General features: G+C 39.8%; 2 protein-coding genes across 2 annotated transcripts; one reads left to right on the top strand and one right to left on the bottom strand.

The window, feature by feature from the left end:
- Nucleotides 1-86: 86 nt before the first annotated feature.
- On the bottom strand, nt 87-3,079 carry ODF1 (outer dense fiber of sperm tails 1). Its single transcript, XM_061447529.1, has 2 exons — nt 2,698-3,079; nt 87-527 (listed from the first exon to the last, which is right to left on the bottom strand). The coding sequence occupies exons 1-2, from the start codon at nt 2,928-2,930 to the stop codon at nt 143-145; spliced, it is 618 nt and encodes a 205-aa protein (XP_061303513.1). The 5' UTR covers nt 2,931-3,079; the 3' UTR covers nt 87-142.
- A 21,636-nt stretch (nt 3,080-24,715) lies between these two features.
- Nucleotides 24,716-111,343, top strand: UBR5 (ubiquitin protein ligase E3 component n-recognin 5). Its single transcript, XM_061447993.1, has 59 exons — nt 24,716-25,077; nt 42,103-42,147; nt 42,636-42,717; nt 42,898-42,974; nt 43,767-43,886; nt 46,587-46,776; nt 48,890-49,049; nt 56,653-56,802; nt 58,768-58,979; nt 62,942-63,058; nt 63,137-63,247; nt 64,048-64,202; nt 66,168-66,285; nt 67,108-67,292; nt 68,065-68,174; nt 69,911-70,023; nt 74,016-74,159; nt 74,258-74,369; nt 74,575-74,729; nt 75,648-75,845; nt 76,879-77,089; nt 80,247-80,373; nt 81,650-81,801; nt 82,196-82,291; nt 82,726-82,849; nt 83,179-83,276; nt 84,157-84,305; nt 84,734-84,825; nt 85,738-85,884; nt 85,980-86,098; nt 86,179-86,305; nt 86,406-86,535; nt 86,760-86,920; nt 87,474-87,713; nt 87,896-88,019; nt 88,756-88,867; nt 91,113-91,244; nt 92,137-92,398; nt 92,740-93,004; nt 94,362-94,573; nt 94,928-95,158; nt 96,998-97,071; nt 97,625-97,797; nt 97,897-98,010; nt 98,546-98,766; nt 99,392-99,512; nt 99,599-99,697; nt 99,933-100,176; nt 100,751-100,862; nt 101,398-101,542; nt 101,831-101,961; nt 102,195-102,255; nt 102,503-102,678; nt 103,083-103,167; nt 104,522-104,677; nt 105,052-105,165; nt 106,524-106,668; nt 107,293-107,378; nt 108,436-111,343. The coding sequence occupies exons 1-59, from the start codon at nt 25,016-25,018 to the stop codon at nt 108,646-108,648; spliced, it is 8,397 nt and encodes a 2,798-aa protein (XP_061303977.1). The 5' UTR covers nt 24,716-25,015; the 3' UTR covers nt 108,649-111,343.
- Nucleotides 111,344-115,739: the final 4,396 nt, after the last annotated feature.

Genomic DNA, 115,739 nt, shown 5'->3' on the forward strand with positions numbered 1-115,739 from the left:
TATGCCCAAAGCCATCTTTGCATCTTCTTGCTGGAACTCATTTTTTGCCCACCAAAGCCCTTCAAGATGAGGCTTACACACACATCTGCTCAGAGTTCTGCCTTTTATTTAGGAAGAGGCCCAGGGAGCTGCTGGTGCATGATTAAGGGAACAGGCCTAAAGCTGATGGAGAGATGTGGCAGAGGAATGACTGTGCCTGGGTGTTGCTCCCTGCTGTGGTGGTGCTCGGAAGACAAGGACAACACCTTACTGCTTCGATCTTCAGAACGTTGTTGGGGCACAATGAGTAGGTCACCTCATCCTCACTCACACCCGATGGCAGGGTGATTTCCTGAGAGATGTTTCTGTAGTTATACTCCTTCCCTCTTGAGGTGCTGAACTCCTCCTCGTGCTCTGCTACCACCTTCACCTTCCTGTCTTTCACTGTTACAGAGACTTCCTTGGGGTCAAAACCCTTCATGTCTACCAAAGCCAAAAGTCTGTGATCATGGGCAGAATGTACCATCTTGTTAAGTCTTCTTTGTATGCTGGAATAAAAACAAGAGGACAGCCTTTCAGTCCAACTCACAGAGGAATGTGTGGACCAACTTCAGGACAAGAGAAATAAACAGCAAACTACTGGATCCCTATTCATGCTGATGCACAGCACATGGGGTGGTGTCTGCACCATCAGAAGTCGCTCTCACCTGCATGCCACAGCAGTCAGGAGTACTGTAGTGTCCTCTCTTGGGATGGGGCAATTGAGAAGCTGAAAAGCTCTTTCACCTAATACAGAGAAGCCAGCTCTCCTCTTTCACACGTACATACCACCACAAAGCTGTGTGTGTCCATCCTACACCTTGTCCTACATTTTGAACAGTTACAATAGATCACATTTTCTAATGAGGAGTTTTGTTTAAAGTGATCAGTGGATAGGAGACACATTGGCAAAAAAAAAACCAAACCCAAATGATCCTGCAGAGCTGGGCTGGAGGCTCACTGAGCCATTAAAATGGTTTCCAGTATCGTCAAACAGTGATTCTGCTCAACCAGAGGGCTGGCTGTTATTGAAACCATTTGTAAAGTAGGCAATGGAAGGGTTGCCTCAGATACAATAGCTAAACTGAACCCAAGGCAACAAATTAAAAAGATAATGGATGTAATGGAAGAGGAAATGGGGCAAGCAATGAGGGAACCATGACCACTAAGGTGAGAAATCCCTGACGAGTAGTTCATTAGCCAGGTACACCCATTTCAGCAATCCTGCTTAAAGCCTGCAGTGATTCAACGTGGTGTGGTGATTTTGGGATGTGTTTTCTGTGCTCTCTGAGAGCTGGCTCCTTCACCTGTTCCTTTTGTCTTTTTTTACATTGCTGGTCAGAGGAGAATAAATGTGCTGAGGAGAACTGGAGCTTCCCAGCAGTTTTTGGGAGCAGGGATAGCTGAATTCCCCAGCGTGATGGGCTGAAATCCTGCTGTAGTGTGGTTTCAGATGGCAGTGGTGTGGATTTACGTTCAAACCAGCAAGTTGTCCCAAGTGTGGCAGGGCTGGGGGGAGCCTGGCACTCAGGGAGAGCACGCCCCAGCATCCCATGGCCCATTCTGAGACACCCCCAGGTTCCATTCAGACTGACTTTCTACTTCTTTATTGGGATTTTGGTGTGCAATGATTCTGCAGGGGGATGCTTCACCTGCCCAGTTCTGGTACCCAATGCCCAGGTGAAAACCTGGACACAGTGCTGTAACACCTGGGATTTGGAATCTGCTACTTGACAGAGTAGCAAGTGGGCTGCAGCTACTGAGTAAGTTTAAGCTGACCCCACAGCAACTTTCAGTTTTGCTGAAGTCAGAGTAAAATTAACCCAGAAGTCAGGCTTTTTCCATTTTCCCTCTAGCTTCCCTCTAACACACATGGCAGACTGTGAGATGGTACCTGCTGCACCATGAGTAACAAAAATGTCACACTTTCAATTGCCAAGATGAAGGTCTCATCATCTCCAGGTGCAATGTAAGTGAACTCAGAGGCTTGAGTCTGGGGAGAAAATGCCAATGCATCAAGAGACTCCCACTGCTGAATGATGGATGACCAAGGGACTTCTTAATCCTCGAGGTCTCTCAATGCTTGGTAGTGCCTTCACCCAAATATTTCATCCTTCAACAACTCCTGTAGGGCTACCTTTGGATTTTATCTCTACTAGAGTCAATCTTGAACTCCATTAACAGAACAAAATCATCACACCAGTGGTCAAAAGGGAGATGCAGAAGTCCTGACACTTATTCTTCCTACTGTATGAGATGGGAAAATATGGACATGTCTGTGGTGTGCTGCACCCCACATGCAGCCACATTTTGGCTAATTATGAAGATTATGTTTTACCAGATTTAAACTGATTTTATGTTGAAGACAGACTTTGTTCCACAGCTGAACAGCTTTGGATCTTGCTGTGTACCTTACTTCAGGTGCAGTTTGTGAGATGGCTGATACCACAGCACCATGGTCCAAATAATTTTTGACATAGGTGCTGCCTGCGTGGCTCCTCTCAGGCTGCCTGACCATGCATTCCCATTCCCCTTTCAACTAACTTCTCCAAAGGTGGCTATTTCTCTCCTGTCCTGCTTATCTGTTTACACCTCTGCTCCTGGTTCTGACTCCAAGCCTCCCTTCATCCTATCTTAAAGGGTGCAGGTGCCTGCTGAAAGCAGGGCAATCCTGGTTACCTCTTGAGCTCCCGCTCCACATCCATCCTCGCGGTGATGACCCTTCTCTCCCAGGGGCAGGCATCAGGCTGGTGCGAGCAGCAGGGCCGCACATGGTGCGGGCAGCACGTAGGCAGATCCTCGCGAAGCTGCCGCAGGTGCAGGTCCATCAGCCTCATCTTGCTCTGCATCTCTCTCTCCACCTGCCTCAGATCTTGCCTGGCTTCTTCCAAAAGGCGATCGTGCCACGACATCGTGCTGCAAAGTGCATTGGGGCTGTGGCCGTGGCAGCCTGCACTTGCCAAGGGGAAAAATTGCCTCGAACTGTGTCGGAGGTGAGTGTATGAGCAGCGCTGGCAGTGCTCCTGCAGCCTTCCACCAGGCTCCTTGTGACATCGTGGGAGCGCCGACGTACCACAGCTCCACAGTTGCCATGGGAAGCGCAGCCCAGCTCCATGCACAACTGCACCTTCCTCCTGCTGCAGGTCCCACCATGGACCAGGGGAGCTTGAGGCATGGCAGGGATGTGTGTGCAACGGCCAGGCAGTGGAGCCATGGGCCATAGGGAGTGTGACTTGGGTGAGGTTTCACGCACAATGCTGCTTCAGCATGGCTGTCCACGCTGTTCCCCTCTCCTGCCCTGGCACAGCAGTGCAGAGGGAATGCAAGCTGCCCATTTCCACTCCAGACAGAAACCACCATGAATACAGCCCAGGTCTCCACTCAGGCTTTTAACCTCAGTCTCCTCTTTAAACTTGTGGGGATTCCCATTCCCAGGTCCTGACCACCAATGCCCTGGGAGAAGGGAAATAAATGCACGCCCAGCAGCAGGCTGCTGCCAACCTGCTGAAAAAGCACATCCCCCTGCAGCCTTCCCCTCCCCTCTGCTTTTGCTGCTGTTTACCACAGCCTCAAATAAAAGTTATAAATTAAAGAAAGCGGCAATTGCTCTTTATGGCTTTCCCCTATGTGCAAGTGCTTTGCACAAGGTGTTGGACACATGAAGCCTACGTGTGTTTTGCTGGCACGCAGCATGGCCTGCCATGGTGTTAGGCAAAGGCAATCAGAAGCACTGGGATGGTCTGTGGGGTGCTGGCACCCCCGGGAGCACCAGCAGCTCCCCCAGTGAGTGCCAGGGAAAGGTGAGTTGCTCACAGTGTGGTCCAAGAAGTGTCTTCTTGCCCGGTGTGCAGTAAACCATCCACACGCTGTTTATTCAGACCTGGGTGCTTGGTTGGACTTCTCCACACATCATGCACACCCAGTACTGGCTTTCCCATTACTTTTGTACACAAAATTACACGTTGGTACACTGCCCGTTACAATGATTGGTTGTAATCTACATAGAATTATATTTGCTGTGGTATTCCTTCTAATCACTATGCTTAGAGGAGGGGACTTCACCCCGGGGGTCTTTTTGACCTGCGGGTGTGAGTTTTAGTATTATAATGAAGGCACTTTTACTTCACGACACCTTAGAAAGTTAGTTTCTTTGCCTAGTTGGTTAATTGAATGGTCACTTTGCCTGGAGCAGACCACTTGAACCAAGCATTGGGCTAGGTCATCCTGTCAGAGTCCTGGGGTACAGACCAACAGCAGGCTTCTGCAGGAAAAGCAGCAGCTTGAAAACAATTTCAAGTTAAACCTCCCTGGTGCAGGAAATAAGGGGCGTTGAGGATTCACCATGCACCCGGCAGGAGAGCAGGGAGGCTGCAGGCAGAGGTGCCCACGGGTGTGTTTTTATCTAATGATAAAGTTTGTCACCAACAACCCTTTTGAGCGGAAATGTGCGATTTGATGGTGATACCACAACAGTAACAGATTGCATGGAGCGTGTTTTCCCTTACAGATGCCAAGCCAATGGTGTGGGATTCTGTGATGAAAGGAGATGCTAGCAAGTCCTTCTGAGGCCAGGCTTGATATCTCAATAGGCTGGGGAGAGGTACCCCTAAACTGACTTTAGCCAAACTTTTTGGCTAAACACTCTAAACCATCCAGAATATAGGCCTTGCCTCCCTCTACCTCCTCTCTGCCTTATCTCCCAGCCTTCCCTCACGGCCTTGCTTCTTTCTGAAAAGATTGTGGCGCAGTTGGCATCTTCTGCAGCCTCAGCGGCAGTAGGTGACTGGTGAGGCAGCTGAGGACATCTTAAACAACTCAGTGCTCAGTCAAATTCCCACAGCCCCCAAAAGCCTGTTGGGCCCATGCACCAGGCTTGCTGTTAGTGGGCATCAGCTCACAGGGTTTTCCATGAGCCTCCAAGATGACAATGGGCTGTGGGCCACTCCAGTCACTGAGGTGTTTGCTGTGCTAAATACCCAAACAAAAAGAGCCTGTATGGTGCCTTGTGAGAGAGATGGTGGCCACAGACTCCATCGGGCAAGGGCGTTTCACCTCTTCCCACAAAGCAGGGCTAGAGGCAGGTGAAGGATGAAGGTCCTACTCCCCAGTTTCTTCCAGTCCACCGTTGTGCTGGGGTGAGCAGCTGCGTGCCACCACGACATACCACCAGCCATGGACAACACACAAGCTCTCTGTCTGCCAAGGCTGTGAGGTCAACCTCCTGAAGACAGGCACTGTGTCTTAAGGCATCACTATAAACAGGTAAAGAGACTTTCTGAGGCTACTGGGTCTCCGCCAGAAACCTGCATCTGCTCCTGCAGGGCAACGAGGAAGACTCAAGGCATCCCCAGGTTAGGAAAAAAAGAGCAGTGCAGGTGGAGCCGTTAAGAAGACATCACTTGAGCAAAGCTGGAATGAGAGATCACCAGCCTTCCCCTTTCACTCCCTTTCTCCAGCTGGTGAGCTGCAGAGGTGGCACAGGAGCCAGCCAAGTAAATGGGAAGTGGGGCCACAGTGTGAAACAGCTTCTCCAAAATGCCTGCTCCTTCTCCAGCCACTTCTGAAGACACACAGCTCTGGAACAAAAGGGCTGGGCTCCTGACTCATGAAGAGCCATCCAATTTACAGAAGCTGCTCACTTCGGAGGCAAGCTAATGTGCCATTTCTTAATGGGCTGCTTCCCTTAGCCAGAGCCATGTCCACTCTTCCCCTTCCTCCTCAGCTCCCCAGCACTGATGTATTGTCCTGGGCTTGACCAGCCCCAGATGGGAGCAGGCTGATGGCTGAGCCAGGCATGACAATCATGCTGGAAAGCATCACACACCACGAGTAATGCTGCTGGTGCCTCTGGGACGTATCAGGAAGAGCTTTGTGCTGCAGGAAGGTGAGCTGCTCTATAATTATTTCCTGTGAGCTGTGGGAGAGCTTGCCTGCCCTTCTGGGCATGGATGAGTAATGGCAAAGTAACCAACCATGTGCAGGTGACTTGGCCAACATCACTGCTGAGCTAGTGACTTCTCAGGCATGGGGAAGTGGTACCCATGTTTACATGGGTCAGCCTAGCTGGCCCCACTTGAAAGGGGCAACAAACATGGCTGAGAAGGTACGTGGAAGAATGGGAATTGCTTGGAGCACAGGTCAGCTCCACCTTGAAGGTGTGCTGTCATTTCAAGAATTAATTCAGCTCCATTTCCATAGGGAAAGGAGGGACTTCTGCCAAGCAGTGTGTTACTCCAGCTGCTGGTGGGGTAGTCCCAATAATCCCTCTAGCAAAGAAGGTCTTTTAGCAGTTCTCCTTCACCGCAAGTCACCCATGGCTGTAAATACAGTGTGCACATTGCCACAACTTGCTGATACGTGGATGCAGCTGCAACATGAGGAATTACAAGGGTAAAAGCGCTCTGGTATGATGCAGGCTTCAGCTTATTCAGGCTCCTGCCCAGTAAAGTCAAAGTGACTTCTGCTAAGATCTGGCAATGAAACATTTGGGGCTGTCAAGGAAATGAGTTCCCTATCAAGCCTAACTTGTAAATACTGTTTTGAAATTGTCTTTTCTTATCAGTGGAATAGGACATTCTCCAGCTTTGAGTCTGCTGCACTCCCAGGGAGCCTTCACGGTTAGATCTAACCCAGTGTGAGGAGGAGGATGATGAAGGACTGAAGAGACCACAGCACCCATCTCTGATCTGGCCATTGTCAGTCTCACAGATTGTCTTCAGCTCACTCCCACGATGATCTTAAAGGCAAAAATATCCCAACACAGCTAAGTCAAACACCGCGGAGGTTCTTTGGCGCATTGTTTCTGAGCCCTTTAGCACCCCTGGCTGTCAAGATCTTCCTGACACCCGTGAAGCCAAGAACCTTTCTTTCAAAATGTGAAAGCAGAGTACAGGGATGGAAACTGGAAGATGTCCTTCAGACCACTGCCAGGTGTGACTGCCTTCCCCTGTCCTCACTGTGGAGCCAGGAACCTCCCCACTCAGAGTCAGGGGAGTCTATGGAGATGGAGTTTAGGATTCTCCAAATGACATGAAACTTGCAAAAAAAAAACCCAACCCTAAACCAGTCAAACCCAAAATATAACCCCTAAGGACTGGAAGCACTGCTGCCTTCATTGCCCTTCCAAATATGATGCCTGAATAAACCAGTTATTTCAAAGCCTCTCTTGGCCTCTTTTGAGCAAGAACAGATCAAGTACAGCAAGTACTTATCAATTCAAACAGAGTTTGCTCAATGTGTTTTCAGACCTAGCAGGTTTCCACAGTGTCTGACATCCTGATTTACAGATATCAGCCAGGATCTCTTAACACCCCAACCACATTCTTAAGCACGCTGTAAGGATATCGCTTTAAGCCCAGACTGGACTAACCCTCGTACAGAAAGCCAGAGATTGCTTAACTGTGAATGCATACAGCATACAGAACCCTGCAGCTGAAATCAGGTAACCATGTGCTCAAATGGCTAGTAATGGTCATTTTCCCCTCTCCTAATTTCCATATGGAACAGAAGTAACTAGCCATGTAACTGTTCACCCATGTGTCCAGCCAAGCATTTCTGAAAGGCTTGGAAAAGACCCAGGGTGTCAGGCTCCAGCTCAGCCTCCTGCTCTTCAGAGTGACATTGGCTTCTCATACAAACCTGTAGAATGAGCTCCTGGGGATGGGATTTCTGGATTCCCAACACACTATTTATGTAAATGATATCCTTTATTTATGTAAAGGATAACCTTTATTTATGTAAAGGATATCCTTTGATATCCTCTCGGTTTTACCAACAGATTTAATACTCTTTAACCTTCATGGGAAAAAAAGATCATGTTATATCAGTAACTGCTTATTACATCTTTCCTCAAGGAATTCTTTCTCCACTTGAAACTCATAATGGAGCGATTGAATTCCTTCAATTCAAATTTAAATGATTTGTTGAATATTTTACACTGATACACTTCTCACTCTGCTGCTCCGACACTGATGCTTAGTCAGCTTTAAAGGAGTTTTCCTTTTTTCCTAGTGCTGTCCTAAGGTGTCTTACTTTCAAATAATGCTTCCCACATCATCCCAGGCTCTTTTCCACTTCTGTTCTCCCACTGGCACACAGCAGCAAAGATCTGAGAGCTAGGCCATGCTTTTTTACACCTAAATGAATAAATGTCACAACCAGAGTAATTTCCAGATGCCCACACCACATTTCTGTAGCATGAACAGGAGGACTGCAGTAGTCTTCAGGCCCTAAAGCTGCTCTGAAAATCCCCTCACCTCAGTTTCTGTTTTCAGTCAACATTACTGTATTCCTACTGCTCCCATTTAGTTCAAATAGCTCAGCAAACGGCCAGTCTGGTGCCCAAAAGAGATGTAAATTGTGGGGCAGCTGAAGGCAGTGTGCTATCTGTGCTTTCCAGCTCCCTGGTGAATGGGCAGGTGGGCATCAACTGGCAGTGCACAGCTCGCCCCGGGGGTGCAAACTCCCACTGAAAACAAGTGCCAAGAGCCATTGGTGCCTGTGCAGTTTAGTATGTAGAGCATTTGCTGGGTCTTGCTCTTCCCTTTTAGGTCTTGTCTACCTGAATGTAAATAAAGAACAAAATGTTGTTTGCTTTGAAAAACTGCACCTTATGTTGTTAGTCAATAGTCTGACATCTGCTTCTGTTCAGGACAGCCCTCTACAAACGAAACTCAGTGTTGCTGCAGGAGTAGGAATCAATGTGCTAGTGCAATGTAAGAGAGAACTCTTCATGAGAATTCCCCTCATTTCTCCAACATCCGTGTTCACTTCCACAGAAAATAGCCTGTATGTGCCAAGGCCACCTTTTGTTTTCTCCTCTGCAGGGTGAAGGTAATGTCTAGCCCCTTGTCAGAGTTGTGCCCAGGTTACTCAAATGCCAGTGCACCTCTGCATATCCAGTATGCTTAAGAAAGTACTTCCCCAAAAGATGGTGTTGCTGCCCTGAAAGACAACCCTGAGCATCTGACAAGATGTGAATGAGAATTCCCTGTATGGCAGGCAGCACCTCTGAGCACAGGAGGAGACCTGCCTGTCAGAAGGGATCACTGGGGTCCCTGAGGATTACACAAGGATGAATAGAGCTATGTGAGTCTCAGAAGTCACGTTTTCTTGGGAAAGCTGATTATTTCAAATCTCTTTTTATTCCAAATTGTAACATGGTAAGAATATCAAAACCAAGCTTATTTAGGTCCTTTGTTTAGAAACTGGCGTTCTGATATTTTATGGGATTCATATCAAGAATAAAATTATTTAAAGTGCTTGATAATTCTGTGTATTTCCACTTGCATCTGTTCTGCTAGGAAAGAAAAAAATCTGTCAGTTTTAACAAGAAATGAGTTACCAACTAAATCTGTACCAGTCACCAACACGGGCTGGACACTCCAGACTAGTAACGATGTCTACGACTCTATGTCTTTCTCTGGCAGTCAGTTCTCACCACCAACCTCCCATCACTTCTGTGACAGCTTCACTCTGCATGGATGGAAAAAGGCATGGGCTCTGGTGATGACAAGAAAACCTCAACCCTAACTTTGCCTTGCTTTTCTCAAGCTTTTCTTCCTTGTTTAAAGAAGGATGAGCAGTTCTTGTTTGCAATGAGGATCTCCTTGGCAGTGTATAGCAACTGCAATGACCCAGAAAGATGAGCTGTGCAGCTGTACAGGTCCAGCCTCCTGACACTAAGCATGGGCCACCTTTTGCAGTGGTGAAACAGCAGCTGGGTCAGCCTTACTTTCTCCAGGGAGTCTATCTCAGGGCCTTAGAGGTTTTATCTACAGTATCCTCAAAGCTGATTTGGATAATCAGATGGTTAAAACTGAAAAGCTTCTGGTACTTTGTTTCTGCAGTGCTACCGACAGTGGTAAGCATAAAGAAAAGCTGGTTTAGGGATGGTCACAGGGATCTGAACCTCTACCTGGAAATACCTGTAGGCATCAGGTACGTCCTGACATGCCACTCTACGAGAGACGCTTTCACCATTTAAGTATTATGAAATACAAAGTTCGTCAGTTAATGGATTTTCATTTCATTCTATTTTTTTTAACCTTTCCCAGGGCTGGCTTCCAATCTGGGGAACTCCTGGATACAAGAACTGAATCAACCCCAACAGAAGCCAGTTGTAGTCTCCTCCAGGCTACATGAAGTCACAGCGTCTCTTTCCAAAAAGGGCTGGAGCTTCAGAGCAGCACTGGTAGCACAGGTAAACATGTCACTGACCTGCAGCTGCACATGGAGTGCAGGATGTCTCTGTGAAGTGCTGTTACCCAAGAGCTGTTTGAATTGGTTTCCGTCCTCTGTGGGTAATTATCAAGTTAAATGGTTTAAGAATGAAAACTCAAAAACATCCTCTTTGAGAGGAAAAAGAAGTTGGCATTGGCGCTTTATGTCCTCTCCCAGGAAACTTGTAAAGTATCTCTGATGATGTGGGAACAGTAATTTGATTTCATTATAAAACAGACTGGGAAAATGCACAAATCGAACTGACTTCCAGTCAGTGGCAACTACAAAAACCCCAGCTCACTGCAGGAGACCCATCTAACCACATCCAGGGGTTGTATTTGTGAAAGGGATCAAAGACCAGACAAAACCATTGTTCTCATCATCTTCATTTTAGATGAATTCTAAATCCCTCCATATGCCATCGTGCAACATTTCAGTTCTTTCCCTCCTTCTATTCTATGATTCTATGATTCCAGGATTCTTAGGCTGCACTGTTAGCGTGTGAGACAGGGTCAGACAGCAGCTTCTTGTGTTACTGGGGAGTTTAAAAATAAACCTGTACTTTAATGAAGCATAATGATCACACCCGATTTTAGAAACATTGATCCCTGAATGGCCCACATGCATCAGGCAGAGCATGAGATGCTGAGATGCTCTGCAACTCCTAGGCTCTGTGAGGGCTGCTGTTTTGGAAGAGGTAGTTCCCTATGCACATGGATGTTGTGGTGATGAGCAGGGGTCAGGTTTGCTCTGGCACCTTGCCTCTTAACAGTCCTGCTCATGTTGGGTGCTCTGGAGGAGATGGAGATCCTTTCTCACTTTCAAGTGGAGACACAGTGCTGCTGCAGCACGTCATGATGTGAGGGGTCCACTGGACACCAGCAGGTTGCATGGAACTGTGCCTGCCACGTGCAGCAGCTGCTGGTGTCATCACCGTCACCTTTTCCTTTGTGTCACGCCTGCCTTTGAACTTGCCTTTCCTGTTTCTCCTCACTACTCAGCAGCTCTGCATCCGAGCGGGACCTGCCTGGGTCCTGCTCTGCTCTGCATTGGCATGAGGCACGTGGCCCTGGTGAACGCGGGACCCAACAGACAAGTAGAGACACATTAATGTCTGTGGTTAAGGAGATCCATGGGAGGAGCACATCCTCACCTCAGGGCAACTGTGCCTACCAAAGGGGCAGGATGAATGGCTGCCAGAGGTGACAGCTACAGCTGTGTGACACTAAGCAGGACAGTGGCCCAGTGCCCTCGCCTTCATAGGAGAGACAGGCAGACAGCTCCCTGGCTGCAGTCACCAGGCATCTTGATAGGGTTCACTCACTTCCAACCCCTACAACAAACACTTCCATTCCCCTCTGAATTTCTTCTGCAGACAGTGGAGAAGAAAGGTCTTCCTAGGGCATGGTTAATCCCACCAGCAGCTCTGCAACTGAGTCTGTCAGGTCCCCATTTCTCCTCACTGGCCATAAAGACGGTGCAGGGAACTAGTTCAGGTGAGGTTATCACTACTGTTAGAGCATGTGAAGTGGGTACTGCTTTCTGAGTCCCAAAGTGTGGTAACTGACAGTCTTTGGATGCAGTCTTGCTCCAGTAACACCACTGGAAAGTATGCACCACTATGCATGTATGTCATCCTTTCTCAAATGCAGACAACCTGCTCTGAACCAGAAAAGTCACAGATGTTGCCATAGCTCTCGCACAGTTTTCTTGCTCCAAAATGCTTTGGGGCCCTTCCTCCCACAGAATCACACAGGGACACAGCTAACAAACACTGCTAGACCACTGAGTACAGAGCTAGTCTAAACCTGTCAGGAATAGCCAGTGCTGATTCCATATGTTAATTATATGTTGTGTAAAAAAGGATTTCCTAAGAGCTTTTTTCTTAAGTTAAAATGAAGATCTGCATCTTTCCTTTTTTATGTGTCAATGACTAGATAAGCCAGAATGGAAAATTCTGTCACAGCCACACTTCATGTAAGAGCATAGCATATCAGCATCATGTCTTCTCCAGAGTGCCTCCTTTGCCATGTAATTAATACCTGTGCTTTAAAACTAATCTTTCTTCAGAGAAGCATCCTCAGGCTGTCTTAACATGTATTCCTGGTTTCCTTAATTTATTGCTGTTTCTGAGGGAGTGGAGATCCCAAGGTCCACTTGCTGAGTGCCAGTGGCTTTTAGCCAGGATGGGTCACCTTGAGAGGTGGGAGGAGTGCAGAATGTGATGGACAGGCTTTTTCCACACAGCGAGGATGGGTGGTGGCAGGCAGGAATTTGCCGGTGCTGCACCACTGAGGGTTCTCACACATAGGGAATTCCATGGAGACTCTTTAAGCGCGGCCACATTGCCCTGTTCATTGTGGTCACAGCAGCCATTTCTGGGAAAAGCTACTGAGAAATCTACAGACAAGCAATCCTAGCAACACCTGATGTCTTCACCTTTCTTATCCCAGCCACAAGCTACACTGACAGATGACTTCATGATGAATAAAAAGTGTGTCCTTGATGATTCTCCAATCTTTCAGCTACCAGTTTCCTCATAGAAACAGGTTTAAATGAACATGTTCAGCTATGGAGTAGCCATGGGAAAGAAATTAAGCATTATGAGGATTAAGATATCTTAAGTACAACTAGTTGGTACAAAACAGGGGGCTTTAACGTGTGCACCCTGACACTGTGGACCTGCACCTCTAACATTCTCAATTGATTCACATCAACTTTCTGGAGTAAACCCATGCATAAAAACCACCTGAGACAGCAGCATGCCTGCCTGAACTCTGCTGCCAAAACCCACCCTGAGACTAAGTGCAAAAGAGGCTTGGTGGCTCTTCCTCCAGAGGGTTAGTCTGCCTTAAAGTTACCGTACTGAAATCTCAGCTTAGACAAGGGTAGAGCCCACAGAAGCAAATATCTTTGCTAAGAACCTAGTTAAGATGACTGCAGGCATGCGATAGCAAAGCAACCTGGACAAACCTTGCCTGAACACAGAAGTCAGGGCTTCAGCCCTGGTATGGACAGGACCTTAGTGTCAAGTCTTCAGGGGAGGCTCTGGGAATGGCTTAGAGTCCCCTGAAGCTGCACTGATTTAAAATGAGCTGTGAGGCATTTCCTGATGCTTCATTTATGGAAATGAGTGTGGACTACAATCCTGCACTGCAGTTTTTGGGAGATAGCAGGCTGGCAGGTAGTACCGCCTCTCATATAGGTGCCTGCGCGCACAACTTCTTCAGCACACTGCAGAGGTTTCCTAGCGACTTCCTTCCACGGGCTTTGTGCTCACATTTGTTTTGAGATGTGGGCTGACATAAAACAGTATTTCTGCCTATTTAAACTAGTTTAGTTCTTTTAAGCTGGCAAGGGAAATGCAGTACAGCAGCAGCGTCTGATTTATATCCTTTCCAGCTGTTCCCTCCAGAACTAACAAAACCCAGAACCAATGTAGGTGGGCTTGTTGCTTGTTTTCTTTCACTAACCAGATCACCAGCCCATCACTCACATTGCTGAGTAACAGGAAAAATCCAAGCCCATCTTGGAAATAAAAATACACAGAGCAATGTTTTCTCTGATCTCTGCATCTATTACATTCTTGTGAGCTCCTCTGGCATATCTGAAACCAAAAGATGTTGGTCATGTGCTTTGGACAACTCTTTCCAAATACGTGAGAGACGTCACTTTTTTGAGCCAAAAATGCTCTTAAACCCAAGCAAAACCAAAGTAGTTAAACTGTGCTAATCTTCATGCGCATGCATATGTATCCAGTTTAAAACTGGACATATGTTTTAAGTCTGTAAATTCCCTGACAGCATCCAGGTTTGAATATGTTGAGGCACTTATTCAATATTTGGTACTGGCTCAGACAGTCAGCTTGAAGTGACACCCTAAGCTAGAAAGGAAGGGAGGGAGCAATTTGGTGAACAGAGCAAACTTGTGAGAGTTTGGGTGTAGGGGATCCAGGAGATAAACCCAAATTACTTCCATCTCCTAGAGCAGCACCGAGACAGTATTTGTTAACTGAAGTAATTCATCACACAAATGTGCATTTCTTAAAAGATAGTAGAGGGGAAAGTCTTATTCCCACCTTCCTATTTAGCAACTGGAAAGCGAATGCCAAGCGCCTCGGTGTTTTCCTTGGCACCTCTGCTGCTCTGTGAGCTCTCACAAGCAACTGAAGTGCAAGAGGAAATGTGAAGTCAAGTCTTCCAGTGCTGCAGCCAGACTCCTTTCTGCCCTCAGCAAGACCTGTCCCTGCCTGACACAGAACAAGCCCCATATTCACGGGGCTTGGCATCCCACTGGGCATGGCTGAGGCACAAACCCAGTCCTTCCAAAACTACCCTACATGAACTCTCCCTTTCTCTTCAGGCTTGGCTGCCACCATGACTATTTTAATCCAACATCAGGCACCTCCATGAGAGATTAGCTGCACTTACATCTTTCTGTGTTTTGAGGATTTGTCAGCTGCTGCCATTTGCCATACTTCACTGCTGTAAACCTTTGGATTTCTTGCTCAGCAGTAGTATTTGCACTGATGCAGCTAAGTCAGCTGTTGGTCATGAGATCAGGGCAAACTTCCAGAGCAGGTCAGGCCTTGGATTTCTATCAGAACCCATCTCTTCCTGGCTGAGAGTCATCCCTACCACCTTTATAGCTGGGTGGGATAATGACCTATCAAACCCACAGATTAGCACTACATGGAGCTTTTTTAACATCCTTCCTCTCCAGAAAGTCAAGGCTGCGACTACATCTTGTGTACACCAGCCAGCCCAGCGGGTGATGAGGATTGCTAGCTGACAGTGTCAATTGTTTTTAAAATGTTACTGCACTGCTGACATTTGAAAAACAATTTAATATTTCTCCCACAACAGTCACTTCAAATACTCTGGAAACAACCTGTATGAAGGAGCAGATGGCAGATGCAGTGCTTGTCTGCTCTGAGATGCCCAGGCTGGATTTGGGTACAGCTTGTGTCAGGCAGGACAGCGAGGTGAACATTGCAGCAAACACACCTCCTCCATCAAGCCAAACCCATCTGGTGGTGCGTTTGTGTACAGGAGGGTTAGCCTCACGCTTCAGGCCCTGCCACAAGAGCACGGTTATTAAAGAGTGTGAGGGCTGAAGGGAATTGTCACAGAGCTGCTGTGGCTGCGCTCCCTCCACAGTGAGGAGGGTTAACCAAGGGTTAACGCTGCTCCTGCCTTCACAAATCTGCATAATACCTGCGTTTGGAAGCTCATTTGCATAATTCTAAATTACTCTTTTGTCTCGAAAATAAAATCTAAACCACAGCTTCAGAACTACGTGGTAGATCCGAACGCTGCAGGTACTCAGCAGGCTCGGCTGAGTCTTTGTCTGAACTTGTCTATTGAGGTTGTAAAAATAATTTTAACAGAGTGCTGTCATTTCTTTACTGCAGAGCCTTGGGTGCTCTTTCCTGGTGCCATTCTGACTACCCTAAATAAGGTTTAATGCGCTCACGCACCCCACACAAAGGTCAGACCATCACTGGGGCTCAGCCGCTCCAGCCCACCCCTCATTAAATTGAAGAAACAATGCCAGCAGCTGGAGCCTGAATTCTGTCATCAGCACTTCATCCTTATGGGGGATGGGCTTACCTTCAGGCTGTGGATGTGTACCCAGAGGTGTGACACACCGTATGAGCTATGTCCCAACTCCCACTGCCACGAGAGACTCAGTTCACCAGAGGATGGTCAGCTGAATCACACTCTCAGCTCCGTTGACTGCTGTAGCTAACACCTAAATTCAGGGACCTGTCTGGATCTGATTCCTACTCGATGTTCAATTGGCAGCCCATGCGTCAGCCTTTGCTGGCTGAGTCCCGTACCTCAGCTCTTCTCTTCCTCATTTTGGTAGACAGATAGGAAGCACAATGTCTAATAAAGCAGGGATGTGTTTCAGTGTAGAAGGGGCTATTAGACTGAACTGACACTTCAGTGCATTTTAAATCATAGTTTATCAGAGCAGCAGAACAAATCCTAGGAAATAGGAAGCCAAATAGGATAAGATATACATTTAATCATAAATTCATCTGTTGTTATGATTGAAGCCTATCTGAACTCCTACCCCACTGTCTTATATACTATAATCTGTACATTCCTCAGGCAAACTGCTGCAATTTCTGCATTAAAAATTTACAGCATTTCTAAACGGGACACCCCAAACAACGCACTGTGCTCTGGACTTTGCAGTCCCAAAAGCTAGGCAACACCAGAAGACACTTCCCACTCGATGCTGGTTCGCCACGGCAGTGTGCCCGCGGGCGCTCTGCCCAGAGGAGCAGCCAAGGGGCAGGAGGGCTCAATGCCTCCTCCCCTGCCAGCTGGAAGGCACCGCGTTTGGGAAAGCTTTAGGCAAACCTAGCTGAGTCTAGGCAGTTAGTACAGGCTGCATGGGGAAAAGGAGAAGAAGGTACGTAACCCTGCGTGAACAGATCTGCCAAATGCCAACAAGTTCCTACCTGGCATGTTTAGTTCAGTTTTTTTCGCCCAGTGCTCATCACACAAATACAGGTGAACTCTGAAGTTTCCTGCCAGTGACACTATTGCAGGAAACTGCCCTCCTTCAGACTCCAGTGGCATTACAGTTTTCAACAAAATGTTTCAAAGATGATTCAAGGCCTCTTTTTCTACCTTTGCCTTTTGGAATATCTAAACCTTTTATTTGACACTCCTGCTAGAAATTAGACAAAGGCAGATATGCAGTATTTAATATTTTAGCCCAAATAATTAAAGCCTGATGAATTTACAAACATCCCAGTTCACCTTGGCTTATAGCAGCAGGCAACAATCATTGCAAGTGAAACTACCTGTATGTTCAGTCAGCAGCAGGTAATTCTGTATTTGCAAATCTGCCTGCAGTTCCATGTTAACTACTACCTATCTCTATAAATACATACATCAGCACATGTTCAGGGATATACAACAGACAAGTGTTGCAGTTGCTGTTACTCACAATAAAATGTTTATCCATCAGTTACCTGCATCCCTTCCCTCCTACACTGCAATGAGAAAAAAACTTTCAAACTATTTGCATTTTCTTGCCTCTCTTAGTTTCACTGAAGCTAAATTTTAACTACTGAAGCAGTTCTCAACACAGGTCTCCATCTACTGCATCTCCCACTGAACACTGCCCCCACTGCACCTTTCTTTTCTCCTTCATAGCACTTAAGCTCCATCATCATAAAACTCCTAAAACTTTGTATCATGGGAGTCCCATATGTTAGTGCTGCCTCTCCTTACATGAAGCCAACATCTATTTTTTTTTTGACATTTAATCACTTCTGAGACTGGCTGTGATGACCCACTGCAATTATGTTCTCAGCTTGGGGATATGCTACAGGGACGTGCAGGAACAGTTAAAACAGCCATCCTGTTTCATGTGAATGTCCTTAGTGACTTAAGGGTGGAAAAGCAAAGCAGAAGAAAGCTCACAAGACTTCTTTTAGCAGAATGCTGAGATCTTTCCTGAATGCAAAGCCCATCATTTGAAGGGAACAGTGTGGTCCAAGAGATGAGAATGTTTTCACCCCTGGAAAGCTGCAGATACCATGTCTGCACACCTGTGATGGGAGCCTCTTGCTGCTGAAATGTGGAAGAGCTATTTCAGAAGGGATGGTGAACTTGCAGCCCCTGTGTACACTAACTCTGAACTGGCCACATTTCTCCTGAATGCTTTATTACTTTGCAAATGATACAGCCTCTGGTTTGATTAAAATGCCAGCTGTAAACAAAGGCTGCTTCGAAGCTGTTTCAAAAGCAGCTCAGTCTTCTCTCTGTGTGCCTGTGGTACTGTTCAAAACAGTTTGGGATAGAAACACGTCTCCTGAGTGCTTGGGCATTCAGCACCCGCTGACTTCTGGTACATTTGACTCCTCTTGAATTTTTTTTTAATTCTAATAATTTTTCAAGTGGAATTAAAACCAAATGCAGAACTACCTACTATTTATTTCTATATTATAAACAGCTGTTTATGACAGGTGGCTATTTGATGGCAGAGGAACAGTGGCTAAAAAGTAGGCTACTCCATAGAAACGCAAATCCTGGTCGCATTGGTGTCCATGGAATAATTCACTTGCTTTTGCCTTGGAAGGTCTCTACTCTTTTCCCTGTCAGAAACAAATTTATTCTGCAATGATGTCAGAAGGTAGTACATGAATCAAGGCCATACAGAACTATTGCTGTGAATGCAGTTCACCCATACAGAACTATTGCTGTGAATGCAGTTCACCCTCACAATTTATACTGGCAGCTTTTTTTTCCAAACTGCTACTTTGGAAGGTAAATATGGTTAAGACAAGAGTAACTAACCCATCACATGGAACTAACAGAGAAATAAAACCCTTTTTCTTGTCCCAGTTAATAATCCAGACTCCCTTGGCAGTCTGCAGACAGATGAGCCAGAGAAGGCAATTGCACAGGAAGCCCAGACAACCTGCTAGGGCTACACATGCGCCTTCTAGGATGCTAAAGTTCAGACAATTATTTCGTTCTTTACCAGAAGTTTACAGGAAGCTGTTCTCGTGCAAATGGGAACAACTCTGCTTTTCAGCTGCCTGCACAGGAACACCTGCACAGGTGATAGAGCAGACTCAAAGCTTCAGAGATACACCCACCACTTACACTCTGCATGCAACCTCTGCCCAAACTGCCTTCAGGGACAGTTGCACAAGGTGGCTGCCCACAGCCTCAGTTTCTAGGACATTCAGTTCCTGCACAGTGCCTAGGAACATCTCCTCGTGCTCAGCTGCATTTGTCAGCAGACAGGTCTGGTCCACACATACGTGAGGCATAACATAAACTTTGTGGTTGGGCCTCGGCGAGATGTCCAGGACGCCTAGTCAGGGAAAGAGGTGTTTAGAAGTGTCAGTGGGAGCTGGAAGAGATGGATGCTAGCAAGGAGCTAAACAAGGGTGAGGAGCAATGTTCAGTGAAGCATCTGCCAAAACAAAATCTCAGTCTGCCAGATACTGGTGGATCTACAAACTCCACTGAGTACTTGGCAGAGATCTCACCTCGATCACAAGTATACTGTGCCGACTCCCCTAAACAGAATCAAGTATGTATCCTGTATATTGAAGAAAGGAGAAACAGATGCAAGATCCTAATTTCTAGCCTAGGAGTCCTTCACTGCAAAGCAGGGGAGAGGAAATTTGAGCAGCTCAGACAAGAAAGGGGAAAGGAGATCAGGTACTCGCAGTATTGCCTGAGTTTAAACAGGTATATTTCAGTTCATGTGCAGCAGCAAGCATTGTATCAGCAGGCTCTGTGTCAAAGTGCCTAGCTCACCATATTAACTTCCAAACATTCGAGTCTATTTTTGGACAAATTTTGACATGAGGTTCTGGTCTCGGGGGTATCTGTTAACTGACCCAAGTATCAGAGAGGGGGCAGGAGAAATGAGTAGTGCTGCAGCTAAGGGGAAGACTGCAGCAGAGTTCAACCTCTTCTAGCCACTGGAGAACCACAGGGTATGTACCTGTGTGTGCACCATCAGACACCAAAGAACCCACTGTAAGAAAAAAATCCATGGGAAGCAAGTTTTCATCAGCTCTGAACTTCACTAAGCTACCTGCTTTTTCATGGCCTTAGACAATACATCTTGCAGATCAGCACCATTTTGTACACAAGACAAATGATTTTTCTACTACAGCAACCTATTCACTTGACAGCCAGGTACAAGTTCGAAAATAAGAGATAATAAACACTTCATACCTGGCATCAAGATGAAGTTTCAGCTATCATTAACAGGCAACATATAAAACAAAACTGGGCTATAATAACGTGGGACCTGAGCATGGTAAAACATAGCTCAGGACAGCAGAAAGCAAATGGAAGGCAGAGCAGTCCTCCTCAGATGGAATTGTCCAATTTCTAGTGTTAACTTGCAAACTGTGCAGGTACTAGTGTTGCAAAACACAGGACATGGTTTTAAAGCCCCAAACAATTGAGTCTTATGCTCTACCTAAATAGAGGGAGAGCAAGAAGCAGTGAGGACCCTGCTTTGACTCAATTTGCTGCACAAGGTGCTGGAAACAAAATTTCTCTCTTTGCAGTGCAGTTTGTTGCTTGTTATAGGGAAGTTCCATGGGAATCACAGAGAAGCTGCAGTTTTCTGCACAGCATTCTTGTTGACACTTCCAGGAATGCTGGACTCATTTATTCCACAACAAACACAATCTTATGGTGCCAGCCTGATATCATCTGTTGACATCTGGAGTTAACAGCCAGGAAAGCTCTCTTCAGCTGCCAGAAGCCTTTGCCTCTACTCAGGGCCTCGTCCCTGACTTCAACATACCCCACCAGCCTCAGGCACCGCTGCCTGTGATGCACTCACCAGCATCTGCTTGTGCTGTGTACAGAGCCAGGTCCCTTGCAGTCCTCCTATCCTAATCCTCACACCTCCAGCACGTCTCCTCCCTGCTGGACTAACAGACTTCTGTGCAAAGCACCAGGCCTGCAGCTGTCTGGTGGGTTTAGTGAGCGGTCAGGAGTAGATCTGCACAGGTGCACATTATTCACAAGCCATTTCTGATGGGAACATTCCTGATCTGCTGGAACCGGGCATGTGTGGAACACGAAGGTGGGTATGACGACCTCCAGAAGTCCCTTCCAACCCATCCACTTCTACCAGCCTGAGAACTTCAGGAAATGCTGACTCTTATCAAAATTCAATCTATCTCAAACATGACAGCAATGATCCCACAGGAGTTATTTTCTATGGTGTTTTCAAGCTGGCAAAAAATCTCGCACAGACAAGTATACCAGCAAGGAACTTGTTCTGCTGGTTGGGTGTTGGTGTATTTATAGCTGCACCTTCATAAGGAAGCTGCTGCTTTATCAGTAGGCCTGAAAATAGCACCATCTGTACACTGAGGAGTTGTGCAACACAGGGAACTAAAGTTCTTAAGCCAGGACAGAAGTCCTCTCTTAAAGACCCATCTTGTAAAGAAAAAAAATCGAGTTCTGTTCTTGTTTTTTTTTCATGACTTGGCAAATATGAATTTTAAATACTATTTCAGTGCTGGATGTCACCACCTGTCGTGGTTTAAACCCAGTCAGGCAACTCGTTCACTCACCCCCCCCTTCTTTCCCTCCCCCGACTCACGGAGGGATGGAGAGGAGAATCAAAAAGAATGCAGCTTCCACGGGTTGAGATAAGAACAGTTTAGTAACTAAGGTATAACACAAATCACTACTGCTACCACCAATAATAACAATGATAAAGGAAATAACAAGGGAAGAGAATACATCACCTCACCACCAGCAGACCGATAACTCGCCCCCCCAGCCCGACCAAGCACCGACCAATACCTCATCCAGCTCCGCAGTGCCTAGCCCTTCCAGGTAACTCTCCGTTACATCCTGGGCATGACGTGCTGTGGTACGGAATACCTCTTTGGTCAGTTTGGGTCAGGTGTCCTGTCTCTGCTTCCTCCCGGCTTCCCCTCCTCCCTGGCAGAGCATGAGGCTCACGAAGTCCTTGGCCAGACCAAACATTTGAACAGTAACTAAAAACATCGGTGCTATCAGCACCGTTCCCAGGCCGAAAGTCAAAAACACAGTGCTGCACCAGCTACTAAGGAGAAAAAATGACTGCTACTGCTAAACCCAGGACACCACCCAACAGACCACAACAATCCAGAGCACTTGGGAAAAGTCTTTTATTCTTAAGTTCTTAAAACCCAGAAGTTGCAAGAATGAGCAGTTATCAGAAAACAATTCTATATGGAATAATTTCAGATAATTAAAGGACCATCACACAGTGTTACCTACATGATTATCTTCTAAGAAATGCATCAGTGGACAACAGAGGCATTCAGTGCGTTACCATTTACTGTGCTCCAAAAGTGAGACACAGACTTGCAGCCTGCTAGAGCAGTGTGGGTCTCTTGACAGCAGCTGGAACTTCCACCCTGATACAACCTCCTGTTGGAATAACGACAATGCCAGCTGAACACTTGGGTTGGTGTTCTCTCATCTACGTTTATGATAAGTTGCCATCTTAAAGAGCAGTGTAAACTCTCAGTGTGAACAAAAGCTGACATTTGCACTACTCAAGTTTATTCTGGCTCCAAGTTCCAGTGGAGTCAATTTTAATTTTTCTTTCAGTTTTGCTTATGACAACTGTTTGTATTGGCACAGCCATACGCAGTGGCTAAAACTGGGGTTCAGTCACAATGTAACTAAGGCTACAGAAAAGGGTTACTTGGAAATACCAGCAGCTGACTGCTGAGCCCTTAACAGAGGTGTGCCCCCTTTGGGCTTTCCTAGCTCTTTTCCTGTCTTTTACCTACTGTGTTTCCATAACCCTTGTGCAAGGGGGAATGAAGAGAGTAATGGAAATCTCTTCCTTGCGCCCAGCCTCTAAGAGAACACCACTGAACAAGTCATGTTATTTGGAAATGCAAGTGCTTTGGGCAAGTACATCTTGATACCAAGAGCAAACATAAATACCCGAAGCTCCTGAACCATATCCAACATTTCCCAAAGCATTCCCAAGGATGCAACCAGACCTACGTCAGGAGTTCATGTGGCACATCTTCCTAAATTCAGTGGAAAAGAGGAATGGCTGTCAAACACAAACAATCTTTTTTTTTTTTTTTTTTTAACCAAATTAAGATGCAAGGTCTTTCAGCTGAGTATCGAAACATGCAAGTGTTCCTGATAAAATGACTGAAGTCAAGCCAGCTTAGAAGAATCAATCACTGCAATAAACAACAAAAATGTATTCAAGAAAAGCATAAAGACTGATGCTAAAAAGAAAAAGCAGGACAAAACTAACAAACTTTGCTATAATCAAATGCAGAACTCTGGCCTAAGAGGAAAAAAAAGGCAAATCATGGATGTACTTATTTTTCAAAGCACAGCTGCTGCACTGCTTTGTGACTGAAACAGAATGAGTCCCATTCCGTGCCTTGTGCATTTCCAGAAACCTGTTAGGATCTTCCTTCTAGGAAAAACTAAATTACTTATTTGCATTTTGAATCCATTTGAACATCTCTGTCACTTGAGAACAGAACATAGGGTGAACAGTGTCTGAGAACAAGAAACTTGGAACACATCAGCTGAATATTTTTTCTCTTTCCCGTGTTCCCTCATGTTGTGGAGAGCTGTACTGAGAAAAACTTCACAACTCCCCAGATCTTTGGAGGGTAAGCAGCTACATCAGCCAACTCCTGGATTAGCACCTTTGGGCTGTATTGGAAAAGGAGCTAGGGAAGAAAGGGGAATGGAAGATGGGAAGTCACAGAATTCCTTAGATTTGATAGCGGAGGAACAGACAGGTTTCCAGGGTTTGTTACACAGGCTTAGAAATTAATTACAACTTACTGAACTAGGTTCTAGATTTTTTTTTTGTACCATTATCATGTGATTACCAGCATTCCTCACGTTATAAAATTCCAGGCTGCTTTTCTACATTTCCGATTTCCTGAAAATTAGTGAAAGCAGTGTGCAAAAGCTGCAAATTCCAGTAAAAAGTATTTTTAAAACCCAAATCTTGGTACAATCCTAGACGAAGTGTTAGTTTCTATAGAAACAAATGTCTTTTTATTGACTTTGTTACTCAACTTTCAGCAAATTGAGATGTTAATTTGTTAAGAACAGCACCATTTGCAAAGTACGCTCTTTAAGAGTACCAATTAAACCCCGTTCGAAGGGAGTATGCACAGCAAGAGCAGCACTGAGTACTTCATCGACTTAGGAGGTAACTTTTCAACCTTATATACCACCAGCGTCCCTGGAGAAGGGTGGTTGTTGAGGTAGGACTGTGTGCGTTCTTCGCCAACTGAGTTACAAATCGACGAGCTGACTTTGGAACGCAGTCGACCAAGGACAATGGGTCTGAACCACATCTGCGGCTGCCCGTACACCCGGAGGGGGAAGCCCAGCTGCAACCCCGCACCGGAGATTTCCGGGACGGCCTCGTACACCCGCCTCACTTCCACCCCGAAACCATTCTGACAGGCCGAGGGGCCGCTCACAACAGGGGCTAGCGAGCCGGAGCACAAGCCACTCAGGGGAACGGCCTGACCGAGCACACCGGCGCGGCAACGAACTACAAGAACAGCCCGGACCCCGCAGCCGGGTCGCGCTGCCGGCGGCGCGGAGGGTCAGTGCCTCAGACCCGCCCCAGCCTGTCCCCACCCCCCGGCCGAGGGGAAGCGGCACCACCCGCCCCCACCCCCGCCCCGCCCCGGGTGCGCGTCCGGGAGGAGGGGGAAACCCCGTCCGGCGCCTCAGGGATCCGCTCGCGCGCCGCCCCACCCGCTGGGGAGCTGTTCTTGAGGGCACGTGGTCATTTTACGCCGCTCGCGTATGACGTCACCGCGCTCCGCCGGGCCTCCCCAGCCAATCTGCGGCGCGCTTAGTGAGGGGGCGCAGCGTGGTGGCGTGCTCGCCAGTCAGCGAGCGGCTTGCACGGCGGCCGCGCGCTGCCGCCCCGCCCTCCCCGTCGCGGCGCACGGAGGGAGGGAGGGGAGGAAGGGAGAAGCGCCCGCTGGAGTCAAGATGGCGGCGCGTGCGTGAGCGCGGTGAGGGCTGAGCCTCCTCCCGGCGCCGTTGCGGCGGGCTCCTTCCTCCTTGCGCTCCGCACCGCGGCGGGTGAGCCCCAGGACTCCGCCAGCGGCCACAAGCGGCCCCAGGGGAGGGACAGAGGCAGAGCGCCCCATCCCCCGCCACCCCCCCGCCCCCATTGTGTGCCCGGCCCCCGCCCCCCCGCCTCCCTCCGCCGGGGGGGGTGGGCAGCGGCGGCGCGGAACATGACCTCGATCCACTTCGTGGTGCACCCGCTGCCGGGCACCGAGGACCAGCTCAATGACCGGTGAGGGGCAGGCCGTGCGGCGGGGAAAGGAGGGGAGGGGCCGGCCAGGCGGGGCTCGGCCCCCTGTGGGTGAGGGGAGGGGCCGGTGGCGGCCGGCCGGATCGCGGCGTGGCGGGGGCACCTCGGGGGAGCGGGCACCGCCGACCGCGGAGGAGGCACCGGCACCTCCCCTCCCCAGCGCCGTGCGGCCGTCCTACAGCCACGCCGCAGGGCCCCGGTTCCTTCCTCTCGTAGGAGCGGAGCGGGCCGCGCCGTACACACCCGGTCTCTCCGGGCGGCCGCCGCTGTAAACTTTGCCCCGGCAAGGCGTGGGGGTGGGCGGCCGTGACCTTCGCCGCGGGCCTGTCGCCCCCTTGGCGGCCTCGGCGGTAATCCGGCCTGCTGGGGGATCCCGGAGTCTGCCTGGGGAAATGCGCTTCAGAGGATGCTTGGCCCAGCACGATGAGGAGGGAGCTAGTGTGGCTGTGTCCATATTAATCAGAGATGGAGCAAGGCAGACAATGCAGATGGGGGGATCGTGGTGTGTGTGAGCGAATGATGGCAGCAAGGATAAAGGAAGCGTACGCTGGGGATGTTACAGGCGCACGTCCCCCCAGTGTTCTGTGCGTTTCTCTCACATGTACCTCTTTTAAAATAAGAAAAGGAGCCCAGTCTCCAGATTACTGGTTGTGTGTCCCTTGGCTGGGGTGGGAATGACAGCTAGAACAGAAGCACAGCCTGCTTGGAAACTGTGCAGCTAACTTCTGTGTTGGATTGAGGGACAGAAATTGCAGGCTGGGGAGAAACCTGAATGGTTGGGAGAAAATAAATCCATGCACCGAATTTTCTTCGCTGCTTGATGTGTATTTGACAGCATTCTGTGTGGCTGTCAAATATTTCTTGTATAGCAGTTACTACTGGTATGCGTTACAGCTTGTACATTTTCTTTGTATTCTTTTATACAGAAATTCTTAAGATGTGTGACTGCTAATCTTTAATTTTTTATAAATTTGTGTGTGAATAAATTGAGATCTTTATTCATCACTGGGTAGAAGCATACTCTTTTTGCACTGTAGAAAAATGTTATTTAATTTTTATAAATAGTTTTTTAATATTTATGAACCTTAAAGTATGGGCTCTTGGTTATATTCTTTTGGTTTTGATCTTGCCAGGTTTCATAGTAGGTCAGGGTCCACCTCATTTCACTCTTGTTTCTAGTTAGGTCACTTTTCCTAGACCAGTCTTTGCTGAGATGCCCCTGTTAAAACACATCTGAGGTTTGAGAGCTTGTGATGAGGAAAATAGGTTATTGTAAAGATAAAATCTCTGCCGAGCTACATCCATCATCCATGTCCTTAAACAGGGAAGAGAAATTTCTAGTGATAAAATAGGTTCAAGTCCTGAAGTGTGTTAATGTGGAGTGTATTTTTTTTTTCCTTAACCCGATAATACATTTTACAGGATCCTGCTTCTAGTAGACCTGCCCATTCCTAGGGGGTTGATTGGCTTTCTCCACAGTAATACATTCATATTTGACGCGCATCATCTTCCTTTAGCGTGACAAACTGAGAGGTGATGCTGTACTAAGAGTTTTTCTGCCTCTTTGGACTGTTTTGATTTAGGGTAAGAGCTGGACTTTGAACTTGAAAGGACCCCAATGTGTTTTCTTTTTTTTTTTTTCTTTCTTTCCAGTTTTTAAAATCTTGTTTGAATGTTGGTAGGCCTTTAGAGAACATTTAATGTGTAATTATCACACTTTACACAGAGTGAGAGAGCTCATCTGTTTTTTCTTTAATGTCACCTGTTTTGTTGAGTTATTGATGTTAAATATGATGCCACTTCAGTCTTCATAACACTTCTTTTTTAATTTTTTTCCTTCTTACCACAGCAGCAGCTCTCACAACTTCTATTTGATACAGGAAGCTTCATAATATGTGGTAATTAATATATGGAGAAAGCTGCAGAAGTGCTATTAAGCAGTGACTGATTTTGAAAAATCAGGTGGCTCCTTGATCTGAGCTGCAAGTCATGAATTTCCACTTCATAAATATAATTTTAGTAGAAGTGCAGTAGCTGTGTATCAGAAATTGCAATGCAGTGAAATCAGAATGATTCATTAGTAGGGTTCAGGCACACACGTGTTGGAAATGCCAGTTCAATTTTATCAGTAGCATTGCTGTCAATATAGATCAGGATCTAGATAGCTTAATACATTCTCATATATGTGCTCATAGAACTAAGGATCTTGGAACATCTCATGTCTCCATGATTTTTCTTCTTCTCTCTCATGTTTTATAGACTTTTTTGAGTCTGTGCTGCAGATACTGGTCAGTAGCCCAAGTGAGGATTTTTCTGTCTGCATCCTGGATGATAATTGTTTCTCAGAATGTGATTTTGGGACCATAATTCTGCATTGTATGCTTTCACTTGTGGTGTATATTGAACATGATTAATTGTGTTGTTTTCAGTAATGGATTTGTGTTCTGCATCTAAGGAATAATCACATTTTAAACCACAAGGGGTTTAATGCTGCAGTGCCTGTGTGTTCAGGATACATGGCAGTTTTGAATTTTTATAGTAAAATACTTGAAGCGTTATGCTTGATCATCAGCAGAGATGTGTGAAGGGGTGAAGTGTGTTTGGAAAGCATCCTTCTCCTGAAGTATTGCTCTGCTTTTAGCCTCCAGAATGTGAGGAAGTAGGGTTGATTTTATTTTTTTTTTTTTCCAGTTTGGTCTAGTTTGTGTCTCTGTGTTTTACAGTTTTTATTAGATTTTTCTGTGTAATTTGTTGTCCCTCTTATTCATGCAGCAACGTGGAGAATGGTAAAACACCTGGAAAAAGAAGGGAAAAGTAACTGTAGTTCCACAAATAATTAGGAAAACTCCTGAGCATGCCTACTCATCATCTGAAAGTACTTTGGAAACACTAGCTAGTATTGTACCTTGATTGTAGTTATTAGACCTCTCTCAAGTAAGTTGAAACAGTGTAGGCTTGTTCGTGGTATTCACTCAAATGTCTGGAAGGTAGTTGTGCTGAAGAAATCTCATAGAGAATAGGGTTATATTTAGTTTTGCAGTTGTATTAAGATTCACCTTTTTAAATGGATAGTAGGCTAAACTTCTGTTTAGGATGAACTGAGGTAGTTAAACTTGTTCTGGTAAGTTTATTTAGGAAGATAGGTAACTTGGAATTTCCCCCAAGCAATTGGTTCTCTGCAAACTGCGTATGAGAAATTTAACTTGAGAAAAATTGCATAGGGCTTGCAGTTTGAGAAACAGCTCCATAAAGTATTGGGTTGTAAATAATTAATGGCTTTAATCTTTGAAAAAGTGATGCATAGTTTCAGTTGCAGTGGGTATTAGATATATTTTGTGGTTATCCACCTGTTCCATGTATGTTTCAGGGTTGGAGACTTTGTGCTTTGGGAAAGAAGTTTGTCAGAGTTTCATAGATAAGTCAATCTTAGTAAATTCTTCTTAGTGTATTTCTTAATTTTATGTTGGGTTAGGATGTGGGTGTAACCGAGACAGGTACCTTTTCTTGGCTATTATGAGACCTCACAGGAGCAGTTTAACTTGCTACTTTGTGGAATGAGGAGTCTTTCACTGTGCATGAACTAACCTTCAGGGACAGGATTTGTCTCAAGGCTTTGCCTTTGCTTTTGTTTTACACTAAGAAAATTCTAGTCAGCTAAGTCATTTAAGCCCTAGCATAGGGTAAGGTGTTGTTTTTTGAAGTGGTCATTGATGCAATGTTAATATGGTTTTTTTTTTTCTCTTCTCCTGAAGATGAGATGTAATGAAGTTGGTTAAATAGAGGGTATTCTGAATTTGAGTGTTAAGAAGTGGCAAGTAATAAGTTTTCCTGCGGTAAGTTCTTTGAAACAAATAATGTGACTGAGAAAAGATCGTTTGAAGCTACAGTGAGTATTTGTGGACAGTCAGCTTTGCGGGAAGAAGGCATTATCTCGCTCTTGTACAAGTTTGTTTTTTCTTGATCATATATTCAGTGCCTTTCTCTATTATTCAAATATTACTTACTTTAGGCCATGCCTGAACTGAAAGTGTGCTTTACCTTGCCCGCATTGTTTACACCCTCTGATAATCAATTTCCATGGAAAAAATACCTAGCAAATGCATACCCTTGAGCCTGCGCCTGTGTATCATGTAGTTTATGTACATGAAAACATCATTTCAAGGTAATAGGGAAGTGATCAGTGGATATGTGTGCTGCTGCTCTGTCAGATTTTCTTAACACCTCCTGCCCTGCTTTGCATTTGCTGATGAGCAAATGTATTAAAAATCCCAAGCAGATGTTGCTGGAAGGAGCTGGTGTAGGGTGTGGTGTGATTCTGTTCAGGGAGCCACATGTCTGTGGGAGTCATGCATGGAGAGGGAAAGAGAGCTCCTGATAAGCTAGTGTTTGTTTAGCCCTCAACTCCCCCTTCTGTGGTCACAGGCGTGCTGGGAGAGTACCTGTCCTCTTTGTGGACAGGAAGTTGGGGGAAAGAAGGAATTGACTGAATTGTTCTTAAATAGAAACCTCGCAAGTTGTGAGCAGATAATACAGTACTTTTTTTAGCTCCAGTGATTTTATTTTGGTACACTTTAAACCGTTTCCTAATCTACTTTAGCAAAAGTGAAGTTAGCCTGCCTCGAACAGGAATAGATGGTTTAATTACAGGAGAACCATTGCTGATGGAGTACTTTAATTCTCTGGCTTACATTTGCTTGATGAGACTTCAGTAATGTAGAAGTGTTGACTTTGTTTTTATGATTTATTTCTTGAAAGCATAGCAAAATTTAAATTTACTTCTTTTAGAAGAAAGTGAGGGAATGGCATGACTGTCATAGAATCATAGAATAGTTAGGGTTGGAAAGGACCTTAAGATCATCTAGTTCCAACCCCTGCTATCATGGCATTATTATTATCATCACACTCTTAGTTAGAAACACTTTTTTGAAAAGAAAATATTTTAGCTGCATCAAAAGGTTTGTGCCACCAGTGTGGTTATACAGTGTTACAGGATTCATACACTGAGCATCAGTGCATTAAGATTTGATCTTATTTCACTATTGTCATTTAAGGATGATGATTTGGGAAGTTAAGCATCAGAACTTACACATAAGCACCATTTCATATCTGGTTGAATGTGAAAGGTTACACAGGCCAGAAGTCTGGGCCTTTTTGGACTTTGCTCTGCCAGGGTTGTCTTTTGGTTACAGTTGTTTGCTAAGCTCTAGATACTGCTTTTAGAGAATGTGTATGTAATTGTCTGTGAATATTCTTGCTGAAACTTTCCTGAGATGTTGCAGTTAAAAGTAATTGCTCTCTTCTGAAGGGGGAAGGTTTCTTTTCCCCACTTCCTACCTTGCACTAACTTTTAAGTGTCTGATCCCACAGTAAACTGACTTAATTTGCTAAAATGATACTTCACTTTATCAGGGCTAGTTTTATAAATAAATACACTGGGAAGTTGAACTGGTGGGTGACCATCAGAATAGCTGGATAAAAAAGGGAGGGTTTTGAAAAGTGCTGCAGGAGAAAGAGTTGGGAGTGAAGAATAGAGAAGAGGAAGCAGGTTTGAGTTCCTTCCATTTTGAAAGCAGCAAGTTTATTTTGGCTACTGTAATGTGAAACTGTTCCTGTGAATGTGATCTGGACAGAGAGTAGTTGTGACTTGTCACAAGGAATTTAGTAAAACAGTAATTGGGGCACAAATGTTGCCTCTTTTTTCCTCCTCAAATTATCTATGAGGCTTGAGCATATTTCTTGTTAGACTAATGATAAAGCAAGATTAATGGAGTATCATATTAATAACTGTGCTTTAAGCGTGGCAGTGCAAGTCAGAGCTGTCAGAAAACAGTGCTTTTAATTCTAAGAGCAGTAAGGTTCAGTGACATTTATGTGCTAATTCTTGGTAAAAGTTAAAATCTATAATCAATAGCATTCTTCTGAGTTAATTTTGATGTAGCATATATTTATTAAATGTTCTAGTTGCCATATAGGATACTTCTGTAAAATGATGTGTGTCAAAAATTTGTAATTAAGCCGTAAAATAAGTAAAAAGGACATGGCACTTTTTCCCCCTTAAACTATCTGAAGTTAATAACTGTTCAGTACACAGTTATATTTAAGTGAAAAATTACTTAACACTTGCAGGAAAACAACCAAGGATGTACCATGGCAAGCTCTGCAGTGTGTTGTAGCTGCCCTTTTACAGTTATGGCAGAGTTAATTGTTACTGGCTTAACTGAAATAGATGGTGGTATGTATTTGAAAATCAGATAAAGGAGCAGGGGTTTCGAGGTAGGTTTTACTGCAGTGATTACACTAGATTTCAAGGTAGCTTTTATTGTAGTGGTTATGCTAACAGCAATTAAGTAGTTAAATTTGCAAGATTCTCTCTTTCAAAGCTGCTGTTTTCTCTTTCCCTGCATCAGCTCAACAGCCACTTACCAGAAGAAAGCCATATGCAAAAACTACTTCTTTTCAGTTGCATAAACATTTTTTTTAAGCTTGAATTCAATGAAGTCCAGGACAGATTTGGCTCTTAGTAACAACTTCACATAGAAGACTGCAATAGTTGGCATTTGTATATGCTCCAGAGAAAGCATGGGGACAAAGCTTAGTTGTAGTGGCTAGAGGATTTTAAACTGGGAGGAACAAGTGGGAGGAAAAAAAATACTGAAATAAGTGTGCAAATGTAGTTTTCAAGGTGTACGTGTTATTTTGTCCAAGCTATAAACCTGTCAGCTTAAGTGAGGATGGTCACAGTTCAAGTTAGTCCACTACAGCAACGATTATTCAGGTTTCAGATCTTAATTTTTAACTCTTTCTTGCATAGAGCTGTTTTGACAATAAACTCTGTGCTCTACTTTTTGGAGTCTTTCTGTGCTTAAAAACCCTTCAGTCAACCAGCACTGCTGCTTTTTTTTTTTACCCTTCCCCTCCAAGCAAAATGAACTATTTTGTTTCAGTTTAAAGAGCTTTTTGTTACATTTCTGAGAGAAAATGCACCATCACACTGGTACAAAGGTATGAAATTTGCCTATTCTAAACACTGCAAATATACTGTAAAACTGAGTAGAAAGGCATAAGCTGGGTGCGCTGGTCATCTGTGTTTATGTAAAGCTGCCGGTTTGGTTTCAGTTGAGTGATGTATCTCTTGAATTTGCTATCTTTGAAAAATGTTGTTTTTGTCTCACAAGGCTCTTGCCAGCACTTGTCAGGCGGAATTTCTCACGGTAAATATGCTTCACCCTGTCTTTCAGCAAATCAGCGTGTTTTACAGGCCGGTCCACATTGGTATAGAAAGGTTCTGAATATTGCCACCTTTTTGTAACACCCCAGCATGATTATTTGTGGCTGTTCTAAAAATGATTTTTAATATAGCATCTTCTGGTTTGCCTCATTGGCTGGTTTTTGCAATCCCAAGCCTGTTGGTGGTGTGCCATAAGATGTCTCTTAGCAATTCCTCAAATTGTTTACATCCACCATGGAGATGAAATGTGTGCTTTCTGCAGTTCTGTTTTGGACAGCTTTTTTTCGTTAAACTGGTTACTACCTTTTAGCCAAAAGATGCCCCAAAATAGCTTTGCTCCCTTATGTTTCTGATTTAGTGTTATATGATGATGTTTTATTAAGGAATGCAGGATGAAAAAAGTTTTAAAACATTCACATGACTAGTACTATTTTGGACATGGACTGTGTTGGAACTTCTCACTGTCGTTGTCATTTTATTGCCAGCCGTGAGATAAGCTAATGTAATTTGTGACAACGGTAGTGTAACTTAACAGATGAAAGCAATGAAGGCTACTGCAGATTGCAGTGATCTTATGAAATTTGGTCTTCAGAAAAAAAAACCCCAAACAAAACAATACAAACCCCAAAACATTCTAGGGGGTGTGTTTTTTGTTTGTTTGTGATTCTTGCTTTTTTAGTCAAAGTAATCACTGTTGTGAACTGTTGGAATATCTTGAGTAATGGAGGATGGTTGTACACGTGCAGCTGTAGTTTTCCTGTTCATTAGAAAATAGTCCAGACAGAAACTGTGTTCTGTACACAGGGCTTGGCAGTGTTATTTTCTGCCCTCATCTCTAGTTTGGCAGGATGCTAATTTTTGTCCTTTTTTTTTTTTTTTTTTTTAAGGCTATGTAGACATAGTAGTTGGCTAGCTTAAGCTAAGCCTGTGCTAAAGCAGCGTTTAACAAATTTGCTTAATCTTTCATAATGCTTCATTTGCTGGTCTGCGTTAGGTTTCCTCTAACTCTTAGGTTTTTCACCTTTGGGATATAAAAAGGTAAGTCGAATGCAAGGAGATGGATCTTGATTAAGGTCTCTCAATTCTCAAAAAAATTATGCTGTCACTATATAGTTTCCAGTGTGGAGTCTGGCATTGACTTAATATGGAAAAATGTTTGTGCTACAGCATTTTTACGAAAAACCTAACTGGAAAATAAATACCCATGTGAATGCTGTTGGCCGAGAGCTATGGGCCTTACTCTGTTGTCACTTGAAGTCATTGGGTTTGTCTTTTCCTTGAGTAAGTGTGCTATCCTTTTATTTTTTTCATTTCACTAATTAATTTTCTTAAATGTGTCTGTCGGTATTTATTCTTTCATTTATGGTATGAAGTTTTGCTGTTCTCTGTCCAGCCTGACAATGATCAGGGCTGCTTTTTTTTTTCTTTTTCTAGTAAATATCAAGAAGTGCTCTTCTAAAGAGGATTTATGGCTTTTAATCCATTCTGTATTGTTTCTCCTTTTAGTATAACTGAGTTACTGTTGTCTGACCTTTACTAAGGATTTCTCTTAGGTTGTTGAAACTCCTTTCTTCGGCTCTAGCCATACTTTGTACTTTAGTGACAGAAGTTTTCCTTCTCCTTTTTCTTTTCTCTTTCCTTTATTTTTCTTTTTTTTTTCTTTGGCATTATTTACATTAATTTGCTGAGTTTGGCAGAATGTACCTATCTCTAGAGCAAGCATTTAAAGGTACTTAATGAAACATTCCAGTGATACAAATCATGTTGTAGGGCAGATCGATGGGGTAGGCAGGATGTAAGCTGGCCAGGCTTGCCATGCTCTTGATGGGAGGGCATGGGGGGTAACAGGCTGTTTGCTGCAACAGCCACAGCTTGCTTTCTCTTGTGGTGCAGAATCTGTATTTGGCAAGATTGTTACCTAAAATAGTATGGCCATAGGCAAAAAGTGGAGCAGGAGGTACACAGTGTGCTGCTTCATGAGTTCTTGTAGAGGAACCAAAACACTAGTTATGCTGAGGGGAAGCACCTGGAGTTTTGTGGCTGTGGTACATACAGATAGGAAAGAGAATCTGTTTTCAGCAGTGCAGAGAAGTATTGTGATGAGCTGCACACCTCAAAAGCTGGGGTTTCTTTTGGGTTATTTTGCCTGCAGTGTGCATCTGATAAAGTGATTTGGCTGCTTGTTTTTCTGGCATGGTGCTTGCTTTCTGCTCTACTCCCTGTGCCAGGCCTTGTTCTGTTCCTATCTGAATCAAAGATGCAGTGTCTGAAAGGAAGGTTTTTGAAGATGTATGTTTAGTAGAAGACAGTGCGGAGTGTGGAAAGGAGCACCTGATACTTAAAAAGCATTTTTTAACAAGTTTGAAAAAGTGACATGCAGATAATACTGTGATGTTAGAGGTTTTGTTAAAGGCTTTGAGCCTTGGAAATGGAAGAATTGGCAAGTAAAGGACTGGACATGCTAAACGATCTTTCCCTATTGCTAAAACTAATTCAGCATGTGAATAAGCATGCTGGACTTTCTTGCAGAGCAGTTAGAATTCAGTGTCTTGTTTGTGCTTTGTTTTTAATAAAATCACTTGTATAAAATATACTGTTGCTTTTCTCCAGCCAAGACACAAAGAATTTAATGACGTGACAGTTCCTTCTTCTTAAAATATTTTGATAACCTTTGAATGCTCTAATCAAAGGCCATTTTCCAACTTTACACATAGTGGTAAGAGCTTCCAAAAACTTAGAGCAAGAATGAAGGGGAAAATGATGCCGAGATTATGATTTGGGTTTCCACAGTAGCCTCAGCTGTGACCAGAACCTGGCAATCGGCTTCAGGTTGGTGTGCTGGTACGTACAGAGCCTCCCTGGTGGCTTGTAATTAACTTTTGAAGAAGCTTCCACAATGTGTCAAAATGGAACACAAAAGGGTTTTAAGGTTTTACAATGACTGGATTTTTATTTTCATAGTTTTTTTGTTTTGTTTTTTTTTTTCTTCCCTGGTGGAATTGCTACAGTAATGCTCTGTCAGTAAAATAGGATTCCTCCTCACCCCCTTTTGTCTAAATGTGGTCTTTTAAGTTTCATGTGTTCTAGTCAAACCACTGTACAGCTTCCTAGCTGCATTTTAGTAGTTAGCATTCATGCTGCTCAACATAATAATACTAGCTCATGCTGTTTTGTGTATTTTTAAAGTATCCTTGAAGACAACCATGGTGTTGCAAATTCCTGTTATCTACATCTTACTCTCATGGAAGGATATACTTACTGAAATGATGGATAGCTAAATAGCTTACAGTTTCCATTGTTTTAAAATTCAGAACTTCCACCCAGCTGAGTTGGTTGATCCAATCGTTTAGCTTTCAGTGGTTTTCTGGCTGAAGGAATATGTTTAATTCTGTTAAACGCTAAACAGAAACTTTTTGCAGCTACAAGAACTTTGTGCAGCTGAACAGAATCTGGGAACACAGAATGATGATTTGATGCATTTTATACCAGGGAACAGATTTCTGTCTTGTATTGCCTGAATCTGGGACTCATGTTTTTGGAAGTCTGCTGTCATAGAATAACATCAGATTGAGGCTGACTTATTCTCCTGTGGGGTATTTTTCTTTTTTCCACAGAAATACCACTAGGCATTTAGATGATCTGTAGCTGTAGGATTTACTACCAGATCCTCTGGATATTGTGTTAAATAACATATGTAGGTGTGCTGTAATAGCTATGAGCTATGTCAGGATAGTGCCATTTGTTCCATCTGTGATTTCTTTGTTTATATTCAGACTTTTCATTGCAACTCTTTTTTTTCTCAGACACTTGCCTGGCCCCTTGGTGTAACAGTCTCAGCTCCCAGCCTTTCCTCATTTGAGAGGTGCTCCAGTCCCTTAATCATCTTTGTGGCCTTTTGCTGGACTCTCCAGAACTCTTGAACTGGGGAGCTCAGAACTGGATGCACAACTCCAGGTGTAGCCTCACCAGTGCTGAATAAAGGCAAGCATCACCTCCCTCAGCCTGCTGTCAATGCTTTGCCTTAAGGCAGCCCAGGATACCGTTCCCTGTCTTTGCTGCAGGCAGCTCATGCTAGTTCAACCTGGTGTCCAGCAGGATTCCCAGGTCCTGTTCTTGCAGAGCTGCTTTCTAGCTGAGCAGCCCCCAGCATGTTTTGTTGCATGGGGTTATTCCTCCCCATACTCAACTTTTTGCTTCTCCTTGCTGGAAGTCAGGAGATTGCTGTGCTGTGGATGGCAGCATGATCCTCTGGCATGCCAGCCATTCCTCCCAGTTTGGTGGGTGTCTCAGCAGGCTTGCTGAGGGTACGCTCTGCCCCATCATCCAGATGGTTAATGAAAATACTGAACCACAGGACTGGACCTCGTATTGACCCCTGGGGTACACTGCTAGTCATTGGCCTTCAACTAGACTTCATGCTGCTGATCACCACCATCTGGGCCCACATGTTCAGCCAGTTTTCAGCTTATCTCATTGTCTGCTCATGCATTCATACTTCAGGAGCTTCTCTGTGAAGATCTTGCAGGAGACGGTTTCAAAAGCCTTACTGAAGTCCAGGAAGACAATATATACTGCTTTCCGCTCATTCTCCTGCACATTGATATAAAATCTGCCTTGCTTTCTTAAAACTAAAACTGATGATTATCTTCTCTGTATGGTGAAGAAGATGACTAAGTCATTTTACCTGTGTCTGCAGTATGTCTTTAATTCTCAGTATTAGATATTGGTGGGTATCTTATCTTTAACTTTCTGATGTTGTTGCCACTGTCCTATCTTTGCCATTTTTTCTTGCCCTGGTTTAACCTTGTTGTGGGCTGTCTTATACCTAACTTTAGATATAGGTCATTATCTATACGAGTGTTGTTATATCATGAAATAATAATGGTCTGCTGTAAGGGAATTTACTTCCTGCAGTTATTGTATTACCTGAAGATTTTTCAGTGGTATTGCAGAAAATTGTTTTCAGGAGATTACTTTGTTTGATGTTTGCCATATTAGCTTTCTGCTATAGCTTACTGATTCAGCACAGTGTGTTAATATTGTTCAAGAGAGAGCTATTAAATGGTCAGAACCACATTTATCAACCAAACTGACAGTCTTATGAAATAGAAAATAAAGTTTGGGAGCCATATTCTGTAATCCCATGTGGGTTAATACCATGCAACATAAGAGTAGCTGTTACAGTCAGACAAGGGTCTGTCTTGTTTTCCTTCCATTTGTGGTAGTGGCCATTGCTAGATGACAGGAGAAGAGTGTTAAAATAGGGCAAACATACAGTGATGCTTTTCCAGCTTCTAAGAATTTTCAGCTCAGGGATTTCCTGGGCAGTAGGTGTTGGTTTAGTGTGTAATAACCCAATAGTCCTATTTTATATTTCTTGGAATGAGGAGAGGATGTGGTGAAGCCATGGTACATTTGATTACTGACTGAGTGGAGCAGTGACTTTCTTTGTCCTCTTGTTACAGTGACCTGTGTATTACAGTCTTAAGCACATCATCCCAACATCAGAGGCTGTCAGTTTGTACCTGTGCGTGGGATTCTAAATATTCTGTCAGGGACTCTATAGTGTTCGTGGCTGAGTACAGAAAAACTTCCGTCCTTCTGGAGACTTGCAGCATGCAAACACTCAGTTTTACATCTCTGCAGTTAAATCCTTTGTTTGGATTGCTTAACTTCTGTGATTTTTTTACCATGTGCTCTTCAAAGACCTAGCTGACATTTAGAAATATAGTCTGAAGTTGCAGAGAAAGATGAAAAATAGCTTCCTTTATATTGTGACAGAAATTAATCTCTGAGATGGCAGAAATTGTTTTAATTCCTGTGAATAAATGTGCAAGATGTACTGTCATTTGACCAAAGCTGCAAAATGTCAGATTAGCTATTAGCACCTGTAAATACTGCTTCTGTTCAACAGCAAATAAGTTGTTGATAGGAAAATTATGTAAATCTTGCTGCATGAGATTTCTATTTACAGTTCACTCTGCTTTTCATGTTACTTGCCTGCTTGCAAAGGTCTTGCAGATGTTCACTGCCTATAGATGATGTAGGTATGGGTTTTTTTTTCTTTTTTTTTTTAATTTGGTTTCCTAATACAGGAGAAGGATGCACATACATTTATTGAACTATTCTAAAACCTTATAACAGTAAGAGTTCTGCTTATGTCTTATGTCTTGATTGTGTGTGAGTGGTTTCTGGCATGATGGAAGTACTTGGGCAGGATGGATATTCCTGCAGGATGACTGGCAAGGTAGGACTGCTGCTGCTGGACCGCCACAGGGGACTGAGCATAGGGAAGGTGCTATTGAAGTCTATAATGTCTTAAAAATAAATCTCACGACAGCCTGACAACTTCAAAACAGATTTTTATTCTCACAAATTGGGTAAAAACACAGAATGTAAACTAGAATTTTGCTTTTGTGGGTTTAGGCACCTGTTAAAATAGAGTAAATTTACTTGAAAATGTACCAAAGCCCAGTTTTTTTAATAAAATACTTGGTATTTTGAAATAAAGTTTCTCTGTAGCTCTCTTGCACTTCTGAGTTTAACTTGCTTTTATAAAGCAAGATGTGGTAGAGTGATGGGTCCTCAGATAAACTTCTCTGGAAATAGAAATGTTCTTTGAGACAAAGAATATCTTGCAATGAATAAAAGTGTCACTTGTAAAGTTGAGCTCCTGCAGTCCTGAACTGGAGCCCCTTCAGCTGCTTAGTGTGAGCAATTCCCTTCTAGCCTAATCAGTTTGGAGAGGCTAGAAACTGTAGCTGCAAAACTTTAAATCGAAGCAGTCCCGCTTGGCTTGGACAGACAGACTTTTGTTTTCCTCACAACTGTTTCTGGATGAATTTTGGGAAGGATATTTAAAGAATGTGTGTCTCAACACAGGAGCCCTCATCACTAAGCTTTGTGTGTACAAGTGTGGCAAGTTAGTGCATTTCTTCAGAAATCTGTGAGCAAAATACATGTTGCCTCTTTGTCTTTTGAAATGGTTTAATGGCTTTAATGGACATTTTTCAAAGCTTAGCCTGCCCAGGCATTCATATTGGAGATTTGCTTTATCCAGAAAGGTCTCAGTAGATGTGTTGACCTTCCTTATTGCAAGAATTGATTGAATTGTCTCTGGCTGTATCTCTTCAGTTGAAATTACTGAGTTGTGCTGTTAAAATTAAAATGATCTTAAATATGTATTTCATGTTTTCCCTTCAGAGGGTTGGTAGTCCAATACCATGCGACTGTGCAAATAGAAAGGCTCAGACTGCTGAAGGAAATGTTTCCAGAGTTTTTATTAGCGCACACATACTGTCCATGCAGAATACACAAATACATCTTTCTGCTTTACTCTGTTTTTCTGCTGGTTTAGTTTTGTGCCTGGTGTTCACATGGACAATGGTGGCAGCAGCAGGCAGGGGGAGGAGTGGGGCTGAAACCAGCAGCTGGGGTGCTGGGGAGCTACACTTTTCACCCAGGGGTGTTCTGCATCAAATTCAAGTTCTGTTGGATCTCCAAGGTTATTAGGCAGTACCTGCTAATTCTGCTATTATAGCAGTTGCATATGAGGTGGTTAACTTGTTTTTCTTTCCTTCCTGTAGGAGAGGTTAGTATCTTCAGCATCATTGCTTGTATCCTTCTCTGCTCCCTCTCCTTAAGTGCTGACAGTAGCCTCTTCTCAGTACTGTTAGAGCTCTTGACCCAAGCCTGTTGCAGGTAGACCTACTCTCTTGAGGTTGGTGTTAGTAATAGATGCGCTGAGTATGCAAGTCTTAGCAGCTGGGTCCTTAAAAAAGGATTATGATGAATTTTTAAAATTGAAAAATGTCCATTTTCTGTATGCTGAGGTTTTGTGACAGAAAGCTTGGATAAGGAAGCTTTAAATGTTGCTCATAGACTAGTCTACTAACCATCTTCAAGAAAGGGCTACTTTATTTGCTGTTAGCTTTTCACATAGGCAGTGCAATGAACTTAAATGTAGGTTTTCCTATTCTGTTATTACTTATGCTTGCCAAGAGGAGAAATGTTAATGGGAAACTGCTCAGGATTCCTATAGGAAACTGTTAGGTGATATAGTTAAGACATGAAACTTAGGGATGTTTAACTCATGTATTATGCAGCAGATCCCTGCTTGCTTTATAAAACCAAACCAGTAAGCTGTGGAAGGTATGCCATTTGTCTTCCAGGTTCATTCCACATTCTCCCACATTAGTTCACTCTTCTGGAATACTTTGTGAGGTTTATGTTCTCTCTTTCCCTTTTGTGGGCTGTCTTCACAAACCTTATCTATGTATGTACTCTTGGCCTGTGTGAAGCACTTGTGGCTGGAAACTGGGAGTGTGAAATTGCCGACTGGCAAACCAGCAGCTTGGCTTGGATAGCAAAAGGCGATCCTAAGCATGTTCACTTCCTTCCTGCTCTCCTTTCACTGTAGTCCTTTCCTTTTGTGCTTGAAAGTTATTTCTATCTGTATGACTTACCTTGTTTCTCAAACAGACATGTATCTTTCCCCTTTTTCCCTCAGGACAAGCACTTTAGAGTTAGACAGTTGAGAATGTTAAAGCTTGGTTGTTTGGACTTCAAATCTATATTCTTTCTCATGCTCAGGGCTTGCAAGTACCTGAAGTCTGTTGTCCATAGCAGTCTGTGTGTAGAAACTGAAGTGTTGAAGCAAGTGAAAAGAATGGGTTTAAACACACGGGTTCAGACAGAAGAAAACAGTGCTGCTGTGCATGTCTCTTAGGTTTGGATAGGTATTGCTGGTTAAGGAGGTGTGTGGAATGCCAAGATGAATATGGTGCCAAAGGTGGGGGTGTTTTTTTTTTTTCTTAATTAGGAAGACCTTGCATTATTTTTACGGGATTCATCTCAGTTTTATAACTTAATATACTGAATATAGTCTAAAATTGGAAGCTGCTTAGGGGCTTTTCAGGTTTGCTTGTTATCTTTGGGAAGAAAGGAGCTCGAGTTTTACCTGAAACACTTACCTGATATTGCAAGAGTATCCTTGCTGCCTGGATCTTTTCTGAGTGTATTAGAAATTACTGTGTTGGTTTCCACTTTTGGATACCATACTTCTGAGCAGGAATGATCTGTTTGTTGGCCCTTTTTTTTTGGTTCTGATCATCCATTTGGTGAAGTGCCATGAAAGTAAGATGGAAGAATGTTTGGAAACACTCTTTCCCTTTTAGTAAAGGTAATGTTTTACATAACCCTATATATAGTTAATTTGCTCTTGATTATTCCTTCTACTCATCAAAGTTTTTTGTTTGACCCTTTTGGTGCTGGCTTTTGTGCATCTGTTCCCCTGTCCAGTTTTGGGGAACTGACTGGCATATTTTTGGCTCTGATGTGCCACGTACTTGGATTTCCTAGAAAATGATAATGCTGTCTGCTCTGGGATACCGTATTCAAGCTTATACAAGGAACCACAAGTATATCTACAGTTAATGCTCATTGCTTCATCTGCTTATTTTGTGTGTAAAGATGTAAATGGTGGTAACAAGGCAATAGTGCTTTTTGATAGTGACCTGCAAACCACATAGAAATGCAAGAAAGAATGGGGTTTTGTGGCAAGATAGTAGGTGGAAGGGTAAAACTCTAAAGCAAAACCTGATTTGAAGCTGAACACCATCCAGTTCTTATACAGGCTTCCACCATGTCACATTTATATCAAGCTTCAGTAAATGTGGTGGTAAGTTGTTCCTATAATGTTGTAAATATGCTGCTTAAGTGGATTTTGTGTACTGTGGATGATGTCTTTCAAACAACAACTTCATTTCTTTTTGTTTCAGATTAAGGGAAGTTTCAGAGAAGCTGAACAAATATAATTTAAACAGGTAAGACATACCACATGCTGCTGTAAACCACTTAGGAAAGTACAATATTTCAGCAACAGCAACAAGAAGTAAATGATTGTGCTGTAGATACACTCTTAGCCTCAATTCTGCTAATACTGAGGTTCAAAAATGCTTCGGATTCCTATATTAGTAAAAAAAGGTTAGATTTTCATTTATGATAAACAATATTATTAAATAGCCTCCCTGTGATGCCTTAATTTGAAGAATAATCCCTGTTGTCACTTGCTGATCACATTACATGAGAACTCTATCTCTTTAAGGTTTTGTTCTGTATTTTCTGTATTTAATGACCAAAAATACATCATTATTGCCTCAACTAATGTACATATTTAGTCATTCTTGAATGGTTTTGTATCGTTAACTGTCACTGCGTATTGTGCCTTCCATGTACCACTTGGTTTTTATTTTTTTTCAGAATTTAAAAGTTTAGAAATGTTATTATACATATATACACTTCTTGTTTTCAGCCACCCCCCTTTGAATGTATTGGAACAGGCCACTATTAAACAGTGTGTGGTGGGACCAAATCATGCTGCATTTCTTCTTGAGGTAAATTACTTAAATCTGCTCACATAACAAACTTGAAATTGTACAGTTAAAATTAATTCCTCTAACATCAAATTTATCAACATTCTGCAGTAACTGAAGCCTTGTTTTTGTTTGTATTTTTTTCTGTCACTTGTCTTACATTTCTGTTTTGGACACTTGGTTTTCTTGTTTTAAATGCAGGATGGTAGAGTCTGCAGGATTGGTTTTTCAGTTCAACCAGACAGATTGGAATTGGGTAAACCTGATAATAATGATGGGTAAGAAACTCTTTTCTTCATCTTAAATCATTCTTCTGAACTGGATAAGCAGCATAGCTCCTTTTTTGGTTTGGTTTTTGTTTACTTTTAAACTAGAGTTCCTTTGGAATGGGTACTTTGAGTGGGTACGTAATGGTTATGGTGATGCAGCCAAACAGCCTAGCTTGACAGATTTTTATAGGAATAAACAGTGGATATGACTCGAAAATAAGTGAGACAGGATCTCTTTAACTTCAAGAGAAAAGCCCCTCAGAAAAAAAATAAAAGAAACTTTGTTAAATTGTTAAGGTTCATGTAGAATCCACTCTGAAAGTGGTCTCCCATCTGGAGAGGCTCACTTTCTAGACCTGTTGTCTTCGGTCCAGGTAAGTCTTCCTTAATAGGACTGTTAAATGGTTCATATTTGAATGCAAGTCACTTCTTAATATCTAAGTAGCATACTCAGGCTCAGGTTTACGGAAAGAACACCTGGTGATTACAGTTTGTACATATGTGCTAACTGAAAATTTAGCGCAGTCGCTAACTCAAATCATAATTAGTTTAATATGTATTTGCGACTGTGCTATTATGGATTACTGATGTACAGAAGATCTGTTAGGCATGCTTTCCACTTTCTCTTTCAGTGTACCTCTTAATATACAGTTAGATTAGTTTGGAATATTCCCCAAGGGTGTTGCTTAAGCTGGTATGTTACCAGACTAAGTCCCTGAGAATTTAGACCTGGGATTCCAGGTTTTGTTCTTAACCCATTTGGGATTGTTTTGTGACTGATTTACCATCTTTTACTTTCAGTTCAAAGTTGAGCAGTGGCTCAGGGGCAGGAAGGACATCCAGGCCAGGCAGGACTAGTGACTCCCCATGGTTTCTGTCTGGTTCTGAAACTCTGGGCAGACTGGCAGGCAACACCCTTGGGTAAGTTTTGATAGGATTGAGGCTGCAATCTGTTTGTTCCATATTTGAGTATATGTGTATACACATATATAAATTGTATGCAGTATGTATAAGGGAACGTATAATTATGGCAGTCGCGTAGGTAGGGTGTAACAAGAAAAACTTTATTGACTTGGTCAAAATAACAGATACGCAAGTGACCCTTCAGTACCTAGGACTTGGAGCATTCTTCATATATGTATGAAGAATAGCTTGGTTTTGCCTGTGCCGTCTTTTTTTTGGAACATTTTTTAGTTCCTCGATTTTGACAAGCAGTTTTTTAGAGGGACACTATCAATTTAAACCCCATTAGGCAAGCAGCATAAAGTAAAATGAGTGCATTTATGCAGGAAGAATCTTCATTATCTATGTTTGCAGACGTTTGTGTGCTCAGTTCTGTTGTGCCTTCTCTCCCCTGCCCCAGGTAATGAGCAGTACTTTGTTAGTTGGGCCCTATACATAGTAATAGGAAGGGAACAGTTGGAAAAGGTTGTCATTCAGAATCTTTAAAATTGTACTATGTACTAAATGTACTATACAGATTCAGGTTTTTTATTATTACTTTAAAATTGATGGTGTCCCTTTATATGAGTAATCTCTGTTACCTAATCACAGTGAACTCTCTGTTAATATATTTTTGTAAGATGTGTTGAACATTGCTGCTTCCTAAGGTTACTGACCATAGTGAGGAGAATTGCGTTTACAAACTGGTTTCTGCATGTGAATGATTTATTAAGAGGGAGGAACTACAGCTTTTCCACAAAAGTGAATGTTCTTTATGTTGCCAAATAAGCTAATTTCATCTGGGGCTTTGTTGCATGAAAGATAACTCAGTCTGTTACCCTTCCCTCTCCTCCCCCAAGCTTTTTGTGAAATCTTTGTGAATCTGAACCTGAAAGCCATGTGTTAAACTGTAAAGGCAAATTGGTGTTGTCACGTTGAAAAACTTCCTGTGGAAAGTAAAAAATTATTTTCCTTGTTATTTTTACCTGAGCATAACCAGTTAAAACCCTAAAGGGTGCGTCATCTCTCGTCTTGCATGTTTCAGAATTGGGTATTTGAAAGTCTCCAAACTAGTAGAGTAGTGGTATAGTAGACACTGTAACTGCTCTGTTCAATGAAGGGGCTACTTAATTTAATAACCTGAGTCTTAAAAACTTTTAAATTGTCAAATCCTGTTCCAATCACTGGATTTGGAAAATTGTTAGCATGCTAGTGGGCAGTAAAGAGATGTGGAAAACCAGTAGGTAAGCAAAAATGAGCAGAAAGATTTCGATATTAATATTTATTCTAGGTTTAGATAGCTTTAATAGGAATAGCTGCGTCCCTATGATTATTTTTTCCCCCATAACAGGACCAAGTTAGGACGCACTTGGAATATTTGACTTATGCTAATGTAAATGCTTTTAACTGTTAGATTTCTTAATTCCATCATTGATAGTTTATAAATGTAGAAAATACATCTGTAATAAGTATTAAAATCAATACACAACCTTTAAACCCACATCTTCCCTGCTGAGAGTTGTATTAAGAATTGTGTAGGAAGATTTTGACTTCCTCTTATTTTCCCTTCAGCCCCCTTCCCACTTTCAGAAACCGATTATCTGGCAAAGGGTATTAATAATCAACTTCAGCCATAACATGTAAGAAAGACAAGTATTCTTAATTAATTAGCTTTCCTAGCTACATGTGATATACTTTCAATGTCAATTTTGTGCTGTTTCAGAGAACATACCTTTTTTCTTACTTTTTTTTTCTTGGAAGGAGATTGAGGATCAGGGTGGTTGAGAGCAGGAAAGTTCTGCTGATACCGGTTATTAAATAGTAATAATACCATATCCAGTATCTTTTGAGCTAGATTTGTGCAACAAAGTTTAGATAACCTTGAAGAACAAACCAGAGTGTTTTTCATGACATCAGTGTGTTTAGTCTTGCATCCAGAACAGTTCTGTGGTGTTAAGATTAGTGAAAAGCTGTAAAGATGGCAAATTGTCTTATTTCTACACATCACTGCCTTTTTACTCCCTTGTTTTGATCCTGACTCATAGTGATGAAAAACTCTTCATTTCAAGCATGTTTTTGCAATGTATATGGTTGATGTTGATTTATCTAACAAAAACAGGTTGAAAAACATTCATAAGAATCAGCGAACTATTGAGTATAAGATTTCTTCTGCAGTAAATAAGATTACTTTATTTTCCAGTGCACTCTTAAGCAATTTCTTAAATAAACTCAGAAATTTTAGGAGTGTAAGTGACCTTCTGTCAAAAAGTCCACTGACCATGAAGCCGCTGCATATGTGCTTTTATAGTAGGAAGTTAACAGCTGAGTGTTGGATGTTACGCTGCTGATACCATTGCTTTTAGAAACTCTGGGAATTGGTGTGTGCATGTATTTCTGTATGTACACATCCACACAACTGTATCAGTAGGAAAGAGCACAACTTCCAGTTGGAATCCTGTTCTGTGTTTCTTCTGCATATTTCAGAACTTATCAATTGCCTGGTGCTCTTGTTCTTAGTAGTTTTGAGAGATACTTTCATAATGTTTGTCTATGAAGTCAATCTTCAGTGTTTTTTAGAGACTGTCTAAAAGTTGTTAACATATACTCACTTTCTGAAGTAGTCCCTGAAGTATGCTGCTGTATTAAAAAAAAATATTAAAATGTCACCTAATCTTCTAGAAGTCGCTGGAGTTCAGGGGTTGGTGGAAGTGGAGGAGGATCTTCTGGTAGATCATCTGCTGGAGCTCGAGATTCTCGAAGGCAGACCAGAGTTATACGCACAGGACGTGATAGAGGATCTGGACTGCTGGGGAGTCAACCACAACCAGTGATTCCAGCATCAGTCATTCCAGAGGAGCTCATTTCACAGGTATGTGAACTAGAGACTGCTTGTTGCTGAAAACTAGAGAGCTTCTCATAGCATGTGAACAGCAAGGTGGTGTAATAGTAGTGCAATTTCTCTGAGGAGTAATGGCATATAATTGAAAAGATTGTCTTTCTCTAGCTAAATTGCTTTTATTCTTAAATGCATAGCATGAGTGATAGACTTTATTTTGGATTCTAGCATTTTTATTTCCTAAACATCCACTTAGACAAAGTATGGGTTTAATCTAGATGAGGAATGTCATGTATTGTTCATTTCAGATGGAAGATGTAAGAAAAAATATTTGAAAATCGTTTCAAGCATATGACCAGTGAAGGAGAATAAGGAACAGGGGCAGGTTGACTTTCTTTTCTTGTTTGATAAAAGAAGTGATCCATTTTAGATTTGAAAGGAAGACATTAAACGTCTGATTTCCTTAAAATACTAATATTTTTTCTTCATGGACATGTCTATTTAATATTTTTATATATGTAACTGATTAACGTATAAATTGCTCTAATTATGCCTCCTAATGCATTAAAGCTTGAATAAGTGTTGGACTTTGCATTGTGTGATGAAGTGCCATTTGTTAAAACAACAAAGAAGACGAAAATAATATATTCAAAATATGGCTTGTTAACGCATTGTATTTCTTAGTTCCAAATAACTTGTTAGTCTACATTTAGAATACAGATGTTAGTTGCTAAGGCCACAGATAACCTGCTTGCATGGCAATAGCATGACTGGCACAAGATACGAGGTAGCAGGCAGGGTATCTATAGACCCACGTTTCTCTTTTTGAGTTCAAAACCAGTAAAAGCTGGGAGCTTCTACCTTCACAGAAGCAAAATACTAGAGGTATTGGTTACTCTGAAGCAAGGTTAGCCCTGCTTTCAGGAGGTGGTTTGCTTAGATGACCCCCAGTGGTCTCTTTCAACTGTGGACTGGTAGGGTTGACTTCATTGTTCACCTCCAGGTTTGTTTTGTTCTGTTTTTTTGAGAGTGTTTATTGATGTCCTGGATACCTTACAAAAAACAGAAAACAGACTAATATCCCCTGCTCCAGTCAGTTCAGTTCTGTAATCTAATGTATCATTTGTTGATTAAGTTGTAACTTCGCTTCCCTTGCTGTGATCTTTGTTTGGTTTTTTTTAATAGCATACTTTGTCTGTCTTTAAAGCAGAAAGTGTCTAGAACATTTTTGGATAACTCTAAAGCAGACCAGTGGGAAAATCTTCACATCTGATCTGTGTAATAGATTCCACCATGTCTCAGAAACCTGTAAACTTCTGGCATAGAATGTTATGTCAAAAAAAGTTTACCTTTGTGTGCTGTTAAAATGTTCCTTTCTTTTTTTTTTTTGCTTTTTGGTGCCTCATTTTTACTGCATTCTGAAAACATTCCGTGCTGGTTTCTTACCTTACTCACACAGTTTGTGATCTTCCAGAACTCCGACATCTTGTCTGGCATTCAGTAGAGGCTAGTCTGTCTGGAAAAACAAAATGCTTTGGATTTCAGTTTAGTGGAGTAGACCAGAATGCTTCTGGTTTTTGTAAATTCATTGCAAGTGTTTAACATATGGAAGGCTTTTTCTGCATTTGCACTTTGCTAATAAAATCTAAGTGTTAAAGAAATTGCTGAAGATGAGCTGTTAGAACCAGAATGATGGGGAAAAAAAGGTGAAGTAAGGTGGTTACATATTGAAGGGCACTGGAAAGAGAAACTGATGTCAAAGACAGGGAATGAAGTGTGGTTTTTGGACAACGGTTGATTGCAAAACTGTTAATTGGCATAGGAAGTTTAAGCACTTTCATGGGAACATACAGAACATTCTCAAAACCAGGTTTTGCTTATCCGTCAGGTACAGCATTAAGCATTTTGAGAAGATTCCATTAAGAAATTCAGTACCCAAGTTGGAATTCAGCTCAGTTACTTGAGCAAAGAAGGTTGACTATCTAGTTAAAGAAACTGAAAAAAATCTGTGTGAATCTTTACTGTATGTACTGTAGTTGACTCTTGGGTTTTATTAGACTATTTTTAGAATTAAACATTTGTTTCTTATGGCTGGTGGCTGATGAGCTGACAGTGACCTGGAACCAATTATGCTCTGCTCTTACAGGCGCAAGTTGTTTTACAAGGAAAGTCCAGAAGTATTATTATTCGGGAACTCCAGCGAACAAATCTTGATGTAAACCTTGCTGTAAATAATCTGTTGAGTCGTGATGATGAAGATGGAGATGATGGGGATGACACAGCAAGTGAATCATATCTTCCTGGAGGTTTGTATCCTGCAACTTTTGATAAGAAAATGCCAGTGTGTTCTGATTTTTCTGTATTTAAGCGCTGACAGCGTGCTCCGTGCTGTGCAAGGTATGCAGCGAAGACAGTTCTTGCTTATAGGAGCAAAATCTAAAGATGCACAAACCAAAAGATGTACGGGGATGTCGTGAGGGATTAGGTCAGGCACTGTAGAATAACTATTGACCCTATTTGTGGGTGGCATGAAGGTTTTTTTTTTTTGTTTGTTTGTATGCGTTTTTTTTTTGGTTTCTTTGAATCCCAGGCTTTGTAACATCAGTGTTACTTACATCTGTATTTTGCTGCTCAATGAGATGCTGAGACTGCTGTGTGGCTTGCTCATAAAAGCTAATTTTAAAACCTTCTAGCGACTTGCATGTTTTTCACTACTAACATAACTTCTTAAGATACAGCAGTTTTAGAACAAAAATAATACAGCTCTTTTTTTTAGTCAAAATACCTCAAGTGAGGGCAGAAGACCTTATAGTTGTTACAATTTGAAGATTTTATTCATCAAGTTCCCCTCATAAATGCTGGAGTATTGGGGCTATACCAGTAAAACACTGTAATTAAAATCCAGCTATTTTTTTAATATTGTCCATCCCATACAATTGCTTTTAATAAAACACTGAGTTGTCTTTTGCATTGGCTGAATAATTTTTTCTTGCTGAGTAACCATATTTGAAAACATAGCAGCCAAATTTAATGTCTTTGTTAGGTGCACTGCATGAAAAGATCACATCTAAACTCTGACTACATACTAGCTTTTCTTTCTGTATGTCAAAATGACCTTTTGATATTTTTCTAGTTAAGTGTTTTTTTTTCTGCTCATCTGGTTCACCAGGAAGGTTCATGGGCTTCCTCCATCCTTATCTTGTCAATCATATGATTAGACAAAGTTGTTTTTTTCTTTTTGTTCGTTTTTGGTTTTTTTGCTCTGAAGCAAAGGCTTTGTATTTAATTTTGCCTCTCTAGTTTTAGTTGCATTTCTCAAGCTGCTTTATTTTGCTGTAGAATCAAGAGTCATCTGGTGAAAGGAGTGAAAAACCTTTAACTGGACTCTTGGTTTTTAGCGATCAGCTTAATAGCATTAGACAGATGCCCTGGAGGAAGTGAATTCTCTGAAGTCTTTCCAAGTATTCAGAACAGGAGTTTTTACTTTAAGCATGCTCAAATGCATTCCTCCAGAACCAGTCTCCAGAAGATAAATCATTGTTAGTAATCATTTACTGTAGGAGTTCCTTTTAACCATACTAACCAGCTTTATACGGCATTAACTATTCTCTTAGTACTGCTTGAGATCATAAGGATCAGTTGATAGGGACTGACAGCCTGTGGCTGGTAACTTTTATTTGAAGGTGCCTGCATTACAGTCTGTGCATCTTTTGTATTTGAGATACATTAAAGTAATATGCAGAGTTTCACTGTCCTCATTAGCTGTCCAGGAAACCATTTTGTTCTTGGCTTAGTTTTTAAAGGTTCTCCCTTGTTTAGACTAGTCCTTCCTATAAGGATTTGCAACCTTCTAATGTTAGTATTTTTTTCCTTTTTTTCTTTTACCACATAGAGAAACTGGGATAACTTTCCCAGTTCTTGTGGGAAAAGATGTGGAAATGACAATTGAAATGAAACCTTGTTTTAACTCCAGTCTTCAAAGATGTAATTCACAATGTGTAGAGCATAGAATCGTAGAATTATGTAGGTTGGAGGAGACAGTGGTGTCTCTTGTTGTCTAAGATCGTCTGGTGTCTAAGATCATCAAGTAATGATCTCTGTCTGAGATCATCAAGTCCAACCTTTACCCCAGGACTGCCAAGTCCACCACTAAAACCGTGTCACTAAGGACATCTACATGGTTTTTAAACACTTTGAGGGACAGTGATTCCACATGCTATGCCTTCTCTGTTTGTCTTATTTCAGTTTTATGGGCAAAAATAAGTTCTTTGCACAGAAATTAATTTATTATCTAAACGTGATGAGAACAGTAGGAGAGTCAGTGTTGCCATGACTATTGTTGGTATGTTAAGTAGTACAAACTGCCCGTCCTTGCTTGTGTCACATAACCATGTAGGTTAATTTTCAGGAAAACCTGGTGGCCAGAGAAACGTGCCTATAGCTCTCTGGAAAAATACCAGCATCCTGAACTTCAGAACTATGTAGAACCTTTTTAAAGTCTTTTGCTCTAGAAACCTTGCACTTGTTTTGCTTTCATTTGTCACCTTGCTTCTGGATGCTCTTCTTTAACATCAAAATTCATTAAAGAAAACTGTAGATAACTGATGAAAGCTATATGCATTCAATTCTTAGGTTTTTATGATTCAGAAAGATAAAGAACTTCTACTTCTCTCCTTCTCCTCCCCTTTTATTTTTTTTTTTATTATTTCAAATTGTGCTTTAAAGTCTCTTGATTTTGTCCCTTCCAAGCACAAAAAAAAGCGAATTACCAGACTCTTTTTATCTCAGGACTTTTGAGACTCTTGCATTTTGAAGTATATGCTAATTTTTACTTTCTGCATGTCTGGTGCTTTGTGACCCTTAAATTTAGGGGTTGTTCCTCCAAGCCTTCCAAGACAGAGAAGCTTTTTGTTTGTTTGTTTTTAAAACCTTAAGAATAATTTACATATGGTTTAAAAAATAAATGAAAAAAAAAAAGCTAAAGTACTTTACAGCAACTGTGACCTTAATAAATTTTTTTTGAATGCAAACCAGGACACATTAGTAAGTCAGTTGTGATAATTACAGTGAGTATTATGAAGGTTGTTACCTGATTTTTGTTCGTTTAGAATAACAAGAAACTGGTCTGAGTCCTACCCAAATTCTTCCACGAGAAGAGCAGAACTTTACTTTTCTGTACAGACTGCCTTCAGTAAGAGTCTCTTAGATATTTATTGTTGGACTCTTACGTACTTTGACTTGTCTAGTCCTCTTTCTTTTATGATGGTTAGCAGAGGGGAATGTGGGTTCATTTGATGTAACAAGTACATAAAGAAAATAATCAAGGTAAAAACTACAAAGAAGATCATTTAGCATAGAAAAGACTTGAATTCTCTAGATTATTTTTCCAGCTCACATCAGATTGTATTAGAGGCTTCTTCTGAGCTTTATGTTCTGTTAATCTTCTATATAGAGATTTTGTAGAAGTTAAAATATTTTGTTGTTTGCATAGTTCAGATGTGTGCGTGTTTGCTCAGGAACTTCTGCATGATATAGTGGGTTCTTGCTAGTGAGACTTGTGGAACATGGGTTTGGCAACATGCAGGCTACTTTGGATTTTGGAATTGAGATGAGCTGTTTAAAAAGCTTTTTTTTATTCCTATAGAGAAGAGAGATGGGCTGGTGTTGCTGCAGTGCTTACTGTATTGACTTGCAGTGAAAGGAGATGAGAATGGGGCACAGCGTAGGATTAGCTCAGTGGCTTGCCTTTGGGGAAAACAATTAGGTGTGTGGTTTTTCTGTGGTTTTGTTGGTGTCTTTTGTGTTTTTTAGTTGTGGTTTTCTCTCTTTTTTGTTAAGATGAAGTTCAAGTTGGATAATGTTTTGAAGAAATATATCTTACTGAGAAATGAGTTGTGGAGTTCTGTTTGAGTTCGCTTTCCTAGGAAACAAATATACATGTTTCTTTGTCAGTTTTGCCAGTTTAATCCAAACTTGAAAGAGAAGGAGATGCTCAAGGCATTCAGTTCTTGGATAGTTCATAAAAATATGCAGCTGAGAAGAGGGTGGAGAACTTACAATTGCCCCATTATGGGAAAAGGTTTAGTGTGAGCTCAACTAGAGATTGGAATCAATCTAGGCAATGCCTTCAGTTATTGAATCCAGTGATAATGCTACACATGAAGCTGTTGAAAATAAAATTTTTTTGTATTTGAATTGCTGTTTACGTGCTACTAAACTTGGCTTTTTAATTGGGGCAGGGGTTGTGGGTTTTGTTGGGTTTGGTCTTTTTCCCCCTCTGCACTGGGTATCCTTTTGCTTCCAGTTTTCAGTGGTGTTTACTAGGAAATCATAGGTACTTCCTTACCTAAATAGGTTAGTCAGAGTTATTACGTCTAAATGCAAAGGGTGCCGACTGATTCTGGTCTAGCACAGATCAAGAGGTAAATGATGTCATCCCATGGGAATTTTCTGAAGAGCAGGAAAACAAAGTCATTGAGAATGTTTTGATCCCCCCCCCCCCCCCCCCCCCCCCCGATTCTTAAGCTGGATGTAGCCTTGCAGTATCTATGTTTTCGTAACACAAGAAAGATTTCAGTGATGTTGAAGGGGAGCATGGAGTGAATTTGGCTCCTATTCCTATTGGTTGTAGCAGCTTTTTTAGCATGTATGGAAAATGGAAGAAAGGGGATCTCTTGCAGAAATACTGGAAGAAAATTAAAATCTGATTTGAAGTTGAAATAAGAGAGAAGGAAGAGGCTTCATTTCCTCACTTGGCTTAATGCACATTTAGGAAAAAAAACCTCAACATGGTTTTGTTTCTTAATTCTGATGGCTCAAATTTTTACTTTTCTTTTGGAAACACAGCTGAACTCTAGATGCCTAACGTGGTGGAAGGGTGTGTGAATGTCACAAGTTAGTGCCTGTTTTCTGTCAAGAGGATTTCTGGCTTAGTTTACCTTCAAAAACCTCAACATACTGTCTTTTAATGAGGCTGCAGAGTTCTTTTCTGCACAGGCCACTCCATTCCTAAACAGAGATAAAAGTTTTTTGCAGTTCTTGGTTGCACAGTGATCAAAACCAAATGAGAATGAGTTGCTAGGCTGTGGAGAGGTTGGAGCTTACCTAGGAAGAGGTGGTCATGGTACATGTGGGAGGAGGGAAAAGAAGCAGCATGTGGATTTTGGGAGATACCACAGAGTCTCAGCTTTGTTTTCAGCTCTTAAAGTCTGGTACTTACAAGTTTACACATTAAGGTGAGGTGTACCGCTCTTTATCATTGTGGAAAGCCAGTGGAAAATAGATATAGTAGAGGCAGAATAAGGTCATTCTGAGTGATCTGAAGTGTTTTAGTAAGACAGAGCCTGTTTGCGAAATCCAGTGCTAGGGTTTCCAAGCAGTCTGTCAAGGATGACTGCTTAAAATGTACTGGATGAACCACCAAGTCCCAAATGGTATGCTTTTAGAAGAAGCACAGGCTGTACTTGAGTGGCTTACTTATTTAATGCAGAAAGCATTCGTGCAGGTCTTGCTTGCTTTGAAATCCACAGCACTCACTGATTACAGTGCAGTTTTTTTGGGGCAGCTGGTTGTAGTTGATAGGTATTACATTTCCTGGAGATGAGACTTCACAAATTTAAGGATGAATATTCTGATGTGGAGGGATGTGAAAGTCTCAACACTCTTTAATATTGGTAAGTGGAAGAGGTAAGTAAATTAATACTGGCAGTGTAGACTTCTGGCTCCTTTTCAATTTTTGGGTACCCACTCCTTTGTGTTTCACACACCCCCCCCACTACCCACCACTCCCATTCCAGACACTTAGAAAAAGACCCATAATAATCAGTTCTTACTGTGTCCTGGTTACAACTGTAACAGTTATTTTTCTCCTTTGTAGTAGCTAGTACAGTGCTGTGTTTTGGCTTTAGTCTGGGAATAACGCTGATAACACATCCATGTTTTAGTTGTTGCTCAATAGTGCTTACCCTAGTCAGGGACTTTTTCAAAACTCTTTCATGCTCTGTCAGTGAGGAGGGGCATGGGAAGCCAGGAGAAAGCAGAGACAGGACACCTGACCCAAACTAGCCAAAGGGGTATCCCGTACCACAACATGTCATGCCCAGTGTATAAACGGGGGGGGAGTTACCCAGAAAAACAGATCACTGCTTGAGACGGGCTGGATATCGGTTGACGGGTGGTGAGCAATTGTGTCGTACATCACTTGTGTTTATTGGGTTTTTTCTTTTTCCTTGTCTTTTTAGGTTTTATATTTTCTCTGCTTGTTATTTCCCTTATCATTATCATTATTATGATTAGTAGTAGTAGTATATTGTGCCTTAGTTATTGGACTATTCTTAACCCATGGAGTTTACATTCTTTTGATTTTCTTCCCCATCGCGCCCAGAGGGGGCAAAGGAAGAGTGGTATGAGCAAATAGCTGCATGGTGCTAAGTTACTGGCTGGGCTTAAACCATGAAATACTATTTAAGAATGCTTTTATTTAACTTCAGACCTTGATTTCTAGCCACTCTTGTTTTATGCTTACAGCGAGGTACAGGCTGAGAACTAGATGTGTTGAAATTACATGTGCTCCTTCTGTGTTTGTTGAAGGGACTCTGTATAGCATCATTTTAGCTTCACGAGTGCATTAAGCAGATAAGGCTGTCCTGTTGCCAGAAAGAGCTATCCTGTGATTCCCTTATATCTTAGTGAGGTTTATGTACCTGCATGGGTTAGCTGAAACCTAATTTGGGGAGCCTGAGCTTTTAGTCAGATTTGCTTGAAAGTCCAGGATGGGGCAGAACTGTTGCATTTGGCAGCAGTACGGTCTAGTCAGCATTGCTGTGTGTGGTGAGGCATCACCCTTGGGAATGTGGTGGACTACCCAGTCAAGTCAGTCTGAAGATTGCTTCCCACCTTACTTCTGTACCCTGTGAAGTATTGTTTGAAGCCAGGTGAATATGCCAGTTGTGGGTTTAGAAATTCCGCCTTGCCTGATTTGGTGTCTGCCACAGGGATGAAGGAGGGAAGCTGAGCTGTCCTTTCTTTAGCAGCAAGATGGTAGTCAGGTTTACTTGTCTTATAAGCCATATTGCTGAATTTCAGTAAATTATATGAATTTTTGGTAGCCTCTTCTGCGTGTGGATAGTAGCTGCAGTCTGGTAAATGGAAGGACATTGTTTTGTACTTTAAGGGTGATCAGTATTTCAGATAAACTGAACAAAGTTCTCTAACATAGAAGCTAGGGCAGTCACAGTAATGAAGTTCATCTTTCTTGTTTTGGTTGTGTTTCTGTTTTTAACTGCATGGTATTTAAAAATTGTGCTTTTTTTCCAGATAACTGTTGTTGTAACATAGCTCAATGTAAAGATTTGTACTGAAAGCTACAAGCTACTGACCTGTGTATTAAACTTTGTCATTCTGTTGAAGAAACGTTCTGTGAAGGAATGTAGTCTTTGACATCAAAGATGTGGCTTTGTGAAAGCCGGCTTTTATCATCAGTTCTGTCCTCCCTTAATTCTAGGTTATCTTTGGAGTCCTGCATTATGTGCATGAGTGTGTGTGCAGATGTATGTATGTGTGTATGTATGTATGTATCTTATCCTGGTGCCTTGTTCTTTCGAGTGACAGGCTAAAGTTTGAATTTCTGTGTTACAGAAAAATGTGTGTTGGGCAAGTCTTGTTTGGGAAATGTGGTTAGGTAAGTGACAGAGCAGTTCTTGTAGGGAAACTGGTTTTGTTCACTAGTCTGCCAAGCTTGATAGTAAATGTGGTTGCATAGGAGGCACATGAGTTTGCACTGGTGAATCTGAAGAGCAGAAATTCAATTAATAGGATTTTTTTGTTTTGATATTTGTTTAGTTGATGGTCTCTCTAGCTGTTGTTTTAAGTAGCTGATTATTCACTTAAGACCCTTGTCTCCTCTTATAGAGGATCTTATGTCTCTTCTGGATGCTGACATACATTCTGCTCACCCAAGTGTCATTATTGATGCTGATGCTATGTTTTCAGAAGATATTAGTTACTTTGGTTATCCATCCTTTCGGCGCTCATCACTTTCCAGGCTAGGCTCATCCAGAGGTAATTTTGCACCTTTTTTCTTTGTAATAAGTAGTTTGCTGTGGAAAAAGCTAGTGGTAGTACACACTGGTGGTGTAGATTCTGATGTAATGCGAAAGTAGACTGTGATATGTTGTCAAATATAGAGTAGACAAATAGACTGCTACTCATTATCGAAATTATTAATGAATTATGAGTATTAGCAGGTAAGTTCTGCAAGAACCTTGATAGTCATGTATTTTAAATCTGTGGCTCTTTGGTGTTGCAAGGTGTTACACAATTTTTGCATGTTAAGTTTAAAATAAACTGTAGTGTAAGTACCTACTAATACATAGATTGCATTACAAATCTTTAATTTGGCTTAAAAATGAGCAACGATGACATGCAGCATTCTTTTTTTTCTTTGTTTCTTTTGGGTTGCTCTTTGTTCACTGTTCTTCACATTTCCTTAATTGTTCCATGATAGAAATTACCTTTATGGAATGAGGAACTATAGCTACTTTAAAGGGAGAAAAACCCCTAAATTTTACTTTTTGGAAGCATTCTTATAGTTGGATAATGAGAACTATTGGCAGCTGATTAAAAAAAACCTCCTTGAGCAGTGTTAAGGCATTTTACTTTTTTTTCTTTTTCTTTTTCTTTTTTTTTAAAGCATATTACACCTAAAAGATTTATAACAGACCATGCAGCAATTTCCTGTCTTTTTGAAGCTGTTGCGCAAATGCGTAGAGTATTTCCAAACTGTTAATCCAACCTCTGCTGTAATTGTTCAGTACAGTTTTGTTGCCTTTCATAAGCATGTTTTAGTATATTAATTGCTAAACACTTAAGTTCCTGTTACAAAATTAATAGTCAGGGGTCAATGTGATGTTTGCTAGAAAATAATACAGTACTTTATGAAATAATTCGTGTACGACAAGCTGTTGTGTTTGGCTGATGTGAAAACTCCCATTTATCTACTACAGCAAAAGACCCAAGACGTGGTGTAATTTGTTGAAACAAAGATATAATAACGTGTTCATCTAATACATGTTATTCAGTTGATTTTTATGAGCATAAGTGAAGTACTTAATAGGTTTAAATGCATTATGTACATGTACGAATATTCAGCATCTGACATAACTCCTTCTAAATTCCTCCTTTTTTTTCCTTTCCTAAGGTTTTTCTATATAAGACGTTACCACGAATTTTCTAATACTTATTTTCCATGCATAGTTGACTCTTGGAAAGTTAGTTTGATTACCTGATTTTAAAAATTTATCTGCATGAGTGAACTGCAGAGTGTACTGGCTTTAGACAGTTTGTAGGCCAATTGGAGGGGAAGCATTTTGGTAAGGAACATTTTCCTACAAGGATCCTTTTTAAAACTTGTCTGACTCTTGAAAAGTTTTCATTTGATCTACTCAAAACAGACACACTTTAATTTATTAAATCCAGTCCTATGGAATATTGTTTTAAACAAAAGGGGTTGGATTATCAAACATTATATGAGAGCTTTTTTTTAATGCTTGCTTTCTTTAACCTTTTCAAACTACTGGGTTTTGTTTTTTTTTTTTTTTTTTAAGTTATGAAACTCTAATAAATGCTCTTTTTTGGTTTGCATAAAGGTCTCTAGCAGACTATATAGACTTAGACTTTTTTGTTGTTGTTATTACGTTGATAAAACAGTGCTACAAACCTATGTATTGTACTATAAAACTTTAAATTGCAGTGTTAAATGTATTTGGCCTCTTATGATGTAAGTGAAAATGCTTTAGCATTTTTTTATACTGCACAAAACTGTAAGAGTTCATTTCTAATTTATTTTTATGTTCAGTAATTCTAAAGTACATACACTTGAAAGGGTTAATGTATTGAATGTTGCATGTCAGGACTTTATTTTTAATCTGTGTGAGTAGATTTAACTGCTGTTAGTTGCATCCTGAAGGGTCTTTACTAGAGAGTGGCTTACTTTTATCCCACTGGTGTGACCCAATTGCATACCAGTTCTCCTTCTTCCCTTAGAGAGAGACTCTGAGCTGTTGCGTGAACGTGAGTCCGTTTTACGTTTGCGTGAACGAAGGTGGCTTGATGGAGCCTCATTTGATAATGAAAGAGGCTCTACAAGTAAGGAAGGGGAACCAAACCTGGACAAGAAGAATACACCCGTTCAAAGTCCTGTTTCCTTGGGAGAAGACTTGCAGTGGTGGCCAGATAAGGTACTGAATTTTTTAAATTGTTTTATTTGCATGCTTTGCATTTCCTTTTTGAATATCCATGTTTATGTGAGATAATGTAATAAGGCAGATTCTTTATTATGCACTTAGGAAAATGATAAATAACTTATAAGCTGTGCTTCTGTTAATAGTGTTTGTTTTCTTCTCCATGTGTTTCAAAGGCACTGCTGTCGATCATAAGGTCTGAGGTTTTTATTTTTTTTCTTCCTGTTTTTACTTAGGTTGTCAAAGCATTTAATAGGCAGTAGGACACTCGTGAAACAATCTAAGCTATTCTTCATCAAGGAATCATCTTTTTTTTTTATTAGCATTATTATTCCCAGAGATACTTTCTGTTTGAGTGGATTAGGCTTTTAAGTAGCAATAGTGTAAGGTGACATTTATTTGCAGTGTTTTGAGTTGTCCAGTGATTTAAATGAGTATTGTTTGCTTCTTCAGAATCCCTTTGGTTTTTATTGGCTGGTTTTCTTTGTAACCCTGATTCCATTTTCAAGGCAAGAAGTAACTCCCATGTGAGATACCAGAATAATAGGAACACCAGCTATATGTTGCTAACTGGGTATCTATAGTAATTTTTTTATAAATTACCTAAATGCTTGAGGAAATGACTTTAAAAAACAAAGCATGACAAACCCAAACCAACCAACCAACCAAACCAAAAAACTTCTGAGGAATGGAAGTGCTAACCTATGTTTATTAGACCAAATTTGATGGACTTGGGGTGTCTTTCTAGTGTTCCCATTTCTGTCTGTCCACAGTATCTCTGAGATTGCTGTTTTGAAATGTCATGCTTCCTTTTTCTGCTGCTGTTTTTTCCTTTCAGACTAAGTATAGATAAAGAAGCTTGAAGAGGGGGGGTTTCTTTAGGGGCTTATTTCTGTTTCCAGCAGCTCACGTTTAGGTCCTGTCATCTTCATTTTGGTGATACCTAAAGAGAATGTTTGTCTCAGAGTTGTTCTCCCAACCAGACCTTTTAGGTCTAAAGTATTAATTCATATTTTTTTCAGCCAGTAATGGTGAACCTCTGTCAGTGAAAATTGGCAGCTTTTGTCCAGCTTGCTTTATCATGATGGTAGAAGGGCATGGTCAACTAGCTTGTGTAGAGGGAGATTTCAGGGGGCTTAGCATAAAAGAATAAATGTAGGTTATATTTGAAGTACTAACTTAGCTTTTTGTTTTCCACTGCTTTGTTTTGGTAACACCAGTTATTATGGTTTTATTTTTGTTTTGTTGTGGATTTGGTTTTTTTTTTTCCTACTTCAGGAATGTTTTCCCTGTTAACCCCATTCTTTCCTCTAGCCCTGAAACATACTTATGAAATTAGTGGGGGTTCCCCCCCCCCCCCCGGGTGAGGTGTTTGTTACTTGCAAACTCAACAGATTCTGCCCGAGGACAGCTATTGCTGTCTTTTATTGGGCATTTTTTATGGAATTAACTTCTTGTGATACTAATTGCATGCTTGTTCAATTTAAATATATTGAACTTCTTCCAAGATACCAATGCATATGCGTTGATACAAAGCCTAGCTTCCAGTTAAATAAAGGTGTCTTCCTGGAAAGGCCTTTCAACTTCATCCAAAAGTAGTTAAACTTTTCATCCTTCAGTCCATCAGCTGAACATGCAAAATAAATTGTCTGGCTTTTTTCTTGCTATAGCCTCACTCTGAAGGTTTTTCCAACAGAAATTCTTCAAGGTGAATCCTGAGGGAGATGATTTCTGTGAGAGGCCAGTTCAGATGTTTCTTCCTATTTGAAAATTGGAAAGGAGATCTTGAAATGTTAATGGAAAAGACAGTGAGCTAGGGAAGGGATTAAAGTACCTGAGGAATTACTGCAAAATAAGCAGTCTTGTTTGCAAATATTTATCCTTTATTTTTCATCATTTTAATGTCAGCATTTGAAGCAGAACTGTAGTACTGCACGATGAGGGTGGTTAACTTGTGTTTATGGGAGCTCCTGTAGCACTTAGATCACAACTGCTAACATTTTCATGGAAGGGAGGGAAAAATTTGGAACAGCTGGTCTCTTTGGTGTTGAGCTTGAGGTATAAAACTGTGTGGTTATAAAAAGTTGTGAAACACATTAGCAAGATTAAATGTCATAACGGTACTGTCTTGGAGCAAAAATTAATTGCTTTCCTTGGAGCATTAGGCCAGATATCTTCTGAAAATTCAGTTATTCGGATGAAGTAGAGATGCATCTTACTAGACTACAATAGGTTCTGATGGCAGTTCTTCCCCAGAATATACAATATTTATGTGATAGCAAGTATTAATCATGACACACATTAGCATTTGTGCTGCTTCTGTGTTGTGTGGGTAGATGCCCTCCAGAGCAAAGTAAGTCTCTTACGACTTACTTAATTCTAGATCCTGTTATCAGGGTATAAAAAAGACTTGCTTGTGATTGTTCTGTTATTCCCTGCTGCCTTCTTTTTCTTCTTTCCCAAAGTATTGGCAAACATTTTGAGCTGTTGGTAAGGGATGTACTGAATCCCATGTTATTCAAGGACAGGTACCTTTTGAAAAGTGCACTTTTGGACATGAATAAAGTAAAAAAAAGTAGTGTGAAGTCACATTTATGGAACTAAAATATTTCCACTTGTAAACTTCTAGAGCTGAAAGGAAAGCCCCTTTATTTAGGGACAGATAAATATACTGGGTAGTGTGGTTTGTTTTTTTTAATGGTCTGGTAGGGGTCAGTTTTCCCTCATATGGTGGAATTGCTTAAATGTGGTACGTTGTAATCTGGGAGGCCGCTAAAGATGGGAAATAACTGCACAGAAGATGAGTTATCATGTGCCTGTCTTTCAGATTTATAGCTGTAGAAGACAGCATTTGAATTTGCACCAGTTTTTCACTTTTTTAAAAGCTGTATTCTCCCTTAAGTGGAAGGAAAGTTTTAGTTGTTACAGTAAAAAATTTAGAAAGAATGTGATTGTCCTGTAGCTGCACATGCTGAGAAGCAGCAAGTAGATAGACCTTACAAATGTTTCTCTGTAAACAGAAGTAAATGTTTTGTGAAATCTCTCAAATTTACAGCTTTGTAGTTTGACTTTGGTTTCAGTACAGAGGGGAACAGGAACTTGAAAAAGGTGAGCTTCTGTTATGTAGTTGCTGTATGGTGGGTATACAACCAAATATGAGAGGGGGGCAAAATAGGCCTGTGAGAGATTCAGGTAAGGGACAGAATGAAGCAGTTGAGCAAAGTGGAACTGTTTAAGTAGTAGAAAGATGCTGTATGAGTTGTGGTAAGATGTTAAACAGGAGAAAAGGGGGAGGAGGGGGAAACAACCCATTAATTTGGAACTTTTCCAGCATATCAGGTCACAATGATACAAAAATCAGTGTGTTATATGTCACTTTTTAAGATGTCACTTTTTCTTTTAAAGAAGCTTCATCTGCAGTTATTTACCTTCAGAAGTAAAAGATGAGAATTGTTTAACTGATGAGGCAGGGAATTTGGTAATTGTTTCTTTTTGGGTAGTTGAAAGATATCTTCATGAGTATGCTTAGGAATGAAATAATGGAATTACATTGTTTTTTCATTCATTTCAGAAGGTGAGAATTTTAGAGGGAAGTTTTTTTTTATCAGAACTCAAGAGATCTTCCCATCTTTAATGGGCAGTGTTGTGTTCCTCAACTGTTGTGGAAGCTCTTAAGAAACTTAATCGCCATGTATGTGTTATTGCTAAGCTTCAGGAAAAGAATATCTGTCTCTTATTCCCTCACTCTGTCAGAAGCAGTAATGCTTTTTTGTGTGTGTGTTTGTTTGAGGGCATGCTGAGTTTCAGACAAGCTGGATGTATCTTTACTTTCAAGTATGACGGTCATGGGAACTCTGAAAAAAAACAGATTCAAGTTCTTTTTTTTTTTTTCATTTATATATTTATATGTGTGTATTTATAATCTTGTTATCTTACATTTTGTATTTCTGTATTTGTAGGATGGAACAAAGTTTATTTCGATTGGGGCTCTGTATTCTGAGCTCGTGGCTGTTAGCAGTAAAGGAGAACTCTATCAGTGGAAGTGGAGTGAATCAGAGCCTTACAGAAATGCACAGGTACTGTGTACCTTCAAATGCTTACCTTCAGAATGATTTATATGCTTGATTATCTAAAATATTTTTCTGTTTCCAAAGAATCCTTCACTGCATCATCCACGAGCCATGTTCTTGGGATTAACCAATGAAAAGATAGTGCTGCTTTCTGCAAATAGTATTAGAGCAACTGTTGCCACTGAAAATAACAAGGTATGAGATGTGTTAGGTTGCTGAACTTGACAAAGTTGAGGTTTTTGGTTTTCCAGTTACTTGCAATGTATTACAGAGAAATTGATTCTTCAGCTTCATCAGTAGTTGAAAGTACTTAATTCGTTCATTCGTTCTACTTACTTTCCTCTGTAGAGATGTAAAACCGAAACAGAAACCCAGCTAGTGTTTTCTAATAGATGCAAAAGGTTTTTTTAAAAAAAACAGTATGTGGCAGATTTACAGCTGAAACAGTAAGATGATACCTGTTTTACCTGATTATCTGAAATACTTGTCTGTTTGCTGTTACAGTAGAAACTGACACTAGTTTAAGAATAGAGAAGCTTGTTAATGTTCAGTATATATTTACTATAAATTTAAGGGCATTCAAACTTTAGTGCTGTAAAGTTAGCTTTTTCTGCCCAATTATGAGTGAACTTGAAACTGATTTAATGAAGTATATGTACCTGTTGAAGTTTTTTTTGACACCTCTATGGTCTTTGGTGGTGAGTTTTTTTTTTGTGATGCGTTTTTGTGTTTTGTTGTTGGTTTGTTTTTTTTTTTTTCTTGTTTTTGGTGGGTGTTTTTTTTTAAATTTACTTTTTTTAGGGGACTGGAAATAGAGGAAAAAAAAAAATCCTGAAAAGAGAGAAAGAAAGAGAAGGGTGTAGTGAATAAAATCCCAAAGAGAATAATTGTTTTCCATTTTGTGGTTTGCTTCACCCCACATTCCCCTTTCAAAACCAGTAAATATACATTAAATTGTAAATTTTCTTTTTTTCCTTTCTTCCCTTCTCACTTAGGTTGCTACGTGGGTAGATGAAACTTTAAGCTCCGTAGCATCTAAATTAGAACACACTGCACAGACATACTCAGAGCTTCAGGGAGAGCGGATTGTTTCTTTACATTGTTGTGCTCTTTATACGTGTGCTCAACTAGAGAACAATTTGTATTGGTGGTAAGTAAATGTGTTTATTTACAGCAGTGTAGATCCACTGGATTTTTTCATGTTGTGCTCTGAGGAGCGTTGCAAAACTGAACTACAGTTGTTCTGATGTTTGTAATTCTGCGCTTGAGCTTAGTTTCCCTTTTTAAAGCATATTTATTTTCTTCTTTAATGCCAAAAAAGTTTTTGGATCTAATTATAACAACTCTAAAAGGACAAGGTTATTCTTTCAGGAGATGTGTATAAACGCTTCAGGATTCAGATAGCTCAGTACTACACAGGATCAGAGAATAACGTTTTTTATACCTTTCAGGCCTTTTCAGATTATGAGTATGGAATAAACTTACCCACATAGGAGGTACACAATCTTCTCTCAGGTTCTGTTAGAAAATTTTGTCTATTAGTTTGTGGTTCAGATCTTAAAGAAGAGAGCAATAACATCAGATGTTCCCTCTAGAGCTTGTTAAAATTTAACTCTTTTAAAAATGGTAAAATATGAAATGTTAGTTAAAATATTTTAACTAAGAATTTGATAATTGAGAAGTCTGTGTTTAAAAACCCCCAACCAACAAACAACAAAAAACCCACAACAGAAATACCCTCAAACCCACAAAAATGTCATTCCCAAAAGCACTCTGAAATGAATTTCTCTTTTGAGTGAATTCATTGAACAGTACTAATGCTTTGTCAGCATGCATTATTTTTGTCAGTGTGTCAAAAGTCATTGCATTATATGTCATGGCCAAAGCTCAAGTAGCTTTTAGGCATGCGTGAGTTAAATACTTGGTGATGAGTTGGAAATCAAAGCATTGAAAATTAATTCAATGAAACAGTTTTCTCATTAAATTTTAATAACTCTTTGGAATATATGTAAGTAGAATTGTAGCTGAGCTTGTAAACTTAAACACAGATGTATTTTATTCTAACTTCTAGTCCCAAATCAAAACTGCAGCACTCTGATTCTTGACCCTTTTGTTATGTTATGACATACCTCACTTAAAGTAGTTACTCATAATATAGAAACAAATTATAACAAAGTAAGCTATAACATTGGAGATACCTGGCTATTAGTACCTGCCATCTTTACTGCTTTTAGGATAATTGGTGCAATATATAAAAAGACTTACTAGTATATATGTAATCTTTGAAAGCAATTTATTTATTAACCAGCTTGTCCTCTCTGGGAGGGATTAAATGTCAGCAGTGGTGAATTTGTGTTAATCAGATTGATGTAGACCGTCTGTTACTATTGATATCCATAGTTACAATGGTCTCTAGTACGCTAGACAGGATTTTGGTTTCCAGTGTTACGCAGGACTGATACTTTTCATGTTTTATTTAACAATTTTAAATAAAAGTGTCCAACTCCATAACCTACTGACTAAAACATGAAGTATCGCAATAATAGGCATGCTTAACTGTGTATGTGGGAGTTTTCAGCTAAACAGCTAAATTACAAAAGAAGCGTCTTATTTTCCCCTTTCTTGCAGCTTAAGTCTGTCGTAAGAGTCTTAGACTCCTTCAGCCATGTCCCCAGAGAGAAAGTGAGGCTTTTAGAATACAAAACCAAAAAGCCTCACCCTGTGCTCCTATGACTGCAGGTTCTGGAGATTATCACTAGTCATGGGAAGGATGTCCTCAAGTTCTTTGGGGACAACCAGCAACTTAAAAAGCTGTGACTGGAGTGTACCATCTGAGACAGAGGTCTTGCAGCATTTTGGACTAGAAGAAAAGCCATTTGGCAATGACATCTCTTATGTGCTCCTCCTCCAAATAAATTGTCCAGCTGAGATGAATTTGGGAAGTGGGGATGAATACAGGAAAAGTTGTCATTTCTACAGAGCATTGTTAGAGGTGGTGGCACAGAGGCCTGTATGTTGAATCATCACTACATAAAGCAGAAGGAATAAATATTCAAAGTTATAAAATGAGTGTTTATTACAAAGCCTTTTTAAAATTATATGCCTTTTTCCACAGGGGTGTAGTTCCTTTCAGCCAAAGGAAGAAAATGCTAGAAAAGGCCAGAGCAAAAAACAAAAAGCCGAAGTCTAGTGCTGGTATCTCCTCTATGCCAAACATAACTGTTGGAACCCAGGCAAGTGCAGCTGTCATGTGGCATTTTAATCATGATGTATGATGAGTTTACAGCCTGCTGTTGAAAACAAAATGAAGGCTGCATTCTTGTTACGCCCAAAAGTTGTATCAATAGTATGGAATTAAAATAGTATGTTTTAATTATATGACTGTAAATTGGTGTGTTCTGTTAGTGTTGTCACCATTACATGTATGACTGATGGCTGCAAACATGGAGGAACAAGCTGTACTCATACGAAGTACTTCTGTTTTAACTTACCTACTGAGAGAGAATACGTATCGAAATAGGATTCTCAGTAGGGCAAATAGCTTTGTAAATTATTTGATGTTTAAGTGCCTAATACATTAGAGTCTGGGTTTGATTTATTTATGCAGTGGGATAGGCCTTTGGTTTGAAGCCTTCACCAGAAAGGTTAATAACTGGCACAGAGGGTTAGGATTCTTTGTGATTAGTATTAGAACTAGTATGAGACAAAACAGCTTCTTCCGAGGGAACACATTTCTTTCTGTTCCCAATCTGTTATAATTGACTCCAGGATGAGCCTTTGTTATTAGATGAATTGTTCCTTTTGTGATTGAGCATCTAAATACTATTTATTAAGCAATTGCACTGCTAAAGTGGTTGCTTTCAGCTGTGAATGGCACAAGAGTCTCTTTTTTTCCTAGAAAAGTGCGTAGTTCATCATGGTGACTTCCCTCTTCACCTAGTTCCATAAGCTTTATTTTTTGAGTACTGCATATGTCACCAAGAAAATGGCATGCATATATGACTTCTCTCAGTATAACCCGTTGTTCTCATAGAAAAAAATATTTCTGTCTGTAGGTGTGTTTAAGAAATAACCCCCTCTATCATGCTGGAGCAGTTGCTTTTTCAATCAGTGCTGGAATTCCTAAAGTGGGTGTGTTGATGGAATCTGTTTGGAACATGAATGACAGCTGTCGATTTCAGCTTCGATCACCTGAGAGCTTGAAAAACATGGAGAAAGCTAGCAAAACTACTGAGGCAAAGTAAGTGTTGAGAGCACACATGCACGCACACAGGACATTTATGTGGTATTCTCTTGAATTAATTGATTAAAAAATGAAAAGAAAAAAGGCTTTTGTCAGTTTGAACTTCCTGCTGCCTTTGTAAGATTCTAACTTTTTTGTTAACTCTGCTAGCTGTGCAGAAATGCTCAGTGCCAGAAGGGTGTCTCAGTTGTGTGAAACAGCTATGCAAATATGAAATGCAGAAGGAATATTAGATTTAAGATTTTCCTGCAGTGTTTCACAAAGTTTCCAAGATTTTATATTTTAATAACTAAGTGGTTTTGTTATGGACCTATTTTCAGGCCCTTCATGGCATTGAGAGACCTGTTTCAGTCCCTTCATACTCTGGGGATAGGAAGAGGAAATCAGGCTGACAGTTGCCATTTAAATGTTTCTTAAAACAGGATTTAAACCATTTCAAGAATAGCTTGAAAAAGTTCAGCCGCTCTAGCTAGTGTTTCAGGTTTCTGTACAAAGCTAGTAATTATTCTTGTCTTCAGATGAGGCACATCTAAAGATGTTTATTTTCTATAATATTGTATCTATGCTCAGTTAATATTATCAAGCTAATATCTGATAAATCAGGATAACACCATTCCCAACATCAGATATATAGTCTTGTCAATTAGGATGGAGTATGGAGTTATTTCATTAAAGTGTAATTAAAGAAATGTGGCTGGGATGTCATTCTCAGGGAAAAAAAAAAATCACCTTTTTCCTTCTTCATGCTAAATTATATCATTTATTCCAGACCTGAAAGCAAACAGGAACCAGTGAAAACTGAGATGGGGCCTCCACCATCCCCAGCTTCCACTTGTAGTGATGCATCCTCAATAGCAAGCAGTGCATCTATGCCATATAGTAAGTAATATGTAGCTCATAGCAACATAAAATATTTGTGTAGATAGAAGTTTTCATAAAAGGCAGTTCTACAAAGATTCTGTACTAATTTCAGAATCCCTTTTGGTCTTTCAGTCTGAACTGCAGTGTATGTGAAAGCTCTGTAATAGACATTAGATAACCTGTGAGTTGTCAGTGTTAAATTTAAGAATATTAATATAAGCAGTGACTACTTGATGAAAAGTATATCTAAGCAAGCATAACAGTTCTCAGAATCAAAAGTATCTTTCTGGAGGTGATAAAGAGGAAGTTTGAAGATAAAGTTGCTTATGTGTAATTGCAATATAAGAGTGAGTTTCTTTACAGCTGAGAAGTTGAACTTGTTTCGGAAAATTCCCTTTAAGCTGTTATTACACAGTTTGTCTTGCAGGTGAATAGGATATAAGAAGGAAATTCTTTCCTGTTAGGGTGGTGAGGCACTGGAGTAGGTTGCCGAGGGAGGTTGTGAATGCTCCATCCCTGGCAGGGTTCAAGACCAGGTTGGACGAGGCCTTGGGTGATATGGTTTAGTGTGAGGTGTCCCTGCCCACGGCAGGGGTGTTGGAACTAGATGATCTTAAGGCCCTTTCCAGCCCTAACTATTCTATGGTTCTATGAACTTCAGTGAATAAAGCAGTAATTCATAGTCTATTACATAAAATGCTTAGAACTAGACTTCACTAATGCAGAAAAGCAGTGAGAGAAGTCTTACAGTACAGGTTGTACTTAAACCTAGAAGGCTATGTTATAATTTATGCAACTTATCTCTTAAGCATTTTTTTCTGTCGTTTAAACCATACACTTATAAACAGTTGATTACAATGCTGTCATTTCAAGAAATCTCTCTGCTCCTGTTTAATTGTTCATATACTACAGTTCTAAAAAGCATTCATCTGGAGAATCAGATGGCCTCATTCAGTGGCCAAGAATCTCGTATGCTCAGATCTGTAGTACTAATTAATTTTTGCTGCTGATTTCTTCTCTTCTGCTGTTCTTTTAACTGTCATTTTTCCCTGACTGTAATTTTGCTTGAGATTTTGTACTAGTGTTAGAAGTTAACTTCACAGCTGGCTTAGAAGTTTTCTGCTTCTGACTTTAAATATATTGATAATTATGCTGTATACTCAATTCAGGAGATTGAAGGTTCTTGTCAGTGTTAAGTAAGCCATGTTATGTGTTTAAATTTGATCCCAAGTGTTAATACAGCTATTGTTCAGATAATATTTTTGCAGCAAATCTAACTATTGCGATTACTATTAGCCCAAATAGCTATGTTTCTGCCTCATTTGCTACTCTTCTAGATGTTTACCAGAAATTCGTATGTAGAGGACAAAGTTTATTTGTAAAGGTGATAAAAAGCACTGAGCAGGGTTGAATGATGTCATGATGTCAACCTTTTTCATCAAAGCTTAAATACTTAACCCTGATGAAGCAATTTATTGTATTCTAGTTATTTTGCTTGAATGTCCTTAAAAATTGCTTTTTATCAGATAGGCTTTATTAGTGCTAATTCACAGAAAAACATGGAAGTGGCATGGTGTACTGTTAGGTAGCTCTGACTTTTAAAGTCAGATTCTTGTTAACCTCTTGTGAATTTCTGGATTGGACTGTTCATAATCTTTTTTGTGGGACAGGTTTGATGTTTGAACATTGCATTTTGATGCTTTGATTAAATATTTCAAGTCTGTCTTTTTTGGTAATAACTTTTTTTGTCTCAGAGCGACGACGATCTACTCCTGCCCCAAAAGAGGAGGAGAAAGTAAATGAAGAACAGTGGTCTCTGAGGGAAGTTGTATTTGTGGAAGACGTTAAGAATGTTCCTGTTGGCAAGGTTTGTCTAAAATACACTGTCCCACCATCTTTGTGGAGGGAAAGAAAAAGTTTTCCCTTTTAGATAAGCTGCTAAAAGAATCATAGCTTTGGGGATGCTGCAGAATGTTTATGACTAGACTTTTGTTGCATCTTTGCTTGTCCATAAAACAATGAACACATAAAAGACTGAATGTGTTGTGAATAGAAAGTGATGAATCTTAAAAAATAATATTCTGATACTCTAGGTTGAACCACAGTATTAAGAAAAGCAGCTGTGGTTTTATCCAGAGGATTATTTTTGGTGACTTAAGCAATGGTTCTTACTTCTCCAGTGAGATTGTGAAGAGTTACATGTGTTGTGACTGACTTTCACATATACAGCAACTTAATATTCAGGTGAATCTCATGTAACATACTAACAGATTTATTTTTTATTTTATTAATTAGAAATGCTACGCTTCATTAGTATGACTGTAAAGTTGTTTGATCTATTACTTTATTTTGCCCTTGTAATTTTTTCATTTTCTCTCTAGTAAACCTTTGCTCTTAGTGCTGTAGAGGGAAACACTGTTTCTCCTTTGGCATTGTAGTGTGATGTTAGGAGGGATCAGGTCATCTAGACAGTTCTCTGATTGGCTTTTCAAAAATCAGAACAGGAAAGCCAATAAAGGTTTTGTACAAAATGAAGAGATTGGGTTGCTTTCTGCTGGATTCAGAGAAGATAAAAAAAAAAAATGTTACCAGAAGAGAAAATAACTGTCCACACTAGGCACGTGGATTTAGTCCTTCTGCTTACATCCCTAATGGTTTACTTGTTCAGGAGTGGAAGATTTGCCTTGAGCAGTATCTTTGAAAGGAGAAGGCCCACAGTGAATTTTCATTATCAATTTTGGGTCATTTCTGCAAAAGGGAGTGTGGAGCAAGTTAAGTCATTGAAATACTCAAGTTTCTATAAATGAAGTTTTGAGATCTAATTGAAGTTGCTTAAACCATTGTTTGCCTCATATCAGTTTTGGGAAAGCCCTGTTGTCTCTATCTGTCCTTCATGTTTTGGATCCTAAGATCTTCAAGACAGCGAGTTTTACTGTTTCTGTATACAGTTGTAAAAGTGTCTTTGTGCTGTGTCAAGAGCTACTATAACAAAGAAATGAGTAAAGTGTAAGTCTGCTAGATACACTCTTGGATTTAGTCATCTTTCTCCTTGGAATATATTCCAGTCTCATTACCATTTAAATCCGTCATGGGCTTGGAGCAAAACTAAGCCTTTGTTCCTTAAAGTATGTCATTACATGGAGGAGACGATGATTATAAGATTATCCACCTAATGGAAGACTGAAATAATGAAAAATCTTGGCACTTGTTTCTTCTGTTGTCTGCAGTGGTAAGAAATATGATGCAGTCATCTTTCACTGCCATTTAGAAAAGATACAGGCTGAAATAAGCCTTCGTTACTGCTCACTGATATCAGAGGAATAGAAGTTGCTTTTGTCCATCCCATGCACTTTCAGATACCTGCCCGCATTAGCTTCTGGATCTCCTCTACTGGAAGGCTTAAATGGTGTTTTGAACCACAGTTAGAACAAAAGGGTAGAGAGCCTGGGTTGGAGCTGCCTTTTCTTCTTTGGTGTTTTGTTTTGGTCTGAGGCTTTCTATTGGCAGTGTCCAGGGCCTCCCCAAGCGACTTCTGTTCATGAAAGTTATCCTTAATCCGGTGAGACTTCCATGTATTACCAGTTTTGCAGATCCTATGCCCAGAAAGTTTATCAAGTACTAGAGATCTTGTGGAACATGAATTTCAGTAGAGTAGTTGTTTAACTTGTACTTTGTATTGTTTCAGTCAGTCGCTTGAACATTGTATTTTTTGTTTGATTTCTGTCTGAGATTGAAGTCTTTCATTGAGAAGGTTAAATTGAAAGAGCTCAGGCTGGATAGAATCCCAGAAGAGTTATCTATTAGGAAAGAATTATCTATCTATTAGGAAATTTTTTAATCTTTTTAATCTTTAAACTTTTAATCTTAATTTTAAAGAAATGTGTCGGTGTTTCTTTGGAAGTGCTTATTCTACTTTGAGGGTAGAGGGAGGAGCCTTTTCTGTGATGTTAAAATTTTTTCCATTCCAACAAAGAGATAAGACATAAAAATTATGTTTACCTGGTTTTCTGCTGCTGTGTCTTTAGAGAGAATATGGTGATTCTGGAGAGGGAAAGAATCTACAGATGATTGGTGGATCCAGACAGGTTTACTGCTGAAAGGCTCAAGTGCTGGTAGTCAACTTAGGCTTAGTAGCCTCTAAATATACCAGTCTTTAATGTGATTTTTAGTGAACAACCATACGAGAGAACAGGGGAGGAGAAGTGGGGCTCAGGATCTGCTTCCACTTTTTGAGGAAGGGACTTCAGAGGAATGTTTTCTGCCAGTGTGCTTTGGCATTGTGGCTTAAAGGAGTGTGCTGGTGGGTTGATATAAGGGTAAAGGAGACAAATAAAGACATAAAGAATGTATGTCCATCTTTCAGCTTATCAATTTCTTTTTCTTTTACATTAAAAAGAAGGATCAGATCTCTTTATCCTGTAGCTGAAAACGCTCTGAAATGGATCTTGCATTTGGGGAAGAAAACCTTTAGACTTCCATTTTTGTTGCTTAATTTTAATTTGTTTGATTCCATTATTTTAGTTTAGTCCTCATAAGGCAAACATTGCCTGTAGAGTTCTGTAAAATGCTTGTTTCTAATTGATGAAACTTTTGCATTAGCAATATGAATGGTATAAGTACACTAGTTCTGTAAGCTAAAGTGTTGACATCCTTTAGACTCTTGCATTTTATTTTTATTAATGTATTTTTCAATGAATTCAGACTTACATAATTTCAATTAAAGAAGCAACTTACCTATCTTGTTCAGTGCCAATCCATTATACCACATCTCTGTTTTGGAGCTTGTTATGTACAATTCCTATCAGGTGTTTCACTCAGGCTCCTAGTTGCTTGCTGCGTCAATGGATAGTTTTATTTTCTTTCTGTGCAAAGGCCAGTAGCCATACTAGTAGCTATTTAGTTACAGAACTGCATTTTAGTTACCTTATGAAGAGGTGAAGTTCTTCTCAGCCAAATCAAAGTAAATGTATTTTCCACTTTTTAAAGCTACATGATTTTTTTTCTTGAACCATAAAATGGGAAAGAAAAAATATTTGGCATGTGGACTTTGAAACAGTCACCATAGAGTTCCAGCACTTGAAAAACTGGAACATTTCTCTGAACATGTGAAAAGTGATGCAAGTGGTAACATTGCATTAAGAGCAGACAGAAAGCATGTAAAAGAAAACTTCTAATTATGGAGATAGGAAGCTTTAAATATTTGGAGATTGTGCCTTTTCTTAAGGTGTGTTTCTTCCCCCCACCCCAGCCCCTGATTATAAATTTGAAACGTAGTAAATGAGATTTCATACATTTTGCTAGAGGTTGGCCATTTACAATCTTCTGTTTGCAGAAGCAGCCCAAATTTGTAAAGTGTTTTTAGCAGCATTTAGTCGTTAAAAAAACAATCCCTACATGTCAGAGTAGAAGCTGTGGCTGTGCCATTGGCATGTGATATCAGACTTACGAGTTAGTCTGATTACCGTGAAAACATCTAAATGTACCTTGATTAATATTTTTTACAAAAACATTGTTTTTGTGTAGTGTTGTCTGGCAAGTCTCAATAGAACTCAGCCCTTGTAGTGTCTAGATCAGAGTTCATGGATCTTTAGAGTAGGTCTGAATTTTGAAACTTCTGGGTAGTATTGTTACAGCCATCGGTGATTCTCTAGTACTTGTACTAGGGTCTGTGCTCTGAGAGGGAATTTTCACTATGTGGGGAGCAAGTGCTTTGACTCTGTCTACAATAAACTTTGTTACTAATACTTTCATATTTGTTTTTTCTTTTCCTGATAAAGGTCTAATTTATTTTGAAGCAAATCAACCTATACTGTTTCTGTTCAAAGCTTTTGGTAAAACTGTAATGTGTTCTGCTTGTAGGTGCTAAAAGTGGATGGTGCTTATGTTGCTGTTAAATTTCCGGGCACGTCCAGTAATGCGAACTGTCAGAGCAGTTCTAATTCAGATCCTGATCCTTCTTCTCTTCTCCAAGACTGTAGGCTGCTCAGAATAGATGAATTGCAGGTATGTCTTTGTGAAACACTTTAAAAAAAGGTTTGGGTATTCTGAAATGTCAGCACTGGGAGTTTAATTACATCTTAAAATTTAATGCGTGTTTTCAGGTTGTAAAAACTGGTGGAACTCCCAAAGTTCCTGACTGTTTTCAGAGGACACCTAAAAAGCTGTGTATTCCTGAAAAAACAGAGATCCTTGCAGTAAATGTAGATTCAAAAGGTAAGTAGGACTTACCCTGTAAGATACTCTGTTAGAGCCTTTATTACCTGTTTCTCTTCCTAGTGGAAACCAACCATTGTCAAACTAACATAAGCTGTTGTTTCCATTGATACTGGTGATTCCTTAAAAGTGCTTTAGTTAGGAGTTCTTTTACTGGATGCGATCAGTAAAAGACATTAACATTTTTCTTCGTGTATCTTTGAAGGAGTGCATGCTGTTCTGAAAACTGGGAACTGGGTTCGATACTGCATATTTGACCTTGCCACAGGAAAGGCTGAACAGGAAAATAATTTCCCTACTAGCAGCATTGCATTCCTGGGGCAGAATGAGAGAAGTGTTGCTATTTTTACAGCTGGACAGGTTTGTGGTTTTGTATCTCAATAATTTAACCTCACTGCACTTAACTTTCCATCATCTTTGAATAGGATGGTACAGCCTTTTGTAGGGCTTTTCCAAAGACTGGCAAAGAAATAGTTCTTCAGATGGGTTATGAAAGACTTGCTGCTACCATAAATATTTTTAAGGCATGATGGAAATATCAGTCTAACTCACTTAAGCACTTCTAATAATCTCACTCAAATTCTACCTTGAATACAGAGTAAAAAAGGGAGAAAAACTTGACAGTAGTTCCTGTGTTAGTGTATACTTGTCATCTAGTTATACTTTGAAATTGGGTCAGATGAAAATCCACTCCTTCAGAATAAATGGAAATATTAAGAAAAACCCAACTGTATTTGACATTAAAAACGATATATTGAAGTTTTAAGCAACTCTTTCTACTATCTGGTGTTAAGTATCTTATCTGATTATACAACTTGATTACACTGTGCTAGGCCTTCATGAGGAGGGCTGATTAAAAAATACTTGAACTCTTCTAGTAACTTCTGCAGATGTGATACATTTTGCTTAGGATAGTCGAAGGAAATACTTTTGGCAAAAGAACTGAAATAGAATGTTTCATTTTAATATATTCAACTTTCTCTGAAGCATTTAAGTAAACTAAAAGTATAGGTACTATGAGTTTCATTGGTAAAGAATATAAAGCATCAGGAAATACTTTTAATAGTATTTAGTACGTTAAGCACATTTCAAGCATTTGAGAAAGGAAGTGTGGTATCTTATTCTGCCACTTGTCATGATAGGAGACAATGATCTAAGTGAGAATTTAGGGTAAACTGTTGTCATTACTGGCAGTCAAGCAGAACTGGACCTTTTGGGACAGATAATATTCATAAATTGTAGAGACTTAATGATAAAAACTTTTTTTTCCAAATGTAGGAATCTCCTATTGTTCTTAGAGATGGAAATGGTACAATCTATCCAATGGCAAAAGATTGTATGGGTGGGATACGAGACCCTGACTGGCTTGATCTTCCACCTATTAGTAGTCTTGGAATGGGTGTTCATTCCTTAACAAATCTTCCTGCTAACTCGACCATCAAAAAGAAAGCTGCTGTTATCATTATGGCTGTTGAGGTAAAGTATTCTCTTTACTACAGAACTATGTACTTTTTTTTCCTCTTGCATTAATAAAGTTATGTGTAAAGCAACTTTGTGTTTAGATACCGATTTGTAATTTCACTATTTCAAAGAAACTGATTTCAACTGAAGATTTTCTTAGAAACAAGAAAGTACAAATATGTTTCTACAGTAGAGTGAAAGATCCATTTTGAGCATTACTTTTAAAACTGTTATCTTTTTATGCTTATTGCCAGTGTACAGTTTTATTTGTTTTATGAGTGTATAGTTTTTTACTGATGGATCCAACAACTTGTTTTCTTGTGTATCATATATTTGGACCATACATTAGGAAATTAAGCAAAGATATTCTGTCCTTCTCCCCAGTCACCTGTAGAGTTCTGTACTCATCTGTGCTACTGTATGAATAGGTCTGTTGTGAATTTATTTATCAAACTTGTATAAAACCACAAGTAATTTGGTGCACTTAGATCTGCTGTGTGCTGTGCTGCCACCAGGAGGTACTGTGTACCTGTTAGACTATGATTCATTTCACAGTGGAGTATTCCAGCGCTGTAAAAAAACTTGTTGTATATGGGGTGAGCCTCCCAGACCTTCAGCAACTTCTGTTCATTCGCTTTTCAGCATGTATATCACTTGTTTAAAACAAATAGGTAGGAGCTAATTGATGTAGACTCCTTAGTTTTTCAGTTGTACCACTTTTCCTGTTACATGTAGCCATGAAGTAATCTGTTTTAAGAACCCAGCTCTGAAGCCAAAGGCATAGTTTTGTGAGCCTGATAGTTTTGGCTGCTTAAGCTTCTCCTTTCCTTTTAATTTGTCTGTGCCCTGAATGCTTGCTGATTTCTGTTTTTTTTTATCAGTGGTATAACTGAGATGATGTGTATTCTCAGCGGTTCCTGTACTAACTTCCAGCTAATGTCCTAGATTTAGGCCTTTCTATTAATTCCAGAAAACTGGAAGTTAGGAAGCTTGTATGTCTGCCTTTTGTATTTTAAATTGTTAAAATACTTTATTCTTTTGAGTACAGAAACAAACTTTAATGCAGCACATTCTTCGATGTGACTATGAGGCTTGCAGACAATACCTGATGAATCTTGAACAAGCAGTTGTCTTGGATCAGAATCCACAAATGCTGCAGACATTCCTTGGCCATAGATGTGATGGAAACCGCAATATTCTGCATGCTTGCGTGTCTGTATGCTTTCCAACCAGCAACAAAGAAACAAAAGAGGAAGAGGGTGAGCTCAAAAATATAATGAAAATACTGTGAAAATAAACTTTTTATACATTTTCAAGAACATTTGAAATAAAGGCTGTATTCTTCCTGTACAGGTGTCTTAAAGTTTGGGACCTAAAATAGGTCCTAGCCTTTCAAAGGTGCTGTGACAACACTGTTATTACTCTCATGAGGATTTGTAAGAATTGTCTAGTTAAGAATACTAAACAGTTTTTATTGATTCTAAAGAACAAACTTTTCACATCCACATGTTGATTGTGGATGAAAACAAATGTTTTTCCACCTTTCTATCACTAGTATCCCTGTTATTTCACTAACAAGCTTTTAAGAGAAACAGTATTCAATATTTTTCAAGTTTTGTAGTATATGTTAATGCCTTCAGTAGGAAATGCTACTTGCAGTTGACATGTATTAAGAGATGTGAAAGAATGGCCTTCTGTTAATGCCACTTACTGACACAGTTAAATACTGTTATGTAAGAAGTATGCTAACAGAGCAAGGTTGCTAAGTCAAGCACTCAAAAATTAGGAAATGCCAGAATGAAGTTTACCCCTGTGCTGTGCATGGGTGTGCATTGTGAAATGGTCTTTAATTACACCGTCATACTATTTTTTCCACAGGACTACCTCATTCAGTGCACAAGATGGACGGTGCTCACCGAATGGGTAGCTATTCAATATTTCTTTTTATCCTCATCATTCAGTGTGTGGCCCCATTCCTTATTTATTGCACACCATACAAACCCTGCACTGGATAATGAATGAACTTCCTTGTGGGATTTTGTATGGTGCTGTCATTGAATTTTAGTCATTTATAGACCTTAATTGTTCCTCATAACCCTGTTTATAAAATGGGGGTAATGCTGCAGCTTTCTCATCTCTTGCTTGAAGTTTTATTATAGTTTGAAGTTTTTATGTATTCAAAGCTATTAACTAATTTTGAAGGTTCTGCTTGAGAAGCCTAGGGCCTGGTCTAATTTTTTTTTTTAGTAGGTATTATTTCAAAACACTTTATTCTACAGCTGGATTACTGGTACTTTTAGTTGTTCTCTGAATGTTAATTATTTCTGTGAGTTGGGCACCTTTCAGGTGTCTAGAAATGAGTAAAATGTATCATGATCATAGTGCTGTGTGTTGTTAGATGTAGCAGAAATAGGTTCCAGTTCTCCAAAGTGGTGTTCAGTGGCATTAAACAGAAGACAGTGCTTCCCCCTCTCCTTGCCAAGCTGTCGCTGCCTTACTACGCAGCTTTCAAATGTTGTAGCAAACAAGGCATAAACAGCTTCCTCATTGTACAGCCCTTCATCTTTAATGTGTCGTCCATCCTGTGCACTGATTGAGGCAGGGGTCTTGTTGTGGGGGCAAACAGCTCCCCCCTTCCCTCCAAAAAAACCCCAACCCAGACCAACCAAACAAAACCTAACAAAGAAAGATTATTTTACTGTAAGCACGCAAGGAAGCAGAAATAAGGATGCATGGGCAAACTTAATCTGACTTTTCCTAATTTGAGTGCTTGTCTTTGCAATCTTGACGTTTTTTCAGTAACTTCATTTGGATGTAATTTAACTTTCTGAAAAATGAAAAACATGAACCTGATAGACTTCTAACACCCCTCTGCCTCTCTCTTTCCCATCATAAAAATTCTTTTAAAAGGGGATTCATATCTTTAGAGTCAAGTCACATCCACCTTCTGCTGTAACTGTTAGCAATGGATATTAAGACAAGCTTATTTTCTGTTCATCATCTGGAGGGCAGTGCTGATTAATGTTACTGTCTGTAAGTTGTGCAGCCATCTGTTAAACTGAAAAGACGTTTGATTTAGGAGTTAAGGCTTCAATTGCAGACTCTGGATATGATGTTCCTTAACAATTACAAAACATACTGCTCCTTTCCAGCTAGTACCTGCCCGAGATTCTTCACTCTTCTTCATACAGATTCCTCCTTAAGTGCCAGAAAGGGAATATTATGGGCAGGGATGAGCTTTTTCATTCTTGGATCCTGTGCCTAGTTTTGCCATAGCTCCTGCAGTGCTGGATTAAAGAATTGCAGGAAAAGTGGCCCCAGACCTGCAAAACTGCTCTGTTTCTCTGTGATTTAGTATCTCCTTAGTCTTGCCAGTAGAGAGGATCTTGGAAAAGACACATTTAAAAGAAAGGTCCAAAACATGTCAAATCATTAAAGAGTCATGATACTAAATGTCAGATAATTTTACCGAACACATACAAACTGAGGGTTTTTTCTAGAGAGCTGGGACAAAGTTCATTGGACAAATTAACAGCAAATTACCCTTAAAGCCAAGGCATTTGCAGTAGGTGAGTCTCTGAAAATGAATAGTGACTTCAGGGGCAGAGCAGTGAAAATTCAGCTGCAGTTTACTGCTGGACGAAGGACAGGTGAAATCTGTTTGTTGCAGGGAACAGTTGTATTGCTTTGTATTGCTAGAGGGATCACTCTCAAGAGCTGTGACCCCCTTTGTGAGGGCTCCAGAAGTACTGTGTGATCACAGTGGCTGCTTCAAGTCGTACTGTAACTGTGTAACTCGGCAATTTTTTACATTCTGTATAGCACTTGGCACAATTCAGCCATGTTATGTCGAGGACTTTTAGACATCATGGTACTTAAGGGTTTAGATGTTGGAAGAAATGCTCGTTTTGTCTTATGTAAACTGAGTGTGCTACCTTATTATACTCGTAACACAGTTTTCCTAAGCATGCTTGTAAGTAGAGTATCTTAGAAACTCACGACTTTGCATTGTTGTCCATAGCTGCTCATTGTGAAGTGTGGGGAGGGTATTTTTACGGTGTTCCGGTTATTTTTTTGGTTGACAATACTTTTGAAGCCTTGACTCAGGAAGTGTCTGGAATCAGCTATGTGAGATGTCTTTATCTCTTGCTGATACTGAAAACTAAAAGCTTATTCTGCAATTTGAATGCCTTCAGTTTCCTTCCTTGATGGCCTTTTAGCAACCAAACCCAGTGAGAATCATGGTTAAGCTTGTCCAAAATAAAAATTTATATATGAATCTGTCCCTCTAAAAAATATAAATTAATAAAAATAACGCAGGGAAGGTTTTATGATTAGTGATGTTTCATACTTTAGTCCTTCCTTATAATTTTCCCAAGTAAAATGCTGGCACTAATGCTTTTTCTCATCTTTCAGAAGCAGAGCGCTCTGAAAGGAACACATTCGCGGAAAGGCTCTCAGCTGTGGAAGCTATTGCAAATGCAATCTCTGTGGTATCAAGCAATGGGCCAGGAAATAGGGCAGGATCATCAAGCAGCAGAAGGTAAACTGACTAATGCTTTATTCTTGTTTTCTGTATGCTGATTTCCATATTAATTACCAATCTCAGTGATTCTTTCCTTCAGTCTAGTTAGACAATGGGCTCTGTTGCTACTTGCAAGTCAGATTTCACTTCTTCAAGTACCAAACTAGAGTTCTAGTGGGTTTTTTGAAGCCATTTCTGGTGTGAAAACTAGTGGTGGGAGGATAAGTTCTAGTCCTCTTTACTAAGGGGAATTAAATTTTATTGCGGAAGTACTGTTATAGTGTCCAGGCTTTTTTGCTTTTAAGAGAATTTTGAGGGAGGTGGTCTCTTACACAGACAAAGAATACTGCAGTCAACATGACACCAGTGGGAAAGAACTTAAGTTGATTCTTTTTACCCTAAGTATTTATATTGTAGTGGGAGTCCTTTGTATCTAGGTGGCTCTAAAGGATAGGTTCCTGACCATGACAGAATCCTAATTTCTGATGAAATGTGTGTTGTTCTTCTTTCCATGATGGAAATAGAGTGGTGCTCTCCGTGAGGGAATTTGATGGTTATCTGTACTGAGTTCTAGTTAGTTCAGAGAACTCTGGAGGAGGGCATAGTACATTTTTTTTTTCAGTTAGCTGTGTAGTCAAAGCAATTGAAATGAAAGGATGTTGTTATCCTTCTCAAGCTGCAGTTCTTACCCCCATGATATTTTTGATAACGGGAGATAAGTGTGAGGATTGAAACTTCCCCCTCGGGTTCTGTCGGAAACATTACTCTTAAGAGGTAGTGCATTAAAAAATAAAACAAAAACCAAAGCTACCTTTACGTTTGTATCTCTGTATCATACTGGGTTCTTTGGCTTCTACCTCACTCCTACTACCTTTCCCTCTAGGAAGATGATGCAGCATTTCTCGAAACTGTATTGACTGTTCTCAGTAAAGTAGTGTTTCACGTTAAGTAACCTTAAACAAGTAACTCCTTTCAGATTTATTTTTTTTTTTCAAGACCCATTTTTATTCTTTCATTAACCTCTTCTTGCAGTGAGATTAAAAAAAAGCCCAGCAGCAGCAAGAGCCAATCCTTGCACAATAACACCCTAGCAATGAGTTTAGGGTAAAACTAATGTCAAATAGAAGTAATAATACCCCTCAGCTTATGCTTTTTATTCTCATTATTCTTTACGCTGAAAAAAAATGGAGATAAGAAGAGTTTGGTTTCCTTTTTCAATGTGCAATTCTGTGTTTAAAATGTTCTAATTAAAAATACAGTCTCATTTTCATTTATACCTTTGTTCTGTATTTAGTTTGAGATTAAGGGAAATGATGAGAAGATCTTTGAGAGCTGCTGGATTGGGCAGGCATGAAGCCGGTGCTTCATCAAGTGATCACCAGGACCCAGTTTCTCCACCAATAGCTCCTCCCAGCTGGGTTCCAGATCCTCCGGCAATGGATCCAGGTAAGTGTTCTCATGTATTATATTAAGACTGTAGAATGAAAGATTTAATAAAGGCAACTATGGCTTTTAAGATGAATCACTTAAATTCAGCTTGAGACTGAAATACCTTATGTCATTGAGGTAGCAAGCAGTCACTGAGGTAGCTTTTGAGAGTTTACTTAGACTTAACGACTGGTTTTTAGTCCAGTATGTGTCTTTCTAATGCTGGTGTCAAACTTCTGCAAAGTGTGTTTTGTAACACTGAGTTACATTACTAATCAAGGAATATGGCCATCTGTAGGAAGTGCCAGTTAAATACAGAAAGCCTGCAGTGTGCTAGACATTGCAGAAAGAGCATGTTGTTAGGGATGTTTTTATGTATTGATATACATCCTGCTGTTCTGTTTACTAAAAGATGGTGACATTGATTTTATCCTGGCCCCCGCTGTGGGATCTCTTACCACAGCAGCGACTGGCACCGGCCAAGGACCTAGCACCTCCACGATACCAGGTGAGGACATACTGCTTCTCTGACTATGCTTTGGAAGGAAAATTATCTCAAAAGCTGTTTTTGCCTGCACAGACTTCCTGCATATGAAAATGCCTCTTATCAGAGCAAGATTGGATTGAAGCAGAATTTCACAAGTGTGCAGAAAGTAAATGAAGCACCAGGCTGTGTTTTATGTAAAAATTATTTTTACCTTGGGAATGGAAAACATGTAAAAATATGGTAATCAGTATGGAACTGGAATTACTGTCTGTATTTCAGAATGTGATTTGGAACTGAAATTTACTTCAGTGAAATGTTGCTGAAACTGGCAAACCATTGACTAGTCAGGCTACTGATTAATTACCCCAGTGAAACATTGAATTGTTTGTTTTTAATAAGTAGTCATTTTTGAGGAAAAACTGTTTCTCTGCAACTTTTCTTTTTTCTCATTACAGGTCCTTCTACCGAGCCATCTGTAGTGGAATCAAAGGATCGGAAGGCAAATGCTCATTTCATACTGAAATTACTATGTGATAGTGTTGTTTTACAACCTTATCTTCGAGAATTGCTGTCAGCTAAGTAAGGATTTTCATATGAATTCTCAATATCCTTTGTAATGTTATACCACATGAAATTTATTACATAGAAGCCTTTTAGAAAAGGTTATTTAAAGGTGCATTAGTTAAATTGGAGAATGTTAGACTATTGGCTGTATTTGTGGCCTACCATCCCTTAACAATAGGTCTATTTCACAAAAATAAAACACATAAAAGAGTGCTTATTCACTCTGTGGTTTTTCTGTTTGCACAAGATTAGCAGTGCTAATTTTTCATAGTTTATTTCCTACCTTTCTTGTTAGAACAAAAAAATTCAGTGTGTTTTAACTTGTCTGCTGTTCTTATCCCTAGGGATGCAAGAGGCATGACACCATTTATGTCAGCAGTTAGTGGCCGGGCATATCCTGCTGCAATTACAATTCTAGAAACTGCACAGAAAATTGCTAAAGGTACACCAGTTTCAGTAATTACTAGCCTGTGGTTTCCTTCTAAAGTTCTGCATGTGTGCAGATTCATTATTAACAGTGCTTTTTTGAGTGTGGAATTACATGTGTTTGAGCAGCGGGTAATGGTGGTGAACATCTCTTTCCAAAACACTGCATATTGCTTTATGTTTTGGAAATGTGCCTCTTAAGGAGTATCTTCCTCTTTTGCAGTGAGTATATTACAATAGATTTCTATGAATATTACTGCTTTTGTGCTCTTCCTAGTCTTTTCAGCATTTCATTGATTTACAGACATCAGTGGGTTATGGTACTGCTTTTCAGTAGCTCAGAGGTATCACCTGGAACTTCTCTTTGAATTGGAAAAAAAACAATATGATAAAGCACTGTGCCAAGCTAGATCGTGTTCTTGAAAAGACTTCTGTATAAACACATTTTGTGACTCTCTTTCAATGTTGCTATCTAATTGTTTAAGAGAAAATATATGAAGTTGAACTCAACAAGAGACTTCAGCAGATTAGAGCTGCGGTGTGACAAGGCCTTACAGGACTGTGGGTATTCCTTATAAGAATATTGCCCGTGAATTACTTTTTAATCCTTCAAAATAGTGGTCCACTGACTTGGTTAGAATGTCAGTGAATTTAAAAGTGGGGCAGAGTTGGTGGTTGTATTTTTCAGTCAGGATTTTGAAGCAGCATCTGTAAGAAATACCTGTAACGTGATGAGCAGAAAGCTTTCTCAAGCAATTGTGACAGAGACTTTATTCAAAAGTCTAATTCTGTAGGGGATTTTGTAATGGTAGGTGTTTGTACAGTATTGGTTCTGTTGGTGGGGTGTTGTTATTTTGGGGGTGGTTTTTAACACTGGCATTTGATTGTTCTTTTAGCTGAAGCAACTTCCAGCGAAAAAGAAGATGATGTGTTTATGGGAATGGTTTGTCCTTCTGGTACAAATCCAGATGACTCTCCTTTGTATGTTTTGTGTTGTAATGACACATGCAGTTTTACATGGACTGGTGCAGAACATATTAACCAGGTGAGGCTTTTTGTTGTGTTGTGTTTTTTTTTTTTCCTTAAGTAAATAGGAAGGTGTTTCAATCATGGATTGTGTTAGTCTACTAATCTAATCTTCAAATTATTAAAGTTGCATTGTTTAGTCTGGTATGATCATTGCCTCCTCTAATTGCTTTGTACTCTTAAAGCTGGCTGTGTTGGTCAGAGTATGGCTCTTTGTGAGTGTGGCTCTTTCCCCTCTGGCTAACTTTGGCAATTTCATGGAAACAGCTTTTTGCAAACACTGAATATTCAAACTAACAATGAAGTTTCACTTTCTGGAATTAACTTAATTCTAAGTGAAGGCATGAGTTCGAGCAAGTGCTTTTTTCACTGTAACCTGGAATACTGTGAGATTGCAAGTGCTGCAGGGAGAAAACTGTGTAACGTTTTTGGTAATGCTTTTTTTAGGATATATTTGAATGCCGAACATGTGGCCTATTGGAATCGCTTTGTTGTTGCACAGAATGTGCAAGGGTCTGTCACAAAGGCCATGACTGCAAGTAAGTATTGTATTCTCTTTCTTATAATGAAATCAGTATTTTGTGGGTTTGTTTACTGATAGTTAATTTTTTTTCCTTGAAGTGTTCAGATATTTGAGAACAGAAAATTAATAAAATATTTAAAATACCTTTCTTCTGCTCTGCAAGATTTGTTTTATGAGTTAGAATGGGAAGAGTAATCTGAAGCTGTCTTCTACTTTTCACTTTGTAGAATTTAGAGTGTGTAATTCTAATTCTCAAAGTGTTTTATATTCTGAGAATAATATATCTAAATAATAAATTTTTTAATTTTGGATGTCTCTAGCAGTTATCTGAAGGCAGTGAATCCTGATGACAGATCATTTTTGTAAACTTTTAGAAAAGTGTAGCCTATTAAATGCCTAGATCAACTGTAATAAAGGGAAAAGTGAGTAGGCAGTCAGAGGAACAGTCAAGAAGTCTCTGATCAGCCTGGCGAAAGCTTTGAAGCTGCAGAGGTTCTGTGGCACTGTTAGAGGGTGTAAATGTTACGGCATTAATATCCTAGCTATAATAAGCTAACAGATACAGTTATAACAGTGTTGTTACAATTCTTAGTGTTGTAGCAGTTACTGAGCTTTTACTGCATGTCATGAAGATTGGCAGCTTCCTTGGCTGGAAGGCTATTTTGGGGAAGGATAAATGGTCTTGGATGAGTTTCAGTTAGGTGCTATGAAAAGAAATGGGTGTAGGAAACAAGAACAGCAGATACCAGGTGTTGCCACACACAAACTACATTTCTCTTTTTAGCTAGGTTTTGACATCTTGCTGCTGCAATAAACAAAAAACTCTTACCAGGAATGTTAATGTGCACACTAAGACCCTTTGCCTGTGTAGAGAATGTTTGGTACGTTACTGAGAAGTGTTGCAGCTCACCTTTTCTATTTCTTGTAGACTCAAACGAACATCTCCAACAGCCTACTGTGATTGCTGGGAAAAGTGCAAGTGTAAAACACTAATTGCTGGACAGAAGTCTGCTCGCCTTGATCTCCTTTACCGCCTGCTTACTACCACAAATCTTGTTACCATGCCAAATAGCAGGCAAGTTCATATTTGCAATGCCCAGGGTAGAATAATTGTTATTATTTTTGAATATGTGGTATATCATATCTCCACTAATCAATTTTTCATTATAGGGGAGAGCATCTGCTGCTGTTTTTAGTACAGACAGTTGCCAGACAAACTGTGGAACACTGCCAGTACAGACCACCTAGAATTAGGGAAGATCGTAATCGTAAAACTGCAAATCCTGAAGGTAAGAGCTGTTTCAGTGTAATAAATGGCAAATCCCATGTTTCAGTACCTCTTTCTTAAGTTGCTTTTTTGTCTCCTTAGATTCTGATATGCCTGATCATGATTTAGAGCCTCCTCGCTTTGCTCAGCTTGCTTTGGAACGTGTTTTGCAGGACTGGAATGCACTGAAGTCCATGATCATGTTTGGCTCCCAGGAAAACAAAGACCCGTGTGTATTTAGATATAGTTGTCAATGTAAAGTTTGATGTGATATTGGAGACCTGCTGACTTATATAAAATTCATTCCCTTTCTTTTTATTCTTTCCAAGTCTTAGTGCAAGCAGTAGGATAGGTCATCTTCTGCCTGAAGAACAAGTTTACCTTAACCAACAAAGTGGAACTATTCGCTTGGACTGTTTTACTCACTGCCTCATTGTCAAATGCACAGCAGACATTTTGGTAAGCACTTTTAGCCATATTTTACATAGATTTTCTGAATAATATGAAACTATAGATTATCTCTGGTGATATTCTTGGAGAATAATTTGAAAATGACTTGTTGGTTGTATTTTTGTAAATTTCTAGTGCTACAACTGTGATCTCCCTTTAAATCTTAATGTGTCTTGTTTTATGCTTCTGAATTACATGTCACTATATTGGGTTGTAATGACCTGTTTCTACAGCTCTTAGATACTTTACTGGGTACTCTGGTAAAGGAATTACAAAACAAGTATACGCCAGGGCGCAGAGAAGAAGCTATTGCTGTTACAATGAGATTCCTGCGTTCTGTGGCAAGAGTGTTTGTCATTCTTAGCGTGGAAATGGCTTCCTCCAAAAAGAAAAAGTAAGTGAAGTGGTGGGATGCCTGTGAGCATTGGCTGTGGTGGGTTTATTTTTTCAACATTTATTCTTTTATTAAATTAGTTGATAAAAATCAACAGTAGGCAGAAACATCTTAATTTGTGGTCTGTAGGCAGCATAATGCGGAAAGTTGCAAACCTCAAGCCTGCATGTTAGCTAATGATATGTCATGTAGCTTTTTAATACAAAACTTGTTAAACTTACATGTTCATACTGAACCTTTCTGTTTAAAATGTTAGGATTTTTGGAAGAAGGGAGTTTTAACTTAGAACTACAGTCTGTGATTGTCAGTAATAGATTTCGGTATTCAGCCTTAGTCTTGAATTATTGAAGGATGTTTTTAGCTGACTGGAATAGCTGTGCATAGTTGCTATAAATGCAAATGTATGTATCTGTTAAAAATAATTGTCTTGACTTTCTGGAGGGAAAAAATTAAAATTGATATTATTATATTACCATAATACTTTTTTTTGGTGGGGGGTGTGTGTGTTAAAAAGTTATTTAACCTTTATTTTTCTCTGTTTTTTTTCCCCTAGCAATTTTATTCCACAGCCAATTGGAAAATGTAAACGTGTATTCCAGGCATTATTGCCTTATGCTGTTGAAGAGTTGTGCAATGTAGCAGAATCTCTAATTATTCCAGTTAGGATGGGAATTGCACGTCCTACAGCACCCTTTACACTTGCTAGCACTAGTATAGATGCCATGCAGGGAAGTGAAGAACTGTTTTCTGTGGAGCCTCTGCCACCCAGACCGTCATCTGACCAGTCTAGCAGGTAAAATTCACTGAAGCTCACTATTTGTTCTTTTTAAAGACTTGCTAAAGGTGGTTTTGTTCTGAGGCTTTTTATTCTGGCCAAACGTTTTGGAAGTATTTTCCTACTGACATATTTCTACAGTAATTTTAGGTACATAATGACAGCCAAGGGTCCAACCTACTTTTGTTTTGTTTTTAAAGTTCTAGTCAATCTCAGTCATCCTACATCATAAGGAATCCGCAGCAAAGACGAATCAGCCAGTCACAGCCAGTTCGTGGCAGGGATGAAGAACAAGATGATATTGTTTCAGCAGACGTGGAAGAGGTTGGTTTTCTTTTTTTTGTATTTTTTTTTTTCTCAGCACACACCTAATGCATTAGCACATACTTTAATGTCTGAACCAGAAACACATGCATCAGGAACCCCGATTTGCAAAAGATAGAGTAGCACTTGAAGTAGCCCTACTGTGCCGTAAGCATATTGTTTTAGTAGAGGTTTGTAACTTGTTTTGTATTCATCAATATTTAGTCATTTTAGAGTATACCGTGTCTTGCATTTGACAGTTACAGTATGATTTAGAATACTAATTAATACATCTGTTATTTCCTTTTATATATAAACTTGTGCTATATTACAACTCCCTGTTAAAAACTTCTAAGTCTTTCATGCATGGTTGCTATTTCTTAGGTTCTATTAGAGAACTACAGGGTCTTTTATGAAGATGGTAGCTCTTCAGTATTTAGAAACTAATTCTAGGTTTTACAGTCAGTTTTACCCTTTCAAAATTAAAATCTAATGTCCAGTGCTGTGTTTTATTTATGTGCCTGATTTTTTTTTTCCCCCCAAAACTGTGGCCTGTACAAATGTAGACAAGTTTTGTGTGGCTATAAGTTCATTTTCTGTTCATGTCAATTCAATTGTGAGCTCATCTTTCTTGGATGTGAGGGGTTTTTTGTTTTCTTCTGTTTTTAATATAAATTTTGCTCTGAGTTTTTGAAAATATGTAGATTATGTCTGATACGGAAGATATTCTAGTATAAAATTACAATGCTCTTTCCAGGTTGAGGTGGTTGAGGGGGTAGCTGGTGAAGAAGACCATCATGATGAACAGGAAGAGCACGGTGAAGAAAATGCTGAAGCAGAAGGACAGCATGATGAGCATGATGAAGATGGTATGTATAGCACATTACTGCTTGGGTAAGCAATCTGTGCATCATAAATAAAAGGTATCTTTGAAGTCACCAGTGATAATGACATGGGAGACTTGCACAAGTAGAGAATCCAAAGGTTTCAGATTATACGTCATAGAATCATAGAATGGTTTGGGTTGGAAAGGACCTTAAGATCATCTAGTTCCACCCCCCTGCCACGGGCAGGATACCACACTCCAGACCATGTCACCCAAGGCTCTGCTCTAGTACCTAGACACCCTCACAATAAAGAACTTCTTCCTTATTTCTTGTCGTGGTTTAAACCCAGTCAGGTAATTCGTTCGCTCACTTCCCCCCCTTTCTTGCCCTCCCCCTGCTCTCGGAGGGACGGAGAGGAGAATCAAAAGAATGCAACTCCCACGGGTTGAGATAAGAACAGTTTAGTAACTAAGGTGTAACACAAATCACTACTGCTACTACCAATAATAACAATGATAAAGGAAATAACAAGGAAACAGAATACAACACCTCACCACCCGCTGACCGATAACTCGCCCCCCAAGCCCGACCAAACTCCGACCGATACCTCCTCCAACCCTGCAGTCTGCCAGCCCTTCCAGCTAACTCCCAGTTACATCCTGGGCATGACATGCTGTGGTATGGAATAGCTCTTTGGTCAGTTTGGGTCAGGTGTCCTGTCTCTGCTTCCTCCCGGCTTCCCCTCCTCCCTGGCAGAGCATGAGGCTCACAAAGTCCTTGGCCAAACCAAAACATCTCTATCAGCTCTGTTCCCGAGCCGAAAGTCAAAACACTGCACTGCCCCAGCTACCAAGGAGGAGAAAAATGACTGCTACTGCTGAACCCAGGACATTTCTATACTGAACTTTCTCTGTTTGTGTAAACCTGTTACCTCTTGTCCTGTTCCTACAGTCCCTGATGAAGCGTCCCTCTCCAGCATCCCTGTAGGCCCCCTTCAGCTACTGAAAGATTGCTGTGAGGTCTCCTTGCAGCTTCTCTTCTCCAGACTGAACAGCCCCAGCTCTCTCAGTCTGCCTTCTTATGGGAGGTGCTTCAGCCCCTGTATCATTCTCAAGGCCCTCCTCTGGACTTGCTCCAACAGCTCCATGTCCCTCTTACGTTGAGGACACAAAAATTGCACACAGTGTTGCAAGTGGGGTCTCAAAACATCTTACAAAAGGAGATAAGGAGAGTGACAGCTTGTAGTAGGCACATTAATACATTCAGTTTTCTCTTTCTGCTGGAGGAGAAAATACTAAGGTGCCAAAGGATAAAAAAAAACAAAACAACAAAACAAATGTTATGTTCCTGGTTAACAATATTTATTTTTCATTTTGTATTTGCTACTGTAAAATACAGACATAACCTATAGAATCATAGAATAGTTAGGGTTGGAAAGGACCTTAAGATCATCTAGTTCCAACCCCCCTGCCATGGGCAGGGGCACCTCACACTAAACCATCTCACCCAAGGCTTCGAAAGTAGCCCAGCTCTTGCATGGTCAATGATAGAATAGTGGTTAATGGTAGATGTGTTTTCAAAAGGGATCTGAATTATGGTGAGCTAGTTTACAAACCAATCAGAAAGTAATAAATTATGGTTCAGTATTTTGAATAAAATGAATCCCCTGTGTATGAAAGTTCTTGCAATTAATATGACTTGTATTTAGTTAGTTGGGGATTAGATGGCTCAAAACTATGTTTTTAAAAAAAATTATCATCATCTCTTTCTGACTGTGCTTTGTGTTTTCAGTCAATACATTTACAGTACAGAAAATCTGTCTGTTCACTTGCTGAGTATTCAGGACATTTGATTCTCAAAAGTTAAACTTGAATAGAACCTGTATTTTTTTATTACATTTTTTTAAAGTTTTCAGGTATTCCTTAAATATTAATTTGAAACCTTATATGGTTAATTGTGCTAATACATGTGCATGAAGAGTTGCAGAGTCTTTGGCTTCAGTGACTTGTTCTGAGTCTTTAAAGTCTTCATTTTCAGTGTGTGTGTTGAATGTGTATGTGCAGTATGGTGTGAGAGGGCCAGGGGCTGCAAACTGCTGGAAAATAAGAAAATATACTCCATGTGTTGCTGTATGTTTGCATTGCTTTTATGACATCTCCCTTGGGTATCCATTAACTTCTGCTATAGTAAGAGGCTCTGGGTTTAAGATGTCTTATATGAATCACTACAGTCATGCTATTTTTTTCCACATTCTAAACATGAGATGTTTTGTGTATTGTTTTTATAGGCAGTGATATGGAGTTGGATTTGCTAGCTGCTGCTGAAACAGAAAGTGACAGTGAGAGTAACCACAGTAATCAGGACAATGCTAGTGGGCGCAGAAGTGTTGTCACTGCAGCTACTGCTGGGTCAGAAGCAGGTATGCCACATCATCTTGTGTATGATCTAGCTCTTCAAATTCAGATATCAAGTTGTACAGAAAAAATAAATGTGTTAGTGATTTAGTATGGCTTTCACAAGGGCAGAATTTGTCCCTTTGGATCTAGACTGCATCCAGCACTCCAGAGGTACACTAGAGAAATTACTTCACAGCTGGACTGGACAGAGCGAGAATTACCTGGTTATGACATTTTCACATGTACCTTTCCCTTATAATCTTATTTTTTCCCTTTCTTGTATTTTTTTTTTTCTCTTTACCCAGCTTCTTTCGCACCCCACCACCACCTAGCAGCCCCACCCCCCCATTTCCTCACATTTCCTGCTTTTCCATTGCTTTCCCTTTGCCCGTAATTGTACTACACAGACTTTTAGACAAGGAGATGCACCAAGATGCATCCTAATTTTGTTTGCTCTTACAGAGCTTCTGCATGTGTTACAAGAGATTTCTCTGCTTTCTCATTAAATGAAATGTTTTCACTCATTTTTTGGTATAGAAGTTAGATACAGTTTAAAACAAAACAGAAAACCTGACCAATCATTTTAAGCCATTTTGAATGCCAGTGCTCTACTGTCCAGTTTGGAAGCATATTTTTAGAATTCATTGCCTAGGGGCACAATCAGTGAAGAACTTTTGAATTAAATTATTTCTTAGTTTATCTTCTGAAATGTAATTAATTTTACTGCTTTTTCATGAAACTTGTGGAAAGTTAGCAGCGTGTTGCAAGGATAATTTAATAAAGATTTTCAATAGTGGTAATTGAGCCTTTTTAGTATGTGTAATTTTTTCTCTTGGAAAAGTTTTAGAGCACTGACATCATACAGGCACAAATGTGCAGTTGTCAGTTAACATTTATTGCTTGTTTTCCTCACAGGAGCTAGCAGTGTTCCAGCATTTTTTTCTGAAGACGACTCTCAGTCTAATGATTCCAGCGACTCCGATAGCAGCAGCAGTCAGAGTGATGACATAGAACAGGAGACCTTCATGCTTGATGAGCCTCTGGAACGAACCACAAATAGCTCACATGCCAGTGGTGCTGCCCAGGCTCCCCGTTCCATGCAGTGGGCTGTACGTAATACCCAAAACCAGAGAACTACTAGCACTGCTCCTTCTAGTACGTCAGCCCCAGCAGGCAAGTCTGAATAAAATGCATGTCGGTTGTCTCTGGCCTTGCCCCCTCCTCTGTGTTCATTTGTTCTCATAAGGATGAAGTCTTTTTGTTATAGAAGGACAGTGCTGACCTATCTTGACTGTTCCAGTTCTGGTTTTGAATGTAAAAAAAGGAATTATCTGTTGTAGTTCTCAAGATATGAGTATGCTTACTGTAGCCAGTAATTTTGTGCTAGTTACAGTTGTGATGTCAGTAATATTTACCAGTTTATTTCTAGAAATGTTCATGATAAAAGTCAATACAGAAAATATGTAACAAAGGGTAGATGAATTCATTAATGTCATACCTTCTTTTCTGTTTAGCAAGTTCAGCGGGCTTGATTTACATTGATCCATCAAACCTGCGTCGAAGTGGTACCATCAGTACGAGTGCTGCAGCAGCAGCTGCAGCCCTTGAAGCCAGTAATGCAAGCAGCTATTTAACATCTGCAAGCAGCTTAGCAAGAGCATACAGTATTGTGATACGGCAGATATCTGACCTGATGGGTCTGATTCCCAAGTACAATCATTTAGTGTACTCCCAGATCCCAGCTGCAGTGAAGCTGACTTACCAAGATGCAGTTAACTTGCAGGTAAGAACATCCAGATCTCTGCAGAGAAACAATTCCACTACAGCTGACTTTATTCTTTTTTTTTTTTTTTTTTTTTTTGTAAAATCATAGAGTTGTTGAGCGTGACCTCTGAAGATAGTCTAGTCTAAATTCCCTGCAGGGTCAACAGAAGGCTGCTCAGGAGCTATGTTCAGTTAGGTTTTGAATACCTCCCAGGATGGAGACTCCACAAGTGCTCTGAGCAGCCTGTTGTTTGACAACTCTTAGAGTAAAAGTTTTTTGCTAAAGTTTAAATGGACATTTCAGGTATTTAAGTTTGTGCTTATTGCCTCTTGTCCATTCACTGGGAAGAGGTTGTCTCTGTATACTTTATGCCTTTTTATGAGCTATTTACACACACTGGTAAGATCCTTCTGAGTTTATTTCTTGAGTCTAAACTATCCCAGCTCTATCAGCCTCTCTATTTTACTTCTCTAATATATTACCTCTATATTACTACCTCTCTGTTATATGAGAGGTAGTGTATGCTGCAGTAGCTGTAGTTACTAATTCCATTAAATTGTTCATATTTCTTATACATACTTTTTTTCTTAGCTTAGTCTGACTGGTATCTGAGTGATAATAAAGTCAGGATTGACTGTTCTGGAGATACTGGTGATCTGTACTTGAAAACCTTCACCCTATTCTTTTTAATATGAATTGTTGAGTTTATAAAAGAAGAAAGTTAGTAAGGACCAAATAATTAAATGAGATAAAAGATTTGTACAGATAAATGTCTGTTTGCTGTCCCTGATGTTGGATAAAAAAAAAAACAAACAAAAAACAGGTCAATGCAGTTAGACTCTGGAGCCTGCTTTTCTCCCTATATTGGGAACAGGTGAAGAAAGACTGGACCAGGAGAGGTCTGTATGCAGACATAGTTCTCTGTGCAGGTTTTAACTTTGTTGTCTTTACTGAGTAAGTTGCGAGGGGTGAAGAATGGTGAAAGATCTGGCTAGTGAATGCTATAGCGGGATGAGGGATGTTAAAGCTACTAGAAAGTCAGCAATTGGACCAAAATCCCCAAGATGTGCACACCTGGAAGATGCTTGGTGGTCATAAGTTGAGGAGGAGATGTCCGAAGGAGAGAGAGGGGTGGTGAGAAAGCTTTACAGACACCAAGGAATAAAGTATTGAGAGCTGCATACCACTACAGTAAATCAGCAGTTGCAGTAGAGCTTTCTGAAACTGTTCTTTGGTCATTCTTGAAATGTGATTTTACACCCTCTTTGGAAGGAATCAGGTGTAACTATAAAAGCCATGGTGGAGGCTTATGTTGAGATTGCATTCTCGTCATCTAGTTCTCTTTGCAAAACTCATTACATCTCATTTTCTATAGAATTACGTAGAAGAAAAGCTTATTCCTACTTGGAATTGGATGGTTAGTATCATGGACTCTACTGAAGCTCAGCTGCGTTATGGTTCTGCATTAGCATCTGCTGGTGATCCTGGCCATCCAAATCATCCTCTCCATGCTTCTCAGAATTCAGCCAGAAGGGAAAGAATGACAGCCCGTGAGGAAGCCAGTTTAAGAACACTTGAGGGAAGAAGGTATGAAAATAGCTTGATTATGTGATATGATTTAGCAGTCTTGGAGTCAAATCTAATCTTCTTGTTTGCTGACATTTTGTAATGCAGCAGTTTACTTACTGTTTTAAGTTGGCTTCCTATGTTGTTCATACTATTTCATTTATTTTTATGTGTTACATTCACCTTGAGTATTAATTATTTGTAATATGCAGCACCTGAGCTGCTTATAGTAAAGCATGGAATATGGTTGTTACCACACTGAGTTTCTGTTTTTTAGTTTTCACATCCATCTTTCAGAAATAAATACTAATAGGTAAAGGCTGCATTCTGCTGTGATGCCTGATCTCTCTGTATTCCATCCTTTTCTTTCACTAGACGAGCTACTTTACTCAGTGCCCGTCAGGGAATGATGTCAGCACGTGGTGACTTCCTGAACTACGCACTGTCTCTGATGCGTTCTCACAATGATGAGCACTCAGATGTTCTTCCTGTTCTGGATGTCTGTTCATTAAAGCACGTTGCGTATGTTTTTCAAGCCCTTATTTACTGGATTAAAGCAATGAATCAACAGACAACATTGGATACTCCTCAGCTGGAACGGAAAAGGTACTGAGCCTGACTCACAGAAACAAACACTTTTGCACAAGTGGTGTATGCCCTTTTGTTTTAGTCATTTGTGTTGCTCAGCAACTCAAATATATACTTACATCTGCGTCTCTGCCTGTATATGTAGTAACATGCGTAATATAAAAAATACATATATAATGGTGTATAATGTATGTTTGATAAGCTTGCTGCAGTATCCTGTTCAAATCTTTTTACGCTGATTGCTAAAAAATTTCTTTCTTGCTGCTGAAACTTTAATTTGATTTTAAGCTCCATGGCAGTTCCTCTAAAAGATGTACGCAGGGCAATTTTTCATCTGAAAAGTGCAGTCTGCTGTTAACGTTTAACATGATGACAAACTTATTTGGAGTTCTCTCAAACATGTTAAGAACAATGTGGAAAAAAATAAAAAAGTTCAGTATGATGGGCTTAGCTGTTTTCTGTTTGGTTTTGGATATTTGAGACTTACTTGGTAGGAAAATCAAAGAGCTGAAAATGTCCTTAAGTTGAAAATCTCTAAATCCCTGCTACTTCAACTCTAGCATTTTACAGGATGCATTTATTACTTTTTAATATATTGCAAGATTTTAATTTTCTTTTTTTTTAGAAATGTTGTTTGATTTTGAAATGTCAGTTAATGGTCATAGAATTATCTGTGTGTTGGTAGTCTGCGCTATCTGTTCCCATTTCTTACTAAGTTTTGAGGTAACATACCTGAATAGTCATAGTCAACGGTTAAATAAATGCACATCTTTGCCCCTTCCTGCCCTGAATTGTCAGTATCACAGGTTAAACATAACTTTTCCTTTTCTCTATAAATTTAGTAACTGTAAAATAAGAGGTATTGATACTTTAAATATATATTGGGCTGCTGCTTTAGTTCCAGTGTCATGTTCAATATATCTTTGCTTGTATATAATATTATTGTATATAATGTAAGGCTTATTATGATCTCAAAATGCATACCAGAGGATGCTGATGTTAACAGTAGTTTCCTTACAAGTAGGGGTGATTTAAAACAATAAATGAGATTTTGTACTGGCTGACTTGAATAGTTAGAGCTGTGGCTTTAAGCCTTTTCCAGGCAATAAGATACTCCTGGAATCTGCTTGTCCCTCCAGAATTCACATATTGAAATCTGGCAAATAACTGTTCATCAAAGAATTGCAAAATTCACACAAAATGCTTATAAAGCTATGAAGGCACAGACCTTTTCAATTAAAGATCAGTGGTTCAAATTCAAACAGTTGCGTCTGCTAGATAACGTTTTAGTAGCCTGTATGAAATGAGATCTTACTGGTCATCATCTAGTTTCGGAATATATTTCACAATGCACAAACTGCCAGAAATGAATGCAAGTCAAAGTTCTTGATCCTTGTTTTCTTAATACAGTGAAATCCATTTCTTTAATATGCAGCTTGCAGGCTTAACTTTCTGAAGTGTGATCAGTGACATTTTTGTAAGACTGGGCATATTTATTCTACACCAGTAAATTTTAGACTAGTACTCACTTGTATTTCTTACACTAATGTAGGGTTCCTAGGTTTTATATATAGACGAGTCCTTAAAAACAAGCATACCAATCACTGTCTGAAGCTGCAGCTTTTTAGATCAAACTTAGTAGGTGGCTAAATGGGTAGGAGAGTAACTGTGTGAGTAAAGTAGTGAGTACGTAATGAGAAGTACTCTACAGTACTTTGATTTTAGAGTGCGTTCATTCTTATTTTGTATATCTCTCAAGCACACTTACAGATTATACTCTTGCTTTTACTGATTGCTACAGCTGTGTCTTGCCTAATGTTTTCTTCAAAGGATTGACTATTCTTTCTTTTTTTTAAGAACTCGGGAACTTTTGGAACTGGGTCTTGACAATGAAGATTCAGAACATGAAAATGATGATGACACCAATCAAAGTGAGTGTACAGATACACTTCTGTAGTATGCAAAAATACCACTTATGCTTTCTTAGCTTTTTTTCCCCTTTAGCTAGCTGAGAATTTGAATAAGTTTTGCTACTTGTATGTTACACTGAAGTTGTTTTTTTTGAAAGGTTTCCTTACCATAATTCCTTGCCAAATTTGTTCTGCCATTGCCTATTCTCATTTCTGGGCCTTCTTTTTGTCATCTCTTACTTATTCTATACTATGACAGGATTTAAAATTTGGTTTGGAGTTAAACTGATTTTTTTGATCTGATGAAACTGCTGCTGAAAATGGTGGAATATGTGCTCTGTACCGAGTATATATAGATTAGGAGTACGTGTTCAGTAAAATTAGTTACGGTAAAAAAGAAAAAAAGTCATAACTGCATCTTAATAAAAATACGGGATTTGTGGAAGCATCCTGTAGAAGTATTAAAGTTCCTCCAGTCAGGTAGCTGAGAGGGAAGCGTATTAACATTTTGGTATTTTAAATTCTTTGCTTCTATAACTGTTAAAATTGCATTGAAATCTTCTCTGATATTTAGGTGCTACACTCAACGACAAAGATGATGACTCCCTTCCAGCAGAGACTGGCCAAAACCATCCATTTTTCAGACGATCAGACTCTATGACGTTCCTTGGCTGCATTCCACCCAATCCTTTTGAGGTTCCTCTGGCAGAAGCCATCCCACTGGCAGACCAGCCTCATCTATTACAGGTGACATCAGAGATGATGTTCTGGAAGAAAACTGCATTTTGCTTTTTCACTTCTAACTGAAGTATATTATTTACCCAGAATGCTTCTGTTAATTTTCAGCCAAATGCTCGCAAAGAAGATCTGTTTGGCCGACCAAGTCAGGGTCTGTATTCATCTTCTGCCAACAGTGGGAAATGCTTAATGGAAGTCACAGTGGATAGAAACTGCCTTGAGGTAGATTTAAAGTTTTTATTACTTTAACAATTGAAGCTACTACCTTCATTCCTTAAAAAGACACTTCAGTATTTTCAGGGAGAATTTTAAGTGGCTTTCAGAATAATTTCAAATTACGTAAGTGTGAAAGTACGTGTGAAAACTTGGACCTTTTATTGAAAGTGTGGGTTTGGATTTTTTTTTTTTAATGTAGGAACTTTTATGATTACTGATTTATAGCAGATTTCAAGAATTATTTTCAAAGGCTGCAGTACGGTCCCAAGTTAATTTTGAAATGCCAATTATATCATTATTTATGATAAAAAGACTTTAATATTCCTATATCCCAGTAAATTGACTTGGCTACAGACCAAGCATTAAATGGCAAGCATGAAGTGGGAAAATGTGTGGTTTTGTAGTTGAAATGATTGAGGTTATTGTGTTTAACAGGTCCATTACATTGCTCATACTTGTGAGGCTTAAAAATTACATGTATCCTGAAAAAGCCTTATAGACTACTTTGAAAGTGCAATTAAATTTTACTTCTCCTCTTTAGGTTCTTCCAACTAAAATGTCTTATGCAGCCAACTTAAAAAATGTTATGAGCATGCAAAATCGGCAAAAGAAGGAAGGGGAGGAACAAAACGTGCCTACAGAAGAATCTGAGAGTTCAAAGCCAGGGCCTTCAGCTCATGATCTTGCAGCACAACTGAAAAGCAGCTTGTTGGCAGAGATAGGATTGACAGAAAGTGAAGGGCCACCTCTCACATCTTTCAGGTAGTTCGAGTTAAAAGTCACTCTGTGAAATATTACTGAGCTGACAAAAGAATATTTGGGACTCTGAAAAGTCTTCTAAACTTTAAATGGGCAGCTTTAGTTTGAATTTGTAGTTTGATAGTTTTAAAATGAACAGTCAAACAGTCTTCAAGGAAGTCTGGGCAAACTATAGTAAAAGTCCTTTACTACCTGGCTTCCTGCTACAGACCTACTATGGTGTCCTGGGTAGCTAAGTTTAAAAACTGGAATTGTCAGCTTGCCATGTTTGCAGGGTGATGCTGCCCACCCTTCTTGCAGTGAGGGGCTGACCTGCCCACACTTTGAATTGCAGCTCTTTTAAAAAAAAATACTGAGGTTTTGATTGAAGGGGGACCAATAACAGTAAATTCCGTGGAGCAGTGAAGTTACATGCTTTGAGAGTAATTTCTCCTTGGAAGGAAGATGTGTGTTTCAGCTGAAACTAAACCATTTCATATGCTTTTGTCCACAAACTTACTGTACTGTGGTGGTGTTTATCAGAAGAGCTTATTTGAAGGCAGAGGATGAGAAAAAGATGAAGTACACAAACTGTGTCTGAAATTTCAGCTGATTTTCTTCTCTGTTGTTTATTCCTGCCTTCTATCAGGCCACAGTGTAGCTTCATGGGCATGGTTATATCTCATGACATGTTGCTGGGACGTTGGCGCCTTTCCTTAGAATTGTTTGGTAGAGTATTCATGGAAGATGTTGGAGCAGAGCCTGGATCGGTACGTGTTTCCCAGTGTAAGGGCAGTTCCTCTTCAAATTAAATTGTGCACCTCCCTCATTCTGATTTTGTTTTTTGTTTTTTAAGATCCTGACTGAATTAGGTGGCTTTGAAGTAAAGGAATCAAAGTTCCGTAGAGAGATGGAAAAGCTTAGAAACCAGCAATCCAGGGATTTAACATTGGAGGTAAAAAATGTTAGTTTATCTTCTGAATTGTTTTCATTAATTGAATTATTGCACACAGGATAACTTGCTAATATAACTTGCTAGGAGAAATTGTATTTCAGAATCTGCAAGAAGGTGTCTTAAACTTTACTTTGTGAGCTGTAGTTTCTCACAGTCTAATTGGTGTTTTCTCAGTCTATGCACAAGTGTCCAGAAACTTCTTGTGAAGTTGAAACTTTTTTTGTGTTTTTATTAGGTTGATCGAGACAGAGATCTTCTAATTCAGCAGACCATGAGGCAGCTCAACAATCATTTTGGTCGCAGGTGTGCTACTACTCCGATGGCTGTACACAGAGTAAAAGTTACTTTTAAGGATGAGCCTGGAGAAGGCAGTGGTGTAGCACGAAGCTTTTACACTGCTATTGCACAAGCTTTTCTGTCAAACGAGAAACTGCCAAATCTAGATTGCATTCAGAATGCCAACAAAGGTACCCATACAAGTAAGTGATGCATAGCAGTTAATCTACAGATAACATTCATAAAAGCCTTGGATTTTTTTTTTACACTGAAGTACTTGGCATTGTCTCAGAGCTTAGTTACCAGAGGAACTGTGAAAATTGTGCATGTTACTTCTCTGGGGCAAGGAAATGGCATTCTTTCTGCTTCTAGAAACAGGAAGCTCTTGTTTTTCTAGAAACAAAAGTCTGCTTTACATACTTTCAGTTCTTTTGAGCATCTTCCTCTCCAGTAGGTAATAATTGTCAAGATTTTAGCTAGTAAGAGGTTACACATTTTAATATAACTGCTCCATCTGGCTTGTCATGAATACATTTTAATGTTTTTGAAAGTATATATAACTCTTGAAGTACTTCAGCATTTGTAAGTTGGTACAGACACTTCAGGTTCCTTTCTTAAGTTTGACTGAACCCCAGTCACTACTTTTGAGTGAAGTGGTCTGTCTCATTTACGTCTTTCAAGCTATCTTCTGAAGCCGTGTCCTCCTTACACTGAAACTTAAGTAGGAGAAAGAAATATAAAGGTGTTTATGAGCTTATGAGGCTTTTTCCCCTTCAGGTCTGATGCAGAGATTGCGAAATAGGGGAGAGAGAGATCGGGAAAGGGAGCGGGAGAGAGAAATGCGGAGAAGTAGTGGCTTACGAGCTGGTTCTCGGAGAGATAGGGATAGGTAAGTGATATATATTTTCAATTTGTTGGAGATACTTTGTCAAACAGAATTATTGCCTTGGTCATCTTCAGGAAAGATACCTTTACTTCCTCAAATTAAAGGTGTCCGGCTTTTTTTACTTTCAGGAGCAATTTTCAGGGTAATTTTTTTTTCCAATCCAATATATACTTCAGTTCTTTAAAGAATAATAATGCTTACTTTAGCATTGATAGATTATGTCTCAACTATTTGCCATCCATCTGTCCTGCTTAAAACAATAATAAAAAATTGTGTACTAGAATAAAATTGTGAGGTGGTTCATAAACATTTTCATTGCTGGCATGTCTGACTGCTGTATCCAGAATACTAGTAGAACTAAAAATCTCTGGTTCATTTGATTATGTGCTTCTGAATCATTCTCTCCAAGCAGTTGTGAGCAACACTACTATTCCGGCATAAAAGCTAATGCTTTTTTGCATCTGTGTGCAAATGATACTGTTCTAGATTTTTGTGTATTTCCTCTGAAATAAGTACAGAGTGCTCTAATTTTCTTAAGGGACTTTAGAAGACAACTTTCCATTGACACACGGCCTTTTAGACCAGCATCAGAGGGAAATCCTAGCGATGACCCTGACCCTCTTCCAGCACACAGACAAGCCCTTGGAGAAAGGCTCTACCCTCGAGTGCAAGCAATGCAACCAGTAAGACTTAACAGTTTCATACACTTGATTATACGTTGCTCTTGTCCTTTTTAAATTAAAAATTAATTTTCTTGTCCATTATTGTTTAACATAAATTATTAGAACAAGTAGGACTGTTCCTATATTATTTGGCATTTTCTTAAGATTTTGTTTCTGTAATTTATTATTTAGCTTAGGAAGTGTCTTGCAGTAAATTCTATATTAAAAATACTAAAACTTTCATAAAACTATATTTGAAAATGAGCGAACTGGAGGAGAATACCAAGTCATATAATTCCTTATCCCCAGGCATTTGCAAGTAAAATCACAGGAATGTTGCTGGAACTGTCCCCTGCTCAGCTGCTTCTGTTACTAGCTAGTGAAGATTCACTTAGAGCAAGAGTTGATGAAGCTATGGAACTCATTATTGCACATGGCAGGTAAAGTATCAAGGATTTAGGTAAGAAATGAGAACAGATTTTGTGACCAAAACACTTTGACTATGCTACAGCTAACTCTGATACATACAACTTATTCCTTGCTTTGTTGTATGTATTTTTCTTTGGATTAGAGACTTGTTGACTTTGGTTTAATCTAATCTGTCTCGTTTCAGAATATCCCAGTTCCTTACTGTGAAATTAAATCTGCCTTTATCTTTTTTTCCCTTGTCAAGGGAGAATGGTGCTGACAGTATATTGGATCTTGGATTGCTAGACTCTTCAGATAAAGTGCAGGTAATTAATTGTTGCACAAATTAAACTTACTTAAGCTCCAATTATATCAGTTAATTTTAAAAACTTAAGCAACTGTACCTCTCCTTTATCATGCAAGACAAGAGGTATAAAATGTTACCATTAGGAAATATAATGGAAATTCTTAAGCAGTGAACTTGAACCTTTGGGTCTAGCAGCAAATAGCTTCTTGATGTGTGTCAGTAACTAGAATTAAGTATGTTAATTGCTATTCTGACTTTCAAAACAGGAAAACAGAAAGCGACATGGTTCCAGCCGCAGTGTTGTAGATATGGAATTAGATGATACAGATGATGGGGATGACAATGCACCACTTTTCTACCAACCTGGAAAACGAGGTTTTTATACACCAAGACCTGGTAAAAACACAGAAGCAAGGCTGAATTGTTTCAGAAACATTGGCAGGTATGCTACTAGTAACTAGTGCAGTCTGAAACATGTAAAAGATGAATATACAAAATACCACGGAGAGTACCAATGATACTAGCTGCAAAAGTTTTATTACTTTTATGCTTTGTATTTCTCACTTGGAGCTAAATAGTGGGGAATTTGCACTGTGTGAAAACAGTGTGAAGTTTCTTTTCCTGTTATATTTTTATCTTTTTTTAACAATGTGGAAGTTTTATATTGAAGGAAATACTCTTTTGAAATCATATATGTCTATAATTTTCTTTTTGGGATAGACAGGGCTGGAAAGCTACCTGCAGCTTGATTCTTAGAATATTTTGACTTTCCTAATGTGAGTTTGCTGAATGATCTCCAGTGTAATTTCTCTTGTGCTGAATCAAAACCCATATGCATGTTTTCAGAATCCTAGGATTGTGCTTGTTGCAGAATGAGCTGTGTCCCATCACGTTAAATAGACACGTAATCAAAGTTCTTCTCGGCAGAAAGGTAAATTGACACAGAAATTTTAATTTTCTTCAATTAATGAAACTTAATCTTGAAAAACTGTTTTATTTTCTTTTGTGCATGCATTGAGTAGCAGAGTTGATACTGGAACTGTAAGGCTGCCTTTAAATTTAATTTGAAGAATATTAGTTTTATCATTTCCTAGAGTTTGAACTGAGTGCGTGTACCAGGTGTCAGGTATTTGACCAAGATGTAATGATTTATAGTAGGCTAGCCTGTTACTGTCTTCAGAAACAGCTTACTGTCTCCTCTTTTTCTCTGCCTGAGACTGAAGACTTGAAGATGTAGTGTTCAACAGTACTAGGCAACAGCATGTCAGCTTTCTAAAAGGCATTTTCCTCAGTATTTGAGAGAACTCCTTGAATTTGTCATTTTGTCTCAGGTGTAGATATAACTTAATTCGGAGAATAATTACCTAAACTTTTGGCAAAAAATGCTTCCACACGCCAGAAATCCATATTATATATTGCATTTTTCATGCATTAGTCGGTAGCATTGTGAGTTCTGTGTGATGCAACGAACTTAAACCAAGGTTTGTTACTGTTGTTTTTTCTTTAAAAACTGTTGGTCACATAATCGGTTATCCAAGATACATACAATCTTTGATGAAAAAGGCTTAATGGCAGAAAGATATGCCTCCAAGAATCCCCTGATATCTTCCAAGAAATATTCCCTTCTAATTATATTCTTCAGCTTTTTCTTCCGTTTGCATTCCTTTCAGTTAAATGTCGGATACATTAAAGAGTATTTTAGGTTTAGTTTAGTTTGTAGATGACTTCTCTCCAGGCTGATAAAGAACAAAGAAGCAACGAACTACGTAAACAAGAATTAGACATTGGTATTTTAATTGTTGGAAACTGTGGTATACATTTCAGCCATTGGTCACTTAAATGTGTATACATATCAGCAATATGTATGTGTTTTAAGTGGAGGGGAACTTTCAGCATTTTGTAGCAGCAATGCAAATTGTTTCCAGTTTCAGTCAGCCTCCATCATATTTCTGTTATCTAGGTAATATGTAGAAGAATTTGTTTAAAAAAAACCCTGTAAATTTTCCTTATAGCCTCTATGCCCTTAACGTCAGGAAAGGCCTTAGAGGTCTATCTTTACATTCTGGTAATGCACCTCAGTTGAGTGTTCCAATGTACCTTCAGAGGTGGCTGAATATATCAGTTTGACTGCCTTTACTTCCAAGTGTTTGTATGCTTTTTACATGGGTGATGCACTGCTGTATGCCAGTGCATAGATTAGGCACAGATCACATAATTTTGAGTATATTCTTGAACAACAGGAGTGCTTCAAACATTACTTTCAAACATCTATCTTTTTTTTATAGGTGAACTGGCATGACTTTGCTTTTTTTGATCCGGTTATGTATGAAAGCCTTCGGCAACTTATCCTCGCTTCGCAGAGTACAGATGCTGATGCAGTGTTTGCAGCAATGGATTTAGCCTTTGCAATAGACCTGTGTAAGGAGGAGGGTGGAGGGCAGGTAAGCACAGAAAAACCTGTATCTCTGTAGCTTCAGAACTGGACAGCTTATGCATGCGGTAGTGTTCATGTATATAACCCGTGTACTTGCCAGGTGGCAGAGATAATGTTTTACGTTTCCTAGACTCAAATACAGGGTGGTTCTTGGACACTGAAGTGTGGCTTTTCTCCTTGAAGCTGATGTAGAGCCTACCATGAAGTCTGGATAGCACAGTCAATCCTAGGGAATCTTTAAAGCTAACCTTTAATCGGAATTTTTTCTTGTTTTTAGAGGCATATTAAGTAATAAATCACTGTGCAGCTTACTGTGTCTGTTGTAATAATCTTATTTCCTTTTTTTCTTCTTTTTAAATGGTGCTTGTTACTTTGCCATAGGTTGAACTTATTTCCAATGGTGTAAATATACCAGTCACTCCTCAGAATGTATATGAATATGTCCGGAAATACGCAGAACACCGGATGTTGGTAGTAGCAGAACAACCTCTACATGTAAGTCTTCGGTGCAGTATTTTTAAAAACGGAAGAACAAAAAAATATATGAATTTTCAGTGAGATAATTCTGGTATCATTAACAACAGTATTGCTACTCAGGTTTCATTTGAAGTCTTGACAGCTTGGTTAAAAATATGTAATGTCCTAATGTTTCATAATGATACAGCTGTTTGTGCAGTACTGTGCAGACCACATACTTCTGTAGAATGAAAGGTAATTTCTTTTAAACTTGATCTCATTGGTTTAAGCTTGTATATTCATTTCTTGAGCTCAAATGGCACATACCCTCCTGGAATTTTTGCTTTGTATTTAGCAGTGACTGTTACAGTCGTCTGTCACCTTTGATTTGGTTAGCCTTATAAACAGATTAAAAAGCAATTTCAAAATACTTATATAAATCACCTTGAACTTCTGACTTGTGTCCTCATTTGAAAAGCAAAAATCAGTTATGAAACATACAGCTTTGCTTTTATTTTACTACCCTGGCAAGAGCCCTAGCAATTGACTATAAAACTGCATTAAAAATAATTTGGATTTTGAAGGAAGAACTTTTTAAATTGAAGTTATGGAACCATATATTCTTGTTAACAGTTAATGAAGGTCCAGTACGGGGAACTACTTACTGTCTGTTATATGATACTACATCTAATCTTGGTCATTTCTGAGGGCGGTGGTTTCCTGCTATACTTCTGAGATAGGCTAGCAGACTGCTTGATTACCTCTGCGAAGTTTAGCTCCACAGTTCTCACAGACAGAACATGTTGCCAGAAATAGGCTACTTGATCTCAGTGTGTGGCTGTATTCATAATTTCACTCTTGTTTATTTTAAGAGTTGAAAGCCATAATGTTTGTATTCACTTGGGAATTTCCTAAGACAAATCTATTCATACTTTCATTTTGAAAATGAAATTTCTAATCTTTTCAGGATTTTATTCATATAAAATATGTGTGTGTATAACATTTTTAAAGCAGAGTTGGCATGTGAGTATCTGTGGAAGCAAAGAAAAAGTAACATGCAGGATGCTTTTTGTAATGCTCAGTAGATTCAGTGTAGCTCAGCAAAATACCTGACTTTTTAGCATTAGAGAGTGCATTTGCTTCTGGTCAGAATATTAGTTCAAATCATTACTGCTTTCTTTTGCAACAGTAGGTGTAGGGTTTAACAGATTGGTGCAGTTCTTTGCTTCAGAATATTTGAATCTCAGATGGCAAAGGTTTGAAAGGAAAGAACAGCTAGGAGAATAAGGAATTCTGAGATAATGGGAGATTTCCCATGGAATGTTTTGGTAATGCATTTATAGTCAGTCTGAAAATGATTATGACTATAATGTGAACCTTGTGGTCTTTTACTTAAGGCAATGAGGAAGGGTCTCCTGGATGTACTTCCAAAGAATTCATTAGAAGATTTGACAGCAGAAGATTTCAGACTTCTAGTAAATGGCTGTGGTGAAGTAAATGTGCAAATGCTAATCAGCTTTACCTCTTTCAATGATGAGTCAGGTATGAAAGAACTTCCTCATTCAGAAACTGAGTTGCAGGAATAACTTAAGGCTGCCTGTTCTGTGTAAAGTTACCAGCGTCAAACTACCTCTTCAAATTTGACATCACTTAAGAAGTCACTGAAAGTCCTAATACAGTTATTATTGTTTTTACATACCTTTGAAAATATTTACCTTCAATAGGGGGGTGGGGAGAGGCTTTCCCAGCTTTCCTGTCGCTATATCTTAAATACAAGGATTGTATTATTGGTAGGCTGTCTTTCCTTCTAAAAGTTCTGAGCCAACTTCAGAACTATAAATGTGATGGATACAGTCTGATATTTCTTGCATATTTTTTAATATTTTTATAAATTATTTTATAAATATTTTATAAATTATTTTTATATTTAGCTGTTGTTAGGCTTTTTGAGAGGGAGGGGATGAGGGTTGTATTGAGGTATTTCAGAGTTAGCTTTTACATTCAGAAGTATGTGTATTAGTTTTGAAGCTACTAGTGTCTCCAGTATCTGGATTTTATGAATGAGACTTAGCTGAGATCCAACTTGCAGTACAGGTAAAACAGATTTCTTAATATTTACTGTCCAGTGCACCAGATGAATTATATATCTTCTTTTATTTCACACAGGAGAAAATGCCGAGAAGCTTTTGCAATTCAAGCGTTGGTTTTGGTCAATAGTTGAGAAGATGAGCATGACAGAAAGACAAGATCTTGTAAGTTGTCTGTTCCCAGGGGAAATGTACAGAGGAACTGGAATAACTTAGGCATCATTACTGTTTTTAACTGTGTCTACCTGTATGTGAAAAATTAAGGTTGCAAAGCAATGTAACAGGGTTTGATTAGACTCTCAGTTCTGGAAACATCAGGTGTGAATCCTAGACCTTCCTTGCAGCTGAAAGTAAGTGCAGTGTGTCCTTATCCATATTCACAGGTCTCTCACGGAAGTAGAGTCTCTGCACAGTTATTCTTAAACTGAGTAACTGTGGTTTGGCAGCTGTGCTGTGGGCAAGTGGGGTCTTGAGGTCGAGTTCTCCTCCTCGATAATCTGTGTATCCCAAAGGCAATACCTGTGTCCTCGCTGAAAGATGTCAGTAATGACACTATCTCTTTCTCAGAGCCCTTTAGGAATAGCTGATGAGAAGCATGAAAGAGTGAGATACTGTTCAGCAGGGTTCATTTTGTAAAAGTTGTCTATAAATTGTGTTCATTGTGTGCTTCCTAAAAACCTTCTACTACTTAGGGTACTCCCTTTACAGTTTGCTAAAAGGAAATAAGGACTAATCTGAAAAACAGAAAATCTAGAACACATTTGTTAAGGCATATTTGGTAGTGATTCTGCCCTGCAGGTCATTATATCACACTTCAGACAGTAAAGCAAATGTTCTCTGTTGCTGCCTTTTTGTCTGTACAACTATTACATTCTGTAGCCACTAACTTGTGAAACCTTTCTGATGCATTTTCTATTGATGGCAGTCACCATCTCCCCAGATCCACCTGGGGGCATGTGATTTACTGAAGATTTGTTGATGCAGGATCATTTTGAATGCTGCTTTTATCAGTTTTAACAGAAAAACATAAAATGAACAGTCAAAGGAAGGAAGCCACTACAAAACCATGTAGCATAACCATTGAGTTAGCTGGAATATTGAACATAGTATGACCAAACTTGCTGTGACTGTGCAGTTCTTTAACCTATCCCTATACAACATGTAGGCAATACAAATTTTAGCCTTGTACAGCAACATTTTAAATGCTGTCTTCTTTTTTCAGGTTTACTTTTGGACCTCAAGTCCATCATTGCCTGCCAGTGAGGAGGGATTCCAGCCTATGCCGTCAATTACAATAAGACCTCCAGATGACCAACATCTTCCTACAGCAAACACTTGCATTTCTCGCCTTTATGTCCCACTCTATTCCTCTAAGCAGATTTTGAAACAGAAATTGTTACTCGCCATTAAGACCAAGAATTTTGGTTTTGTGTAGAGTATAAAAAGTGTGTATTGCTGTGTAATATTACTAGCTAAGTTTTGTAGATTTTTCCATTTGTCTATAAAAGTTTATGAAAGTTAATGCTGTCATACCCCTGGTGGTACTTTAAAGATTTAAATGCAAACATTCCTGTACTAAATTTGTAACATAAAGGCCTAAGGAGCACTGGCAAGATCTGATTGCAACAGTTTGCTAGTCAGTAACTCCTTTGCCTAACCCCAGCCAAAGATGACAGCAGAACAATATAATTTACACTGTGATTTATCTTTTTGCTGAGGGAAAATATGTAAAATGTTCTGAAAATTCACTGCTGCCTTTGTGGAAAGTGTTTCAGCAAAGGTTCTTGTATAGAGGGAGTAGGGAATTTCGAAATAAAAAATTAAGTATGTTCTGTGTTTTATTTTAACTTTTTTTATTTTTAAATGGTGTTTAATTTGTGGTTGGCTGCAGTTGTGTATCATGTATATTGAACTTGTAAAAAGTTCCTGACAGCTCAGATCCCAGAGTTGGGATCGTTCACCTACGAAACCACTTTCATTGCAATTTTTGTTCTGATTGCATTGAACTCTGGCACATCAGATACCATCACTAATATTTTGCATGTAATCTGTAACCTTAGTGGCTTTTTGTTTCAGTTTGGGTTTTTTTTTCCTGTACATATGATGAGGCCAATGCACAGTATTTCATAGTTCACAATCAACATTTTTGTATCCCTGTTTCAGTGAACAGACAGTCAGGCGATTGTTCCACTACCAGTTCTAACCCAACACTTGTACTACGTTATCTTAACTATGTAAACTCAGCCTGGGCACTTTCTGGTAACTGTAAAATGTTTATAAGATCATGATTATTGAAGATACATTTTGGAAAACTTTAATGTTCGTGAGCAGCTTAACTTCTTTTGTATCTAGCCTTTTTTTAAGTATCTTGTTACAGTTTTTTAATAAAGAAATTACAGACAAAATACCAAGCCATATTGAAGAAACAATAGTTTTTATTTATTTAGCCATTTATACTTTAGCTAACTGCATACACTAAACATAGTTGTTCATTAAAAATCTGGATTTTGTAACTGAAAAATTGACCTGCAGAAGATATTCAGCCCACATTTTACAGTTAGCAGAGAATCCTGAATGAAACAGGCCAGGCAACCCCTTCTTTTCACAGAATTGGTTTGAAGGGAAAGTGGCTTGTTCTGAAAACTCTCAAGGTAATTAGGTCAGGATAAAATTCCCAAACTGCATTGTAGTGGGTTCTGCTGTATGTTCACTTTTGAAGTGGTTGGTTGCTTTTGGGGAGGGCAGTCTTTGACCATAATCTAGGACTTGTTTTCCCTAATGCTTGAGAGATTTTTGAGAGTTAGGAAGTGATTAATAAAGGAAGGAGCTACTTTTTCTGTGTCAAAACAAGTATCTGAAAGCTTAGCAGGCTGAAGTACTGAAGGTTAAGAGCTTTTGTGGTGGTGATGTTGTTCTCCCTCTTTCTTGCTTCTCCAACACCATGAGTCCATGTTTGCGATTTTTCTTCCTTTTGTTGGAAGAGCTCAATTATCGTTCTGTCAAAATCCAAGTGGAATTCACCTTTGCTGGAGCTCCACTGGGTTTTCCTTTCTGTCAGCTAGTTGAGGATGACCAGAAGTTACCCACAGTTGTGATTTTAAAAAAAAGCCTCTGTTTTCAGAGTTTATTTAGTTGCTAGAGGTATGGAGGACAGCTGACATCAGAAATTCTGATCACCAGTTGCCAAATTGATGTTGAAAATCCTGTTTTCTAAATAAGGCTGACTGGTTCAGACTTGTGTAGTTAAGTTGCGGATAACTGAGGAAACGGGTGTAGAATTATTTCTGCATGTACTAATAGCTCTTAAGTCAATTATCTTAGAAAAGAGTAGTTTCAGTGTTTGAGGATTGGATTCTAGTCGGGATTTCCTGTTGTGACCTCCAGTGTATCTTAAGTTCAAAACTGTATTGGATTTTACTGTGCTAATATCAGCTAAAAATGAAAAGCAGTACAGCTACACAAGTTTAGCTGTAGGTGTATTAGTATAGAGAAAATTTATGCTGGCATGGCTGTTCTCATATACTAAGGAGGATAGTTACAAGGGTACAAAGCAACATATGCCTGGATTTCTAACTGGTGTCATTATTTCCATTACCAAAAATGCCTCTAACTGAAATGTGTAAAGTAAGTAGATGGCAACAAGACAAACTGTTTAGAATAGGCATCAAATCTACAGTCTGTAAAATAAAGCTCCCTCCCTCACAAAGCTTTGTGAGACTCGATGTATTAAAAAGTATCCAAGGCCCTTGGATGAAAGGCCATATATAAATGTAAAGTACTATGCGTGTGTGTATATATATATATATGTATTGTGTGTATATGTATATAAGTGTATGTGTATGTATAACATATAAATATATGTTATATGTATATATATTTGTATATAGGTTAAACATTTTTTAAAGTCCTGTAATGTATAGCTAGACAGAAATTATACCGATAACTCAGTAGCTCACCATATATACACACACAAGGCATTCTGATAAGAGGGACTCTAGAATGATTTATGCTGTCATGATTGACTTGAAATGTGTATGTAGCTTTATAAATAGCTTTTTTCCTCTGTATGGTATATTTAAACTATATCAAGATTTTAATAAGAAAAATGTTTATTAAAATCATACACCTCATCTCCCTTTGGCTTAAGCCCTTCTGTTAGTTCACTTTTAAGAGGTAGAGAAACTAGTTAAAAGAAAATCCTGTAATGTTTACATTTTTGAATAGTCCTAAATCCGTAACTGCTGAAAAAGGAGATAAAATTAGCTCCTAATGAAACATTATCACCAACTACTAGACTAGTTTCTATTCTGAACTAGGGAGAGCTGACACCTTAGTGCTAACTTCCAGAGCTAATTCTTGTTGGTTTCTGTTCTCAGCTGACTATATCCAGTGCAGAAACAAATTTGCTTGTTCCAGCTTCGTTAGTTTTCCAGAAGTGAAAAATTGGATGGACTTGTCATCAAGTGGCCTTTCCCATCTGTTTGGTCTGGGAGGAAGTTTTCTTTCCTGCAAGTTAGTCATCTGGTCATTAGGTAACATGCAGTGAAAAAGCTGTAAAGTGGCAAGTCTGTGAATGGAAAGCAATACCCTTCTTGTGCAGCCGCAGTCATTCAGGGAGCCAGAGGAAGGGAAATTTTACTAATCTCTTAAAACTATCTTTGTATAACTTGCACAATTGTATACAGAGCTGCTGTTTTTCTGAAGTTTACTTCTTCCATATATGCACCCAAGGAGAAGTGCACAGAGGGCAAGGAGGGAGCCTTCCCTGGGTAGCTGGAGTGCAGGTCTAAAAAGTGCCCAGTCCCCAGCACCCGCCTCCCTTACGGTCCCGCTTCTCCCAGGGTGCCCTAATTCAGCACACCTCTTCATCATGCTTAACACCGTGTGAGAGAGTGCAGTGGGTTAGTTGCAACCTTCCCAGAGGAAGCTTGCTGCTGTTCTCCTTTAACTCCCTTTTATAGTGTCCTTATCTGTGGATCTTGTCATGTGTGTGAATCTGTAAATGCCATTCTGAGCTTTTTCCATGTCTGTAATTTTTGCTTTAGTGACACTTTTCTCTGGCTTCCTCTCTCTAGGGCAAACTACGGCTGTCTATCGTAGTAGCTTTTATTCCCTTTTTCTTCTCAAGCTTTGTATGATTTGATCTGAACTCTTCATACTGCCTTTTTAAGAACAGGTCTGTCAAAACAGAACAGAAAATTCTGCAAGCCTGGATTAACTGGATTTGAGTGCGTGTGGCATTTGCTTATCCCAAGGTGTGAATGTCCACACACAGATTGAAGTGTGTAGGTGAACGGGTCTAGCAAAAGCTCCAGAGACTTGAACTCGCAGTGCTGGAAGTTCCCACGTGGTCTGTGTGGGGAGGACATAGAACAGGCATCACAACTGGAATCTGGCCTCCATCGCAATGTACTCATTGCCCAGCAGGACTTCTAGCATCACCAGGAGCAGCGATGGGTCCTTTCCTAGTTGGAAACTACTTTCATGGTTTTCATTTGGAGCTACTTGAGTAGTTTATGATTGAACAGATTTACTGAATTGAGCATCATGGAGAGCTTTTAATTTTTCATATACCTTTTAAAGATTTTCTGTGGAGTTGTCTTTAAGAGGATAACTTTATATCTTGCTTGAAACATAAGCCTGTAGGACTTCTTTTGCTCCCATTTATCAATGGCTTTCTTAATATACAGGTATTTTTTGTTGTTACTATTATAGTAATATACCATTTAGTATAGCAAGAAACGGTTGCTCCTGTGGTAAAACTTCTTAGTATCCCTTGTCCAGTGATAATGGCAACTAACACAAACGTGTGTGAGTACTGTAATCATGTGAGCCTATTGGAAAATAGGTTGCTGCCACAGCCTGTAGTTAGTTTGCTTTGCAAGGACACTCCAAAGAAAACAGTTTTAAGTGAATTTAATTTACATAAGAAAATTCTTCAATTTACCTGAAATGGCATTCTTCATAGAAAAAATGATATTTATAAAGCATTTTTAAAAGGCATCTAACCACTCCTAAAATAAGTAATACCTTTTGGGGGAAGGGGAGGGAAGAGCAATTATAATTTAAGCTGTGATTACTGCATTTGGGATGCTTTAGAATGTAAAATTTTGGGACACTATCAGTAACTGATTTTGCCTTGCCATGAAAAAGTGCGCTGCTAATATGGACTCCATTTTTTTAAATTGCTTTTATTATTTTTAGGACTGCTAAATGCAACTGTGGTGTTTCGGTTTTAGTGGGTCATAATTACTCTGTTGGACAGAGCACGTTTTAGGAATGCAAAGCTCTGCTGTAATCCCATGAGCTCAGGGTCTGTCCAAAGGTGCACTAAAGGTGTGTGCTGCTGCTGCACCTCCATTAATTGCAGTTAGCAGAGCGAGAGAGAGCTGTTGTGAAGCCACAGGTCACCCTGCAGGAACACCCGTTCTGGCAGTGTGCTGCCTCAGGACATGACAGCGGATGTGATCCTGCACATCAGAGTCCCTCCCCATGCAGAAACACAGCTCCTAGCACCCATGTTTGTTGTGAGCGAGTGCAGGTATGAGGCTGGTAGACCAGGACAGGGAGCTGGGTCATCTAGGCTAGGTTATGCTTGCCTAGAAAGGTTGGACCAGATGATTCTTGAAGTCCTTGCCAACGTGGTATTCTGTAGTTCTGTGCTGTACCACTGGGCAATTGGGAACTAAGGAATGAATACAGCTTCCACCTCCTGCTGAGGAGCTCCTTCTGAATATGACATCATAGGTAGAGCTGAGTAACATGCAAAATCATGCATAATGCTGTACTTGATGTATATGATTATTCTGCTTGTAAACTGTTTTACAGTTCCACATGTGCTTTTCCATATTTCAGTATCATGTGCACGTTGTAACTAATATAAACAAAGCTAACAAGTTGGTGGATTTCTGTGGAGGTGCAAGAGCAGCCAACTGCTGCTTTGTTAATCCTTGTGGTATACTTCCTTTGCAGTATTTTTCCTTTGTATATTAATCTAGGCATTATGTAAATAGATGTTTGCTGTGCATCTCTTAAAGGGCAGGTGTGACTTTAAGGAGTTATCCCCAGATACTAGAACTCCTTTCTATTGCTAAAGATACTTATTTGTGGTAGTTCTTAAACCTTGTCAAATACTCAGCGGGACAATCCCTTGTTTGGGGAGTTTTGCAAGAGCAGCCAGGATAATCAGGTTAGGGGGCTAAGAGAACTGCTAGGAAGGTCAGTGTTATTTGACAGGATTAGCATGCCTAAGTTTTGCTGCTTAGTGGTTTTTGCCCTGAAACTCACGTCTCCCTCATACACCATCAGCACACTCTGCATTAGACACACCAGTGTAATTTGTCAGTGTTAATGGGTCAGTTGGGTTTACTCTACATCAATCAGTGTTTCTCTAATCATTTGCTCTGGACAAAAAATTGGAGTCCCTGGTACTTTGTATGCCAGTGAGTGGAGCTGTTGTTGGATATGAATATTAAGCAACTTGTATGGGTACCTGGGTAATAGCACTGAAAAGCTGACTCGGTGTGCTGAAACCAGGACACTCAGAAAGAGCAGTAGACAGGTAACAGCAGATGTTGGTGTAAACCCACCTTTTCTCATTTACTGTTTGCGTGTTTCTAGTGCACTGCTGAGTAACTTGTTGCTTAGGGCGGTGTTTTTGCTCCTCAGAAAACTCAATGTACAAAACCCAAAGCTGTTCTTGAGCTTCGGATGAGCATGGTCACCATGCTGCATGGATCTCGCTGCTGAACTTTCCTCACACCCTGTCCTGGGGAGGCTTGAGCTCCTCTCACAGAATGTATAAAGCAAGAGGAGGTAGATACGGACAGTCTGGATCAGCCCAGCTGGCCCAGCTCCCACTTCCCGTGCTTGGGAAGCAGGGATAGGGAAGGTCTCAGTCACTCTGTGGCAGCCTGGTGCCTTGGAGAAAATAATCTGAAATTCTTGATGGCAGAGAACTAACAAAACTGAAGGTTACCTTTCTGGAAGAGGATACCAGAATTCCCTGCAGCCCTCCCTGAGCACTCTGTGCCTTCCCTGGCTGTGGGGTGGTGGGGACATTTGGCTGGCACTTGGACTGGAGAGCACCTGGTACCGGTCGTGAGGACAGTACACACTGTCTGTGGATTCATCTCTACTGAGAACACCAGGCCTCCATGTCCTCCTCCTCCTGAAGGGACCACCCTGGTCTCCAGGCATTTCTCTCGGACTCTAAGTACAGCTCAGTTGTGCTTGTGTGCTCCCCGCTTGTCTTGCTGCTCGTTGTGGCTCACCGGTCTTTGCTTTTAGATTTGTCTTTGATGTGAGGTCTTCATGACAAACCAGGCACTACCCATTGGGTGGGACTTTTCTTCTTAGTCTTGGACTATTTCAGTGTTTTAGTAAATAACCCACACCCCTACAGGAACAGGATCCAAGGACCTGCCCAGCTTTGGGATGAGGAAAGAAGAGAAGACCACTGAACTCAGCTGGGTCCTAGCTCTGGATGCAATCTCTGTGCTTGCAAGAAGTGACAGAAACAAATGT

The sequence above is a fragment of the Pezoporus flaviventris genome, unplaced genomic scaffold, assembly GCF_033815535.1.
Source record: "Pezoporus flaviventris isolate CSIRO_AGI_PZ_B2104156 unplaced genomic scaffold, CSIRO_AGI_Pfla_v1 ptg000007l, whole genome shotgun sequence".
NCBI classification, from domain to species: domain Eukaryota; kingdom Metazoa; phylum Chordata; class Aves; order Psittaciformes; family Psittacidae; genus Pezoporus; species Pezoporus flaviventris.

Excerpts from the sequence above, each read along its gene's own strand:
- ODF1 (XM_061447529.1), bottom strand. The coding sequence starts at position 2,930 with ATGTCGTGGCACGATCGCCTTTTGGAAGAAGCCAGGCAAGATCTGAGG. Across the intron at positions 528-2,697 it reads GTGGAGCGGGAGCTCAAGAG|CATACAAAGAAGACTTAACA; the intron begins GTAACCAGGATT and ends TTTTTATTCCAG.
- UBR5 (XM_061447993.1), top strand. The coding sequence starts at position 25,016 with ATGACCTCGATCCACTTCGTGGTGCACCCGCTGCCGGGCACCGAGGAC. Across the intron at positions 88,868-91,112 it reads TGATGAGCATGATGAAGATG|GCAGTGATATGGAGTTGGAT; the intron begins GTATGTATAGCA and ends TTGTTTTTATAG. Across the intron at positions 106,669-107,292 it reads CTCTTTCAATGATGAGTCAG|GAGAAAATGCCGAGAAGCTT; the intron begins GTATGAAAGAAC and ends TATTTCACACAG.